We start from the raw sequence: 113183 nt of genomic DNA on the forward strand, positions 1-113183 counted from the left end.
CAGAAAAAAAAAATTGTGGACCTCCACAAGTCTGGTTCATCCTTGGGAGCAATTTCCAAGTGCCTGAAGGTACATCGTGGGACCACGCAGCCATCATGCTGCTCAGGAAGGAGACACATTCTGTCTCCTAGAGATGAACGTAGTTAGGTGCGAAAAGTGCAAATCAATCCCAGAACAACAGCAATGGACCTTGTGAAGATGCTGGAGGAAACAGGTAGACAAGTATCTATATCCACAGTAAAAACAGTCCTATATTGAAATAATCTGAAAGGCTGCTCAGCAAGGAAGGAGCCACTGCTCCAAAACTGTCATAATAAAGATAGACTACAGTTTGCAAGTGCACATGGGGACAAAGATCTTACTTTTTGGAGAAATGTCCTCTGGTCTAATGAAACAAAAATTGAACTGTTTGGCCATAATGACCATCGTTATGTTTGGAGGAAAAAGGGTGAGACTTGCAAGCCGAAGAACACCATCCCATCCGTGAAGCATGGGGGTGGCAGCATCATGTTGTGGGGGTGCTTTGCTGCAGGAGAGACTGGTGCACTTCACAAAATAGATGACATCATGAGGAAAAATAATTATGTGGATATATTGAAGCAACATCTCATGATATCAGCCATGAATTTAAAGCTCGGTCGCAACTGGGTCTTCCAAATGGATAATGACCCTAAACATACCTCCAAAGTTGTGGCAAAATGGCTTACGGACAACAAAGTCAAGGAAATGGAGTGGCCATCACAAACCCCTGACCTCAATCTGATAGAAAATTTGTGGGCAGAACTGAAAAAGCGTGTGCAAGCAAGGAGGCCTACAAACCTGACTCGTTTACACCAGTTCTGTCTGAAGGAATGGGCCAGAGTTCCAGCAACTTATTGTGAGAAGCTTGTGGAAGGCTACCCAAAATGTTTGACCCAAGTTAAATACTAACAAAGTGTATGTAAACTTCTGACCCACTGGGAATGTGATGAAAGAAATAAAAGCTGAAATAAATCATCCTCTCTACAATTATTCTGACATTACACATTCTTAAAATTAAGTAGTGATCCTAACTGACCTAAGACAGGGAATGTTTTCTATGATTAAATGTCAGGAATTGTGAAAAACAGAGTTTAAATGTATTTGGCTAATGTGTATGTAAACTTCTGACTTCAACTGTATATTATAGATATACTGAATATTAATGGAGAAACATAATTTTTAAAGAACTTTAAAAAAAATAAAAGTTTAAAATCTTGGCAAAAATTCGCCTAAGGATTTCTTAATTTTCAATCACTTTTGGCATTTTATAATATCTTAACTATATCTGCTTGTATAAAATCAACAGTGAACAGCTTAGAATTACAATTTTAGTACATGGCTACTTCACAAATGAATCTCTATCACCTTTGTCAATTGCAACGAATTCATTCCTTCCCACTAATGTCAAACAATTTGGTGCAGTGTTAAAGGGGTTTGAGAAGGTGCCATAATAGTTCTTTCTGCCATCTAAGGTTTAACAGTTACATTTTATTTAATAGGTTTTACCATTGGGGGGCTTAAGCCCCATTGTACCCTATCATATAAAATAGTGAACATATTTACTAACATATTATCTGTTCAAAACTCAAAACAAAAAAACAAAATAAAAAACTCTCTTTGTGTGTTCTTGTGTCTTTGGACGTGCATGTGTGCACAAATCCTGTTTGAGAGGAAAGTATAGAATTTGTAGGAAAATGCAGTACCCAGTAGAACAGGTGGGGAAGCTAGAGAACAGTATGGGGCTAGTGGATAAATTTGAGAAAATTGTTTGTATTTTTAGGTCAAATTTGATTCATGTACAAAAAATAAAATAACTATTTAAAGCTCTATAACATCCAGATAGTCAGAATATTAAAGGTCACAACTGACCTAGTACCAAAAACTATGCTGTATTTAAAGAGTAGGGTACAACAGGGCTAAAGGCACCCATTAATGAAATTTAACTTTTTTCATGGTCACAAAATGTATCAAGGTAAAAAAAAAAAAAAAATGAAAATGATGTATTTTTATTGAATATTGATGGAGCAACATAATTTGCGTGAAAGGAAATAATAACGGAAGGTTGTTTCCTCACACTTGGGGTAAAAGGCTCCCTCGCTTGGGGTGAAAGGCCCCAAGGGTTTAAAGTGATATCGTGTAGATATCGGGCCAATAGTTATAGTGCACAATTTGTCATCTAATGCAAATAATTGAGACACCAAGATGCTTTTTTGAGTAACAAATTAAGATGATGCTTACTCAAAATAACTACTTCAGGAAAAAAAGTCAACCATTTCCTGTTAATTTCAAACACATTTAGCATTTTATTACATCTTAAGTATTCTATAAACAAACTAATCTCTACTATGATTGGATGAGTGAATGTGAGCCCACTTTGAACATTTTTCGTAACAAATCTATTTGTCCCACTTTAAAAACACTATCAAATTTGCCTTCAAATCAACCTTTAGACACAAAGATTTCATGGACCAGAACAATTTTGCAGTGCAAAGTGACAAACAGGTGTTTAGGAAAGTCCTGTAGTAGTGTTTTGGGAGAAAATACAAGATCCCTGTGGGGCCTTTAGCCCCTTTGTACCCTATTCTATACCTGCTCAGGGTCAAAATTGACCCTTAGTCAATGGTAGGGTTAAAGAATGTGTAATGAAACAGTAATGTGAGGTTTAGTTTTGGAGACAGATCTTAAATCTACACCTGGATTTAGTTTTATCTGTTTCAAGATGTCTTTCAATGAATTCCTTAAATACTTTTTAAATTATATTGATTTGACATTAACTGATGTAACCCCCCTACCCATGGTTCTTTTACAGCAATGTTTTTCTACAATTATACTAAGAGTAATGTTAAGTCAACTTGAAAGGCTAAACATATAGTTTTTATTCCCTATGCAGTTGTGGTCAGTTCTATCTACAGCTTGACCTTCATGGTTCATTCCTTGACCTTCACTGTTCTGCCCCTTGCCTTTTCTAATGTTAGTGCTTCACCCTGCAACCAACCCCCACTCATACAGGCTCGTGATAGGGTCAGTAACGTTGATGTTTCATAACCACATAAACAGAAAATGTAAGCTTAAATTATAGAACCATAATTTCTATTCGAGTGTATGTGAAGCACAATATTCAGCCGTCATAGGAAATTAACAAAGAATATACAAATGTCACCATGCTTGCGCTCTCAACCCCGCCTCTTTTTAGGTAGTGATTGACAGGTAAACAGACCAATAGTCATTAAGCGTTTGCTCGGTCGAGCACGTGACTGAAAGTAGTAGAACTACAGGGGAAGCACGTGGTTCTGTAACCGGAAGAAGCGTCCTCTGTGAAGCTCGACGTGAGTTGTCATTCATTCAATATCATTAAGCGTTTTTTTCCTCTTAAATCTGCTGTATAATGTAGGGAATGCTCAGCGACTAACATTAATCTTTGTTAGATTTGAATGGCATTTATATTAATTGCAAAAAGCTTTACTGTCTCAAGAAAGAGGAAAACGCGTGTGGCGTTTAGCTTTCCAGCTAATTTGTTAACGAGCAACTACTTGTTGTAGTCGTATAAAACCTGACTATCTGTTTGAAATAGCGTAGTTAAACTGTCTGATCTAAATAGCTGATTCGTTAAAAATAAAAGGCCTTTCCTTCCTACTGATCTCATGTGTGCTGTCTTAGAATGGGCAGTGTGTTGGCTGCCAGTGCCCCCAGCCCACCTCCACCAGGGCCAGGCGGAGCAGGTTTGGTGTCAGTCCCACCAGGTTTCACAATGCCATCCGTCCCACCTGTCTCAGTTACTGGTGGCTCTTCCACCGGGCAGCAGGAGACTGATCCTCCCCTCCCTAACCCTGGTGCCTTTGAAGAGTGCCATCGCAAATGCAAAGGTATCAAAATCAGCTACATTTCTCATCTTCAGTGGTTTTAAGGCTTTCAGTTTAAAAGTTTTAAACAGCACTGACTCAGTCTGGCAGCAAGAAAGACTGTGACATCGTACCTAAAATGACATCATATCTTGTATGACTTCTAGAATGATTATAAATCCATGATCTGATTTCCTCTGTATCTTATAAGCTGCTTGAGTCTGTCTATTTGGCCTTTTTTCCTATGAACACTGTGAACTTTTTTTGTGTCTCCAACTCCTACCGTCTTACATGTACTTATTAAAGGGGCAGCCCTCTTGGAGCAACCTGGGGTTAAGTGTGTTGCTCAAGGGCACATTAGTGATGCTCATGGATCAACAAGGACTGCACAATTATGGCAAAAATCACAATTGACGTTTATTTCCCTTGATATTGTCATTTGGACAAATTTCAGTTAATAGAATTAGTATTAAAGTTCTTATTTTGAGTGGATCATCTGCAAGTTGTATTCTTTATGTCAGCTACACATTGCAAAACAAGCTGAGAACTGTGTTCCTGAATTACTTTTTGCTGTTTTTAACATCAGTAAATCAAGACTAGTTGCCTCAGCTGTCAACCTCACATTCTTTGAAGCATTCAAAACAAAGGTGTTAGTCAAATTTTGGATCAATTATAGACAAAGCTGACTCATCCGTGATTGGTTACAATGCTCAACTGCTGCAAAAACATGTTAAATAGAAAATTAAATAGAACATTTTGATGCAATGTGAGTTGACCTACATGGTCTGCTATAAATAGCTTTTATGATTAGTTACGGTAATTGTGGCAGCTAAAATTTTAATCTTGATTATTTATTTCATTAATTGTGCAGCCCTAGATTCAACCTACTAATCTATTGTTTGGTCACTTATATTACCTCATGATTTATGAATGATTTAATTTGTGCTGCAGTTGCACAGTACATCTTATTGGTGTTTGCTGGTTTCAGTGTTCCATCTTCATGGTTTTAAGCTCTGTTCGTTTCGTCTGTTGTGTGTTCCTCAGAGGTTTTTCCAATGCAGATGGAGGGTGTTAGACTAACAGTGAACAAGGGCTTGAGCAACAACTTCCAGGTTAGTCCAGGTTGTTCACTGCTTATCCGATTGTTTTACTGTGCTGTCGGTATTTTGTAAAGGTATTTTCATTTATTTTGGTCTTTGTCTTACTGTGTGATTTGTTGGTTGTAGCTGTCATCAACACTGTCTCTTGTTTTATTTAATAGGTAAACCACACAGTGTTGCTCAGCACTCAAGGAGATTCCAGTTACAGGTTTGGAGCTACTTATGTGGGCACCAAGCAAACAGGACCTGCAGAGGTAAACCTCTTTACCAGGAAAACTAAGCTACGTTTACTTAAGAATAAGCAGTTTTCATCCAATGAAAATGCACAGTGATGACACGACTTAATTGATAGCAGGAGGGAAATTTATGAGTTTCATTTATGAGTGAACAAAAATGGGTGGAAAAACAGTATATGCAAAAGTATGCAAATATAAATCAAGTAAAAAAAAAAAAAAAAAAATCAAATTAGGACTGGGAAATTTAACGTGTTAATTTCTGCGATTAATGGTTTTTTGTTTAACACGTAAAAAAAGTATCGCAATTAATGCTGTATCCGGGGTTTTTTTATTATTTATTTATTTGTACTTTTCCTGAAACTTCACACGATGGGAGAAAGGTATCCTGAGTAGCTCGTGGCAGGCTACTCAGCCTTAAAGGCTCTGATTAGGGTGGGGGCAGGGTTAGGACTGCCTGCCAGGAACAAACCCAGGCACTTTTGTACAATGGGTGAAACTTCACTAATGTTTTTCCCCACTTTCTGTGGCTAAAATTGGCATATATACATTTTCAGGAGGTACACGCTCAACTCAACTGCACATCCTAACACAGAAACTGATTGTATATGCACATTATTCATTACATTATTCATTATGCCTGGGACATGCAACGCATTTTACTGTACAGAGAATGAAGACTTCACCCGCAAGCGGTTAACCAGGTGTGAGAGAGATACGGGCAAGCATTTTTGCATCGCCCGAAAACTCTTTCTTACTGTCGTCTGAAGCAGTTTCAAAAACGAAACCGGCCGAGAGAGACCCAGAGTGTGCGTGATACAGACCGTTCAGCAAGCTGCAGCCAGGCATACTTGAAGAGACTTAACGGTAACCAGAGAAAATAATAGTTTTGAGATTTTAAACTTTAGCAAAATAAACTTCTGCATTCAATACCTTTTATATCTGTAGGTATAGTGTCTAATAATGCATTGGCAATGTACACTCTAGTTTCTCTTGCCAATAAAGTTTGATATGAATTGAATCTGCCCATTTGATCCTATTATTAAAAAAAGTCCACTGTATACATATACATGTATCAAAGATTAATACCTGTACAAATGTGTCTAATTAATTCTATTGGCAAAAAATAAATACATTTTTTACATATTAAAATAATTAAAATAAATGATGATTAACCAGTTCTTTGAGGCAAAGTATAAAGTAAATATATTTATGCTTTTTTTTATGTTTGTTGTAATGTATAATGTACCATAATTTAAATGTGATTAATCATGATTAATCACAGAAAACTGTGCAATTAATTAGTTAAAAAAATGTAATCGAGTCACAGCCCTAAATAAAATATTATAAATGTATGAATATTTACCGATTTAAAGACCTGCGTTCTATTCCATTACATTTAATGCACTTGAGATTGCCTTGGATTGGTGCTGAAAGTTAAAACACACGTTGAAGTTTTTCATCAAATCTCGTTCCTGTCATGCCCTAATATTTTGTCAGGCCTTTCCCGTCATGGTTGGGGACATGGACAACTCAGGGAGCCTAAATGCACAGGTTATTCATCAGATCACAGACAGTGTGCGCACCAAACTTGCCTTCCAGGTGTGTATACGTACTGTATGTTGATAGCTTGTTAAAGCAGGCTATTTTTTTTACGATTAATTGTGATGTAATATTAATGCATCGCTGGACTTGCTGCAATGCTTTTCTCAAACAGACTCAGCAGCAGAAGTTTGTGAACTGGCAAGGAGATGCAGAATTTAGAGGAAAAGATTTCACAGCTGCAGTAACCTTTGGCAACCCAGACGTTTTGGTGGGGTCTGGTAATTGGCTTCTGTTTCATTATGTATCTTTGTACGAGTTGAGCTTGACCGTGTTTATTTGTGCTGCTGTCCTCATCAGTGTAGTGTTGTTGTTGTTTTTTTAATCTGATACGAAGCACTATCATGGCCAGTATTGTATATATCAATGCCAATATGAAACCTCTATTAAAGTAATATTCCAGGTTTAATACAAGTCAAGCTCAGTCGACAGCATTTGTGGCATAATGTTGATTACCACTAACAATTATTTTTATAATAATAAAAAAGCAAAAATCGAGGTTATGTTTAGGCACTTAGAATGGAAGTAAATGGGTCCAATTTTTCTAGGGTTTAAAGGCAGAAATGTGAAGTTTATAATTTTATAAAAGCACTTTTATTTTCTGTTAAAGCATCGTCATTGAAACAAAGTTGTAAAATTAGATATAACTTTACATAAAAGGTTAGTAAGCGATTTGATCAAACTCATATTAATATGCATATTGTTTACGTCTTGAGACTTGTAAAATAGTGAATATTTTAGCGTTTACGGTTTGAACCCATTCACTTCCATTGTAAGTGCCTCACTGTAACCCAGATTTTAATTATTTTTATTTTAAGAAAAGGAGGGACAAGTCGAAATTATTTTTTGGTGTTAATTATGCCGTAAATGCTGTCGATTGAGCTTAACTTCTTTTAAACCTGGAATATAACTTAATTTAATGTTAAAAAAAAAACCATTATTAACATTTAATAGGCCTAAACTGCCAATTATCAGACTCATTTATTAACAGTAGTCATAGATCATGATCAATCATTAAACATCTGTAGTTCTATCAAACAGCAAAAGCCTTATTTACCTTGTTTTCTTTCTCTCACCCCTTGTCCCTCCTTGATCTTCGCTCCCATCTCTTTCAGGAATTGTCATAGCTCATTATCTCCAGTCTGTCACTCCATCGTTGGCACTAGGGGGAGAATTGGTGTACCACAGACGACCGGGAGAGGAGGGCACAGTCATGTCTCTGGCAGGAAGATATACAGGTTAACACAAATATGAAAAGAGGAGTAGGATTCATCATTATAGTAATTGATACAGAATGATGTTGTGTAATGATAGAATAGAATAGATCTTTTTATTGTCTGGTGGAAATTATCGTAGGCACAGCAATGAACATACATAGTTCTCAAACAAGTGTTACAATACAGTACAAAATAAAAATACAATATACAAGAACAATACGATACAAGGTAGACATACTATACAATAAAGTGCCAGATCAAAAAAATAAATAAATTACAATATATTGCAAACAGATTATGGATACAGAAGAACATGGGAAGTCAATGTTTTGAAATGGCTCCAGAATGTTTTTGTCTGTCTATAGTAATTACATTCATATATTCAATTTTGACTTCATATTACTTGTGCATCTTGTGCTTTTCCACTCTTTATTGTCCATATTAATTGTTTTGTGCCTTGCTTGTCACTCATGCCAAATAAATGGCATGATTGAGAAATAGTTTTCTTTTCTGTAGCAATGAATCATATTGTTTGTTTTTTTTCCCCCTGTAGTGAATATTTGCACTTAGTGCAAAGTCTAAGCCAAAGTGCTCCTATTTGTACTACGAAACAACAGGAAAATACAACGCTTGCATGATTTGTGTAAATAGCATCTACCTTCCTTTACATGTATTGTCAATAGCCTCTCCCTATATTTTCTTTGATTTACCGGTAGATTGATCTCTTTCTTTAAAGAATAGATAAATACATTTAGGAAAACATAAAGAGTACTGATATAGTCAGTTTATTGAAGAAAAAAAGATGAGTAGAGCAGTAGTATTGTAAGCATCCTTTTATTAATTTTTGTTCTTATATTTCTGATTCATATCTTGAACTTAATCAGGCAGCAACTTTATCGCCACATTTACGCTAGGAGGAGCTGGAGCTCATGCGTCATATTACCACAAAGCCAATGACCAGGTAAATGTTCCTCAGTGGAATTAACTATGTCTTTATTCTTTCATTCATTTATGTCTTTTAATTACAGATGCCTGCAAATTTCTCAACCAGTGTTAATACATGAGTCATTTGTTTTGTGTTTTGGTATCAGTTGCAGGTTGGCGTAGAGTTTGAAGCGAGCACTCGAATGCAGGACACTAGTGTATCATTTGGATACCAGCTTGATGTCCCCAAAGCTAACTTGGTCTTTAAAGGTTGGCACACACATAAATATGCATGCATATATACATACCCACATGCATAAAGCATTTATCAACATCTTTGTAGATTTATGATGAATTGAACACTTAACTTGTGTTACACCCGACACTTTTAATGATTGATAGACTTATACACTGTCATGGAAAACCTAAAAAAATATCAAGGACTTTGCATTCCAGGCCTGAAAAATGAATGGTGATTAATAAAATCTGAAAAGTCATAGAAATTTGTATGTTGAAAATACATTTTTCTAGTTCTGCTCTGCTTTGAAATATTTCCTAGGCTGTTTTTGAAGGCTTGTGTGGAGGAAAACTTGCAGGCAAGCCTGCGTTAATCATCAGTCCATCTGTTGATGGGAACCGCTTGTGATTTTTTTTTTTTATTATATATTTATTTTGAAACCTCAGTAATCACAAATGAATGGAAAAGTTATGGAAATACATGTCAAAAAGGGTGGATTATACTCTGATCTACAGAATCTGTTTTCTAAATCCTTCACTCTCTCTCTCTCTAGGTTCTTTAGACAGTAACTGGGTGGTAGGAGCCACGCTTGAAAAAAAACTGCAACCCCTGCCTCTGTCACTGGCCCTCTGTGCTTTTCTTAACCATAGAAAAAACAAGTTCCAGTGTGGATTTGGTGTCACCATTGGTTAAACCTAACATCTTGCTTAGTAAGAAAGCTGTTTGGTTGATGCTACAAATTATCCGCCAGTCCAGTAAAGACTGGACACACTTGCACATTTATCCATACCTGTCCAAAACCAGAAACAATGTCAGTACTTCTGTAAATTTCTACCTTTGAAGCAAAACAGAGATAAACAACATAAATATTTGTTTTTTCTTCTACCCATCCATGTTATTGTAATATTAAAGAAGTCAAAATGTTCCAAAAAGCAATGATAATTCTAGTACATATAAGCCAATGCAAAATACTTCGGTACCCTCTGATACATTGTGAGAACCACGTACAGATACTTATATGAGTACAAATTTGCATTTTCTTTTGTTTGTTATGGTCCATTTAGTTTTTTATAATTTATGTCATGTGTTTTTTTCTGTGCTTAATGAAGGGGTCAGGGGTTTTGGCACTTTTCAAATAATTTTAAAACATTGCTGGAGTATCTCTGTACTCACATGGGTACATATATAAATAAAAATATTGTGTGCATTGCCTGTAATATGAAACATGCATAGATTATTAAAAAAAACCTTCTTCTGTCTATCAAACTGAGATGTGATTTTTACTTTTACGGATGGATTTTGTGGGCCAGGACAATGAAAAATGGTGCCTGCAGTTTGAAGAGAAACAAAAAGGGAAAAAAGATTAATCAAAATGTTTAATGTGTACACAGAACTTCGTAACTTCAAATGGATGGATGATAAATTGTTGCATGGTTGAGAAATATCTGTCTAAACTACTTTATCATTATTAGAGAAAAGCTGAAATATCTAAATAGTTATCTGACAACAAATTATGATGCGTTATTAAATAATAATTTGTATCCATATTAAAAATGACATATTGTTTATAACTATTAGCTAACACATTGAAAATGTATTACATTCGCTTTGTATGCTGACACTTATGTGACTTGCTGTCCTATTTCACACTGGGTGACTTACCATTGTGCCAGCACGTGTACATGACTTGTACTACTAACATTATCCCAGAAAGCATCTGTTACCAAGTCCATTAACCTGTTCCATTTTTAGACCATTTTTAGTTTTTATTTTACTTTTGGAGTTGCACATGTTAGGTAAATACATGCCAGAAAAGGATATAGAAAATGTTAACTACCCTGGAATGCAAACGTTATAACCTGGTTTACACTGGAAAGCAATAAGATCAATATGACAAAAGCTCAGGGGTCAGTTCTCAGTATTCTCCTTAACCTGACTGAAGTGTGTGAGCAATCAACCTCGATGATTCAGTTGTATTCTGAAATGCATTTTGTGTGTAAAACAAGTATTTTACAACATTTGTTAAGTGAACTTTAGACCACTGATTTCTTATTTTAAGAACATGTAGAAATATTTAATTTCTGAAACTACACAAATAAATAAATTTACCAGTTTAAAATGTAATCAAGATTGTGAAACAAATTATTTTACTCTTCCATTGGTAAGCTTGCTGAATCCATGATGTATTTAAAAGGCCAAAATGGACATGCCAGATCAATCAAAATATCCAATACTACTTAGCTCACAAAAGTAACATTTACAAAAAGTAAATTTGACAAGTTACAGGAGATCGCCTGGTAACCCTGTTGTTTTCCCCTTAATCCCCCTTATTAGTCAATTGCTTACACGCTGTAACCCATTATATTAGCCAAACATACAATTGAGGAAAAAATACTATTACTTCTACTACTGCAACCTTTATTGTATTTATAACGTATAACCTATTTACAGGCCACGTGTGTTTTCAACATGCAGAGTGTATAATTGTTCTATAGTACTTTTGAGTGTAGGATTGTGAGTCACAGGTCTGAGATCAGTTTAGTTGATTCATGATAATGAAGGACATGGCATGTACCACTGACAGCAGGACACTACCTTCTGGACTTTACTGCTTTCATCAGAGCTCTGCAATATATTTATATACAGTACAGTGCTGATACCTTCTCAACACAAAAGGAAGAGGATAAGAGAAAGCCTGAGGTATTTTTTATTTATTTTTTTAAACATGAATGCATACTGCAGTTATTTAGGATAATTTCAAGCTAATCAAAAATGTAATCATATTTGTATATACTTTTTCCTTTCAGACCCTATGCACAATCATGAAGGTCCTTGTAGTTTTTGTTACTGCAGCTTTCTCGGGTGAATATTAGTACATTTAAAGTTTCGAATTAAAGATAACATTTTTGTGTTTTTATAACTGGAATAGAGGCCTGCTTCTACAAACAAAACAAAAAAACATCACTGGTCAGAAAAAAAAAATGAACAAGTGATTGTTTATTATGTCTGTTAATTATGTTTATTTTCTTTTATTTAATATTTTAATTGTGGTAAATCTAGTAGGTTGTCATGCCAGTACGATGTGGGAGCACCAAGCAGAGCCCAGTATGGACCTAGTGAAAAATGCATTCTGGAATTATGTTGCTCAGGCAACCCTGACAGCTGAGGAAACATTGCAGATGATCAGAAATTCTGAACTGGGACAAGAATTCAAGTAAGCATATAGTAAATGTAAACTTCTATATATAGTAGTTACTTATAGTAAAACTATAAAGAAAACAAACATCTATCTCTGTTTCTCTTTAGTGACAGGATCTCTAAAAGTTCAGATGCCATAAACAAATACACGCTGGCCATTCATAGTCAAGTTACTCCTCTGACACAGGAGCTGCTTACCAAACTTTCCTATAAGGTAAATGAATTGAAACTGCGCCTGGAATTGTCAATGACATCTGTGAAGTCCCAGCTTAATCCTTATGTTGAGGAGGTTAAAGATGATATTCAGCAGCAGGTTGAGCATCTCAAGAAGTATTTGGCCCCTTATGCAGAAACCCTGAACTCTGAAGCCCTGAAATCTACACTGCTCAAGGGAGCTGAGGAGCTGAAGGCAAGTCTGGAGAAAAGATTAGAGGAGCTGGGCCTCCAAACCGAGGAGCTTAAGCAGAAACTGGACCAACACCTACAGGCCTTTCAGGTGAACATGGCTCCATTAGCCCAAAGCTTCCAGAGTGAGCTGGCCCAGAGAAGCAAGGAGATTCAGAAGAATCTTGCTCCCCATACAGAGGAGTGGATAAGCAAACTCGATCCATATGCCCAGGACCTGAAGGACCAACCAACAGCTCTCTGGGAGTCCTTTGCTTAGAACAATCAGTAATAAGTCTTTTATGGCTTTAGAGAGTTTTTGAAAATTTAAAAGGACACTTCACAACGTTTAGTGCCATGCCATAATATTATTACTATTGGCCTTGCTTTGGCTTGTTGGCCATGCAACACCGTTTACAGTTTCACCAAACAGTTAGTTATTTTTGTTGCTCATGTATGTTTGTCAGAAAAAAACAATCTACAAAAAAACAGTGTGTTTGATATGAATCTATATTTTCACTGATGTCACACTCGCTTATCTATGATATCAAATCCTATGGTCCCAGGCAAGATTTTAATGACTACTATGTTTGAGATGAGTGATTATTAATAAAAACAAGCCACAAATCGAGTGGATAAGAAGTGGTAATTAGAACTAAACCCAAGTCTTTTATTAGGGGCCAAGCCCCTGTTGTGTTTGTTAGCTTTCTTCTTCTTTATTATTAATATGATTAATTTTTCTCTGCCATTGAAGACCATGGCAGCCCCTAGAACCATTCAGAGGAAAGTTGTGAAATTTGGCACACTGATTGTAGTGGGCTGAGTACCCTGCCAGGAACAACCTGTATAGGCTGCATATGGTTAGGACTGGAGTGGGGTGGATTTAGGGCATGTGCTGCCTTCCAGGAACAAACAGAGGCACCTTTGTACAACAGGCATAATTCTACCTGAAGACCTTGATTAGCTAGTTCAGGTGTATTTGATTAGGGTTGGAGCTGATCTCTTCAAGATGTGGCCCTCTTCAAATGGAATTGAATAGACCTGCTTAAAGTCGATTGTCTACAATGTTTAAACTCTCCTTGCAGAGTAAGAAAGTTTAGCAAGGCTAATCAGTTAGCATCATAAACAGAAGGTGGACAAAAACAGACTTTTTAGCCTCATATGGACCACTGCTATTAGAATGAGAGAGAAATTGTAATGCCAAACATACAAAGTATGCAGATAAGGAAGTCCCAACTTACTGGTAAAAGAGCAAATCACCTTTAAGATACAGACATCACCTGTCAGTCAACTCGAAAAACGCATACGCATTTGCAGAACCAACCTTGAAAAATATCAGTCTTTAGTGTGACCTGAGCTAAAGAAGCACAATTTATGATACCAGTGTTGTCAGATGTTTCTGCTGATTTTAAATGTTTTTGATTGTAATCTTGACAGGCCATTTTGGAGATTCCAGTCCTTTCCAAAAGCTGTACTTTTATTCCCCATGTTTACATAGAAAATAGCTGCCCAGCTTGTCCGGGGGCATTCCAAAGATTGCCGCCAGATTAATAGAATTACCTTGAAAGGGACTTTGACAAAAACTGCAGGGTAAGGCTACCCTTCCCCCTGACCACCTTAGAGGTTATAAATAATAATAACCATTAAAATAAATATCTTTCCATCTGGAACCATACATTTAACAAAAGATTTTCAAACTGTAGGTACTACTAGACAACATTCACACTCCATACAAAAAAACCCAAGAAGAATAAATTGTATATTATTGTTATTTACACAGACGCCGGTATTCCTATTCATAATTTTTTTAATGAAGGTAAGAGCAAGCATATTCCATATTCATAAATGCAAACTTGAATCAGCAATGTCATTAATATTTGTTAATTATTTTTATTATTTATTTCAGAAATGAAGACATTCTCCTTGCACATGCACACAGTGATTTGCCGCAGCCACTCAAGCAATGTATGATGAATTTGGCTGTAGCCACTGTACGGAAAAATATAAAATACAGCACAAAGACTAAGTGATTTGCAATATGCTCACAATTTAAATTAAACTGCTTGCATATCTTCACCAATAATATGTAGGCTTTTATATGTAAATAATTAGTTTAAGAATCTTGGCCGCATTCGGCCACCAATAAATGTAGGACCAGTGACAAATGATCAGATTAGAAATCTGATTAAACATTCTCCACCATTAAACATGTAATGCAACAGTCTCGTTGTATCTGCTCACAATTTATATGTGAGGAATTTAGCTCAAGAAGGGAATTATGATTAATTTGGGGAATATTGAAAAAATTAAGGTTTACGTCTGATCACTCTGCGACCCACGCGGAGTTGATATGACGTATCTGTTAACTCTTTAGAGTGATACTATTCTCATGGCCACTGAAAATAATATCACAAGTATGTTGAAATATTGTTTGAGCCCGGAGCGTAGATCTTAAGAATCAAGTGATGAGATTAACTCAAAATATACCACAGTCAACTTCTCTTTGAATACAAACAAAAATTTACTGACTAAACTACAACATAAACTAAACTAACACACGGACGAAACATAAACACAGATTCATGAATGAGTTTTGACAGAATTAATGAAATGATCTGTAATAGGAAAACTTTATGGAGTCCTTACACCATGCCTTTAGAACCCTTAATACTTCATTTAGCACACCGTGATTTGAGATGGGGTTACTCAAATTATATTAAAGTAACACCAGGACTTTCAGTGAAAGTTTGGAGGTAGTACTTGCATTACGTTGTTTGGCATTGAAGTCCTTGATGTCCTTTGGCTTGGCCTGTGGAAGTATGTGTTTAGTTGGTCTTGAAGTTCTGAAGTAGTTGGATGGTCAGTTTTATAAGAATTTTGCAACTTCTACATTCTAGAGATTTCGCGGACTGAAGAGGACACCCGTGCGGTGCCTCGTGGTACCAAGAGAGGTTTTTCCCTTTGAAATTAACGTGGTGACAATATTCGAACTTGTCTGCTGGAACGGGAGAGACCCCAGAGCCGGGCCTTGGCCCTTTTCCTGAGGAGAAGAAACCTAAGAACTCGAAGAACTAACTGTTGTTTGAGGCGGGGTGTTTTGTGGAGTTGAGGTTGGCTGCACCCTAAAGGTGAATTGAGCCAATCAGAAGTGTTCAACTCTTTGTCCTCCCTCAAGGTGATTTATAGTTCTTTGTGTGAGGATTCCTTAAAATTCCCGCTCAAAAAAGTAAATGTTCTAATCATGCATTTTATATCTTATATACAACAGATTATAACGATAAAATGTATTCACCCATTGCTCTCCTCATGGAAAGACAAACATTCACATATCAGACACAATACATTTGCTTTGAAAAATAGTAAACCATTTCAACATGGATAATGCAAGATCAAAATTCATAATCACCAATTTATCAGTTATAAAAGTGATTTCAAGTCATCACACATATGTTAAAGTTTACATCAGGCTATAATCATTTGTGTAAGATGATTTTTTACTATCAAAAATAGACTGTGCATTGTGCAATGTGGAATGATTATATAATGGAGTCTTTTGATAGTGTTATAGTTCATACTATATGTATATGCATTGTGAAAATGTAAAATTGTCTTTTGAAGAGATAAGAAAAACTAAAGTTTGTGTCCAACTAAAAACAGTTAAACAGTTCAGATCCAGTGTGTGTCTGTTCAATCTCTCTATCTTGAACAATGAGTTTTAAGCATGTGATGGGTATAACGGCTGACTGTCATATGATGGTCATTCAGTATTTAATTTTAAGTGTTTGTGTGTTCTGACTGAATGAACGGAACAAAGGAGCTTCTTTTGTTTTCTGGAAACCCCAGGTTTCCATGGTCACAGTTCTTTCTCTGGAATGCGCTTGCCAGTTGTGGGCGTTTAGGGTAAAGGTTGAGTTTTTCTAGACACCCTCCCTTGTTTTGTGATAGTTATAATGGCCAGATGCAGGTCAGCTCAGACTCCTTGGCACCAGTACGAATTTCTAGCTTCTTAATGCTTAGTAGAATTTCCTGGAATTATAGGCCATCTTGGTGTAATTCTGTCTCAATTCATCTTCATTTCCTTCAGCCTGGCTACTCAGATCCTACAGCACTGATCTAGAATCAACTTTTCCATTCTCACTTGTGTAGAAGTTTGGACTTGTGTTGAGGAAAGACAAGCAGTTACAAGCAGCGTCATCCCAGAGCGGAAGTCAGAATCATTTTATTACATGCCCACGCCATGGTATATGCTGCCTTCAAGTGGACCTGGGAGCTCCTACTTCTGAGATAGCATTCGTTACTCTGACATGTCATGCATTCAAGTGTGATATAAAATAAAGAAGAAGCCAAACTCAAACAAATACACAATTAATGATGGAAAAAGCACTTTTTCTGTTGTACCAGTGAATTAACATGAGTGAATAAACCAGCATCACTTATACACAACATATATGATTAATTATATATCATATATGATTTGTATCTAACAAACAGGGTTGGGAGGGTTACTTTTGAAATGTATTCCACTACAGATTACAGAATACATGCTGTAAAATGTAATTTGTAATGTATTCTGTTAGATTATTCAATGTCAGTAACGTATTCGAAATACTTTGGATTACTTCTTCAGCACTGGTAGATTTTTTTCACTTGTTTTGACTATAAAAACTCTGCCAGTACAATAAGACAAAATACACATGTTAAAAATACATTCTCTGAAAAACCTAAATATCTTATGCGGTGTTGTTTCTAAAACAAGATAAATCAAATTGATCTTGTTTTAAGGATTTTTAGATATTTTTACAGCAAAAACAATACAAAAATTCTGTCTAGAAAAGGTCTTGCTAGAAAAAAAGAAATTATGATCTAACGTGAATTTTCTTGATAAAAAAATACGATCGTGCTGGTAACGTGCATGTAAAATGGCTAGAAATAGCATTTTAGCTTAGCGTAAAGCTGACAATTTACACAAGGTTTATTTCTATTTCTTCTGCTCCAAACTTACTTCTAACTTACTTCTCTGTCTGCTCATATGAATGTGACACATCATAAGAAAATGTTTCACCGCTGTTCAAATGCACTTTGGATCACATCATTTATACAGATAAATGTTTTCCATCTGAAAGGACTAAATATTAAATGAAAAAAATAACAATAAAATGCAAAGTAATCTCTTCAGTAATCAAAATACTTTTTGAATCTAAATGATTTAAATTGTAACTGTAGTCGAATACAGTTACTTATATTTTGTATTTTAAATACGTAATCCTGTTACATGTATTTCGTTACTCCCCAAACCTGCTAACAAATGATTAATTAATTTGCTTATAACAAACTGCAGAGGTTGAATTATTAGTTCACTGACATACAGTATATAATAAATTAATATTATTGAAATAAAGTACAGACTAAAATAAAATAATGCTTTTTGCAAAATCATAGGTTTCCTTCTTTCATATTGACATGCCCCGTCTAAATTCACAACTCGGCAACTCGGATATCATCCCACTTGTAAATACGACCTTGCTTGATCATTCAGGTGAAGATTATGCTCTCTTAGCAGGCAACTGACTCCCAACCTGTTAGGTATCGTTGGCTACGTTGGTGTGGTAGAGTAGGTAAAGCATTGTTGTTGGAAAGGCTGATGGAACAGTTGTGTGTTTGAACCCTACCCATCCTTGCCTTAAAATTGTACTGCTATATTCCTTGAACTCTTTGCATTGGCTTAGTGAATATTGACTGAGTTCCCCCCCTCATTTTGTCTTTTATTTTAGAAACCCTGTGTGTATGTATACATTCCAAAGGACTCACTAACTACAATGTTTACAGCCTGAACAGCCTTTGCAAGACAAATAGATGCCTATGTTCCCAAAGAGGAAGTTTTTCTTTAAGATACCTTAGCTGCAGGTTTGGCAGGGTATGATAAATATACAGCCATCATTTGTTCAATTGAACCAGCACCCTCACATGACTCAAGCAGGTCCCACCAAGATATGAACTCAGATTGCTGGATTCAAAGTCCAGATACCATTACACCATGGAACCCCATGTATCTTTTCTCTCTGCTGCAACACTTTGCCTTATTCTACTGACACAAATTTCTGCAAACACTTGTTCATTTAATTTCTTTTTGCCTCTTGGATTCTATAATTGCTGGGCTTGTCGGGATTTTTTTAAACCTGGGACCTCTCACACCCAAAGTGAGAATCATACCACTAGACCAATGAGCCTTCTATTTTCAATTGGTTCTGTTAAAATCTGGGTCTTGGATTACTAGCAATGTAACAAATCGAATAGTCTTTACAGGCCAAAATGATGCCCTTGTTCAAGTCAAGTCAAGGCAAATTTATTTGTATAGCGCTTTTCACAACAGGCGTTGTTTCAAAGCAGCTGTACATGAAATTATGCTGTAACAGAAAATGTATGAATATAATGCCAATATTAGTTATGTTTAGAGATATTAATGGTTAAAGTGAGTAAACTAAGTAATTGTTGTGGGCCAATGATTAAACGGAATGATTTTGTATGAGCTATACATTTTTGTGTTAAAGTCCTTGAAGTCATCCCGAATTAACTGAGGAAATACACGTATATGCATTATCCTTTTGATTTTGGCCGATGAAGTCTTTTGTTAATGGTTAATTCATTTTCTATGTAGTTTAAGAGAGTGTCGTCCCTCCTCTGACCAAGTTGATATAGGTATCATTCAGTGAGGAGCATCGCAGTCTGGCTGGAAGCTTCTGGCAGGTAATTTTGGTGAACTCCATCCTGAGCCCATGCTTCAGACAGTGGCTCATGAAGAGTCCCATGTCTTTGAGTTTGCATCAGTTCATCTTCTGTGAAGCCCATCTTAGTAGACTGAAGTGAAGTCTGGCTGGCACATGCAGCAGTTGGATGAAAGCAATCTAATGTTTAGTAGCCCTACCTTTATATGATGTTTATCTTCAAATTTTCTATGTTATTTTCAAGTTTGACATCATTCAAATTCTTTCTAAATGACTTAATGAGGGTTTTGTGTTTGGTAGTTTGGGGAACAGACACAGTCTCTATATGATATATAGGTGATTCATTCTCTGTGTTGTAGTTTATTTGATTGTTACCTGTTTGATGTCTCAAGGCAGCTAGCAAACAGGGAGAGTTTTTCCTTTTAGATGATCTTGTCTGATGGTATGGTGGTTAATGTTAAACAAACACCCATCATTTGTTCAACTGAAACAGCTCCCTCACTGCTTCACAGCTGGCCCAACCAATCTTTGAACTCAGATCACTGGATTCAAATTTAGAAGTGCTAACTATTACACCATGGAACCAGATGCATCTTGATGCACTTTACGTGACACTACTGACACAATTTCATGCAAAGTCTTGTTAATTGAATTTATTTTCGCCTTTTGGGTTCTAAAAATACCAGGCTCATCCAGGATTTGAAATCAGAACCTCTTGCACACAAATCGAGAATCTGTCCCTAAACCAATGAACCTTAATTTGAGAGAGGGTTCAGCTAAAATAGGGGTCTTGAATTACTAGCACTGTATACTAATTAAGGAGCCTTTACAAGCTAAATTGATGTCTGTGTTCTCAAAGATGGAGTTTCTCCTTCAAGATAAATTTAGCTTAAGTTTTGGCAGTGTATGTTAAACATACACCCATCATTTGTTCAACTGAAAGAGCACCCACACAGCTTCAATGTTGACTCAAGCAGATCCCACCACGATTTGAACTCGGATCACTGGATTCAAAGTCTAAAATGATAATCATTACACCATGGAACAACATGCTTGTTGCTCTGTGCTGCTACACTAAGCCTCATTCTACTGACAAGAGACAAGAGAACCACTTGTGTTAAAAAATTGCATGGTTTGTCTGAGATTTGAACCCAGCACCTTTTGTATTCTAAGAGAGAAACATACCCCTAGAACAACAAGTCTTCTATGCATGATTGGTTCTGCCTAAATGGGGGTCTTGGGTCAATAGCAATGTATCCATATCAAACAGCCTCCTTGAGCCAAATTCTTGCCTGCATTCTCCAAGACATAACTTTTCTTTTTAGATGAACTTGGGTGATAGTTTTTCAGTTAATGTTAAACACACAGCCATCATTTGCACAACTGAAACAAGTCCCTCAGAACTTCACAGTTGGCTCAAGCAGGTCCCACCATGTTTTGAACAGAGATAACTGGATTCAAAGATCACAATGCTAACCCTTACACCACATGCCTTATTCTCTGTAATGCAACACCTTGCTGGATTCTACTGGTACCAATGTTCTGCAAAGACAAGTACATTTCAATTCGCTTCTTGTGTTCTAAAATTACCAGCTTGTCTGGGATTTGAACCTGGAACCTCTTACACCTAAAGCAAGAACAATACCCCTAGACCAACAAGCCTTCTATTACCAGTTGGTTCTGCTAAAATGTCTTGGATTTCTAGCAATGTATACAATTTGATAATGCTTTGTAAGCCCAATTGAGGCCTGTGTTCTCAAAGAGGGAGTTTTTTCTTCCAGATGAAACTGGCTTGAGGTTTGGCAGCACATGTTAAAAACACACAATTATTTCAACTGAAACAGCTTTAAAGTTGGCCCCACTAAGACTACACCATGGAACGACAAGCCCTTTTGATCTGTGCTGCAACACCTTGCCCTATTCTACTGACACAATTTTCTGCAAAGGATTGTTAATTTAATTTTGCCTCCTGCATTCTAAGATTGCTGGGCTCATCTGGGATTTGAACCTGGGACCACACTCACCCAAAGTGAGAATCATACCCCTAGACCAACAAGCCATCTAGTTCTTGCTGGTTCTGCTAAAATGTAGGTTTTATATTACTTGCGATACTTAACTATGCCTCCTTTTCTTTAAAAAGGGGATTGCATGCAGTTTAATATCACATTTCTTGAGAGCAGTGGCATTACCAGGATGCTATGTTTTGGTGGGCATTCTCTTTCTTTCTTTACTCATTTATTTGTCAGGGACAATACACATTACAGTAATCAAACATTTCATTGATATAAATGTGCCAGATTTAGCCAAAATGGCTTATTTTCATCTGCTGTCCTTGGGCAAGTTGATGTCAAAGTACAAAATTACTTTAAAATACAGTCTATGCACACCATACATAATTAAAAAATCATCATAACAATCAAAACCAATAACCAACAAATCCTAAGAACGTGATGTTCAAAAACACAGTATATTAGATCCATAAGACAATACCGCTTGCATTAAAGGGATAGTTCACCCAATAATGACAATTCTCTTATTATTTACTCACCTTCATGTCATACCAGATGTATATGACTTTCTATCTTCTGCTGAATACAAGCAAAGTTATTATAGAAATATCTCAGCTCTGTAGGTCCATACGAATCAACAGGGTCCAAAGCTTTGACGCTCTAAAAAGCACATAAAGGTAACAAAGTAATCCTTAAGTGGTTTAATTCATGTCTTCTGAAGAAATCTAATTGGTTTTGGGTGAGAACAGACCAAACTCTAACTCCTTTTTCACTATAAATCTTGTAATTGCAGTCTACAGGAAAGATTGCCAATGAGACTGCTGATGTCAAGATTTACAGTAAAAAAGGATGCTACCTTTATATGCTTTTTGGAGCTTCAAAGTTTTGTACTGTGATGACTTGCATTGTATAGACCTACAGAGCTGAGGTATTCTTCTAAAAATCTTTGTGTTCAGCAGAAGAAAGAAAGTCAGACACATCTGGAATGGCATGAGGGTGAGTAAATGATAAGAGAATTTTCATTTTTGGGTGAACTATCCCTTTAATTGTTTACTTCTCAAAGATTAGTTAAGAGATGATTTATAATCATCTAAGGAAATCCACATGGATACAATGGGGATCAAGTTTAAATGTCCTTTGTCACTTTACCCATATTCACCCTATGTTATAAAATGTGCAACATTTACAATCCAAATTAAACACGGTAATACAAGTAGATAGAGGTAACAACAAGACTGCCCTGAGAAATGTAATGATGTTAGACATTTTTAAATGATACCAGTAAATGCTTCTGCTATGTCAGCCGCTGCAGCCATGAAAAATGCTCAAACTAAAATAAATAAAACTAAAATAAAAACAAACTAAACAGAAACTGAGAAAATGAAAACTAAACTAAAACTAACTGACAAACTGTGAAAACTAACAAAAACAAAAATTTGGAATGACAGATTGATATAAAATAGAAATAAAAACTAAATTAAAAATCCAAAAACTATAATAACACTGGTTACAGGAACGAATATTCCACTGTGGTGTTCTGAATCTCTGGAACATGCTGAATTAAGTGTTTCAGAATCAAACGCTCACCACACCTCATGAAGTCAAGCGTCCAGATTTTAACATACTTTCAGGGAAAAGAATAATGTTCTGTATTTTAAATGATAGCCTCTCAGTTTCTGCCATTCTTTTTGTAGCGTGCAGTACACAACAGAAGATGGAACATTACCTCGACCCTGAAAGTGTGTCCATGGCCATGCACTAAAGTTTGAACACTAGAGATTTCACAATGGCAAAGTAAATATAAAGACTCATTATACATGTTCTTTTTTTGCAATGCTCTTTAAAGACATAATTTGTGGATTTTCAGAGATTAAACTAAACGAACGAAACTGCTTTTGTTTTGCCATCCATCCGATCATTTAGGGTGGGCAGATGAACCTTCAGGGTGGGCAATGCCCACCCTACTCCACCCGTAGACATGACTCTGATGGACCACATGGAATATGTATACTTTTTCAAATTAAATTGTCCACACTACAATACCTTTTAAAATGCACTAGTTAAATCAAAACTGCGATTAGAAATTGAGAAAACTTGAAATGCTGCAAATCACCTAAAGCATTTCATACATAATCACTTCCAACTGCTTCTGCATATTTCTACTTAGGTGAACAGTGATCAGTGCAGAGTGATAAAATGACAAACTAAAGAGTAAAAATGTTAAGCTTTGATCCTTGAATCTTATCTGTAGTGTCCTCTACCTTGTCCAAGGCAAGGTGCCTTTTTAGTAGTATACTATTCACTATTCATTAACATCCTTTGACTGTGATCCAAGTCATATAAATGCCAGCTGTTTCAAAACACTCATTACAGAACACATTGGAAGATCTGTCTTGTAACTAGCTTTTTGTTTTTGATGTTGTTGTTTTTACCTCTGTGAAACTTTTAAGATTTTTTACACATATGACAGTATTGTCTCACAGCTCTTTTATAATCTCAACTACTAGGTCTTCTGTTTTGTGCAGGTGTGCTGTCTACCAACAAACATGAAGTTTGTGGCTGTAATCCTTGCTCTCTGTATAATTTCAGGTAAAACTAAGATTATGAACAATGCAAATCTTCTCAAATTCAGAAATTAAGTTTATTCACCTAATGCTAGTGCAATAGAGACTGGCATTATGTGGCATATGGCATATGCCATTTAGGATTAAATAATCTTTGGCATTATAATAGTTTGATAATTGAGATTACACTCAATCATTTGAACAGATTGCATGATTGTTTTCATTGAGACCTTGATGGTACAGGTGGTTTAGGTACAAAATCTAGGAAGGAACATCTACATTTACAAAGAGTCCACATACTAAAACATATTTGTGTTCCATGCTGACTTTGCAGGCTGTCATGGGCGCTTCATGTTTCAGGATGAACCGAAAAGCCGCTGGGAGGAGGCAGTGGATCAGTTCTGGAACCATGTGTCTGAGCTGACCTCTAGGGCTGAGGAAATGAGGGACAACATCAAGGCCTCTCAGCTCGGCAGAGAATTAGAGTGCGTAAACATCAGACCATAGCAACCATTTGACCATGATCTAGTCTGTTCAAACACAACACTGTCTGTCGATTTACAAACATGTGAGAAAGCGTAACTGAAACTTTAAACAGAATGACAGACAACATATACCACAGTGGAAACTGATTTTCAGACTTTCACTGGAAATTAATATTGCAGCACACTGATCTCAGACACCATGATGGAGCTGCAAATATACAATGATGACTTTCGGTCCAAGCTGGGCCCTTATGCACAGGAGACTGCCCAAAGACTTAATGAAGATCTGCAACTGCTGGCCAGTAAGCTTCACACCCACATGGAGGAAGCTAAAGAACGTGTCACTGAATACACCCAGGAGCTCCGGAACATGATGGAGCAGAACGCTGATGATGTCAAGAACAGGGTCAACACTTATGTCTGGAAACTAAGAAAACGCTTGAACAAGGATGCACAAGAGATCAACAAGTAAGTCTGTTGAAGTGACCAGTTGCATACTCAGTTAATCTCAATTACACCAATGTGTGTCTTTTCTTATTTATATAAATGTAATTATAAATAAATGTATAAATATAGAAATGTATAAATGTGCTGAGATTTGAATTGGCATTAAATAAATAATTATTAATGATCTTAATTACTAATCTATTTTAATAAATAAAAAAAGATGCAACTTGTTATTTATAGAAAATGTTTTATAAAAAACACTTCTCTGTTTTTCACCTGATCTACAGAAACATTTTAACATATTTTGAGGAAGTTCGCTCTCGTGCTGCTCAGAGTGTGGAGGAGGTGAAGCATCGTCTTGAACCTTATTTTACTGCAGTACGTCAGCGTGCTGAAGAGAAACTAACAGCTCTGGGAGAACTGCTGAAAAGCCAGGGTGAAGGAATTAAAGACAAACTGGTTTCACAAATGCAGGACCTCAGAGAGCAGGTTGAGGAGACCACAGAGAATCTGCATACCACTCTTCAGGAAAAGGCAGAGGAGCTACAAAATTGGTTTCAGCCCTATGTCTCTAAAATCCAGGAGCAACTGCAGTCTGTGTGGGAGACATATAATACAAATGCATAAGCATGAGGTGCCATAGCAAAAGTAGTGGACTGACTTTCCAGCATAGTTTTGCTCACAGAAATAAAGGTATTGGAAATGTAAAGGTAATAAGTGGAGAGTACCATTAGTACTCATCTAAGACATAGGCTATGTAATTTAAAGCTCAATAAAAACAGCCTGTACAAATAAGTGTGTAACCTGTTTTATAGAGTCAGTATGTTTAAAACATACACGTGCTGTATATTACAACACATTGTTTGTTTGTGTGTAGTAAAACATGACATCACCTACATTGTGGGGACCAGCCAACTCTCACCAAACTCCCCACAAGGAAAATAGCCTAATACCTAAAGGTGCAACATGTAACAATTTTCATGTAATATTCGCCTTTTTTTGCCAATGTGTGAACGTCTTGTACCGCAACTTAAAAAATTAGCCCTTCCCGGACTTCCTAGGTTGCCTATTAAAGCCTGTAGACTGATTTTCATGCGAAGGGAGCGGGTCGGTTTTGCCTGGAAAATCCAAAGGATGTGACGTTTACGCGCGCTCCCGAGAGCCTTGCCACAATAATCGCTTCTCTTCCGCTACTCAACAGTGACAACAATCTGCAACACTAGGTAACATTATCTTAGAGATGGAATCCAGCAAACGTCCGGCTCCCTGCACAACACCGACTCCCACACAAACCGAGTAAGCCAAAAAAAAAAAACAAACAAAAAAACATTTGTCTACTGAATCCCATCTGGCTAAGCGGGAACGTGGTCGAGCGAAAACTAGAGTGAAAATCGGCGAAAACTAGAGTGAAAATAATTATTAAATTTCAAATAATTTCAACGATCTTCTCTTTATACTTAAAGTCAGGTATACAGGATAAATTTAAGCAAATATGCTGGTTTCTTGATCATAGTACAACATATGACATACAAAACATACAATAGTGCAACATAACAGTGCAACAGTAAACTGTCTGGTATAGTTCAGTAGTATGTAGCTGTATGAGTGTATCAGTATGCTATGTTAGCTGATAAGTAGTTTTAGTTCAGTCTCAAAGTTTTTAGTAAAACAATCATAACCGTGTAATTTTAATTATGCTACTTCATCTGTCAGCATGATGCCAGTGAATCACGTCTCTTTGTACGTTACATCATTGTTTTGGCCGATGCTCACTCACTTGCGTCCCTATGGAGTTTGTGCACAAGCGTGAGCACGAGCAACAGGTAGCTGACTGCAGTTCACTTAGCGGCCACAGATGTCATTAATAACAAGGGTTTCTGAACCTTACATACTGCACCTTTAACAATGTCTTGAAGGAATATTCAGTGGCATAATGTTAAAAGAACAGTTCACCCAAAAATGAAAATTTACTCAACCTCAGGCCATCCAAGATGTATCTGAGTTTCTCTCTTCATCAAAACAGAATTTAAGACTTTTAGGATTTCATTTCAGGCCTCCTCCTTTAAACAATGCAAGTGCATGTACTCCATTTTTTGATGGTCCAAAATGCATATTTAGGGTGCATCAAAATAATCATAAAAATAAATCAAATAAAGTTCTTCTGAATGCAAACGATTGATTATTTAGAGAAACAGTCAGGAAGCGCGTCATTGTTTACATTTCTTTTTTTTTTTATTATTATTATTTGGAAATAATTTTTCTTTTATATTGTTTTGGTCTGTTTTGGTTTGTGAACGGTGCTTGGTCTGTGCAAGTTTCTCTTGTAAACAATGACGCGCTTCCTGCCTCTTCCACGTGACGCATGTCCTTACCAACGAGTTTACGTCATCCCTCTCATGAGTGCGCGTCACAGAGATGTACGGAAGTGAACATTTGTAGTTAAAAAGTATATAAGTTTTGTTTCTAAAAATAATCAATCGTTTGCGTTCAGAAGAACTTTATTTGTCGACTGAAGTCGTGTGGATTATTTTGATGCACCCTAAATATGCATTTTGGACCGTCAAAAAATGGAGGACATTCACTTGCATTGTTTAAAGGAGGAGGCCTGAAATGAAATCCTAAAAGTCTTAAATTCTGTTTTGATGAAGAAAGAAACTCAGATACATCTTGGATGGCCTGAGGGTGAAAAATTATCAACAAATTTTCATTTTTGGGTGAACTATTCCTTTAATTACCACAAACAAAATTATAAGAAGCTTTATTGTGGGATAGAAAATGTCATTAGATCAGTATAAAAACAGAATGTAATAGTCCCCATCATAATAAAAAAAAAAAAAAAATGTGCATGTGTGCAAACAGACTGATGTATAAAGGTGTGTTCTGTAAATAACTCTACACCAGTATTGGTAAAACATCTCAGGTTTAAGTTAAGGGTTCTTTTTGTGTGTCTGCGTAATAGATGGTGTTTCCCATTTTCCAACATTCTTGAACTTTCGGCGATTATACACTCACAGCTACCACACAGCAACAGATATCCCCGAGAACTCTTCCGGTCTATTACGGATGTTGTGTTGGATATAACGCAGGACCCCACAACAGACCACCACGAGGAACACAAACAGTGTTATTACACACGAGAAAGAATCGTACGATACTTATATTCGTATAGAAATGTCGCTCTGGTATTATCGGTTTTAACGGTGAATGATAAATGACCGTGTTCAAAGGATTAATCGCGCCGACCGCATCGGTGAGTGCACGAGCTCAGTGTGTTTTCTCCCCTCGGCTGGACCACAAATGCAAGCTGCCCCCCCCCCCCCCCCCTCTTTTATTTTCTTTTTTTTTTTTTTTTACGTATTTATTTTTTATTAACAAAATGGCTTACACGAACTGCTTTAAGATTTTGTTTATCGAGTAGAGTATGGCCGATATTTCTAACAGGCCGTCCGTATAAACCGCGTTGGCGACAATGTTGATGCAATTTTAATAAGGTTTAGTTTATGAATTAGTATGCAGCTAGCGAAGCTTCAGACTTTGCCCGATTTCAACAACAAACACGCTTTCTCTAACAAAACCCTTATTAATTTCGTATGATATTTATCATGTCGCTAATAAAAAGAATACTAATAGAGTTTAGAATTAGGGGCGCACCGATACCACTTTGTCTCTACCGATCCGATTCCCGTATCTGAAATCTCAGTAGCGGCCGATCCCGATCTGACATCAGTGTTGTTATTTTTTTTTCCCTGATCAGTGTAGAATATCTTTCACCTCACTGTTTGATCTACTCTTTTATATGAAAAGAAACACCAACCTCTAACTACACATTATTTCAATATAAATGTCAAGCCTATTAATAAAAACTTTATTTTAAAATAGTCTACTGGATAATGCAGCAGCAAAATTAACAGTAAATTGTGTGAAATTTTCAGTAGAAAAGAAGCCGGTTCTCTTTGCACATTTTTTTTTTTTCTGCTTGTATCTGGACTTGTTTACTTTAGTTGTAATAGGATATTTCATTCACAGAATTTTTTTTTTTAAACCCTGTCAACTTAAGTATTGTTGTAATTTGTAAAAAAAAAAAAAATAATAATAAACAATAATAATAATTTGCTTTTACAAATTTACTATACAAAAGTAATATTTTTTCAGTCGTGTCTCTTTCACTTTAAAACCCATGAGCTTTTATTTTGACGGTCAGTTTGACATTCCAGGATGTGCTAGTGATGGGCGATACCACTTATTTTCTTTTCGATCAGATACCAAGTACTTTTAGGCCAATACTGCCGATATCGATACCAATACGATACCTCTATTAAATTGAATTTTTACGAATTCTTTGGATAAAATTGGTAACTTTATTATTACTTAAAATTTGTATATATTTATGGGCCTAAACAGAAAATTATTAGGCTGCTTTGTTCACCTTTTAAAAATTTATTTAGTATAAGCCACATATAAAACCTCAAAATTAACCATGGATATTATTATATGGTTACTATTAATATAACTAAGTTACCATGTAATGCTGTAGTAAAACCATGATTAATTGTATCAAAACCTTGGTTACTGCCAAAAAGAAAGAAAGAAAAAAAACATGGTTACTACAGTTGTGGTTACTAGTCATGGTTAATACAATATTACTACAGTAAATCCATGGTAAGTTTTCATAAGGGTATCATTTATTAACAAGGATTAAAGCTCATTATCAATGATTTAACAACTCTGAATTTAAATAAACCTGTAAAAATAGTCAAACAAGCCCATTATAATACATGTCTCATCTAGGTTTGTCATTACTTAGTGTGAATAACTCCAGATGCTGCTCAGGAAAGCACTGCTCCCTATTTGAACGATTTGTCTGTGGCTGCTAGTGTATTTTAGCATTTCTTTGTGTCAAGATGAGCGGAAGAAAAAAATAGTTCCGGTGCCATGCAACATTTCGCTCATATAATTATTTTTTACACTATGAAGCTTATGAGATGCATTAATATTCATCTAAATAATAAGATCACTTGTTAAAAAAACAACAACTTCAGAATCTATATTTTTATGTGAGGATCGATATTCTTGATACCACATCAGTATCGGAAGTATCGATACTTTAGTGTCGATCTGCCCATCCCTATAATGCGCGCCGCTCTCTGAAAACAGCAGTGCGTGCTTGGAGTGTCAACAGAGCAGCATGCATTCACTAAAACGTGCTGGTCATGCAGACTATATATACACTTTTCAAATGCAGCAGTTCACAAAGCTATCGTTTGTCTTCAGGAGACTTTGAATAGAATGCATGAGTCATATGGACTACCTAAATAGTGCTTTTATAGTTCTTTTGTCATTTTTGGAGCTTCACAGTAACAACTATTTCTAACACACAGTATCAGATTTGGATCAGGTTCATTGGACCGATACCCAATACGATTAAAAACGTCTTTATCAGAGCTGATACCGATCCAGGTATCAGATCGGTTTATCCCTTTTTAGAATGAAATGGAAAATTCATCCATTAACAAATATCTTGACTTGTATCATATATCATACTTTGCTTTACTTTTCTGAATGGAGGCAGATTTTTCTTTGCTAAAATAGTGTTTTGTAATAGTGTTTTGTTTTTAGGGAGCTGCAAATCTTAAACCTGAAGTGTGTAATTTCTGTTATTTAATTAAAACCAAACAAAATTGCAAAATAAACATTGTTATCAAACAGCTTTCCTGAGTTCTTCCACCCTCTGCTGTTGATCAAACAAACAGATATTCCCACCCCAAAGTCATGCCAGGTTGAGTCAATGTAGCTGTGTTGGGCTGGACTGGCCACTCGAACAAACAGAGCAATTTTTATAGGACCACAGAGACAGTGTTAACAGTTTTTGAGGAAATATAGGCTAGTTGTCACTGTATATTAAACTGGAATAGGAATACATATTTTAACATCGAAAAAGTTACACATTTCAGCTTTAAAGGAATAGTATGAAAATGAAAATTCTCTCATCATTTACTTACCCTCATGCCATTGCAGATGTGTGACTTTCTTCTGCAGAACACAAACAAAGATTTTTTTTTAGAAGTAGTCTCAGCTGTGCAGGTCCATACAATGCAAGTGAATGGTGACCAAGACTTTGAACCTCCAAAAGGCAAATAAAGGCAGCTTGAAAGTAATCCATATGACTCAAGTGGTTTAATCCATGCCTTCTGAAGTGATCTAATTGGTTTTGGGTGAGAACAGACCAAAATATCACTCCTTTTTCACTATAAACCTTGACATCAGCAGTCTCCTTGGCGCTCATGATTTCAAGTTCGATTACACTTTCCAAAGCGCCATGTAGCGCTCTGTGCATGCGTTAAGCACTAGGAAGTATAATTGAGCTTGAAATTATGATTGTGCCTAGAGACTGCAGTGGCAAGATGTACAGTGAAAAAAAGTGTCACATTTTGTACTGTTCTCACCCATTGGTCACCATTCACTTGCAATGTGTGGACCTACAGAGCTTCTAAAAATCGTAGTTTGTGTTCTGCCGAATAAAGAATGTCATACACATCTTGATGGCATGAGAGTGAGTAAATGATAAGAGAATTTTCATTTTTAGGTGAAATATTCCTTTAAGTGTATTGATGAAGTTCAGTGTTTTTTCTTACCATGGTTACTTAAACTTTGCGACATAGAACTGATGGGTTTTTTTTCCTCACAGGCATTGTATAGGAGTTGTGAATTTTAATTGAGTTTTCATCAACTATTCCGCCACCATGGATGGCAAGTTTCCACCATGGAAATGGCATGGAAAGCACAGGAATAAGTTTCCCTGTAATATACCAGGGGAACACCAGGAGGTACGTTACAGTAATTATTTTTCTTCAAATTGTGATAAAGTTGTGACTGTGGGGAATTATGGAGAAAGAATAGAACAGTTCCCTCACAGTACATGGCCCCAAGCACAGCCATAGGTAGGTGGTTTATCAATTGGAAGACTTGTAGCAACAATATTTGGTTGTATCCAGCCCTTCACCTTAAAACTAATACCATTTCTTTCTTTATTTGTAGGGGCTTGACTTGATAGGAGGCAACTTTGCTGCTGGAGAATCCATGCCATCACTGTCATCTTGTATGAGTGGTGCTTTTAAGGCTTTGCTGCCAGATTACCATGGACCATCCTCAGCAATGACAACAAATTCTGTTAGATATTCCTATTCTCTTGATAATCATTGTCTTCTTAAAAGTAACACTGGAGAGGATTACGGTGAAAACAAAGCAGTGGAGAGAGGGGAAAAAAGTGATTTTTTGAAAGAGCCGTTGGGAGAGAGAACAGCTAGTGTCACACACATGTTCCCTCCCAGCTGTTCCCAGTATGCGCCACAAGAAAAGGTATGTGACCTCTAAAGGTGTAAGCACTAAAGCTGAATGTAATTTGTCATTGTTACTTGGCAGTCAATAATATGTCTTTTCACAGGGCCAAGAATTGGACACAGGTAACCCGCCTATTTGGACATCTGTGATCAAAGATGCTCTAGAGATGAGTAATGGAATGGAAACAGAACAGGCGTTATCCATGGATGTCTGTGGCCCCCTAGTGGACTTAAATCCTGTTCATAAAAGACCTCAAACTGAGGACCACTGTCAGATAGCAGACTCCAAACCAAAGGAGAAACAGGATGGGCAAGAAGTTATAGGAGATCAGGATTCCTTTGTTGCAATGTTGTCTGATGGCATCAGCAAACAGCAAGATGTTCTGGAAATGGTAGGTTCTGATATAATTTTTTAAAGCTTTTGAATGTTGATTTTATAAAACTGCATGATAAATAACCATTTCTGTCTTAAGCAATCAAAGAGCAAATAAATAATTAATTGTCACCTTTTGTCAACTTTTTGTATTTGCCCAGGGGAAACACCAGGAGCCAAATATCTTTGCCTATGGATTATCTACAAGAAAAGAGGAATTTAGAATGACTGATATTAGAGTACCTGAGCCAGTTACATCAATAGGATTTAATAGGAGTTCATATGTTCCTTTTTCTTCATCAAAAGGTGATATGAAGTATGAAGGGTTTCCAGGAATTCCTTTGGTCAAGCAGTCTGTTGAACACACCCTCCAGAGAACAACACAAGGACATGGGCTGTCATGCAAAGAGGGCGGCTCTAGAAAATCTCTGGACAACTGCATAAATAATGAAACCATCCCTGAAAATTCAACTGTATATGGTCTACATCATCTCAATCTTCAAAAGGGCATTCTCCAAGAGGTTACAGATGGAAAAACTTTAGGGCATTCCCAGGCACATCCCTCAGATCATAATATGAAAGATGAGAGGGTAAACCAAATTAATCTGCGTGTCTCTGACACTACACTTACCAAACAACATTCATCATGTGTGCCCACGACTCAATACTTTATCAGTGAACTGGAAAATAAAGTGCATAATCTTGCACCCTCTTCAGACTCAGAGGGCCTTTTAAATACAGCTGTGGTTGAATGTGAAAACTCAAAACTCCAACTTCCAACAGAAGAACGGACCCTTGAGAGGAGTCTGTCAGTGCCAGAATTTGAAACTGAGGCATCTATAAAAACAGATCATTCTGAACTCAGTCTAAAAGTGGAAGCAAAATGTGCCCCTGCAATAGTTCCCATTCCAATTCAAAACTCTTCTTCAGTTGAAGAAACGGTTCAATACCTAACTGTTGTATCTGACAAAATGCACACTGATTATAAATGTAAGGATTCCCAAATGAAACAAGAGAAAAGTGACAACTTAAATAAGCTTTGTTTTCAAGAGAACATTTCCAAAAATGAGGAAACGACATTGACCTCAAACCCTGCATCTACTGATAGTTGGACATACCACCCATATGGAAAAGTACAAAGAAAAAGTGAAAGGATATTTCATAACAATACTGCAGAAATCATTGATCTTCCCAGTACTGAGAATGTACAGGCAGCTCCACCTTCCCCCACCTCAAGGGTTGATTGCTCCACTCAACATATTCTACAGAACACAGTGCAAAGGCACAGAAAACTAAGAAAACGTAAAAAGTCAGAGCCTGGGGAATTAATTGGACAGATACACAAATCCACTGCAATAGGTGACTGTTCTGTGTATGGATCAGAAATATCAGATAGTGCTGTGAAACCAGGCACAACTGGGTTTGAAGAAGCTAATCAAAAGTTTACCTTGGCTGATCCTGACAACACTGCATTGGAAAAGGAGGACTTAATTAAAAATGATGAGGTAAACCCATCTACACAGAGTAGAAGAAAACCCCTTAAGAAAAGGAAAATCATGCCAGAGAGACATGAAAATGTGATGAGTTGTCATGCAGAGTCATGTGATGGTACTAAATCCACATGTGATTTCCAACTGCAAATTTCACAATACGAGCAACTTGAGGTTAAGGCAGATACTGCAGAGACCACACAAAAACCAGGCCATAGCTTCTCTAAAGTCTCTCAAGAAAAATTCACATCAGATTCAAGGAACAATAGACAAAATGATTTGTTTGACAATAAGGATAAAACAGCAGATTCTGTCAGAAATTCTGCTTCCAGAAAGAAACTGAAAAATAGAAATTCAAGATTACGTTTAAAAGCAAAAAGTTCAGCTGCTCTGAGCAGTCAAAATCTGCCTAAAAACACTGTCTTGTCCCCAGAAGAGGATTATTCATCACATTTGCAGGTCAGTAACACCACCCTGGGTGACATAAAGGCAGTGGATAATGCGGCACAGGGTGAATCAGAACAGGCCATCTCTAGTTTGGAGACCAGTATTGGTGAGTGCAGCCCAGAAAAGTCACAGAAATTAAGAAACAAGAAAACTTTGAAAACAAAAAATGAGCCTCTGCAAACAGTACAAAGCAAATGCGATCCAACTCAAACATCCAACATCTGCCAAACTGCACCTCTACTTGAGGATGTTCCCACAACAATTTCAAAATTTGAGGAAGACTCAATGGGTTACAATGTAAAGAAGCATAAGAATACAAGAAGACCTTCAGTAAGGGCTTCTAGAGACCAAAATGACATGTATGCAACTAGTCTGCTGGACAGACCATCTTTTCTAGACTCTGTGAGTCTAACAGATTCTGTTTCTACCTCAGTGACTGACTCTTCAAACATTCTAAGCTCTCATAATAATTCAAAGAAAGCAAGACAAAAGAAAAAAGATATCAATGAGGCAGCAAACACACTCAATGTCTTTCCAGCAATGTTCCTAAAAGAGGATTTTCCCTCACCATTATCAAAATCTAAGAAAAACATGGTGGCTTCCAATACAAGAAGGAATGTGAAAGCAAAAAAACCTGTGATAAAGAGTACTAGAAAGGATCTAAATGACGACTATGAAACTACCCCCTTGGATATACCGACCTCTACAGCTTCTCTGAAGCAAGATGATTTTTCTGGAAATGTAGTTGAGTCTCCAGTTGTTCTTACCACACCAAATAAATCACTGAAAAAGAAATGGTTAAATATTAAAGGGGAGGCAGTACATATACCTGCAGTTGATCAAAAAATGCCTCGACAAGATGTTTTGACTCCGCTTTCAGAATCAGATGCCAGCATTGTGCCACCAGATAAAAGAAGATTCAGAACACGAAAAACACTTGCCAATAAAGTGTCTCATAGCACAGTAAGCGAGAGCTATGAAACTGTCCATTTGAATGAACTAATTTCTTCAGCAAGTGGGAATCCAGTTGATTCTGCATCAGCTACAGAAACTGACTCTTCAGATGTTCTCAGCCAACAGAACACAGAAAAGACATCAAGTAAAAGGAAAAAAACAGATATACATATGGCAGCACAAATGTCCACTATTAGCCAAACCTTTTCAAAATCCAAAACTTCTAGAAACAAAATAAGTGACAACCACCTGAATGATAATTTGGTTGAAGAAACATCTTTATCAGCCACTGTAAAACAGGAAAATTCTATTTCACTTTTAAGGATTGACTCAAGCAGTTTCACACTAAGCAGCACACTGAAAAAGTCAAGAAAAAAGACCAAACCTGCAAAAAAGGCAATGAGACAGCTGGTGAAGGATAACCATGCGACTGTTCCTTTGGACATGCAGACGACGACTTCCTCTCCGAAGCAAGCAGTGTGTATTTCAGCTTCATTTTCTCGCAAACCAAAAAAATATATGAAAAAGAAAATGTCTGATATTCAAGGTGAAGCAGTACATAAACCTGCAGTTCACCAAACAATGCATTGTCAAGAAACTTTGTCTCTACATTCAGGACCTGATGCCAGCATTTTGCCTCAACATGGAAGAAGATTCAAAACACTTGCTACAAAAGAGTCTAACACAGCCATTGATAACTATGAAACTGCTCATTTGAATGAACTCGTTTCTACAGCCACTGGGAATCCAGTTGATTCTGCTCCACCCACAGAAACTGGTTATTCAGATGTTCTCAGCCAGCAGAACACATTTAAGTCAAAAATATCAAAGAAAAAGGCAGCTAGACGGAAAACACATGTCAAAAACGTTCAATCAGAAGACCACACTGAACATCCTGCAGTTTTTTCAGTACTTTCCAGTTTGCCTTCACCAATATCTCTGTGTAAGGATGCAACACCAGACCCATTTTCCATCACTGCCGAAGATGTTGCAAGCCCACAGAGCTCACTGGAAAAGACAAAGAAAGCACAGGGGAAAAAATTGCTTGAGAAAAAAGTAAGTTATAGAACCACTAAAACACCAAATATCCTAGAGCTGGCTCACAAAGGAGACCGAGTGTCAGATCTGCCTTCTGTTTTGAGTGAGTTAGCCTCAGAGAATTTTGAAACTTTAAAAGCAGATAGCTGTGACCAGAATTGGAAGAATTCTAAGAAGAAATTAAAACAATCCAAGCAGATTGCAGAAACACTTGGACTGGCTAGTGTTTCTTTGTCTCAAGAAGTTCTGTCTTCTGGAGAATTTGTGAAAACTCAAAAAACAACAGAGATGAAAACTGGATTAGATGAGGAAGGTGTCATGGTCACCAATACAGCCATGCAAAATATCTGTATATTATCTGATGGTCACTCTGTAGAAGGATCACAGTGGCCTGAAGAAGATGGTTACATGGTTGATCAAAAAGATATTTTAATCAAACGGGAGATTAAAATTAAAGATATCAAAGCCACAAAAACTCAAAGAATCAAAAAGACAAAGAATCGAAAAACTGGAAAAAAGAAGAGGAAAATGGCAGGACAGTTACCTCTTAGAGTTAAAGCTGACAAACAAAGAGATATGTCTTCTGATCACATAATATCCTGTGATGTTCAGAACAACCAACAGACTCAGTATTCTGATAACTCACTGAAGACAGCAGTTATAAAAGAAGCAGTGCTGAAGCCAGATGTGTGCATCTCAAGAAAATCAACCCGCATACAAAAGATAAACTCAAGCCCAGTGTTTGAAAATGTGTCAACCCAAATCAATAGCACAGTCTCTTTAGACATAACTGATAGTCTTACAAGACGAAGAGGGACTCTCTCCAGTTCTATGCACACTGTTGATTGTGAAGGCCTACACACTGGCCATGGAATTTCAATAAGTGATGAGCAAATGTCACTAAAACGAGGAAGACATTCCCCAATTAAAAGTAAGAAACTGAAGTCATCTGTAGGACATGTAGATGATAACAACACACCACCTATTCAGATCTCAGATCTTTCTTCATGCCAAGATAACACAGAAAATACTGTCAAAGCAGCTGCAACTCCAGTGAAGCCAAAGGATGCCCGACCACTTGTGAAGAGAACAGCTGTGAAAAAGAAAAATGTAACTGTTTCCAAACAATTGGGTGCTGATCCCTCAGAATTCTCTCAGTGTGTTACAGATCAAACCAACAATACTTCAACACAAAGCAACCTTGCACCTGGATCTAAAAAAGAGAAGAATATTAAAAGACCAATAAGAAACCTTAAGTTAACATGTTTAAAAGAATCCAGCAGAACATCCAAACTGAGTAGAGGCACAGTCCAAGGTGTTCAAAAAACTGACATATCTTCCCACCCTCAGAATTCCACAAAAGTATTCAAGGTAGGGTTGAAAACATCATTGCCAGTGTCTCAGACAGTGAAAAAACGAAAGCTCTTGGACAAAACTGCCATACAAGATGTTGTGTCGGCAGCTATGAAGACTTTACAGAATAAGGAAAAAAAATTTGGATTGCAAAACATACCTGAAGGATTGAATGAAGGAAAATGTGGTCGAAAAAGACAGAAAATTACAAAAACATTCTTTGCTGATTTATTAACCAAACATAGTGAGCTTCAAAGGCTAAAAACAACATCCAAAAATAGCAACAAAACAGAGCAAATTCATCTGGATTCAAAAATCAAAGCATATCCTGAGCTGAAATGTACTGAAACCGATACAAAACCGAGTGTGGACATGTCAGGGGAAAAAGTACTTGAGAACTCATCTGAGACAGAAAGTGCTAATAAGGTTAATGCATCTCAACCCGCTAACGCACAGAAAGTGGATGGCCATGTTGCAATACCTAACAGGGTGACTATTAACAAGAAAATGGGATCTCAGCCAAAAGAAAAAGTAAAAAAACCTCTCACATGCAAATACTGTGGAATTTCCTTTCGGCACATTACAGCATATGTCATTCATCAACGCATTCATACAGGCGAAAAACCCTTCAAATGCAGGTTTTGTGGCAAAACTTTCGCTCTGCTGTCTAAACTAAATTCCCACCAAAATGTACATAAGCAGCATGTCTCTTTTCCCTGTCCTTGCTGTAGCCAAAAGTTCTTGCAAAGAGAAGATTTGATATGCCATTTTAAAGTTCACTTGCAAGAATCAAACATAAACAATCAACCTGAGGACAATGAGAGCAAAAGGGATATATCATCAGATGTGTCTTCAAAGTCCCCAGACAATTACAGGTGCCTTACTTGCAAGTTTTGTAACAAAAACTTTGTAAACCAAGTCAAATTGCAAAGTCACATGCACATTCATGAAGTAGAGAAGCACTTGACTTGTAAGGACTGTGGGAAGAAGTTTTGGAAACCTTCAAGCCTCGTTGTTCATGAAAAAATCCACTGGCCTGTTAAACCATATGCTTGCTCTGTTTGTGGAAAAGGCTATGACCAGCTGAAAGCACTAAAAAAACATTCTCAGGGCCACACAGGTGAGACGCCTTTCTCTTGCTGTCACTGTGGTCATGCATTCAGTGCCCTGTCTGCACTTAGGATACATCAAGCATCCAAAATGTGCATTGCAAGGAGAAGAGCTGGGGAAAACGCTGACATTGTGGGCTTTATTGTAAGTCAAGGAGTTGTTGGTCAGGTGAACACACCAGTTTTCTTCAAGTGCCAAATATGCAAACAGCTCTTTAAGAAATGGTGCCAATACACTCTTCACCTTCAGACTCATACCAGCTCTTCCCCATACCTTTGTTTCTCTTGTGGACAGTGTTATGAGAAGGATTCTGAGATAACTGTTCATTGTGAGGTGTGCTGCCAGTCAAGTGGGGAGGAGAAGACTTGTGGTGCATCACTCTCTGAAAATATACAAGGCGTTACCCAAACTTGCCCTGACCCGCATAGTATTTCAGGACACATTTTACAGTGTACCTCATCTCAGAGTTTATCAAGTAAAGAATTTCAGCAGAATTCCCAAACACAGAACAGCATAGAACCACTTACTAAACTCCCTCACTCTATGGAAGTTGAATCTACACAAACAAGAACCTCAGATCTTTCATACCATCCTGAAAATGATGCTAACCAATCACCCATCGAACTCCCAATCGCCAAATCACCCACTCCTTCTGAAACCAGCTGTACTTCCTTAGATAGCTCTCTAGAATGCATCGAAATCTCTCCAAGTCTTTGGAAATTTCAGTGTTCACATTGTGGTCAGCGATTTAAGCGGTACTGGTTTTTGTGTGCTCATATGCAGACACATGCTCCTGGTTTCAGATATACTTGTGCACATTGTGGACAGTTCTTTGAAAGGTGGAATAAACTGTGGTTGCATCAACGACGCCATCGTCTAAAAGGCCGTTGTTACTCCTGTACACAGTGCAATTTGCAGTTTCACTTCTTTAGCTCCTACAAAGAGCATATGTTTGACCATGCAGGGCAGAGACCATATGCTTGTCCACTCTGTCCCAAAACCTTCATCCAGGAGGAAAGCTTACATGCTCACCAATGTGAGTCTCATAAACTTTGTAAAAATCTAAAATGTGATGTCTGTTCTAAGACTTTCAGTAGTTTAAGAAACTTAATCAAGCACAGTCTTCTGCACAACGGTGCTACCTCTCATGTTTGTCTCCTTTGCAATCTCTCATTCACGAATACAAGAGCCTTACAGGAACACTTAAAAGTCCACACCAGTATTCTTGGACCACCTCTACCTGATATTCCGTCAAAGCCACTCAATTTTACCCACAAATGCAAGAGATGTAAAGCTAGCTTTTCAACTGGAGACTTGCTTTATGCTCATCAGATATGCCATTCCAGAGTCACAAAGACTGAAGTCCATCCAGCTGTTGAGTCTACCTCTCAATTGTCAGAATCTTCTCATAATGATGCAGAATCTATCACACCCTTCACTCGCACCAATCATATATCAAACCTCAAACTTGATGGCATACCTAATGATAAGAGCCTTTATGCTTATTCCCACCCTGATAGGCTCTATGTGACCCCTCATCTATCTAGAGTACGAATTCCAGTCATTAATTTGGACCCTGATGAACACGAGGAGCTCTCAGACATTCACAAAACAAGTCCTGAAATTCCAAACTCTAACCCATCAGCCAACAGTGAAGGATCAAGGCAAGATTGCCCTCTATCCAAAGTACAAATTCCAGTCATTAATTTGAACTCTGATGAACATGAGGTCTCAGATTCTCACATTACCAGTCCTGAAATTACAAACTCTAACCCATCAGCCAACAGCGAAGGATCCAGACGAGATTGCCCTTTATCCAAAGTAGAAATTCCAGTCAATAATTTGGACTCTGATGAACATGAGGAGGTCTCAGATTCTCACAAGACCAGTCCTGAAATTACAAAGTCGAACCCATCAGCCAACAGTGAAGGATCCAGGCGAGATTGCCCTCTATCCAAAATAGAAATTCTAGTCATTAATTTGGACTCTGATGAACATGAGGAGGTCTCAGATTCTCACAAGACCAGTCCTGAAATTACAAAGTCAAACCCATCAGCCAACAGTGAAGGATCTAGGCGGTATTTCCCTGTAGTCACTACTCAATATGACAGCACACATCTACCTCAGGACACATCAGGTCAAGACATTATGAACTTAAAGTTAAGTGAAAACATTAAAGAGATGGCAAACGATAATATCCAGCATGAAATTAATTACAGCCGCAAGTATCAGAGAAAGTCTACATTTGTAGGGACAATTGTTGACATGGAGGTAGAAACAACTTCTGAAGTGGAGTCAGAAGACAGATTTGAATGTGCAGATTGCACTGAAAAACTGACCAGTGTGTTGGGTCTTTATGAGCATTACATACTTCATGCATTGGGGGATACATATGTACACTGATTATTATAGCTTTTTTTGTTGTTGTTATTAATGTTGGAAGGTAGATGATGTTTTCTGTATATTTCTGCTTTAAAAAACATGTAAGAGTTCACAAACATGTTTGGCACTCTTACCTGTTTCACATTTCTACTTTTGTTTACTTTATGCATGCTTAAAGCAGATATTGGCTAAAAGGGTCACATTCTGGGTGAAAACCATTGGCGATATAGCAGCATTACCACAATTCTTCCTTTTGACAAGCTCTTTGGACTCTCAGGTTCATTCATTTCAAAGTATTTTAACAAACTGTTTCAAAGTTGATAGCCACCATCCACTCCTAGTTACTGTACTACAGGGGTTATAATGACACTTTGCCTTATCACAGTCATCTCTGCTGCCCAATATTGTCTAGATATCTCCATATGTGCCTTCAGTGAGAGGTTTGGTAGTGTTTGAGATTCAATCTTTGCTGATACATATATATCATGTTCATATACTGTACATGTATAAATCAGACCCTGTAAGAAACTGTAAATAGCTGTACATACACCTACATAAACCCACAACCTGTTAGTCCTCCCCATGTAAAATAGTGTTACATTAAATGTTATTTTAGACATATTACAACTGGATTGGTTTGTACTGTTGAAAGGTGGTTAAATATATAACCTTGGATGGCCTTGACCATTCATCTATAAAGGTCTGGATGGGACAAAAGTATACATAATGTGATAAGAAAAGGTGGTCTTGAGAATACTAGAATTTTCTGAGATGCTATTATACTATGCTTTCCACTGTAGTTTTTTAATAATTTTTTTTTTTTTTTTTTATCATCTGTAATTCATCCTTTATTTTCACTAAAAGGATCAATTTTGAGGAGCTTAGATGTTCCTGCAAAAAATGTTTAGTGAATTATATGGTATTAACAAAATAAGGAACTCTGAGGCATTTGGTTAGACCATGTTTTAATGGCAATAGAAAAAAACAAAAACATTTGCCATTTTATGCACAGGTTCATTAATTATTTGACAAATTGTGCACAGGTCTTAAGGGGAAAAATCTTTAGCAAGCCATGTGCGAATTTTTGAGGTACCACACAACATTGCAGAAATATAATTTGGAAGTAAATGTCTCAACGACTTGGTCTGCATCTTAAATTGCTCAAACATCAGATGTCGGTTTTTATAACTTGGCATTTTACTAATTTTGCTTTTCACATGTCAGTTAGCTTATACTTTAATCACAATAAGTCACAGAACATTCTTTGAATTTATTTCTTCTTTTCATCATCTTTTTTCCCCTCTTGTTTGTTACCACTCTGAGAGGCCAGAGAACCCATGGCATTGCGGATGGCCTCATTGTTGGGGTCAACGCCAGGCAGATTCTCCAGAACACTTTGGAGGAATTCTGGGTCCTGCATTACATCATAATCATCCTCTTCCTGTAGAGTCAGTTAATAAAAGTGCAAGAGAAAAGCTACGTCAGCAGGGAGAATAAGAGAACCTAATTCTTGCAAAATGAAAGACATGGGAATGACAATAATGAACAAAGTTGAATGTAGCAAATGTTTTTCAGTAAAATCAATTCCTGATCAGCACTTTGATACTATAAAATTAAAATAAATGCCTGCTACATTTTATTTTATACTTTTGCAGTTAGTTTTTTGGTTAAAATGTGGTAGGATAAACTTAATTTTTAAGCTAATATAAACAGAACTTTTAGTAGTATTTTGATTCTTTAATACTAATATTGTCTATTGGGCTTATTTACCTTAGATTTGGCAGTGTCCATTGGAGCTCCTGTGTCCATTGATTCTCCAAATTCTGATACAGGATAGGACATGTCAATATTACATCAAATTTGATTTTTTTTTTTTTTTTTTAAAGTATTATACAATTTTACATTTTCAAAGTGCATACAGCACAGAGTACGTTCTAAGATTAGCATCTTCTCGTAGGAATAAACAAGCCATGACAACTCAGATCTGTGGGTGTTATGGTACAAGAAAGGTACAAACCTCCACCTGCCAGGGACATCTGCATGGCATAAGCTATCTGCTCCTCCTCGGTCATGCTGCTGAAGTCTGGCAATGCTGCCACACCACTGTCAGCCTGAGAGGCAGACATCTTCAAAAGAGCTTCCTCAGATTCTGAAAGAGACAACAAAACTGAGTCACACGCTGAACATCAAGACTGTCTGCAAAGGGAATACATTTCAAGGGAAAGAATCAAACACTAAATATTAAGTTGAACACTGAAAATGTTTGTTTAGATAAAAGCAAACACCAATGCAACTCTTTTACCTGCAAATGAACGGTGCACATTGCATAAAAAATAATCTATATCTCACTTAGGCTATACAATGCAACCAATAGGGTCTAATATAACATTTGAAAGAGTTTTAAGGATCATGTTAATTTATTATTAAATCACAATTAAAAAAATAATGTATTTTTTTTTTTTTTTTTTTTTTTTTTTTTAAGAGATTTGCAGTACATGATGCCCCTTTTTGCATCCCTACCATCAGCAGTAGATGAGGGAAGGCCAGCCTCACCCACTGATTGGGCAGCTGCCCTGCGGGCCTCCTCTTCCTGTCTCTGCCTTTGCTCCTCCATAGATACACGCAAGGCCTGTAAGAGTGAATTAGTAAGAGAAAGAAATGAGATGGTAAAGAATAACTGAAACACATATCTCATAACAATATTAATTGTTGACAATTGTTTTGATTATAATTTGCATTCGTGTTTAAGTGGGTGAAATGAGGAATGACCTTTAAAATCAAGACAGTTTTTTGACCAGGAGGCATTTTACGGATAGGATTCTTTAGTTTTACCAGGGGTCAAATTGTATCTTACCAGGGCCAGCTCAGGGTCAGCACTGGGGTCCACTCCAAACTCAAAGTCACTCGCACCCAAGCCCAACATGGTACCACCCTCACCAGCCAGGATGGGAGAAGACAGCAGGGCATCAGCAAGGCTGGGCCCAGGTGGCACCGTTACCAGGTGAGAACCTGTGCCCTCCTTACCATTCAGTGCATTCACAAATGCAGTCAGTTTTTCTGTGTTCACCTCCTGAACAGATTGATTAAAAAATGCAAAATGAAACATCTAGAAAATCAGGAAGATTTTAAAGGTGCACTCAGTAAGATTTTAGCTGGCTCTTACTCATCCCATCAGTCCCCGTAGTACTTGTGGTTTTGGACTCTATACTGACACCCATCGTCTTGGATTCTGGAAGTTTGTTTACTAAGTGCTGCTGCTTTACATCGAATATGTTTGTTTATCTTCTGTTTTGTCACTTTTAGTCTGTGCTTTCTCCGTCTCTACACACATCCCTATTATGGACATTCTTGTATTCAATCCAATAGATTTTTGCCCATTGTTGCAAGCTGGACTGTGACTGTGCAGCTGTGACTTGCGAGCATTCTGCCAGCTAAACACCGCCATGTGCTCGCGCTTGGTATTTGATGTCGTGTGTTAATCTGTGATCTGCGCAGTGAGAGCTGCAGGTAGTAGTAGGGGAAGTGGTGGCTCAGCGGTTAAGGCTCTGGGTTACTGATCAGAAGGTCAGGAGTTCAAGCCCCAGCACTGCCAAGATGCCACTGTTGGGCCCTTGAGCAAGGCCCTTGACCCTATCTGCTCCAGGGGTGCCATATCATGGCTGACCCTGCACTCTGACCCCAGCTTAGCTGGGATATGTGGAAAAAAAGAATTTCACTGTATATGTGCAAATGTATAATGTGTGATTGATAAACATAATTATAATTATAGCGTCTTGTTTCATGGCTCCAACAGGGAACTCTTGTTTGGACATTTTATCTTTCCACTTGCACTCATTCTATTCTGTGTGGTTTACTGTCTGGTGGATTACATTCCTCCATATATAGAGTAAACATATTATCTGACCATTTCTTCATCCAATTTTCTGTTCCTCTCCCTTCTTCTTAACTCCAACCTCACCTATTGTTTCCATCCACCACGACCTTCGCTCTCACCTGCTCGCTTCTCTTCCATAGTCTCTGCATCCCTTCCCTCCACTTGATTTAAATGAAGCTACAAATGCTCTTTGCTCAACATTAACTTCTTGCCTTGACAGTGTCTGTCCTCTTACCTCCAGGCCACTTCATGATCACCGAACCGAGCTGAGGGCTGCAGAGAGAAAGTGGTGCAAGTCAAAAGACCCTGCAGACCTGTGTAAGTATCAATCACTTCTCTCTTCTTTTTCAGCTAGAGTTTCTGCTGATAAAATTGATTATCAGAACAAGATCAGTAACACTTCAGATTCCCTTAAACTATTTTCAACTTTCTCATCTCTTCTCTATCCTTCTCCACCACATCCTACTACTTCTCTGACTGCTGATGACTTTCAGTAAAAAATGTGGCAAGTTAGTGAGCATCAGCAGCCAGTTCTCTACACCTAACACCAACAGCTGCTCTCTTCCAACATCCCATCCTCTGTTTTCCTCTCTCTCTCCTCTCTCTGAGACTGAGGTCTCCAAAGTGCTTCTAACCATTCTACCACCTGTCCACTTGACCCTATCCCCTCCCATCTTATGCAAGCTGCCTCCCCATCGATCTAACCCGCACTCAGACACATTATCAATGCATCTCTCACAACTGGAAACTTTCCCAATACATTTAAGCAGGCTCAAGTAATCCCACTGCTTAAAAAACCAACACATAACCCCACAGTAGTCGACAACTACATCCTGGTCTCTCCCCTACCCTTCCTGTCTACAACTCTTGAGAGGGTTGTATTCAACTAGTTGTCTGCTTTTCTCTCACAGAACAACCTACTCGACAGACATCACTCTGGCTTAAAAAAAAAAAAAAAAAAAAAGACACTCAGAGACTGCGCTCTTGTCAGTAGCAGAAACACTGCGACTGGTGAAAGCAAACTCCAAATCATCCGTCCTCATCCTCCTTGACTTGTCTGCTGCCTTTGACACAGTGAACCACAAGATCCTCCTGTCCACCCTCTCTGACCTGGGCATCACATGAACTGCGCTTGTATTGTTTGAGTCATATCTCACTAGCAGATTGTTCAAGGTATTTTGGAGAGGAGAGGTGACCACTGGGGTTTCTCAAGTATCAGTGCTTGGACCCCTTCTCTTCTCGACGTACACAACATCACTCGGACCAGTCACTGAGGCACATAGCTTTTCCTACTACTGCTATGCAGATGATATGCAGCTCTACCTGTCGTTCCAACCTAATGACCCTTGTGTCTCAGCTCGTATCTCTGCCTGTCTCGCTGACATTTCGGCCTGAATGAAGGAACGACACCATCAGCTCAGTCCCAGCCTGGGAGTGGTGGTAGATGACCAGCTTAATTTCACTGCACACATCTCATCAACCACCCAGTCTTGCAGATTCGTGCTTTACAACATCAGGAAAATCAGACCTTTCTTTTCTGAATATGCTTCTCAGCTCCTGGTCCAAGCTCTAGTCATTTCAAGACTGGACTACTGCAATGCTCTGTTGGCTGGCCTTCCAGCTAACACAATTAAGCCACTGCAGATGGTCCAGACTGCAGCATCGCATCTGGTCTTCCATCAGCCAAAAAGGGCTCATGTCACCCCACTCTTAATTTCACTCCACTGGCTACCTGTAGCTGCCTGCATCAAACTCAAGGCTTTGACTCTGGCATTCAAGACAGTCAATGGAACCGCACCTTCTTACTTCAATTCACTTCTTCAGGTCTATGCTCCAACTCGCTCTCTGCGGTCTATGATCGAGCAATGCCTGGTGGTCCCATCACAAAGAGGTTCAAAGTCTATTTCACGATCGTTTACTTTATCTGCTCCACTGTGGTGGAATAAACTTCCAACCTCCACACAAACTGCTGTTACCTTCTCAACATTCAAGAACTAGTTGAAAACATCTGTTCCGTGAGCACTTAACCAGCCCACACTTATTGCACTTACTACTGCACTTGATGTACAGAAACAAAAAAAAAATCCTTGTCTGTCTCTTTCTTCTGTGCTTGCATCTTTACTACTCCAGCCACTGTGAGAACTTGGCAGTCCTTTACTGCAGATGTTGTTAAACTTTGTATGACAAATTGCTTGCTATGCATCTCATTTGTAAGTCGCTTTGGATAAAAGTGTCTGCTAAATGACTAAATGTAAATTATTGTCTTATAATTAGTGGTAGTAACTCAATTGCATGACACAGTGTCACTGGCTGTCAACATGGCAGCGCCCATGAGGGGGCGACCTGCTCCATGTAAAATTAAACAGCTTTTGTTGGGTTTCTGATATGAGTGTAATATTCATCTGTGTACATCATTTAACATATTCCTAAAAATGCTATTCATGTCTTTGTGTATAAAACTTTTTAATTAGCAAAAAACTACTTAGTGCACCTTTAAAAAGTGATCAAAAGGGGAAAATGTGCAACAACAAAAAAAAAATGCATGGGAAAGAAATGTTAGTTACCTCTTCTCCAAAATTTATTACATCTACATTGACTTTTTCTTTTTTCAATCGCTTTGCCAACTTCACCAGCTGTGGAAAAGATTTGGTGAAAAATATTTGCAACCAACACTGAAATCCGTAACACTAAAAGCAATTGTCCTTCATGAAAAGATTTTAAAAAACTACCTCTTTTTCACTGTCCTCCACTGGGCTGCCCACAAAAGCAACAATCCTCATCTTGTGGTTCTTGCCTTGTCTATGCTTCAATGCCAACTAGGTTCAAACATACACAAATGCAAATGTGAGCTGATTAAAACAGTATTTTTTTTTATATTTCTGTGATAAATTCACGTACATGTGCCACCCGTATGCCAGTGCAGAAGGAGATTTTGCCCAGGGGTTGAACTGCGTGGAGCTTCGAGAGTATGCGGCCAGTGTCTGGTGTTAAAGTGGTGAGGACTTCACAATTACTGCGCAAAAATAACATTTGTGTGTTAATACACACATTCAATAATGATGCCCGTTAGATCATACACATCTGAAAGAAAATATGTACACATATATACACACACTTACTTGGCCATTGTGATTAGTCCCACATTGTTCTCTGGGTTAGTACGAGTCTTTGAGTGACAGACAATGTTGACAGCATCCTGCTGTGCCTGTAATCTGGTGGGCAGAAAATCTCCATTCCTCATGTATTCACTGTTGTCCACACTGTAAACACAAGAGAGGACAATCAGCACCTACCCTATGCACAATAATCATCCATTTTTAACAGTGTGTTATAGAAAAGTATAAAGGGTGTTAATGTTTATATTGGAAAGAGAGCCTTGTGAGATCAGTCCACTGTGGTCCTGTTTTCATTTACAGTATACCCAGAATAAGTGAACTGGATTCAAGCAGCAGACAAGTGTTTTAGCTACAAGGTTGTGTATCAAAACTAAGTGAGCTGCCTTTCTAGACAGCAAATGAGGGAATCTAGGTATATTATGTAAATGCCGTCTAGGTAGGACAGTTTACTAGGCACTCACGGACACATTCAACAATATCCTTTTAATGACAGTTGTGGAATACGAAATAATTTGACATTAGACTAAAATCACTAAGCAGTGATCATTGTCTATGGTTCATGATTGTGTTTGTCTATGTAGATCTGTCAACTGAATAATGACTCAGGAAAATGTCATCTTAACCAGAGACCGGCTTTTCAATTCTCATACTCATTCTCAGCTTAACTAACAGTTAAACGTGCGACAGTATGAAAAAGAAGAAGAAAAAACTGTATTTACAATCATTAGAAGATGCAAAAGCGCACATATATCTAAAGTAACGCGTTTGTTTATTTCTTACCAGACCATAGTACTTTCGAGCACCATCTTGAAAATCCTCCAGTCCTTTTCTGAAAAGCAACGGCGTCGCTGATTGGTTTAAAGATACAGGCCTCTGACGAAATTTGTAACAGCAAAGCGGATTGGCTGACCGTGCTGTCGCTGCTTCACTGGTCGACGCGGTGTAATGTTTGTCTATGCTCAGTGTGCTGCACCCCCAGATGGCAGGAGATCACGACACTAGATGTTGTGTTGAGGGTACAATTAAAGGGATAGTTTACCCCAAAATGCAAATTCTGTCATCCTGTCATTTACTCATCCTCTTGTTGTTCCAGACCTATAAAACTTTATTCCGTGGAACAAAAAGGGAGATGTTAAAGTGATAGCTCACCCAAAAAGCTAAATTATCTAATTTACTCATAGATGTGTATGACTTCTGCTGAACACAAAATCCAAACAATGCAAGTGAATGGGTCATCAAAAGCAAATAAAGGCAGTCTAAAATAATCCACACGACTCCAGTGTTTTAATCCATATCTACAGAAGCGACATGTTAAGTGTAGGTGAGAAACAGATCAATATTTAAGTCCGTTTTTACTATCAATCTCCACTTTCACAACCTCCTCTTGTTTTTGCCGATTTGCATTCGTCGTGCATATCACCATCTGCTGGGCAGGAAGGAGAATTTATAGTAAAAAAGGACTTAAATGATGATCTGTTTCTCAGCCACCTCTATCATATTACTTCTGAACATATAGATTTAACCACTGGAGTCATATGGATTACTTTTGTGCTGCCTCTATGTGCATTTTGAAGCTTCAAAATTTTGGTAGCCTTTCAATTGCATTGTGAGGACCTACAGAGCTAAATTATTCTTAGTTTGTTATCAGCAGAATAAATAAAGTCATACACATCTGGGCTGGCATGATGGTGATTAAATGATGAAATAATTTTCATTTATGGGTGAACTATCCCTTTAAAAAAAAAAAAGTTAGGGGCAACCTCAGTCATCATTCAATTACATTATATGAAAGAAAAAAAAAAAGATACAATGGAAGTGAATGGTGACTGATGCTAACATTTAGCCTAACATCTCCCTTGTTGTTCCACAGAAAAATGTCAATTATACAGGTTGGAACAACATATGGGTGTGTAAATTATGATAGAATTTTCATTTTTGTTGTGAACTTTACATTTAAGTGCAAAGGTAAATCATACAAACACTCAAACAGATTATTTTATACCGATACCAACCTCTGTGACTACCATATGAGAGAGCATAACGGTCAGCTAACATGTTTCAACAGTAGTCCCCATTTGCGGGTAACATACAAATTAATTGGGATGGCTGAAAAAGGGACACTTACCTGTTGCAAAATTGTCTGTGACTTCTCTTATAAAACATTAATGTAACTGTAATAAACTTCATACATAATTAGTGTCAACATGTTGAAGCTTAACAGACAGGTGGACATAATTTAGTGATGAGCTGGTTCCTTACAAAACCAGTTTGAGCATACAGATGCATCTCCTCCATTAACATCCATTAAAAAAAGAACAGCCTCTGGTATCCTCGCCAGTGTACCGCCACGTTACGCTTTGTTTTGCTAACCTTGAAGGCTTTCTTGGTAAAGGGGTTCTAACTGAAATGCCATTCTGTTAACAAAGCGAACACCATCTATTGTAAGATAACCCAGACACATAGGCAGTTAATAAGTTTTCTGTTTTTCTGTTTAATTTATTTGCATACAGCAAGAAATGTTGCAGAAAATAACATTAAGAATGAGAACATAAATCCCTTAATAAAGAGTGGAGAGTAGTTTAATTTAAAGCTACTACTACCACCAACAATTCTTAGTTTGATAAGACAATAAAGATGAAGGCAGCATTTCAGAGTAAACAGCAATTGCACAAAAATCCCAGATATTGAGTGTACATTAAGAAACTGAGTCACATTCCCAACTTTCTACAACCTTAGTGGAACACCAAATTTATAAAGCCACCAGGTGTCAGAATTTACATACCTTGTGGTGTAAAAACCCACTATAGAAATTTCAGAACTAGAGGAGAAGAGAAATAAATTACATGCAAACATACAAATAAATATGACTGTACAGGAATGTTTTCTTTTCACTTAATTAGGTTTATAAAAATGGTCAAAAAACAGAAATGTACCCTTACTCAACTACCAATCCATATTTAAAAATATTTGCATCATTACCAATGTTTTGCAAAATGTTGTCTGATGTTTTCACAACTGAATGCACATATTTAAATACAAATATTGTACTTTGGTTCAGGCACTAGTTTGATTTAAATTCTCTCCACAAAACTGAGGCCTCAAGAGAAGTTCCTGTACTACACAGTGCATGTAAAATTCTTAATCTTATAAAAAGATACTTAAAGACAGTATAGATACTCGATGTTATACATATTACAGTAGATAGTCTGCCAGGTATGAAATCTCATTGTGCCCTTAAAAAACTAAATCTTAAATGCAATGCTAAACAAAAACTCTTCTAAAAACCCTTAGTCCCACAATACTGAATTTGGTCTTTTATAGGTCATATTACATTTCTACCTTTTATACAAAAGGGATAATTTCCCCATGTGCTCTCTTGTTTTGTTTTTTGTTTTTTTTTGCAAATAATGTCAACTCCCCATATATTTCTTTGGAATTAATGGTAAACAAAAAAAAAAAAAAAAGAATAAATAAATAATAATAATCAATTGTATGTGTTAATATATCAGACACACATGGCAGATGGACATTTGGGAGTTGCTATATGTTGTGTATTGAGATTTTGTACTTGAGGGATAGTTGAAAATTCTCTCATCATTTACTCACCCTCATGCCATCCCAGATGTGTATGATTTTCTTTCTTCTGCAGAACACAAAGGTGGAATATCTCAGCTCTGTAGGTCCAAACAATACAAGTGAATGGAAACCAAAATTTTGAAGTTCCAAAAGCACATTAAAGTAATCCATATGACTCCAGTGGTTAAATCTATGTCTTCAGAAGCCATATGATAAGTGTGGGTGAGAAACAGATCAATATTCAAGTTCTTTTTCAATCTCCACTTTCACATTCTTCTTTTGTTTTTGCCGATTCACATTCTTCATCCATATCGCCACCTACTGGACAGGGAGGAGAATTTAAATATTAATCTGTTTCTCACCTACACCTATCATATCCCTTCTAAAGATATTGATTTAACCCCTGGAGTCTTATGGATTATTTTATGCTGCCTTTGTGTGTTTTTTGGAGCTTCAAATATTTGGAAGCCATTCACTTGCATTTTGAGGACCTACTGAGCTGAAATATTCTTCTAAAAATCATTGTTTTCAGCAGAAGAAAGTCATACACATCTGGTATGGCATGAGTGTGAGTAAATGATGAGAGAATTGTAATTTTTGGGTGAACTGTCCCTTTAAAAGATCATGCAATTCTGCGCAATCTACTAACAGGCATCATGCTTAGTATAAGGTATTCTGTTTAATTACAGGCCAAATTTCTCTTGCAGTTAAGGAACATTCCTTCAATAATACAGTACTGCATTTGAATTTATTTCTAAAACCAACTCTAACGCTTTTTTACAGATTTTAAGTTTTAAATAGAGTCGTACATGATTGTTCAGGCAATCTGATCTGGATGAATTCATCCTACATTTTTTTCTTGCAGACATTCATGCTATATTCCCAACATATCTGTAAAAAAAAAAAAAAAACATGTTTTCTTTTCCTATCAGCAAAGTAAATAATAAGTGATTCCAACAGATCTGTCTCACATTGGTCTCCTTTGAAAAATAAGGGCGGACAAGTTGCGTGGTTGAATGGCGTCCACTACCAAATCTCTCACAGAGGTACTTAAAAGATCAGTTTGTTCTCTAGTAGCACAATGCAAAATTCTCATCAACTACTTTTGTTGTGAACATTATCAAGTTCAGGAAGTTCTTGTAAATACAGCACTGCTTTTTATGTCCCTGCTTCGGAGCTGTAAGAACAGTGATATTACACTGTTACAGTACTACAGTGGAATGTTTTGGTTCCATTTCTTAGCAGCAATAGTGGATGCTGTACTGTCGGCATCCAAAAATATATATCTATATAATGGGGGGGCCTCATGTCTTTACAGTCTTATGAATGTGTGCAGTTTTCTCTTTTGTTATGATTTGGTTTTCCAGATTGTCTGTTTTTCACTTTCCCAGGTGTGTACTCCATTTCTATCTTACTATTTTCTTTTTTTTCCTACTGTTCATATGTCCTTGGAAGAGAGCCGATCTTTGTCCTTGATTGCTTTATTTTGTCCTTTTGAACCACTCTCGATCACTGCAACAAGCAAGAGACAGGTTACATGAAACTCTTTTATAGTGACCTTAGAGTCAATCTGTAGTCTCATTAAGATGCCATCATTTGCTCTCATTTATACCTATTTTTTCTTCAATGTATGTGCCATAGGGGGCAGACATTTACATTGTGAAATGTTTACTTGGACATGTTATAGCAAACAAGAGCGATTAAATTAAATGAAACTAAATTTTGAGTGAATTAAATGTTAAATTACACACCTTTATAAATGACATATCGTATAAATTACACACACTTTAAAAATATCAAGAATGCCCTTGCTCTACAATGTACTGTAAATAGAAACTGACAGTTGAGCTCCGCAGAAACTGAAGCTTTTGGAAAAGCATTATCAGCCCAGAATAAAATGTTTCTTACTTCTGATGTGCTTGTTTGAGGAACAATATCACTGAGTGAAACGACTTCCACGTCCAAACTTTCCCCTGATGACTGGGCAGCTCTGCTGCTGAAACAACAAGAACTTGCATCACTTAAGACTGGACACACTGAAGAAACAAGAACTTGCATCACTAAAGCCTAGGGTATGCTTCGTATTTCCACCTACTTTTATGTCTTGCGCATGGTCGAGCATTCTAGCCTTGACTGTGTGCCCATACAGATGTGTAAAACGCATGCACAGTGCGACTACTTTGTGATACTTTTTAACGCAGTCAATAGCAGGCACATGCACAGACAACATACACAGTCACATGTGTACAAGGTTACAAAAATTTGGCTGCATGCGTACAGTCCGCACAGACCCAGCTGATGACAATTTGTCACACACAGTGCGGCATGACGTAGTGGCACACAAAAACGTTAAAATACTTTAGCCTTACAGGCATGAATACGCTCACTCGCTCAGAGCTAGAAACAAGGTTGAAACTGTTTAGTAACCGTGTACTGTTTACTTACATCCTGAGACCACCTACATCACTGTCATTTTAAAATGAGATGCACACTGACTACATGTAAAGCATTAACCAATGTGACATAAAATAAATGTTATAATTTACTGCATGCTTCATTCTATGAACTGAATAGATATGAGATCAGTAAAAGATGTTTTAACCATTCTATGATGATTTAAAGTAATAAATATGAAGTAGACCGTGTGTAATTTGTTATGTTTACCTTTTGCACTCCTGGCACTAATGCGAACATGCTCTATGTGGCTATAATATGTACCGGCAACTAACGGTAACTGTTACTGAATTTTAATTATGATTTTTTTTTTAGAAGAACCCAAGGTCATAAAAAGGATTCTTTACTTGTTTTTTTTAATGCTGCACTATGGAACTTTGTGCTGTGTAGTAACATCTGTGGTTGAAACTTAAAATTGCAAGCAATTTGTGATAGAACACTTTACGTGAGTTGTATTTTGGCACTGCTGTTCTGCGTGGACGAATCTCATGATTAGAGTTTACCTGAACATTGCCTGTGCATGATCATGACTGGGACATATTAAGAGTCGGAGTCACAATGTTCTATTTTCATGTTGATAATGTTATACTATTAAACATTTAAAATTGAAATATTACTTGCTTTGATAAAGATAAACAACACTTGTATTTACATATTTCGATTGAATTAATTTTACACAACGTGCTTTTCTGACACTACATTCAAAGTGCTTTTACACTGAGAACAAACCACCACCAGTTACCAGCATATTTTAATATGATCATTCAAGTGTTTTATCTACTATTAATGTTTGTATTGTACTACACTTACCACTTTAAGAGGTGAAACTTGTGATATGGCTGATACGAGTTCAATGGAAGACTCTCCTATTTTATAATATACTGTAGAGCCTCAGTTGATAATGCACGTAAAACCGTAATACTACAATTGTACGTCTTTGCACTGCACACAATAACACTGTAAACTAAAAACAAAAAATTAGGATTTAATAATGATGGGAATGAAATATACTTTAATAAACATTAAAATAATATGCAGACACATGCAAGTTTTCTGTGTTTATGGACATGACATAAGGACGTAAGGATTAACAACATAAGTCTGTGCTTACATGCCAAATCCGAACCGACTGCTCAAAATACAAATAATTTTTGTAGGCTTACCGTATTGAATTGGAGTAACATTGTTTTAAACAATTTTTTAATGTGCTCAATTAATAATGGCATTTTGTTCATTTAAAACCAAAAAATCTTCTGTAGTGCAGCTTTAAAGAAAGACACTGATAAAGAGTATGTTTGCACCAGCTCGGCAACTCTGCACTCAGTGTGTTCACATTGACTGATCTCATCTGAGTAAAACAAATGAACCGTAAAAAAATGTTGGCGCGCACACACACCAATTACGTTGACTAATGGCAGTAAGGTGTTTAACAGATAGTACTAGGCCTAAGTTTTCCTGAAAGTTCACAACAAACTCAAAAACAGCTTCTTTTTGGACAGATTTTGTTCAAAATTATGTCACACTCGTTCTTTCTTTGATTTCACTAGCTGTACATTGGTACCTAAACATTGGAGAAAGAACAAGAATTTGCATCAGTAAGACTGTACACATTTTTATGAGTGGAAAGAGTGAGAGAACATCAAGATATAATAGTGTAGACAAAAATATTGTTATGAGTTGGAAACAAGAACCTGTGTGTAAATTATGAATGACAAGTTTACTTTTTCAGAATACTGTAGCTCTCATCGCAAGGAAAGACTAAAGTTTCATTCCAAAAGGCATTTCGATACGTAAATCCAACATATTTAGCCATCACATACCTCTGAGCTGGAGTGTTTGTGGAGGGCCAAGAGCTTACAGTAGAACTTGCTGAGAGGGTTGTATCAATTGAGCTATTGGTAATCTCATCTTCAGTAACTTCTTGTGGAAGCAGGTCAGGGCGAGCTGTCTGCATACCTGACAGGACAGGAAACAAGAGAGAGAAAAAAAAAGAGTGCTCTTTAGTAAATAATGTTTAATTAGTCAGGGTTAATGGGAACAAGGAAAGAATGTGCAAAATTGTCATTTCACTATCCTGTTACCTCATAGTATTATGAAGCAAATGCAAAAACCTCAGATCTGTGATAAAAGGGAGGCTTTAATGAACCCTTAGGTTAAGAACAATATTGACTGTCCATGTATTGGTGTCTATGTATGTATAGGGGGCTGAGACTGACACTAGAAATTTTTACAACTGTGTTATCGGCACACAATGGCATCAAACTTTTAAAACTATACAAAGTGATCATCTTATTCTCCGCCTGCATTGAAAACAAATTAAGCATAGCCTGAATTATGTAAATTTTCCCATATTCTCAAGGACAGGTTAAAATACCATGAGAGCATGCATTACAAACACTACATTCATCTTTCTACCTTGTCCTAGAACTTGATTTAAATGTAGCTTTTTATTCACCAACTAAAGCAATCATGAAAATGGCACCGAATCACTAGGAGAACTGTCTACACACACACACACACACACAAAAAAAAGGTGTCTGCCAGTAAGGAAACGTGGCTGATGATTTAAGGCCTGTAGTAGACATTCTTATCCTGTAAATGATACTGACAAATATTCAAAGCCTCATTTTTCTCTTATCTTGCATCTGTGACCCTGGTTATCTTTCTTTCAATGTCTTCCTCTGTCTCATACCAGTGTCTGCTTGTGTCTCTGAGCTGAGGGACACGGCTTCACTACTGGACAGCTGTGCTGTAGTCTGCTGTGTTTGGCCTGCCACTTGGGCAGCTGGCTGTGTTTGTTCAAGGCTTGTTTGTGCTGCTGCTGCAGGAAGGGAATGTTGTTGTGGCTGTCCAGACACAGCAATGTTTGCTTTCTTCCCAATAGAAAGAGTCCCCACTCGACTTTTCTTTGAAGGACACGTTTTCACTAAGAAAGAAAAAGACAGCAGAGACTTTAATACATCAATATAATCAGGATGCTAACACTAATTTTGACAAATGATTTTCCATGACTTTTCTAGTCGTTTGTGATTACTGGATGAGAAGGGCCCTATGAAATCTTTTTTTCAAATTCCATTTGATTGTTTCCCAAATTCCCTGTTTTCTGTTACATTTTGTCTGAATTCCATATTTGGCACCTTAATTCAGTTTTATCATGAAAATGGTGTCTAATCAAATGAATTAATTCAAATGTTAATCAAATGAAAATAGAACAATTCATTTTCAATTTTTTTTTGGTGTTTTATCGAATGCATAATTTATCAAATAAAGTGCTACACTACAGTGCATCACAGATTTGAGATATTGCTTTAATAAAAAATAAAAAAATCCCACGTCCGTTTAAATCAAACTTTTATTTTGTCTGAAGTGAGCGAGTTTCTGTCTGGTTTTGACGGTAGATTCTCACCTCAAGATAAGCAGTTTAATACACGGCCCAGTGTGATTACTAAACTGCACAAGCCTGCAATTTATATATATATATATATATATACATACACAGTTGTGCTCAAAAGTTTGCATACCCTTGGAGAATTGGTAATATATGTACCATTTTTAAAGAAAACATGAGTGAGCAGGCAAAACACATTTCTTTTATTTCTTATGGGATTCATATTCAGCTGTAGGTTATAACAGAATGGCACAATCATAAAACAAAACATGGCAACAAATAATAAAATGAAATGACCCCTGTTCAAAAGTCTGCATACCCTTAGTTCTTAATAACTGTGTATTGCCCCCTCACACACCCCCAAAACATCAGTGAGCCACCACCATGCTTCACAGTGGGGATGGTATTCTTTTCACTATAGGCCTTGTTGACCCCTCTCCAAACATAGCGCTTATAGTTGTGACCATAAGGCTCTATTTTGGTCTCGTCACTCCAAATTACAGTGTGCCAGAAGCTGTGAGGCGTGCCAAGGTGTTGTCGGGCATATTGTAACCGGGCTTTTTTGTGGCATTGTCGCAGTAAAGGCTTCTTTCTGGCAACTCGACCATGCAGCTAATTTTTGTTCAAGTATCATCGTATTGTGCTCCTTGAAACAACCACACCGTCTTTTTCCAGAGCAGCCTGTATTTCTCCTGAGGTTACCTGTGGGTTTTTCTTTGAATCCTGAACAATTCTTCTGGCAGTTGTGGCTGAAATCTTTCTTGGTCTACCTGACCTTGGCTTATTATAAAGAGATCCCCAAATTTTCCACTTCTTAATAAGTGACTGAACAGTACTGACTGGCATTTTCAAGGCTTTGGATATCTTTTTATATCCTTTTCCATCTTTATAAAGTTCCATTACCTTGTTACGCAGGTCTTTTGACAGTTCTCTTCTGCTCCCCATGGCTCAGTATCTAGCCTGCTCAGTGAATCTACGTGAGAGCTAACAAACTCATTGACTATTTATACACAGGCACTAATTGCAATTTTAATAGCCACAGGTGTGAGAAATTAACCTTTAATTGTCATTTAAACCTGTCTGTGTCACCTTGTGTGTCTGTAACAAGGCCAAACATTCAATGGTATGTAAACTTTTGATCAGGGCCATTTGGGAGATTTCTGTTATCATTATGATTTAAAAAGGATCCAAACAACTATGTGATGATAAATGGCTTCATATGATCACTATCCTTAAATAAAAGACATGTTTTTTTGCATGATTAGTCATATTTTCAAAATCAATGCCAAAATGTCACAATTTCTGCCAGGGTATGCAAACTTTTGAGCACAACTGTATACACACACAGTATATAGCTCTACTCTCTGTCATGTACCACACACACAGAATGCTCATAACGCTGTGTTTTCGGTGTTTGAGCAGCAGGCTACACACGTTCACTTTAAAGCACACAGCACATGCAGACTATACATATTTATTGAATTAAATCGAAGCCTTTTGTGGTTTAATAATGCATTCGTAATACAATGAAGAGATGATCTGCACTCCGATAGTAAACTGTTAATGTTTTTATTCCATGACTTTTAGATTTTGTGAATTTGCATTCAGATGCATCTAAGTCGGTTAATTGTATTGAGAGTTAACTGTGTGTCATTTATTGTTAGCACCTGGTTGTTTAACTGATTCTACCTTGTGACAAATCATGATTGAATACGTAAAGTCATGTGATGAATCTACAGAGATGTGATATGTATATAAAAAGAGGGTGAATATGATGATGGTTTTACACATTGAGGAAGGCCTGTGCGCCGAAAAGTCTGTGTCTATTTCCCCTTTTAATGTCATGGAATAAAACCATTAACAGTTTCCTATCAGAGTGCGGATCACCTCTTCATTGTATTACAAAAGCTAAAAAGATCAACGCACTCATAAAATATAAAGACAATATAAAACGACTAAGCGCGGTGTAAAAATAACTTTAATAATTGTTAATAATGCATTCAATAATTTTTCATCCCAAATATGTACAAATCCGTGACTCCACATTGTATTGTAAATTCCCTTTTTAAGACTGGACTCTGCGATTCCGTCCGTGTTGTCTGCATCATGAAAAATATAGGGCCTTAGATAAGTGTTAAAAATCAATTTACAGAGAGGGCAAAGACAAAGAGCTATTTCCACCAGATTAAATATTTTAGAGTTGAGCACAGATGGAAATAATTCTATTACTCTTTAAGATATTCATTTTCATAACATTTTTATTCCTGGAATTCAAAACAGTCAAATTCTGTGAAATTTTCAGGTTTACCATGACACTCTCTAATGTATTCGTTTTGCAAATTTCCGAAACTTCTGGATAATGTCAAACTTACATGAGGGCTTCTTAAACACAGTGGTGCACATAAACTTTTGGAAACGATCTGCATAGAAACTCGGTCGGTGCACAGATACAGTGTCCTGCAGAGGAGAACATGTATTAGTGTAAAGAAAATTATTAACTAAATACACAAATTCAGGTTACCTCTTTGGTATGATTTTTTTATTTTTTTATTCTATGATTGCAAAGTACCCCATCATGCAGCAGAGCTTTCCATGAGTGCTCCAACTTCTTGGCAAGCCTAAAAACACACACAATTTTTAGTAAATTTGGATTTATTTTAGAGACAGAAATACATGCAACCATCTGGAAATACGTTGTTATACCTATAAGACTGCAGGATATCAATGATGCCAATGAAAACCAGCAATCTTTCTCCTTTTGAATTGAATGCTGGAATTCCTCCCATGCTGAAAAATCAAATAAGGCATGTTAACAGTTGTGCAAGTACCAAGCAATTTATTCTTAATTAATTATTTCACTGAATTACTATCCAAAGGGACTAACATAACACATTATAGAGACAACCCCTCTGAAGCAACCTGGGGTTTAGTGCCTTGTAGGGATCGAACCAGTAATCTTCCCATTCCCAGCTTTAAACAGGCATCAAATGATCACAAACCTTTCATAGGGCTGTGGTGGTGTCTTGCCCTTGGCCTCCCCTTGAATACACTCAATGGCTGTACAGTATAGGGGCTTCTGGCCTGGTGCCTTTTTTTGGGTATCAGGCACTGCAGTAGATGCCTCTTCACCTGCTCGATCCAAGTTGTGGATACCCACTAGAAGACTGTAGTCCATGATCTTAAAGCTCTGAAGAACCTTTAGCAATTATATATAGTTTGTTGACAAGGTGGCAGTTATAGTATATGCAATTTGTAGATCAAGAGTGGTTCAAACCAATCTAAATTGTTTTAACCATTTGAAAGCACAGGGTGCAGTTATAAAGCCATATATTTACAACTCAGCATAATCTCAAACAAAGCAGAAAATTGAGTTGGACCTTGAACAATGTGAAGGGTATTTCTGTATCTTTAAGGAACAAGCCTCCTTGACATAAAAAGGTCATAAAGAACACAGTGCTTCACCAATTCAAGATTAAATAAATCCTAGAAATTCAAAAGATTCAAGGGACATGTTGCTTGGATTTATTACTTGCTACTCTTTAAAAGTATTTTCACATGTTAACTTTCGTCTCCAACACACAAAGTATCTCACCCGACAGTCTCTCTGTATGGTTCTGCAGAGGGCACTGTAGTGGTCACTCTCCAGCAGTATGCCCTCGGACATATCCTGCAAGAAATCTAGGTCCTTGTACGTAGGCACTTTCTTAGCCCTCTCTTTGGACGAAGCACGACGCTTACATGTGGAGCCCTTCAGGTCGTATTTAAGATGCATGGGCACAGCACAGGGAAGCAAGTTGTTCATCACTACAATTCGGATGTTCTTCCCCTCGGCCTGAACACAGTAGAGCCCGTAGAACTTAGGTAGCAGTGTACGCATGTTCTGGTTCAGGTTCTAGAGGACAAAGGGTGAACTTTTATGTTTAATCATTTATGTCATGCTTATGTTCAAATGCACGTAAAAACTGACATATACTTTGGGCTTTAGCCTACAGTGCAGCAGACCTACTTAAATACCTACATATGCATCTACTTCCACAATGAATGTTGAATGAGGTGAGAGAAATGTTGATTCAATAGCATTGATAAAATAGATCAATCTAACTAAAAATGTATAATTTTAAACAATATTTGTGCATGCTATACATTTTATACTTGAGTATTGAGTTGTTCTGGCAACATGTTAACTCAATTACAATGAATTGTGAGTTGAGTCTCTTGTGCTCTTCATGTGAGGAGCGCTAGTTGTTTAAGTTGCTGCCTATGTAGTACATTCTTTTACACAAAACATTTACAAATGAAATCTGCAGTTACCATGAAGTATCCCGGCAGGAGTGTCTGCAAGAATTCAGCCTCCTTGTGTTGCACCGTCTTAATAATAAACTCATCGTCACTTGAGACATAGAAAAGAGAACCGCTCGCTCCAGGATTAGACAACTCGATAAGGGGATCATTACAAAGAGAGTACTGCAGAAAAAACACAAACACACATCTAGCTGGTAACACATGACTGGAGAGTTGTTGATGCTCATTTTCCTAAATGTAATGTTACTGACAGCTACTATCAAATAGCAGTACTTTTGTTCATCATGTCATAATCCTAAAAAACAACAAGAACAGTACAATACTATGGAAAAAATAACCTATGCTAAAAGAGACTAAACAAGGCACAGTTCAGACGTAGCATGATAAACAAGAATATTACCAGGTAGTCATCGGGTCGGATCCCAAACATCTCTCTGAAGTAGCGGAAGGCAATGGGGGCATACGTTTTAAACTTGAAGTCACCATGGTGATGACCTGGAGTGGAATTACTGCCTTGGCTGCAAGGAAGAGAGAGTTAACGGATAAGATAGTTTGTAAATATTATACAATGTATGACTAAGCTGCACCTCTTTAACCAGACCCAGATCTTTAACACTCTTTCATATGGTTACTCAGCAGACAGACACCTGGGAAAGAAGATGCTTTCCACCACTTCAAAGTCCTGCATGAGCACATCTCTCTCTGGCTTCTGGCTCAAGCTTCCCACGCTGTGTGTAATGCCCAGCTGTATGATGCTTTTCAGGGCAGATGATGTGGTCTGAAGGATTCAGATGGAGAACAAACAGTGTGCAAAATAAGAAAGTGTTAATATGTAATTAGAAAAATTATTTTGTGACTACTCTAGGGGTGCGTCTCAATCAGCTCCCAAGCTCCCTATGTTGTGAATCAGTATATCTTGAACACGAATTCGGACACTAGCATAGGACACTTTTGACTGAATCAACTGCAACACGATTACAAACTCGCGCAGTAAAATGCAGCTGTTATTAATCAACAACACTGCTCTATAAATGACACTGTCATGCATTTTCATTGTAGATGTTCAGACGTACAGTGTTATTATAAAAGAAAAATTACAAAGAAATAAAAAGGAGTGTATTTTTAACCTCCTAACAACTCTAATATTTAAAAGATTTTTTTCCCTTTCATGGTCATTATGGATGAAAGACATTACAATCACCTCAACAAAACAACAATCTCCTTTAAGGAGAAAATAAGGCTTTGACTTCATAGTTTTACACATGTGCTCGTCTTCTAATGACTTCGGAGACGTCAGAAGACCTGATGATGTTTCCAGTAAGGGAACATTATGAGCAACAATGCTCCCTGGTTTTCATGGTGCATTCTGGGAATTTAAGGGAATGTTTGAAAAAATCTTGCAATTGAGACAGACCTAGAAATGGCCAACTCTCTGATCAATGCCCTGACTTCTGAACTAGGGAACTGACGCAGACATACCCTAGGTTAACTCTAGGTTAGCTTTGGGTAAAAGTGTCTGCTAATGACTAAATGTAAATGTAAAGCTAAAAATCTATTGTTGATGCACGTTTTGTCTTTGCTTGTCGCCTTCTAATGCCATGAATTGAAAAACAAAACAAAAAAACACGAATGGGAGAAGCAACAATTCAAGGCATGCTAATCTTACATGTTCATGTGCAGCCATTTACAGGGCTTTGTTATCTTCCTGGTGCCACACAAGGAAATGATAAGAAAAGTAATCTACACAAGTTGCAAGTAGGGTTGAGTTTCAGAATCAGGAATGTGTGTCATTCTAGATCTGTTCTAATAATGGCTTTGATTCAGCATGAATGGGTTAGAAACATGAAAAACAAGACAGTGAACTTTGAAGTTGAACTGCTGATTCTTTTGATTTGATCATCTTACAAACTTCTATCATGTACATGCAGCACTGAGGATATCAAATCTGTATATCTAAAACTTGTACCTTTTTATATGTGGTCTCCCCAGTAGGGTCAATTCCTCGGTGGCCTATGGTCCTTTTGTTCGTCTGGGATGAACCTGAGATGCTCAGACCCTATAAGACAAACGATTACTCAGTAAACATGACAAAGAAGTTAAAAAGTCAGAGTATTCAATTTCAGATTTTATTTTTAAATTTAATGTCACCAGTAATAAAATATGTATTACAAAGCAACATTTCAAACTAGTGCTACTGTTTACATCAATATGAACGAACAATTATGCAATTCTATAACGCATTCTTTTTTTGCACATGGATGGCAGAAATTTTAGCATGAATAAAGGATAAACCTTTGTTTTCTAAACATTTTTAGATGCAACCTATTACAGAAGTGTATGTGAGAGAGCAACATTTACAGTATTTCAGCAATTTTGCCAAGAAATGTTTTAACAATAAGGTAGTAATCTTCGGTTGAGAAACCATGCATGGGTGAAAGAGGACTGATGTGCTGATTCAGAACAAATAAAAAAAGGAACAGAAAAAGAAGGGGGCAGAGAGGCTCTAGAGTAGAGGAATAAAATAATTCTACACTTCACACTACAGCAAAAAGGGAGAAGCCAGCACTGATTAGGAAAACAGTTACAAAATGTGGCTACAGTATGGACTAGGGATGTGCGCTATGACTAATTTGACTGTCGTTTAAACGGAAGTTTTGCAACCGACTAGGCTAAAGAGAAACCAACCTTCAGAAAACAGTAAAAAATAAAATAAAACGTTTTTATGCGACCCATTTAAAATACTTAATCTATTCCAAATCCGATGCTAAATTCCACTGAAAAGGGGCATTTATCTGCGACGTGCTCGCCTTGAATTATGATCATTGTACATTAAATATAGAACATGACATGCATTCACCTTTAGCAAATACATGTTTATTTATTGAAAACAATTGAATGAATTGTGCAGGATCAATGGAACAACCCTAAAAGCCTGTTCTAAATGGAAATCACAAAGTAAATCCGTTTGAAAGATCGTGCATCTTATCACGTGGCTTGTTGAGCACGTTGCCACAGAGACATAGCGCGTGTGGAGGCTTCACGCCATCCACCGAGAACGAACCACATTATAGCGACCACGAGGAGTTTACCCCATGTGACTCTACCCTCCCAATTTGGTTGCTTAGGAGACCTGGCTGGAGTCACTCAGCACGCCCTGGGATTCGAACTAGCGAACTCCAGGGGTGGTAGCCAGCGTATTTTAACACTGAGCTACCCAAGCCCCCTAAAATATGTAATATTAATATGACAGTAATTTAAGTGCAGCCTCTGTAAAAATATAAAGCCAAACATTACTGTGTAAAAATGATGATCAGTTTAATGGGGGGAAATATTAACCGACTAGTAATTCCAGCGTCGACTAGCAGCATCAGTACCGTTTAGTCGACTAGTCTCGCACATCCCTAGTATGGACCCATAAATACAATGGCCAATTCCTAATATTGACCACAAAATTTGCACACAGCCAACTGAATACGAAACTACTACTGAAGCAAAAGAAAGGGGTATAATTACCTCAGAGGAAGGCATATTTCGTGTTCCAGGAGTACCTACACAGATGAATAAACAGTGAATTTTCCATTTAAAAAAAAATAAAAAAACATCCACACAACTTCTCAGTTCGAGTTCACTTTGAGTTAATAAAAATGGTTAGACTTCTGGAATAAAATCCCAATTAAATATTCTTGCAAACCTTGTACTTCAAGTATGTAAACCTACTTCTTGGACGTGGCTTGATGATAACCCTTATTTCATAATTTTGTGTGTACTAACCACTGACTTTCAACATGCAGGCTATTCTAAGATACAAAATGTTTTGTTCTGTTTTTTAATTAAGGAAAAGAATGAAGACTTCAAGGGGTCCCTAACATCCAGCAGGTCACGTATCAACAGTGTTACTGTAATAGATCTATTCCTTCACATTTCTATTATAGTAAATGTATTAATAAATAAATCTTTTTATCTTTTAATCTGTTACGTGGCACTTTAACTCTATAAGACCCATAGTAGCAGAAATGAAATGCTTGTTTAAAGCAAATATTGAATGATATAGATTTCCAGATTCTGATTCACAAGCTCTCAATTCAGTTTAGATTTTCTGATTCACTTTGGTATATTTCAATTATAATGTCTATTTTGCGAGAGGACATGCAAGGTTTCTTTAGCACAGGGGTTCCCAAACTTTTTTGTCAGCCGAACCCCTTTGACCTAAATGAATTAAATACCCCCTGATATTTTAAGCAATGTTTACCTTTCGAAATATAATTCATTTTACATCTTTGCATTTTATTTTTCTTGTTATATTTTAATGAACCTTTATTACATCTATTGTATTCCTTTTCCTATAACATTTATACATTTTATTTCATTTAATTCACCATTTGTATTTCTATAATTCAATGGCCATTTCTATCCAGATCAGAGATTGCACTAGAAGTAAAATTCAGACACACTCAGACACACACACACGTCAAATGGTCTATTTTTAGCTTTCATTTCTGTTTTAATTTCCCTGAAAATTCTGTAATCGTATGTTGTTCCATTTGTGTATGTACATTTGATATCTTGATATGATATAGCTAATATTTACATTTTCAAAATTTAAACATGTCTTTTCATAGCAAAGCAATGGCTGTAGCAACTATTATAACCCGGGGTGGAAGACATCATTCAATGATATGGATTGTGTGGATCTCATCTTTGGACACAGATCAAGTCAAACCAAACTTTTACTCTCAACACAGTGAAAGAATCTCTGTGCTAACAACTTCTTTGCCACTATAGGTCTACTACAAAATCACTGGTGAGTGAAATCTAAAAATGTACCAGCCAGTGGATCAAATGCGAGAGACTTACTTACATTACAGAGGGTTGCCATATAGAGTAAAAGATCAATCATGGGATTTAAAAATCAATATTGTGATCTTTCAAACGAAGACTGCGATACATCAGAATCAATATTTTTCCCTAGTCCTATTAAATACCTATTTTTTATGAGCAGAATATGTGCAGAAACTAAACATAGCAGTAGCTAACACTCCGAACTGTAAACAACAACAGATTTGACACCGAATAGCATATAAAATGTAAAAGCAAAAGTCACAAAATTCACACTGGAAAAATTTTGCTCATAAATCAAGAAACTACTAATATTTTCTAAGAGGACAAAAGAAAATATATAATGAATATCAACTGCTTGGATCTTTTAGTAGTACTTACACATTTGCCCTATTAGTATCTTTCCTATGCATGTCTCAACAATACCTGACATTGCTGCACTTGTCACATGTCAAATACTGTCCATGCTTAACTGGCATGGTAACTTATGATAAAAAATAAAAAAAAAAACACAACACTAAAAATAAAGTGCAAAATAAATGCTAATGAAAAAAGCTGTTTACATATAGTTGACACTGGCTGTTAACCAGAACTGTGTGTGTCAACATACAGCATGCACAAACACCTGGGTTTCAATTCCTTTGTTCTTCCAAGAAAACCCTGTAACTCAATCACACTTGCAAAACACAAGATGCAAGTCTGTAATAGCACCACACTCAAATTAAGCCAAATTAACAATCCAGGCAATCATAGGGCAACTAAATACAATCCACAACACCAATATTCAAAACAGATTCAAAAAAGGTCATATTGCAAACACAGAGATAGGCCTACATGTGCCTGCACACACTTGCATGTACCTCTCTACAGTAATAACTTCCAGAATAAAAACACCTGAAGAGTGATGATAACACACTGACTGAGGAAACAAAACATAAAAGAACTTTCAAACAGACACAAATGAAAAAAGACTGAAAGTAAGTGTCTTTAACATCTGCTTAGGCTATAATATATATCATATATCCATCATATTTCATGAGGAACCAAACAGATGCTCTTTGATGGCACATGCCAGAGCCAATAATATGAACGAGCTGAGTTCTAGCTACTATGTGCAAAGATAGACAGAGGTATCATAGTAGTCCACAACTGTTTTGGTTTACTGTACTAACTTACTGTACTACTACTAACTGAACTGAGTAGATATTAGGGCTGCACAAATAATCTTAAAAATAATTACAATCATTATTACGGCTATCACAATTATATAATCGCGAAAAGTGTAAATGATAGCATTCCATTTGTGTACACCCATTGTTACAAAGTTTTCTATTTACAACATATTTTTTGGAACGTTGTGTGCATGAATGCAGAGGCAAGTCTTACGTGTTTAAATGAGTCTGAAGCAGAGACTATTTAGCAGAGACATGCCACTTCTATTAAAATGAATGGGAGAAATTGGAACGCCCAACCAAGAAGCTCTAAGTGCCCAACGGTCAATGGATGTAGAAAGTTCTGCCTAACAGGTAAAAGAGCCAATCACCATTTAGATACAAACATCGCCTGCCAATCATCTCGATAACACACATGCGCATTAGCTATAGAACCGTAAATATTTAGTTTTTTTTTTTTTTTTTTTTTTTTTAAGTAATCTGAAGTTAAGAAGCACATTTTATGATACCAGCGTTGTCAGATTTTACTGCTGATTTGAAATATCGTAATCTTGACCAGCCGATTTTGAGATTTTGGTGTTTCTCAATTCAAGTAGATTGGAGCTGCACTGTCATGACTGGAACTAGCCTCCCGAGAGCGTGTCAAAGATGGCCGACAGTGGACTGACTTGCTAGAAAGACTTTGGACTAAAGGCATATCAGTAATGCTCACTATCTGAATTATACTGTGTACAGTTTATTCAAAATATGAATAACACTTTTTGTTTTACATGCAGTTAAAATTTTAAAGCAATTCAGGAACATAGTTCTCTGGTTGTTTTGATCAGCATAACCAACATAAAGAACATGGCATGCAACTGCCCCACACAAAATAAGTATTTACAAAATCAAAGGAATTAATCTGCAATTATGCTTTTCATCATAATTGCGCAGCCCTAGTACATATGCTATGCAATTTAAAATGCATCTATGCAATAACAACCTTTGTTTACATTGTGTAAACTTGTGTATGTATAGTTTAACTTAAGTTGTGCATAGGCCTATATATCTACACTGGCGGCCAAAAGTTTGGAATAATGTACAGATTTTGCTGTTTCGGAAGGAAATTGGTACTTTAATCCACTAAAGTGTCATTCAGCTGATCACAAAGTATAGTCAGGACATTACTGATGTAAAAAAACAGCACCATCACTATTTGAAAAAAAAGTCATTTTTGATCAAATCTAGACAGGCACCATTTCCAGCAGCCATCCCTCCAACACCTTATCTTTGAGTAATCATGCTAAATTTCTCATTTGGTACTAGAAAATCACTTGCCCTTTTATCAAACACAGGTGAAAGTTATTTGGTTTATTAAATGAAGCTTAACATTGTCTTTGTGTTTGTTTTTGAGTTGTCACAGTATGCAATAGACTGGCATGTCTTAAGGTCAATATTAGGTCAAAAATGGGAGCAAAAAAAAAGAAAAGAAAAGAGAAACAGCTTTCTCTAGAAACTCATCAGTCAATCATTGTTTTGAGGAATGAAGGCTATACAATGCTTGAAATTGCCAAACAAACTGAAGATTTCATACAAAGGTGTGCACTACAGTCTTCAAAGACAAAGGACAACTGACTCTAACAAGGACAGAAAGAGATGTGGAAGGACAGATGTACAACTCAACAAGGGGATAAGTACATTAGAGTCTCTAGTTTGAGAAATAGACGCCTCACATGTCCTCAGCTGACAGCTTCATTGAATTCTACCTGCTCAACATCAGTTTCATGTACAACAGTAAAGAGAAGACTCAGGGGTGCAGGCCTTATGGGAAGATTTGCAAAGATAAAGCCACTTTTGAAACAGAAAAACAAAAAGAAAAGGTTAAAGTGGGCAAAGAAACACAGACATTGGACAACAGATAATTGGAAAAGAGTGTTATGGATCTTAACCCCATTGAGCTTTTGTGGGATCAGCTAGACTGTAAGGTGCGTGAGAAGTGCCCGACAAGACAGCCACATCTATGGCAAGTGCTACAGGAAGTGTGGGGTGAAATGTCACCTGAGTATCTGGACAAACTGACAGCTAGAATGCCAAGGATCTGCAAAGCTGTCATTGCTGCACATGGAGGATTTTTTTACGAGAACTCTTTGAAGTAGTTTAAGAAGTTTGATTTTTTTCTTTTTTTTTCAAATTGTAATAGTAATTTTTCAAGTTATTAATGTCCTGACTATTCATTGTGATCAGCTGAATGCCACTTTGGTGAATAAAAGTACCAATTTCTTTCCATAAGAGCAAAATCTGTACATTATTCCAAATTTTTGGCCGCCAGTGTACTTTGTATTTTTTTTTTATATATATGTTGTACTGTTATGTGTACTGCACAAAGTAGATAGTGTCTCTGAATTTCACATGGGATCAATAAAGCATCTATCTATCTGTCTATCACCTCTGAGGGAAAACACGTGAGATTTCTGTGTGGGATTCTTTGAAACAATAGCAAACCAAAAAAAAACTTTCTCTTCAGATGTCTCATAATAAATAAATAAAAAGTCTAAATCAAAAGGAAATGCAATTCTCTCTTACTGGTAGAGCTCGCCCCATCCGTGGAAACTACACCAGGCGTAGCCATTTGATGGCGGATGTTTCATATGGTCCTGCTTGTTTTCACTTCTGGTTTGAGTCCCACTGCCTTCTAAGATGAACCTGTGCAGAAAAAGAGAAGTGTGGTAGTAATCTCAGTTCGTCAACACACAACCAGGTGGGAAATTAGTTACTGTTTTTGCTGATTTCTCAATTTATAATAGCATTTGTACTGGCATTTATTACTGGAGTTTAGTAGCTCCTCGATACTACCACCTTTAAACGGTTGTTCACTTAATTTCTTAGCTAAAACAATCTTTATTGGTTAAAACATGCTCGTTAGCGCGCATACTGATAGATGGAGCGAACTTTTCGAGTTTACCTGCAAAAGCAACCGGTAAGCGCACATACCTCAACTTTATCACTTTGTTTTTGACTCACGAATGAAAAACTGTGTCAAGTGTCCTATTTACGTTCCCGGAACAGCTGGAAGCCTCGCGCAACACTTTTAAGTGCTCGAAATGGTTGTTTTTAGGACTTAACTGAGCCTGTCCGGGACTAAATAATACTTTCAATCGCACGGAAGCGTCCACGCTCTGCAACCCTCACAAAACAAGCGGAAGTGACGTCGTGGTTTAAAGAGTCGGCGCTGCCCTCGACTTCCTAAAGGGGGCGCTCGACTGAATACTCCAATAGACAGGAAGCCCAATTCCTCAATGGATGGCTTTTATGAAGACAGTTTAAATTTTTTATGAAGTCATTTGGAATTTGTTTGGCTTCTTCCCCATACATTTGTACTAATTAACTAATAAAGTTAGAGAGGCGTTATTCCTGTAATATTAGGTTTCTAAATATATTAACAAAAATAAGAAAAACTTTTAGTGACAAAGATGAGACTGCTGAACACCTTTTTTGTGAATGTGTTATTATAAAATCTTTTTGAAGGATTTGAGGAAATATCACTCAGAAAAAATAAATGTAATGTATTAACCTTTTTGACATGATTTTTTTTATTTTTTTTATTTTTTTTATATAATAACAAAAACTCACAAATTCAATTTATTGTCAGTTTGTTTAGGGTACAACAGGGCACCTTAAAGGTGCACTCAGTAACCTTTTGTTCATTTCATCTAGTTACATTTCATTATATTGATTCAATAGATTATTCAATAGTTTACATTCACAGATACAATTGTAGAAATTCACTATTCACAATTAGCCATGATTAATTTAATCCATGAGTGAAAGTGTCCAATAACAAGACGGTTACTGAGATTAAGAGAGTAGTATTCAGCTGATCATGTGATTCTAAAATGGCAGCCCCCATAAGGGAGCCCCTGCCTCATGTAGAATAAAACAGCTTTTATAAGGTTACTGATATTACTAGATTCCTCATCTCAAGTGAGTGCTCATGATTTTATGCATATGTTAAAACAATAAATACAATTCATTTATTTTGGAGTGAATCTTTTTTTTTAATGGGGAAAAAATTACTGAGTGCACCTTTAAGAAAAAATTGATTTATTTTTCTGGTCACAAGGTGTATTAAGATTCAAGAAATACATTTATTTTTATTGCATATTGATGGAGCAACATAATCTTTGTAAAAAGAAACAACAACAGAAAGTTGTTTTGAATAAAATTCATAAAAAAAATAAATTAAAAAAATTAAAAAAAAGTGGCAAGGGGGCCTTTTTCCCCTCATTTGGGGTAAAATAACCCCAGGGGGGTTATATTGATATATATTGTATATAGAGGGGCAATAGTTATAGGGCACAATTTTTCAGACTGCAAGAATCCTTTTTGAATAACAAATTATTAAAGATAGTACTTATTCAAAATATGTTTAGCATTTTATTACATCTCAAATATTCTATAAACAAATTAATCTCTCCAGTGGAGATTTAGAGGAAAAAAGGACTGAAATAACGTTGCTTCTCACCCACACATATTATAGTGCTTCTGAAGATATAGATTTAAACACTGGAGTCTTATTGATTACTTTTATGTTTCCTTTATGTGATTTTTGGAGCTACAAAGGTCTGATCACCATTCACTTGCATATATGGACCTACAGAGCTGAGATAATAAAAAAAAAAAAAACAATTGTTTGTGTTCTGCTGAAGAAAGAAAGTCATACACATCTGGGATGGCATGAGGGTGAGTAAATGATAAGAGAATTTTCATTTTTGGGTGAACTATCCCTTTAATGCATCAGTGATTAAATCCAAAGACGGGTTAGATGCAAATGGTGGCATGTCATAAAAGACTGTTCCTTTATACAAGCCAGTATAATTACTCTTTGCTGTAATTTAATATATAGTAATTCTAAACCTATGTAATGCTTTATTATGTGAAATAGAGCTTATCTACATATAGTTCTATTCATAAGAGGAACAGGGTTTGAATGAGTTGATGTTTATGAAAGAGTATGCACAACATTGTTGTGTTTCCAGGTTAGATTATGTAAATATTTACACTTCCGTTTAAGTGCAATGGGGTTTTGGTTTCATCACTATTCTACAGTACTGAGATCCACCCATGCTTATAATCCTTTCACCTGTGCATGCTATGCTTCATGCAAATATACTACAGAAACACAGTCAGCCTCTTTTCCTCTCTCTCAGTTTCAGTTATTCCCCTTGTCTTAAGCATTTTCTAGGCAGATTTCATCAGTGTGGTTTAAACAGGGATTTTTATTTTTTCTCTTGGATATTTGTTCATTTGGTCATTCATAAACTTTATGAGTTAAATTAAAGCATTATATACAGTTGTGCTCAAAAGTTTGCATACCCTTGGAGAATTGGTAATATATGTACCATTTTTAAAGAAAACATGAGTGAGCAGGCAAAACACATTTCTTTTATTTCTTATGGGATTCATATTCAGCTGTAGGTTATAACAGAATGGCACAATCATAAAACAAAACATGGCAACAAATAATAAAATGAAATGATCCCTGTTCAAAAGTCTGCATACCCTTAGTTCTTAATACTGTGTATTGCCCCCTTTAGCATCAATGACAGCGTGCAGTCTTTTGTAATAGTTGTCTACGAGGCCCCAGATTCTTGCAGGTGGTATAGCTGCCCATTCGTCTTGGCAAAATGCCTCCAGGTCATTCAAAATCTTTGGTCGTCTTGCATGTACCGCATGTTTGAGATCTCCCCAGAGTGGCTTGATGATATTAAGGTCAGGAGACTGTGATGGCCACTCAAGAACCTTCACCTTTTTCTGCTGTAACAACTGGAGGGTCATCTTGCCTTGTGCTTAGGGTCACTGTCGTGCTGGAAAGTCCAAGAGTGTCCCCTGCGCAGCTTTCGTCCAAAAGAATGCAAATTGTCTGCCAGTATTTTCTGATAACATGCTGCATTCATCTAGCCATCAATTTTCACAAGATTCCCCGTGCCTTTAGAGCTCACACACCCCCAAAACATCAGTGAGCCACCACCATGCTTCACAGTGGGGATGGTATTCTTTTCACTATAGGCCTTGTTGACCCCTCTCCAAACATAGCGCTTATAGTTGTGACCATAAGGATCTATTTTGGTCTCGTCACTCTAAATTACAATGTGCCAGAAGCTGTGAGGCGTGCCAAGGTGTTGTCAGGCATATTGTAACCGGGCTTTTTTGTGGCATTGTCGCAGTAAAGGCTTCTTTCTGGCAACTCAACCATGCAGATAATTTTTGTTCAAGTATCGTCGTATTGTGCTCCTTGAAACAACCACACCGTCTTTTTCCAGAGCAGCCTGTATTTCTCCTGAGGTTACCTGTGGGTTTTTCTTTGTATCCCGAACAATTCTTCTGGCAGTTGTGGCTGAAATCTTTCTTGGTCTACCTGACCTTGGCTTGTTATAAGAGATCCCCGAATTTTCCACTTCTTAATAAGTGACTGAACAGTACTGACTGGCATTTTCAAGGCTTTGGATATCTTTTTATATCCTTTTCCATCTTTATAAAGTTCCACCATCTTGTTATGCAGGTCTTTTGACAGTTCTCTTCTGCTCCCCATGGCTCAGTATCTAGCCTGCTCAGTGTATCCTTGTGAGAGCTAACAAACTCATTGACTATTTATACACGGGCACTAATTGCAATTTTAATAGCCACAGGTGTGGGAAATGAACCTTTATTTGCCATTTAAACCTGTGTGCGTCACCTTGTGTGTCTGTAACAAGGCCAACATTCAAGGGTATGTATACTTTTGATCAGGGCCATTTGGGTGATTTCTGTTATCATTATGATTTAAAAAGGATCCAAACAACTATGTGATGATAAATGGCTTCATATGATCACTATCCTTAAATAAAAGACAGTTTTTTTGCATGATCAGTCATATTTTCAAAATCAATGCCAAAATGTCACAATTTCTGCCAGGGTATGCAAACTTTTGAGCACAACTATATATATATATATGAAGAGAACAGAGAGAAGAAACATATCATTCTCGTGAAAGAGTATTTCTCTTATAACTTTTGAGGATTTTTCTCTTGACATCAACAGGCCTAAACTATAAAGTAATACCTACAGAGTACCACTGAGTCCATACACATAATTGTCTCCCTGAATCCCCAACATCTGTACGCATGACATCCAACAGCACCAAGTCAGTTCAAATCAGGCTCTTTATTGTAACTGTACAAGTACAAGATATTTTTAGTACTCCATGATGTTGTTGCGTTCAATTTAAACAGTAGTTGCAGAATTTTTTTTACAGAAATATATATAAAAAGTTTCTGATCTATGTTTATTTATTAATCACTAATTTTCCAAGAAATCTATATAAAAATAGTAAAGTGAAAGATCAAACCTCAGTAGAAATAGTTCTTGTCTCAAAGGATAAACCAAATATCAAACAGTGAAGAAGGCTGCACATTTCTTTTCAGTATTTTTGCCCACTTGGCTCAGTTACTCAAAGACTATTAGGAATGCAAGGGGTTAATCAATTGACATAGGATGTTTCCAAGTCATGATTCGGAATTTTTGTGCTGCTAAATCAATAAAAACTATATGGTCTCATGTGGCAAGAACTAATAATCATTCAGCATCTTGATTTTTAACACGTATTGGGGTCCCAGCTGAAAATCCGGTCAGGTGGCATTATGGGGGCAATGTAACCCAGTAGAGGTTGATAGGAGGGGTTAGGAGCCTGTATTTCAAAGCAGTTCCACCTGTCTTCCCCCTTCTTCTCACAGCACTCATGAGGCAGGGTCATGGTTGAGTACTCCTCGATACAGAAATGGGATAGGGCAGTCTCCCACTGCAAAGACGAGGGAAAATAAATCAGTTCAGAATTTCTTTATATGGTTCTGCTTGCCTTTCATCGTTTTGTGTACTCACCGCCTTGTTGGCACAGCAAAGGATCTGTCCACTTCCTTGGGCCTCACCACCAAAGCAGCATTGACTAAACCATGCCTCTACTCTGTTTATTGAAGTTCCAGCACGACGAGCATAAGCATAACCTGAGGGTGGTAAACAGCTGGTGGGATATCTGTGTCGGCCATTGCCATGAAGACAGATCGCGTTGAGGTTATTCAATGAAGGTCTGGCTGGAGGAAAGTCTGATTCCAACAGTACGTCAGGGTTAACGTTTTGTCCCCCTGTATGAAGCAAGCACAAATTATATTACATTTACTTGCTTTGCAGATGCTTTTATCCAAAGTAACTTACAGTGAGTGCAAGGTTTACATTTGATCAATTTGTGTGTTCTTTAGGAATCGAACTCAGGACCTTTGCATTGCTAGGGCAATGCCCTACCAGTTGAACCAAGGGCCCAAGAAAAATATTATGCAAAAATATGACATTGATAAGTAACAAGCTATTGACAGCATTCAAGTTATTTATAATGTGTTTTTAATCGATCGTTTGAGCACTGATACATTTTAAAAAAGGAATCTCTAAATGTATCAGTTGGAAATATCCATATTACATGTGTTGTATATCTGAACGCAATCTGGGAGTGCACATGTGGACCTTCCATGTTAAATTGCTTAATGCAGTGAAATATATCCAATTTAGGCTATGGGGTTAAGCTGAGGGAATTTACCTCTTCCTACACATTAAGAAAACAATAAATAGAATTAAATATATTAAATGAAGCACATACCTCCCAAAGAAGTTAGCTGAAGAATAAAAAAAGTGACAAGTGTGCTTTTCCAAACCATGATTGCTTATTTTCCCAAGTAAAAAGAAAAATCTTCTTTCCTGTTTTGCGAATTTGCACTGTTGCCTTCCGTTTTGATGTGAACCGCAAGGCCCTGTCTAGATTTAAAGGGGTGGAATGGCAATGGGAGGGGAGGATTGTGATGGTTGGTCAAGCGAGTTTGAAGAATGGAGACAAGGTCATCAGTTTTTAATTGACATAAATTCCCGCATGATGTCAGCTTCAACGTCAAAACAGTATAGTTAAACAGGAAAGGCTGAAGTTCACCAAACTTCACTCAAGTTCAAATTATGGGTAAAACTCACTGATACCAAAGCCATGCACAGGTATTCTCTCAAATTTGGATTGTCATAAGTTTCAGTGTTAAGCCTTAAGTGTTAAGAAAGGAGGGAAAAAAGTTCTATTATAGTTTTTACAAGTAGACTAGTACATAGAAAAACAAAAAGGAAAAGCTTTATGAATTCACTAAAGTTACAAACAATTAAAGCCGTTATGACAGATTAAATCTTGCTGAATTGTTGACAAAGCAAAGGGAAAAAATAAAGCGTTTTCAGGTTTTTCCATTTGTTATTTTTTTATTTATTGTTTGTCTTACAAAAAGATCTTGGGGAAAAATGTACTACTATTAACTTTTACATAAGAGTTTAAATAATAGCCAACATTAGTTTTGCTCAATGCTTAATATTAGTTTTAAAAGTGTCCATACTTGACAAATAAATAAATGAACTTATAAATCATAATATCAACAAGATGTCAATTCTTCACCACAGCCACAATTCTCGAAAGGCCATCAGTTTATAATATTTTCATATTTTTTTAAAACATGCAAGAAATACCTGAGGCCTCATGACATTTGCTATGCTTTACCAGAAGTTTATAAATGTATAAAATGCTAATAAATGTCAAAAGATACTAGAGCTTTCCTTAGAACTTCTCAGCCATTTTTCCCATGTTTGACAACCAGAAAGTGTTCAAATTGTCTTCATTGCGAACACTATATTGTTGCATAATTTGAAACCTAACAAACTTTTAAAAGTGTGCTTGTGTGATCTTTATTTAAACTGATTGTCACTTGATTTGATATTTCGTGATATAATGCAAAGAGAATCATATATTTTTAAGTGTGCTTTGAGTGTTCAAACACTTTTAGGGCCCACTGTTTACATCAGCATCTAAACTGTTTCCCAGAATTGTTTCCCAGAGCCTTTACTCTCACGTGAGGTTTACTAATAGTGATAATGTGGTGAAAGTAATCAGCATTTTCATTTGTCACTTTATCCAGACAAGCTTATACGTTTTGAACCCTTATCTGAAATGTTGCCAGGGTTCTCTAGCATGTTTCCAGTATCGTGAGTGTGAGAAACAGGTGTTGTGATTGTTTAGGGAGGATGTAAGGCTGACTAAACGGGCCTTATCTAAAAGATAGCTTGGTTAAGCTGCACACAGCAGAAAAATTTACAAAATCAGCTTAGAGGAACTCTGGTTTTCTTACGTGATCCTAATAGGAATTCATGGGTGGAAAACACATAAACATGGCTCACTGATCACGAATCATCCTTATCTTCACTGGTTGAAACCTATTCCAAAACATCAAGCCTGTTCACACATTTTTATCGTACAATTAAAATTGTATCTCTCAATGCATTGCCCAAGTAGTGCATGAGAGAAATACTCCCATGTCTTTTTGCAAACTAATCAGTTTTGCTGGGAATAATGTTTTGCGTCATGCTTAATTGAGGGATTACTTTGGAAAACATCAAATAAACCCTGATAAAGCACACAGCATGGCAGCTGAACAAAGCAAGACAAATGCCAGTTTCAGCATTGAGTTCTGAGAAATTCTCTGATCAGTACAATTTCGAAACTCCCTTCATTTCATATTAACCAACTTGAAGAGGTATTTCTACATCAAATCTAGTTTGTGCAATCTCATTTAAATTAATTAAACTGTAAACAAATGAATCACTGCTATTTGAAAAAAAAAAAACAACAACAACAACAAAAAACACACCCAAATGGCTGTTTAGCAGCAGTTTTATTTAATTTGCTTGTTTGAAAAGGGTTTTTGTTAAGTTTTAGGTATTTTGCTATATTTGTAAAGTCCAGTTTTATCTAGGAAATCTGCTAAATAGAAAGATCAAAATCATCACAATTTAAAAAAATCATAAAGTTGATTACATTTAATTCTTGCTTATTTCTTCACAAGACAAAGCTACTATTACTCCATGTTTTATCAGCTCTCAGCTGCTTGCTTTTTAAGCTTTTTATTAATATGCATTTGTAGCTTGAGACACATTTTGAGTTTGGTAGAGCGACAAATTTTTGGTGAAGCCTTATATTATTTTACATTTTGCTGTTGGCTTTGTGTCATAGAAATATGTTAAATTATTAAAATTATTAAATGATAAAAATTGTTTTACAGAACTTTTGATTGATTGGACTGTAATCAGTGATCAGTGGTGCAAAATTATTATTTTTTCATTCAGCCTAATTAGGGTTACAGTATTTTTTAATTAAAAATGAATAAACCCCCCTCACACTTGTTGTCATTTTGGATTCGATTCATATAACATTATTAATAACATCAGTAGATCATTATGAATATTGGGGGGAGAGAAAAAAATTGGCAAGATATATTTTTCCATGTATTGTTTTATTGACACTTTGTTGTTGACAAACATCCAACTTTCCACTCAAACTGCACTAACATGTTTTGGGGTCCCAGGTAAATATCATGTCAGCTGGTATAAGGGGGGCAATGTAACCAGGTAGGGGTTGGTAGGAGGGGTTAGGAGCCTCTTTTTCAAAGCAGTTCCACCTGTCTTCCCTCTTCTTCTCACAACACTCGTGGGCCAAAGTCATGGTGGCGTACTCCTCGATACAGAAATGGAAAAGGCCAATCTCCCACTGCAAAGATGAGAGTGTAAACTCCAAAATCAGTTTAATCAATGCTTTACTGATGGCATTACAATACAGTGTATCTCGTTCTATCAATATTCAATGTTAAACAAAACAAAACTATCTTATATTTGAGCTTCTTCAAAGTAGCCACAAATGTGATGCCTCCCATATATATTTTGGGCATTTGTTGGCTGCTTTTCCTTACAATCAGACCCAAATCATACATTAAAATTTCTTTTCAAGTAAAATGTTAGTTTTTATAAAGAAATTCATACTTTATATTTGTCTCCAAAGATAATTTCAAGCATGTAAGCATAAGTCTTCTGATCAAAAGCTATTTAAGATAGTTATAACATAAATTCAGCCAAATGTGTCCAAACTTTTAACTGGTAGCATGTCTGTCATTGTTCTGTACTCACTGCCTGTTTGGCACAGCAAAGGATCTGTTTGTCTCCTTGGGCCACTCCTCTGTGGCAACACTGAGTAAACCACGCTTCTATTCTGTTCACTGCGTTTCCAGCATGACGAACATAACCGTAACCTGAAGCAGGGATACAGCTGGCGGGTTATCAGGGGCGGCCATTGCTTTGAAAACAGAGGGTATTGAGGTTTTTCAGTGTTGGTTTGGCTAGAGGGAAGTATGGCTTGAGCTGCTCCTCAGGGTCAATATTCCTTCCTCCTGCTTGGGGAAGGGCATGATATAAATTAGTATAACAAGTTCAAATTATTGAGAAAACAAGTGTCTGGTAAATATGCAAATGCAGAACAGAAAAGTCATACCTCCTAAAGTGAGCTGAAGAGTTAGAATGGTGATGAGTGTGGTTTTCATTCCCATAATATTTTATTTCCTGAAATGAAATGAAGATTTGGGTGAGGTTGGACTGCCAGTGCCTGGACTGGGAGGGACTATGAGGCCTTGTCCATATTTAAAGAGATGGACTGATAACTTGAGGGTTGAGATTTACGTTGTGATGCTTATCAATAGTACATACAAATCTGACAAGGAAAAGGTTGGTTGCTAAAGTTCCATGAAATAAAAAACGTACTGACATCATTGCAATGATACTGATTAGATTTTTTTGCAGCATTGATTAGGGAATTAGTGCTACGTGTTGGAACAGGGTGCTTGGATTAAAAGGCTGACTTCTTCTTTATCTATGAGTTTTGTTTGTTTTAATTAAAGGCCTTGGGCAAAATGTAAACCATGTCTAATGCTGATATAAGTAGGACAGGAGTCATAACATTGCGTTGCAAATTGTAGTGTAATATACAAGTAAATAATGCAATATTACTTGTGCTTTAAAACATTCACATCTGCTGAATTGAAAGGTCATTATCAAAATATATATATTTTATTTATTATTTTCTCCCCTATTCTCCCCAATTTGGAATGCCCAATTCCCAATGTGCTCTAAGTCCTCGTGGTGGCGTAGTGGCTCACCTCAATCCGGGTGGCGGAGGACGAATCTCAGTTGCCTCTGCGTCTGAGACCGTCAATCCGCGCATCTTATCACGTGGCTTGTTGAGCGCGTTACTGCAGAGACCTAGTGTGTGTGGAGGCTTCACACTATTCTCCGGCGGCATCCACACACAACTCACCACGCACCCCACCGAGAGATAGAACCACATTATAGCGACCACGAGGAGGTTAACCCAACGTGACTCTACCCTCCCTAGCAGCCGAGCCAATTGGTTGCTTAGGAAGCCTGACTGGAGTCACTCAGCACGCCCTGGATTCGAACATTAAATAATTCTTATTTTTTTGAAAGTATGGCAAACACAGGTGAGATCTTGAAATTGAACTGACCTTCATGTAATACTCTCAACGTCTGAGTTGAGAAAACTCAGAACATTATGGGAATGTGAGGCACAAAAGTTTTTTGACCAAAGTACCTCACACAACTGAAATGTTTAGGTTTGTGCCAGGGACTAAAAACGAAATGTTTTTAATTTTGGTTCTGAGCAAAAACTGTACTTTTTTTGTTCCGGTTCAGAAGTTTCACAGCCTCCTTTCCAAATGGTTACCAGTTAGAACAAAATAAAAGAATGGTTAACAACATTATTTTTAAGTGACAGTACTTTGCGCTAGGTGGTGGGTGAAATACAGCAGTGTTGACAGATCTCGCAAAAGAATCAAGCAACCTGGTCTGGGAAAACAAGCCCAAAATAAGCCACTTGCCTCACTAAAATAAGTGAAAATAAGCAATGAAATGTTTTCCTGTGTGGTGGATTTATCAGCATAGAAATCATAACAAGCATACAGTTAATTAACAGTTAAGTGTCATTTTAATTACAGATCTGCTTCTCAATCAAAACCCGACTGCATCAAATCTGTATTAATGCATCATATCTAACAATAATTCAGAGAGGACTTGGAAACAACTAAGAAATATACTTCACTACATCCACAACAGGCAATTAGGCAAAGAAACGTGAGATGCAGCTGTTTCCTTCAGGATCAAAGTACGTTTCATTTGTTTGTGCAACATGAAGTGGTTTGGGCAAAAACGTACAGTGATAAACCCTTTGCCCTTTCATTAAAAATATTATCGGAACAAAATTAACCAGTTATAACTGGTTACTAGCATTTAAAAATAACGTTTTTAAATGACTTTGTTCCCGTTTTCGGTTACTCTCTGCAAAAAATGTCGTTCGTTTTCAGGTTTGTTTGTACTGTAAAAAAAAGCTCTTTCAGCAAGTAAAAGTTTCCTCAGTAATTAAGCCAAGTTGAATTTTTAGGAGTGTTGGATGTTGGATTGGAAACGTTTCTTAAAAGTAAAAGTTGGATCAGAAATGTTAATATCTTTTTATCTTTATCAAGAACAGTTTTACTTGATAAAGTCAATTTTTATGACTGCCTCTAAATGAAAAGACACACATAGACCCTTAACACTTAACACACAAACCTTAATAACAGTGATAATACTGACTACACCCATGCTAGATTGTGATGCTGTTCACATATTTGTTAACTGAGTTGTTCTGTTGTTCCGAAAACTTCACTTTTACTTCTGTCAGTGGTGCCTTTTTTTTCTCATGATATCAAATCATTCAATATATACTTCTTAGTGAGAAAACATTCTTACTACTAAACACAGATAAGCACATTATGGTACACAAATAAAACAAATAACCAACAATTCTTATGTATATACTGTAGTTATATAAGATAGTTAACATAAACATTACTACACTTATATTAGCCATACAATGCTTAACAGATTATTATGTATTAGTTTATAAATGCATTAGTTTAGTTTATTCACATTTAAATATAGCCTAAAGTTATAAACCTCATCATAAAATCAGCACTTGAAATATTTAAACTTTCTGGGTGAATGAACAGTTGCAAGTAAAACATCTAAATGCATGATATTCCTTGGAACTAACTAAAAATGCACATGAGCACAACTGTAACCCTAACCCAACCCAAACCATACGCTAACTGTACTGGATGTTTTTATAGTGGCATTTGGTAACATCTACATCATTGCACATCAAATACACTGTTTAGTGAACCATCGCATTTTGAGTTAGATACAATTTTTAGATTGTGTTATCTATCTTTACTGTATGTAGTTATGGCAGGGTCAGGGTAACCTAAACAAATCAGGTTAAGCTAAACACATTGACATGCCCCAACTCAACCCCCCGCCCCTCCTTTTTTTGTTGTTGTTGTTGTTTTTTTACTTTTACATTTGGTTCCCCAAATCTTGAATTTTACGCCATTCTATACGGTTTTACATATTTACATGTGTAATGTGTGACTGAAATAGTATACATTTAATATTTTGTTTCTAACAGTTTCTTTGGTGTAATGTCTTGTGTATAATAATAATGAGCTTACAGTCAAAGGTGTAATATTCAGTATCAGAATTAATTAATTTCACAGCATAATTATTTATATGTTTTTTCAACAATTTTCTAAAATTTCTCCAGTGTTCACAACTAACTATATGTTCAAATGTGAGAACAAAGTGTTGAGTTTGTTTTGACAAGGGTATAGTGAGTGACTTAGTGAGTCATAGAGAGATATCTAAAAAAAAATTTATAGGAACATAAATAGCAATGCATGGGCAAACAAAATTAATTGACACATAAAGGTAATCTTCACTGTTACGAACATATTCCAAAACACAGGGAGTGCTCACACATTTTTGTATGAATATAAACACTGTTTGGTTACATAATGCTTTCCTGCTAATGTGTCAAAGCGATACTCACATCAAGGCCGCGTACAGACACACTGAGGGGCATTGGCCATTTTGGGGGGTGTCACGGGTATTGAGGTCACAAATATAATGGTCCTCTTTGGTCCTTTAATATAGTACAGGCGCTGACTGCAATAATTTACTGAATAAAGGCACATTTTATAATTTTTGGTTTTAAATGATATGCTTTTTTAAGTTCACACAGCACAAGACAAACACTGTGTCTGCATTGCTAGCAATTTGCCTGTTTCAGTCATCTTTTTTTACTTTTTTGTTTCTGTCTCAAAGAAAAGATGAATATAATTTGAATATCTTTTCATCATTGATGTATCTGTAAAATGACATGACTTTGTCAGCTGGCTTGCAAAAAGAAAATGCACAAAATTATTTGTTGCCCTTTAGTTGTCCCTCATTGTTTTTAACTCCCAGTAGAATCTTAACACAATATTTTCTTCAAGAATCCTAACGATGCTCTTTTCCATACAAAAGGAATATCATAAAAGTAGTCCATACAACACTAAGCTTTTCTATGTCCCCAAAAAGCTTGGAATAAAGTGCACAAGTCAAATGGACTACTGTTATGATGCCTTTATATTGAACCTTTAATAACGATTTATAGTATTTGTCCTTTATGAAGTTTGACAACTCCTGCTCACAAACTGTTATTCTATGGACTAGAGCTGCTTAAAATATCTATTTTTATGTTCCAAGAAAAAGTAACAGCATATGGGTTTTGAACAGCATAAGGGTGAGTAACATTAAATTTTTCCTCAAGCCATCCCTTGGACCAGATTGGACTCAATCTTTACGAACCGTGTGACTGACAACTTGATCACTTGCCATCTGAACTAAAACAAAGTAATAAAAATAAATGGACCTGATTTGCTAAGTCCGGAGGCCATAAAAAAAAAAAACAGCAACACCTTTACAGTTCACGGTCATAACTGACCGGCCATAGGAAATGAACTGAAAAGACCAAACACACACAGCTATGTAGAGGTGAGACTTTAAACAATGGAGAGTGCAAAACATAACGCAGAACAACACACACACACACACACACACACATGCGTGCACGCACACACACTTTTTTATACACTAAATGAATTTTGAGTCCATTGCTGTTTGTTTCTGTTTATTACTGTTAATTTTCTTGACATTACTATTAATTTACTTTATTTATTTTTAATGGTTGAAATAAATGATTGGTAACAAAATGATTGTTCTATGTCTTCTATTTGTAACACCAGGTCAGGTTTGACTCTAATCATAATGTGACATTATTGAAAAAAATGACACTTTAAAATAGTAATAAAATAAATAAATAAGTAAAAACCCAAAACAGATTCTAAACTTTGACAACTAATAGTTTGATAATGCCTAAATAAACTGTAACCAAATTAGCTGTGATACAATTTAGAATGACAACACAGTAGATTGCTGCATGGAACACTGTGTCTATCTGCTGGCTATTACTGGCATAACATGATATTCAAGTCATGTTATTTTTATTTTTTTACCAGATGGCAGCAATCTGCCCCCAGTACATGACACATTCTCATATTTTCTTCATGTTTCAACTTATAGAAGCATAGGTTTTTACTGTAGAGAAGCTACATAAATGTGCTTATTTGCATATGTAAATTAATAATGAAATCGAGAATTTTATATGTAAATAAGATCTCAAAAACATAAAATCCCAAAAGAAGTGCATCATTTGATTGTTTTTTTACTTCAAGCAAGATGTTATAATTTCTTAAAACAAAAAAAAAAAAAACAAAAAAAAAAGTTACACATACTGTTTCCGGTCAGAAATGACCACAAACAATAAAGTAAGCAGCACCTTTTCTGTCATTCTAACAGAATAGGAGGGTTAAAGGAAATAAAGGTAATTTTAACAAAAATGGAAATGTGTTGTGGCATTGTTTGAACATGTTCAATGACATATGTGCAAATAGAGGAATACGTGACTGTTTGTAATGATACGAATGATAATTCGGGTCTGGAGACCCGATTAAAAAAACATAGCCTACCCGACCTGATTAACGTAAAAAAAAAAAAAAAAAAAAAATTTAAATACATGTAATACATTTATTATGTGCAAGTCACTCTTAAAGTGTAGGATAAATGAAAAGTGAAAAAATTATTTCACCAAGAGGTGCACCTCTGCTCTTGTGGGGAAAGGGGCAGTGTGGCCACCCCCCTGTGCACATCCCTGATTCGCATATCTTCCTATAAACCAGACAGAAAAAGTCAATGTAAATAAGTCTTTTGTTGCCACTGGAAGAAAGCATGAACGATTACACGATCTTTGATCGTCTAATATCAACATAGAGTTCTGAAAAACTTACTGAACCGAACATCATTCTAACTATTTCCAGTGCTGACTTGCTAAGATCTAACGTCACATTTGTGCAAACCCATTAAGAACTTGAAATTACAATTTTGATCTAAAAAGGTTCACTCAACATTCAAGTAATATTTTACTGATTTTTTTTTTTTTGTGTATTACTTTAATTTTAAAGTTTCTTTTATGAAAATTGTTGTTATTATGAATTATTATTAGGTTGGCCAGCTGTAACGTGGGCTGGAAACAAGGTAAACGAAGAGACAATGATGAAGTGTGATGATCCCAAGTGCAGTTTATTTATAGTGCTTTCAAACATGAAACAAAACATAAACTTGACTAAATGAAACTAGTCTTGACTACCAAACAACATTACATTAACAATACTCGACAATGGCAAACATGAGGGTTAAATACTTGGACAAGGGAGAACACATGATAATGAAAACCAATGAACACTTAGAACTCTAAACAAGATAACAAGACTGCTAACAACCTAATGAAACAATGAACCAATGAGGGCAAGACACAAGGGCAATAGTGGGTCACGTCTGGCTTGGCGGCCATGACGTGGGACTCTGGCTTGGCATCCACCTCCCCAACAGTGAACGATGAACCACATATTAGTAGGGCAAGGTCGATATACTGAGCCAGGTTGTGGGTACTCAGACCACTTGGCATCAGGGAAGAGATTGGATCATTCAGTCCAAAGCAAAAAAAGTCCTTGAGGGCAATCTCATTAAAATCAACCCTGCTGGCCAGAGCACAAAAGTTCTCCACATACTCCTCAATGGAACCGTTTTCTTGGCGTAGACGAAGAAGTTGAACTGCTGGATTCATCTTGGTGGGTCGAGTATTCTGTAACGTGGGCTGGCAACAAGGTAAACGAAGAGACAATGATGAAGTGTGATGATCCCAAGTGCTGTTTATTTACAGTGCTGTGAAACAAAACATAAATTTTGACTACCATTCATTAACAATAATGAGTTACATTAACAATACTCAACAATGGCAAACATGAGGGTTAAATTCTTGGACAAGGGAGAACACATGACAATGAAAACCAATGAACACTTAGAACTCTAAACAAGATAACAAGACTGCTAACAACCTAATGAAACAATGAACCAATGAGGGCAAGACACAAGAACATGGGAAACAAGAACAACACCTAAAATGTTTTTTGCAAATTCCAGTTGCATTTGAAGTTTTATCCCAATGGTGAAAATTTGTCATGGGTCCCCGTATTTCACATCAATATAGTAGTATTGGTTTTATTATAGAATTAAATAATTTTGTCCAAATTGTAATTGGTAATTTTATTTGGCAGAATCGCGATTTGATGGCATAAAATGCCCTCCGAGCCTTTTCACCCAATGTTTTTACAGCCAAGTTAAATCATCCAGATGCACTTATTTCAATGCCCAGATAACTGTAGGTGGAGCTGTGTTGTTGGACCTCTCCTCTGTAAGTGAACTGGAATTGATTTCCCTGAGATCTGGCCTTCTTCTGGAACAACATGACTGGTTTTATCCAGGTTGACTGTGAGTGCCCAGTCGTGACAATATTGTTCCAGCAGGGTGAGGCTCTGCTGTAGGTGACAGCAGAAGAAGATCATCTGCATCCAGCATACATTTCACTTCAGTGTCATGTAGAGTGAGGCCAGGGATGCTGGACTGCTCCAGAGCTTCTGCAAGATAATTTCTATAGATGTTGAATAGAGTTGGACTCAGACTGCATCCCTGTCTCATTCCACGGCCCTGCTGGAAGAATGCACTTTTCTGATTTCCCATTTTTACTGCACATTTACTCTTTGTGTACATGGATTGTATAATATCAAAAGTTTTCCCACCAACGCCGATTTGTAGGAGTTTGTAAAGTAAACCATCATGCATTCGATTGAGTCGAATGCTTTTTTAAAATCTACAAAGCATGCAAATATTTTCCTTTGTTTGCCCTTGATGTTTTTGTCTATAAGGGTATGGAGAGAGTAGATATGAGTTAAAGTAAGTAAGATTTCCAAATTTTGTCATTTTGGAGTGGCGTTTCAGATTTGGGTCTTTCACATTTTTTATACAGACTGCAAAATTTGTTTTGGTCTATTGATTGATCAATTTTTTTAATTTTAACTTTAAAATAGTTCTCTCTTTTGTTGTATATGAGTCTTTTGTACTATTTCAGGCAGCTTGAGTAAATGATCCTTGTCATCTGATTGGCTGGTTCTTTATGTTTTTTGTTGGCCAGTTGTCTTACATTTACATTACATTCATTATCAGACAAGACAGCATTTATTTTTTTTATTTTTTTTTGGTTGTCTAGTGTTAGATAAAATGGCCAATGTTTCAAATATGTAATTAATTTTATCTGTTGCTGAATTTATTCAATTTTCCTCTGGGGGGAAATTAGTAGACATGAAATCATCTAACATATGAAATATTAAAGAGTTGTTCATGTTATCTTTGAGTTTTCCTGTGTCTCTATCAATCTGTATTTCTATCTCACCCTCCCTTCTCTCTCTCTCTCTCTCTCTCTCTCTCTCTATCTATCTATCTATCTATTGTCTGTCTGTCTATTCTATATGTCTATCTGTCTATCTAACTATCTATTTGTCTTATCTATTTATCTTTTCTGTCTCTCTGTCCGTCTTTTCTATCTATCTATCTATCTATCTATCTATTGTCTGTCTGTCTTTTCTATCTATCTATCTATTTGTCTTTTCTATCTATTTATCTTTTCTGTCTGTCTGTCCATCTTTTCTATCTGTCTATCTATCTATCTATTGTCTGTCTGTCTTTTCTATCTATCTATCTATCTATTGTCTGTCTGTCTGTGTCTTTTCTATCTACCTATCTATTGTCTGTCTGTCTTATCTATCTATCTATCTCTTTTCAATCTATCACTCCACCACTTGTTCTTTTCTAGCTATTTATCACTCCATCACTTTCTTTTATAATTATCACTCTATCATTTTTCAGTCTTCCCATCAGTCCATCATTCTTTCTTTCTTATCTATCACTCCATTACTTTCTTATCTTCCACTCTATCACTTTCTTTCCTATCTTTGTATCATTCATAAATTTTCTATTCTATCACTCCATCACTTTATTTTTAATCTATCACTCTTTCTTTTCCATCTTTCTATCAGTCCATTACTCTTTCTTTTCTGTCTCTCTCTCTCTGTGGTGTGTACCAGAAAGGCATCGAGACAACGCTCTGAGTCCATAAACAATATATTGGCCCTTTTTTCTCTCTCTCTCTTTGCTCACACACACACGCACACACACATGTACAGGTGCATCTCAATAAATTAGAATGTCGTGGAAAAGTTCATTTATTTCAGTAATTCAACTCAAATTGTGAAACTCGTGTATTAAATAAATTCAATGCACACAGACTGAAGTAGTTTAAGTCTTTGGTTCTTTTAATTGTGATGATTTTGGCTCACATTTAACAAAAACCCACCAATTCACTATCTCAACAAATTAGAATATTTTGACATGCCAATCAGCCAATCAACTCAAAACACCTGCAAAGGTTTCCTGAGCCTTCAAAATGGTCTCTCAGTTTGGTTCACTAGGCTACACAATCATGGGGAAGACTGCTGATCTGACAGTTGTCCAGAAGACAATCATTGACACCCTTCACAAGGAGGGTAAGCCACAAACATTCATTGCCAAAGAAGCTGGCTGTTCACAGAGTGCTGTATCCAAGCATGTTAACAGAAAGTTGAGTGGAAGGAAAAAGTGTTGAAGAAAAAGATGCACAACCAACCGAGAGAACCGCAGCCTTATGATTGTCCAGCAAAATCGATTCAAGAATTTGGGTGAACTTCACAAGGAATGGACTGAGGCTGGGGTCAAGGCATCAACAGCCACCACACACAGACATGTCAAGGAATTTGGCTACAGTTGTCGTATTCCTCTTGTTAAGCCACTCCTGAACCACAGACAACGTCAGAGGCGTCTTACCTCGGCTAAGGAGAAGAACTGGACTGTTGCCCAGTGTTCAAAAGTCCTCTTTTCAGATGAGAGCAAGTTTTGTATTTCATTTGGAAACCAAGGTCCTAGAGTCTGGAGGAAGGGTGGAGAAGCTCATAGCCCAAGTTGCATGAAGTCCAGTGTTAAGTTTCTACAGTCTGTGAGGATTTGGGGTGCAATGTCATCTGCTGGTGTTGGTCCATTGTGTTTTTTGAAAACCAAAGTCACTGCACCCGTTTACCAAGAAATTTTGGAGCACTTCATGCTTCCTTCTGCTGACCAGCTTTTTAAAGATGCTGATTTCATTTTCCAGCAGGATTTGGCACCTGCCCACACTGCCAAAAGCACCAAAAGTTGGTTAAATGACCATGGTGTTGTTGTGCTTGACTGGCCAGCAAACTCACCAGACCTGAACCCCATAGAGAATCTATGGGGTATTGTCAAGAGGAAAATGAGAAACAAGAGACCAAAAAATGCAGATGAGCTGAAGGCCACTGTCAAAGAAACCTGGGCTTCCATACCACCTCAGCAGTGCCACAAACTGATCACCTCCATGCCACACCGAATTGAGGCAGTAATTAAAGCAAAAGGAGCCCCTACCAAGTATTGAGTACATATACAGTAAATGAACATACTTTCCAGAAGGCCAACAATTCACTAAAAATGTTTTTTCTTTTATTGGTCTTATGATGTATTCTAATTTTTTGAGATAGTGAATTGGTGGGTTTTTGTTAAATGTGAGCCAAAATCATCACAATTAAAAGAACCAAAGACTTAAACTACTTCAGTCTGTGTGCACTGAATTTATTTAATACACAAGTTTCACAATTTGAGTTGAATTACTGAAATAAATGAACTTTTCCACGACATTCTAATTTATTGAGATGCACCTGTATATGTATACACATATATACATACATGTGTTTGTGTGTGTGTAATATATATATGGCAAACTTGCATACAAAGGAGAAAAAACAAACTGCAGTAGGGTTGCTAAAACCTTTGACCCTCGTCATGGAGGGACCACTGGACTGCCTGGCAAAACAAAGACACCACATTTTTAACCCAAGGATCAAACCATTTGACCCTCCCAGGGGAAAGATCATCAACACAACACAAGATAAATACATAAATAAACAAACTCTTAACAATTAACATTAAAACATAAAATAATCATCAACATAAATACAGAAAATAACACATACACTATAGACTACCACATCTAACATTAACAATACATATACTACAAACAGTGATCGCTCCTCAACAGAAGGCCTAGTTGACCTAGTCCTACATTACCCACAATTCCATGATTACTGTATAAAACAGGAAACAGAAAGGCTGCACATTCTCTTAAAACCCACCCCTGGAACCATGCTGCAGTCATGAACCCAGAGAGAGGTAAGAAGAAAACAAACAAACTTCAAATTAATAAAGCAAAAGAAAAACTCTTGTTGTATTTCTTTCTTGCCTAATGTGCACCCTTAGACAACAAAAAGACAACAAGTGCATATAATACAACTTATAACTAAACAAACATATAATGTGGACATGTAGGACACACAGGCAACCAATCACATCGTCACACTCTCTTTTCTATCTATCACTTCAGTCTTTCTATTCTATCTAGCAATTCCTAAGCAACCACCCAGAACACCCTAGTAACCTCCTAGCAATGCCATAGTGACCACCCAGAACACCACTAAATGTTCAGACCAGGCTATTTCAAGCCAACCTAAAGTTTGTCCAGAAATATTTTTATCTAGTTATTATTATTATTATTATTATTATTTTCTGATTGCTTAGGCTCTATCTATGAAACTATAGGCTATTTTTGCAAAACTCTACACACTAACCACAAAACCTTACACCAAACCAGCAAAACATTCTACATCTTTTGCAAAAGCAAACAATTCTTGCAAAACTCTTCAAACATCTTTTAAAAATGTGTGTTTTTGCATCAATACAGTACACATAAACCATCATTTGAATAAACACACGAAGCACCAACTACGCACTGATAGTATAAATAAAAAACACTTGTGGCATTTTCCTGTGACCTATCTGTAGTCTTCAAGCTCTGATTTGTAAGTGAACTCATTATCTAAAAGTGTTTTCACATGTGTCGATTTGGAAAGGCAATTGGCAAAATAGTGTAGCAATGTAGAGACCAATGTTTACAGTTTTGCAAAAAGTGTGTTATAAAACTACAAACTGAGTGTAAAGCAGAGAACGTGCATTCAGTATGACACACTTGGTAAATGCATTGGCTACAAGTGTTAATAGTTTCAGAGGTAGTGTTTAAGCAATCAGAAAAAACTGTCAATATAACTCACAATAGGCATGACAGTGACCCACAAATAAGGAAATGGGGTTTTGTGCCCTCAAGTGGTACAGACTGATATAATGCAAGACTTAATGCAAGTTAATTGTTGGCTGTGAGACAGTTAGTTTTAACATTTTATTCAAATAAATTGCTTAATTGTCTCTGCATCAAAAGTGAGACCAAAATAATTGTGTAATGTCTTTTTACTTGAGCAGAAAGAGCGAGCGACAGCAACTTATGTGAGAGATAGAAAAAGCAAGTGAAGAATGATTACTTGCTTAACCAGTCTGACTTGTCTCCAAGGATTGACAGAGAAGGCAAATATTTTAAAGGTAGTATAAGAGAAAGGCAGAAGTACAGAAGGATAATACATGTGTCCTTCTCTTGATCTTTTCTTTTGTTTTTCCGTATGCTCTTTTTTTTTTTTTTTTTTTGCATTGCATTGCTATCGGTTATATTCGGTTTAATCCTCTCTGTTGTGTTTGTAGTAAGAAAAACACTTTCCAGTGTGTGCACGGGCTGCTTGACAAGGGTGAGTCCAATTAATGCATTCATCTGTGAATGACATGATCATTCCCTTGGGTGTTTGGCTTTGAAATAAGTAAAAAGTATCTGCTGTGTTTGTTTATATTTTTATATGTGTTCATTTATATATTTATAAATGTTTATCAAAAAGTTATATCCATTTTAGGTTTATGTTATGAGACAAAATGCCCTGTTTTGAAGCATGACTTTGTATGGTATGTTGGATAGAATGTATATGAATACTTTTTCATTCAATGCATGCAATATTAAGTTTATCTACATTTCAGTGAAGTCAGTATTCCATTATCAGAGGAACAGATTAAAATAGATTAGAATAGATCATTATGACTGTAAAATATTCTATATTTTTCCCTTTTCTCTGTATTTTCTTTCAGAGACCAAACTACATATGCTGTTTATTGCATGTGTATCACTTTGGGCCAGTGTCAGATAAAGGCTTATATTAAAAACTGGACTGCATCTGCTGTCCTTTTGCTTCTGTGAAACACATTTACCAACCTGTTTAAGCTGATTTAATCTGTAGACTTTGGACATACCCAATCATAGCCATGGACAAGAGATCTTGCTGGTTTGCATTCTTGTGTTTATTGCTAGCTGTGAATATAAGCTTGGTGGGATATATGCATTTTCGAAAGGAATTGACAAGAAAACTAGAAAATAAAATGGAGCTCACAAATATGGAAATCAAAGAAAAAGAATCAAGTATAATACATTTTGAATCAGCTCTTGAAAATTCGAAGAAGCTGATGAGCACCACAGAAACAGAGGTCACAGATCTTCAGGATGAGATAAAGAAATCTGCTATCGATCAGGAAAACAAAGCCAAACAGGTTAAAGATTGCCAGAATTCTGTGGTAAGTAACAGATCCATCCATGTGGTAAGATCCATCAGGTTTACTCTGACATGTAGCCAATGTTAGAAAATGCACAATGCGTCCTTATATTTACTTTAAGAGTCCCAAACATGTGTTCAGATAGTTAGTTTGGTCAGCAAGACTGGACCAAACATGTATTTTATATTTAAATCCTGTAAATATAGGCTACCTCTATGCATTTAGTAAGTATGCATGCATTTTTTAATTCAATTTGGCTAAAGCAAAAATAATACAGTGGCAGAAGAATTATGGCCTATGTTAGTCCATGGCGGACACATTAAAATATTTCCCTGCTCATATTTGCTTATTTTTTGTTATCATGGGCACTGACATTACAACTCACCTGTATAGCAGGTTCAAAAACTAACAACTCACATTATGAGCATGTTGGTGATAAAATAGTAGAGTCCAGTCATAAATTGAGCAGTCAAATTTTTTTTATGTATGAAGACCCATTTATAAAGTGAAAGAACCATGATAAGTGTGTTATTATAAAGACTTATAGATATTTTGTTTCTGAAACAAAATGACTTACTTTTATTTGTAATACAGCAAAACCAAATTCAATTCAATTAAAAAATTTATTTGTATAGTGCTTTTCATGATAAACATTGCATATTTCAGCACTCTTAGAACACTGCTTGTCCAATCAGATTAGAGGGCTAGAGTTGTTGTATATAATCTGAAACTGTCACAGTTTAGCAGAGAATAAGCAGAGGCTCAGGACACAAATGCAGAGTTAAAAAACAAGGTTTTATTAATACAAAAATAAAGGCAAAAACTCAAACTACCCCAAAGTGGAAAAAAAACAGTAACTGTGCAGTAAAAACAACAATGGGCTGGGCAGGAAATAGGTGCAAATAACAGGATAGACTGGACTGGAAACAAGACTGAAGAACAGGACCAACGAACAAGACGAACTGCCATTGGACAGCAAACATGAGGAAACTAAAATAGGGAGAGAAATCAAACAGCTAAACAAGGGTACAGGTGAGGCAAATTAACTAATAATAGGCAAACAAGGAGGTGGTGTATGACACAACACTGAGAGATACGCGGCAATACAGAACCAAAACAAAGCCATATGCTCTAACAAGACACACAAACGAATGGCACGAGTGCATATCGCCAAGACAATAAGGCAACATGTGCTCATGCCAACCGACAGATAAGATGAGAGAATGCATGGCAATGCTAACAAATCAATGCCATGCATTCTCACACTAGACAAAGCCTGAGTGTAAACCGTGAGGCAAACACCACGTGATGCATGCAACAGGCGACAAAACGAGACAGGACACCTGTACGAGAGTTTGGCCACACACAAACCTGACTCCTCAGACCAAAGTGACCGAACCCTCGCAACGCGAGGCACACCTGCGTTCGTGAGAGACAGACATAAATTACTGACACGAGTGCATGCCGCCAAGATGACATAAGTGCAATGCACCCACGTCAATAACAGACAGAACTTGCAGCATGAGTGTCCGGATCCCCTCCCCAACCGAAACCGAATCAGACAGGGAAGTCAGGATCCAGACACCATGCTCCAAACCTGAGACCAACAGAGGAGCGCACAGCAGGGAAATAACAACCGTACCCGTGCTCTCACACATAGACCGAAAACTAAACACAAGACAGACAACGGACGATGATGTCACGATCCTGTCACACAAAAACCCAGACTGACAGAGTGACAGAACCATGACAGAAACATATGCACATTACATCAAATGACACATTAACACTTAATAAAATATTACTAAAAATATTTTTTTACAAAACTATATGCATGCTTTTTTTATTCTTATATTTTATATATTTAATTTAGCTAAAATATTGAGGCTGCAAGGGGGCTGTGTTCCCATTTTTTGTCAACACACTTTTTATCATCTGCCTTTGTGTGTTCCATAGGAGAACCTCAGAACTGAAAATGGAATCAAGGAGAAGGAGGAGACTGACAATCATGGTACGACTTAGTGTTAGCGACTTGTGGTGGGTGGAGGTGTGTAGCTGTGGTGGCCCTTAAAGAGATAATTCACCCAAAAATGATAATTCTCATATCATTTACTCACCTTCTTGCTATCTCAAACTTGTATGACAATCTTTCGACTGCAGAGCACAAGCAAAGATATTTTGAAGGATTCATGATGTGTTTTTTGTCCAATGAAAGTCAATGGATCCAAAGTTTAAAGCAGAATAAAAATAATCCTTTTGACTCAAGTGGTTTAGTCCATGTCTTCTAAAGTGATACAATTGCTTTGGGTGAGAAACAGACTAAAATGTAACTGCTTATTCACTATAAATCTATAAAGCTCTGCACATAGCTCAAGCACAAGGAAGTGTGAACGAGCTTCTCTCATGAACGTGCCAAGGAGACTGTCAAGATAGTGAATTAGGACTTAAATTTTGGTCTGTTTCTCACCCAAAGTGACTGTATTTCTTCAGAAGACATGGATTAAACCACTCTAGTCATTTGGATTACTTTAATGCTGCCTTTATTTCCTTTGAAAGTGTTTGATCCCATTGACTTCATAATATGTCTTTCAAAATATCTTAGTTTGTGTTCCGCAGAAGAGAGAAAGTCATACGAGTTTGAGACGGCATGAGGTAAATAAATGATGATAGAATTATCATTTTTGAGTGAACTACAGCAATGTTTCTCAACCGGGGGTCTGCAGATCCCTAGTGGTCCATGGCGTACTTGCAGGGGGTCCATAGAAACATTTTAAAATCACATTGTTGAGAGAAGAAAAACCCAAGATAAGTCGCAACTGTGCATAAGTTGCACTGACAGAAGTTGTATCCGACCCGGGAGCAGCCATCTCACTTTCCTTCAGCCACTCAGAAGGGCTGCTTCAGCTCTACCAGATGCTTTCATCCAAAGCGACTTACAAAAGAGAAATAATACAACATAAGCGATTCATCTAAAGGAGACAGTAGTATGAAAAGTGCTGCATTACAAAGTTTCAATTGCATCAGAAAAATATATTTTCCATACAGAGTAGAGTGCAACAAGGTTTATTGATTTTTATTATGAGTGTATGGTCAAATGCTGGAAAAGATGTGTGTTCAGCTGATTTTTTGAAGACTGAAAGGGTATCTGCTTCATGGATGGAGTTGGCAAGGTCATTCCACTACCGGGGTACTGTACAGTGAAGCTGAAAGTCTGGGAAAAGGAGTGGTTTAACATGGGCTCTCTTTGGTTCATTGAAGACCATATGTGCTGCTGCATTCTGGATCATTTGCAGAGGCCTAATTGCGCATGCAGGAAGACCAGCAATGATAGCGTTACAGTAATCCAGTCTAGATATGACAAGTGGCTGGAAAAGGAGTTGTGTAGCATATTCAGAAAGGAAGGGTCTTATTTTCCTGATGTTGTAGAGTGTAAATCTACATGATCATGCTGTTTTTGAGATGTGGTCGTTGAAATTGAGTTGGCTGTTTTCTAGATTTCTGACCATTATGGAAGGTGTTTTTGTGGATGAACCCAGCTGAACGGTGATATTGTGCTCAACAGCAGGGTTGGCTGGAACAATGAGGAGCTCAGTTTTCACTAGGTTGAGTTGCAGCTGGTGATCCTTCATCTAGGCTGAGATGTCTGCCAAACAGGCCAAGATTCGAGCTAAAGCTGAGGGGACACTGGGCTGGAAAGACAAGTAAAGCTGTGTGTCAATGGCATAGCAGTGGTTAGAGAACCATGTGCCTGAATGATGGGTCCCAGTGATATTGTGTATATAGAGAAGAGAAGTGGTCCCTCATTGAGCCCTGAGGTACCCCAGTAAGTAGCTGATGTGACTTGGACACCTCAACTCTCCAGCCTACCTTGAAAGCCCTATGTGAGAGATAGGACTTGAACCAGAAAAACACAGTTCCTGTGATGCCCAGAGCAGATAGTGTGGACAGGAGGATCTGATGATTGACAGTGTTAAAGGCTGCAAAGAGGTCCAGTAGAATAAGGACATAGGATCTGGATCCCACTCTCAATGCAAATGCAATACTGCAAATGAAATACTGATAATTCATCATTGTCACACAAAAAAATCAAAGTGATAAAGTTGTCATTTGCATGAATTTAAGAATAATTTACGGTTTAAAAGACAGACTGTCATCAAATACAATGCCCAGAAATGTAAAGATAGACACAATATCAATGCCTGTAAATATATTTCAGATAACTATGCTGCTCTTCAGGCAAAGTGGAGTGAAACAATTAATGGCCTTAAACAGCAGCTGAATGAGCGGAGTCAGCTTTGTGAACATGTGAAGAACGCTACAGAAGTGAGGTGAGTTATTCAAGAATTACTACCTCTTATTACAAATAAGCAAGAGCTGCTTCAAGAGTTGACCAAAACAAATCGCATGAGTAAAATGTATCTTGTGTAACTACAATGTAATTAACAATGTTTGAATCAATTTTAATATCTATCTTTGATTTTCTTTTTATTGTAGAGAGCATTGCCCTCCCATCAAGACTTCATAATTATACTTTGGGTGATATGGTATAATATTGAGAAGAACACCTTCTGTGCATGTCAGTGCTTTGTGCTGTTGACTCATTATGATAAATTGCTTCTTATATTATTCCTCAGTTGTAAACTGCTTTGAAAAAACCATATGCTACATAAATAAAAGTAACAGTGCATGTATGGTGAGTCTCAGAAAACAACTAAAAATGAGAACTACATTTGTGTTTAGTCAGTTTTATTACAGGTCCTAAAAACATCAGAGTATTAATACATTTTGATATTAATACATCAAGTGTAACTGTTGCTTTGGTATGAATACAGTATCTTCATTAGTTTGGATTATTGATCTAAGGAAAAAATATTTTAATCAGTGAATACAATAATTGTTTTGATAAGTTTATTTGATATATGATTTGTGATAAGTGATATCTTCATTTTGTGCTATATTTGTGATATATTCAAATGAAATAAAAAATGAAATTCAAGGAACATTCTGGGTTCAATACAAGTAAAGCTCAATCGATAGTATTTGTGGCATAATGTTGATTACCATAAAAAAAAAATATCTTGATTCGTCCATTCTTTTCTAAATAATAATAATAATGATAATAATAATAATCAAGGTTACAGTGAGGCACTTGCAATGGAAGTGAATGGAGCTAATTTCTGGACGGTTTAAAGGCAGAAATGTGAAGCTTATAATTTTATAAAAGCACTTACATAAATTATTCAATTAAAACTTTATTAGAGCTGTAAAGTTGGTTTACAGTAAAGGTTAGTTTGTTTAACTTTTTTAACATGAATCTCTAACATATGATCCCTAACAATTAAAACTTAACAATTATTTCTTGTTTTTTAAAGAGCCTATACATTTGTTTATATCTCCCTCACTTCATCTTAAAAAACCCTACCACAAAAAAATAAAATAAATAAATAAATAAAAAAAGCTGCCCTCTGTTGGTTAACAGCCACATTGATTTAACCACATCCCTGAATTGAGGTAGTTATGCAACAAATGTGCAATTTAGGAAGAGAAAATAAAAGAGGAGGGATTAATACATTAAAAATGAAGTTGATTACAGAACAAACGAGGAAGCTTATCCATGTGAACTATTTTTTCCCCCTTTGCAAATATACATCAACAAAGAGGACAAATGGCTAGAAAAGTAATGTGATACCACAGAGTAGAGGTCTGCATGGGCCTTAAAATGAAACTCGACCGATACCCGAGACTGTGTGGCCCGACCCTACCCGGCCTGAACGATACCGTCAAATTTTAAGTCCGAACCCAAAATAGGCTGTATTTTATGTAAGCATATACAGTTGAAGTCAGAAGTTTACATACACTTAGGCTGAAGTCATTAAAACTGATTTTTTTAACCACTCCACAGAATTCATATTAGCAAAAGAAATCAGCCAAGACCTCAGAAATAAATTGTGGACCTCCACAAGTCTGGTTCATCCTTGGGAGCAATTTCCAAACACCTGAAGGTACCATGTTCATCTTTACAAACAATAGTACGCAAGTATAAACACCATGGGGCCACGCAGCCATCAAACTGCTCAGGAAGGAGATGCATTCTGTCTCCTAGAGATGAATGTAGTTTGGTGCGAAAAGTGCAAATCAATCCCAGAACAACAGCAAAGGACCTTGTGAAGATGCTGGAGGAAACAGGTAGACAAGTATCTATATCCACAGTAAAACGGGTCCTATATCAATATAACCTGAAAGGCTGTTCAGCAAGGAAGAAGCCACTGCTCCAAAACCACCATAAAAAAAGCCAGAGTACAGTTTGCAAGTGCACATAGGTACAAAGATATTACTTTTTGGAGAAATGTCCAAAAACTGTTTGGCCATAATGACCATTGTTATGTTTAGAGGAAAAAGGGTGAGGCTTGCAAGCTGAAGAACACCATCCCAACCATGAAGCATTGGGGTGGCAGCATCATGTTGTGGGGGTGCTTTGCTGCAGGAGGGACTGGTGCACTTCACAAAATAGATGGCATCATGAGTAAGGAAAATTATGTGGATATATTCAAGCAACATCTCATGATATCAGCCAGGAAGTTAAAGCTTGGTCACAAATGGGTCTTTCAAATGAACAATGACCCCAGGCATACCTCCAAAGTTGTGGCAAAATGGCTTAAGGACAGCAAAGTCAAGGTATTGGAGTGGCCATCACAAAGCCCTGACCTCAGTCCGATAGAAAATTTGTGGGCAGAACTGAAAAAGCATGTGTGAGCAAGGAGGTCTACAAACTTGACAACAGTGCTAAAAACAATCTAGATGCAGTGCAAAGAATGTAACAGAGCGCAGGTGTTTCAACATGCATTTTTGAAAATTTGAAGTCCTTTTTAACTTGACATGGTGTTTAAAATGTGTCGGTCCTGCGTGAAACGCTGAAGAAACAGCGAGACACAGTGTAAATGTCAAAGACGTTCGTCCAGCATGTGTTTACATAGGAAAACAATAGGAAAACAAAACAGACGCGTGCAAAAACACGTTCGGTGTGACGGCCCCTAACTCGTCCTTTTGCGCTTGTCTGTGAGTGAGCGCGTGAAACAAGTTTGGTAAGCCTGTTTATTTTTTCATTCATACAAACCCAAACCCGACCCGAACCCGGCCCGAAACCCGTCGAGTTCTCGGGTCCCATTGGGCCCGGGTCAGGTTGCAGACCTCTACCACAGAGGTAATAATGCCAATAACTCAAAGCAAAAGGAAAGTCCAGCAATTGGCAGGATAGGAATTGGTCATTTAATCATTTTGAGAGTGAGGGAGGGCAAGGATTGGGTGTGTGAAGAATTATTTATAAAGAGTATAATGTTGCAAGGCTCTAACAGATGTACAGTTGGTGATGGATATACACAATAACAGTTGGCTACAGACCACCTATACAGTGTGGGAAAAGAATACAAAGAAGACCTCTTTGCGTGGATTGATTGATCGAATGGTTGATTCAGTTTGCACATGAAAGAATATGCATACAACTATACAGATTACTCGAGTTTTTGGTTGGTTGACTCTGTTTGATGACTTTCTTAATCTCTCTCAGAAGGTCTACCTTGTTGTTTTTGATGTTCATCTCAGCTTTCTCCAGCAGATCAGTGATCATTTGACCGCTGTAGGGTCTCTGGAAGGTTGTATCTTTGTATGTTTCCTTCCACTTTTTAATATCTTCTATTAAAACAGATAATTCAAACCCTTTCCTATTTGGCTTTTCATCATACAGACTATTAATCTATTTATTTCAGAAATGAACTGCCACTGACTGTGATGGTGAAACATACAAACAATCATTGAAACGACAGCCAAGAAGTTGTTTCAAGCAAGTTAATGTTACCTCCACCATTAATTTTGATGAAAAGAGGAATATGAATTACACTTGGTGCATTGCTGTGCCCTCCAAACACATAAAAGATTTTTGGAGCACATTTGTCCTCCTCAGATATGTGAACTTTTGGAAAAGGAATGTATAGTTCTTCACACATTCCAGCAATCTTAACCACTGTCTGTGAAAAATAATAATAATTTAAAAAAAAATAAAAATAAAATAAAAAATACAGTCTTATATATAAGAATGTGTGTCTATGTCCAAATCCACCCAAAACCAAACTTTAGTAAAAATAACAACCAATTTCACTGGCACAAAATTCACTGTAATATTTTTCTTCCTGTGTGGGCAACTGTTTTACAGTGCATTAAGTAATTAATAGTAGCCTATACATACATCAATTGGAAAAGACAGAATACATTTAGTTTACCTCAAATGGGTCATCTTCACTAAAATCAAGGGAGATAATGAGATAGAGGTGCCTCTCTTTCCTCAGCACTGAGAAATAGGGCGAGTTAATTAAGATTCCAGTGTCTTCATAATGACTTTTTTCCTATTTCAGAATATAGGGCAAAACCAACTTTGCTGACGATGATGAAATATTTACATATATACAGTGCAAAATCAATTTGCATTGTTTGAATAATTCAACTCACTTAGGTCAGTATCTCCAGGAGATGTGACTTTGCCTGTACCATCCCTTTTAATTTCTGCGCTAGCTATACCAAACAGAATTGCAAAAATAATCATTGTTTTCAAACAGTTCTCCCCATCTGCCATTGGTTGGCCAAACAGAGACCCGCTCCAAACTCATGACATTGGTTAAGTTGATGTTGCCTAGTAGAGTTGGATGGGATGCTCAAAGAAACAGAGCAATATTTTGAACCACAAAAAGCCACAGTGTTTGCAGTGATTTGGGGTAATCAACCTACAAGTGGCTTTCTTGTAGTTTTCTCTGCATATTAAGGAGAATGTATTTAACATTAACCATTAAATACTACGTAATGCATATTTTACATTTTTATGTATAATTTATTTTTAAATGTATTTTAAAAGTGTATTTTTACATTTTAAAACACATCTATTTTGTTTTACATTTAAAATCATATATCAATGTTTTTTGCTTACCTGTCATTGTATGTCGTGCCCCAGATCCAGCAAGTAACTAACTCAATGCATTTTACAATGACAGTCCATGAACAATTGTCTAAATTAACAGAATGAGTTCCGTAAACTTAAAGGGATATTCCGGGTTCAGTACGAGTTAAGCTCAATCAACGGCATTTTGAGCATAATGTTGATTGCCACAAAAATTTATTTAGAATCGTCCCTCCTTTTCTTAAAAAATAAATAAATAAAAAGGCAAAAATCGAGGTTACAGTGAGGCACTTACAAAGGAAGTGAATATGGCCAGTTTTTGGAGGGTTTAAAGTGTTTAAACTCTTGTATTATTTGAGCTGTAAAGTTGTTTAAATTGTAATTTTTACAGTCGTTTTAGGGTTTAACATTACATCGTCATGGCAACAAAGTTGTACAGTTGGCTATAACTTTACACAGAAAAGGTTGGTAAGTGATTTTATCACACTAAAATCATGTTTACATGCATATTGTTTATGTCTTGTGGCTATACTTTTAAAAAAGAGAGTATTTTAACATTTAAAAATTGCCCCCATCCACTTTCATTGGAAGTGCCTCACTGTCACCTTGATTTATAATTTTTTTTAAAGAAAAGGAGGGAGAAGTCAATATTATTTTTGTGATAATCAATATTATACCTCAAATGCTGTCGACTGAGCTTAACTTGTACTGAACCCAGAATATTCCTTTATAATAAATTCAATAATCAATTGGTCTTAATGTCTCATATGTACACACACACCAGATCAGACACACAACAGATCACAATGTCAAAGCAGCAGCCTAATTACAGAATAGATTACAGTACAGTACAGTAGGTTTTTAGTCACAAACTATGCATGTAAAACAGCAGGACAACTCACAATTTTGATGTTGAAACCAGTCTGAATACAGCTTGCATACATACAGAGTGTGTCATGTCTAACATAATTAATGTCTCATATTCTTCTTCATTATTTTCTTTATTTCGGGAATGTTTAATTACATAATGGCTTTCTAGCGCATATGTGCTGAAATCGGTCTTTGCTTACTGAAATTTAAACCACTGCCCCCAGTGGCCGAAGCTAGAAGTGTTGTTGAATGAATGAACACATATCAACTCCAATTTTCAGGTGAAATTTGCAAAGGTTGCCGCAAAAAAAAACAATCTTATACAGTCAACAGGAATGCATGTTTTATTAACCCTACACCCCAAAACCCTAACTCTAAACTTAACAGTCAGTGGAGTAAAAATGTAATCTTTGAGGGAAAAAGCAACCTCTTAATCATGCTCATCACTGTTTATGTGAACACGATTACTTCCTGGTTTCCATGGGACCATGACCCGTGTCAGAACTGCGTGGCTATTCATACAATGTAATCAGTAGCACCACAGAAAAAAAAGGTAAACACTTTGTTATATGGAAAAATGTCTGATTAGAGATGGCATTTGTCAGCATTTCATCAGAATGGGTTAGATTACAGGGTACCAGAACATTCAGAAGCAACATGTTGATTTCCACCATGGATGTGCATACCTCTGAAGCATACCTCTTACTAAGTCATTCAGGATTTTAGTGTGAGATGAAGGGTCCTCCTCTCATAAGACCAGAAGATTCAGTTCCACAAGTGTCAAAAGCCCTTGGCAAACCTTGTCAACGAGTGGACGACGGAGTAAGTGGTGGTCTGTTTGTTCTTTTCCTGAAAATGCGTGGTTACACATCACATCTGACTTATGCCAAAATAGTTGTAAAAAGAACAGATTGTACTATTCTGCAACGTAAATTTTTCATACATTTAAAGTGGCACAGACATACCAAGGTTACCAAGGTGTTGCTATGTGGTTCCAAAGGTGTTCTGTTTTTTTTTTTTTAGTGCATTACTATGCGGTTGCTAAGGTGGTCTGGGTGGTTGCATACTGGACCAGGCCAAAAGAGTCCACCCCCATGTCATATTATATTTTGTTTCCTAGATATTCAATAGCTCTACCCCATCTTCAATGTAAGTTTACTGGATTTCATTGACTGTTTAAGTGTCCACCAGGCAAATATATTAAGTCCAATCACTTATCAGTCAATCAATCAGTCATTTATTTCTAAAGCACATTTAAAAACAGCAAATGCCAACCAAAGTGCTGTACAATAAGATTAATAAAACAATTACAGATTACAACAAAATTATCACAACAATAAAACAATCAAGTACACATAAATAAGAAACACTAACACATATCCACCTACACAGATCCGTAAGCTACTGTTTTAAGAGAGGATTTAAAAACATGAATGGAAGGAGGTAAATTATTGTGACTCTGAGTGATTGACTCCAGCCGGGTCTCCTAAGCAACCAAATTGGCCCGGTTGCTAGGGAGGGTAGAGTCACATGGGCTAACCTCCTTGTGGTCGTGATTAGTGGTTCTTGCTCTCAATGTGGCGCATGGTAAGTTGTGTGTGGATCGCGGAGAATAGCATGAGCCTCCACATGCGGAGTCTCCGCGGTGTCATGCACAACAAGCCATGTGATAAGATGCATGGATTGGCGGTCTCAGAAGTGGAGGCAACTGAGACTTGTCCTCCGCCACCCGGATTGAGGTGAGTAACCGCGCCACCACGAGGACCTACTAAGTAGTGGGAATTGGGCATTCCAAATTGGGAAAAAAGGGATATATATATATATATATATATATATATATATATATATATATAAAAAGACCTAGGGGTCTGATGATGGGAGAGGAGATCAGATAAATACTGCAGTGCCAAGCCATTCAAAGACTTAAAAACAAACAATAAAACCTTAAACTGAATTCTTTATTCAACAGGAAGCCAATGCAGGCTGGCCAGAACAGGAGAAATACTGTCTCTCTTCCTAGTCCCTGTAAGGAGTCTAGCAGCAGCATTTTGAACCAACTGAAGACGTGATAGACAAGATTGAGACACTCCTAGGTATAGTGAATTACAGTAGTCCAGCCTCGATGAAATGAAGGCATGAACTACAGTTTCCAAGTCCTTAAATGACAAAGACAATTTTATCTTGGCAATAGACTTAAGCTGGATGAAACCAGCTTTGTCAACTGAATTTATTTATCAAATTTGAATACTGAATCAAAGATGACACCTAAGTTTCTTGCTTGTGGACGTACAGTGTTTGCTAGAAAACCCAGGCTCCTGGTGATGTTATCAGTGAACTCTGGAGGACCAAAAACTAAGACTTCTGTCTTTGAATCATTCAAGTGAAGAAAATTGTCCATCATCCAACTTTTGACGTCTCTAAGACAGTAGAACAGTGATTGCAGGGCAGTGCTATCACATGATTTTAATGGAAGATAAAGCTGGGTGTCATCTGCATAACAATGGTATGAAATCTGATATTTCTGAAAAATGGTGGCTAAAGGGAGCATATATAAAGAAAACAAAACAAGGCCCAAAATAGAACCTATTATAACCCAAAATAGCACCCCACAACTGATGGCTTTTGATGAAGAGGAGAAATTGCCAATGTCTACTGAGAAAGTTCTCCCCTTGAGATAGGATGAGAATCAATTTAAAGCAGATCCCCTAATACCAATCCACTGCTCAAGGCGTTTCAACAGAATTAAATGATCAATAGTGTCAAACGCCACATTGAGATCCAGAAGAATTAAAATAACACAATTCCCAGAGTCAGCAAATAGCAACAGATCATTCAGTACTTTCAGAAGAGAAGATTCTGTGTTATGTTGCACTCTAAATCCAGACTGGTACCTATCCAAAATGTCATTCTCCTTCAAAAAAGAAGAAAGTTGATAGAAAACAACTTTCTCCAATACCTTGGAGAGAAAAGGAAGTTTAGAAATAGGACGATAATTGGCTAAAACTAACGGATTGGCCTTTTTAAGCAAGGGCTGGACCACTGCATGTTTAAAACAGGACAGAACAGTGCCATTAGTAAGACAGCTGTTTATTATCGACTGAATACAGTGTCCAACAATGTCCAATACTTCCACTAGAAGGCGTGGAGAAACAGTATCCAAGGAACATGTGGCTAGCTTCATATGCCGGATTATGTCCACTAGGTAAGGGAGGGACACAGGCTCAAAATTAATTAAACTAGCCGGGTTACAATAATTATCAGAAGGGTCATTTCCAGAGTGCAATATGCTAGATCTAATATTATAGATCTTACTGAAAAAAACTCTAAAAAATCATCACAAACTGTAGGAGATGCATCAGGGAATGTGGTGATAATAGGGTTTAGTACTTTATTAATAGTGCTAATTAAGATTTTTGGTCTACTGGCATTATTAGAAATAAGGTCAGAGAAATATTTTTTTCTAGCAGTCTTAACAGAATGCTGATAGGTAGCCATACAATCTCTCAGGATTTCATAAGAGACTTGAAGCTTATCGTTTTTCCATTTTCTTTCATCCTTCCTGCATTTTTGTCTTAAAACACGAGTGTCACTATTGAGCCAGGGCTGAACTCTATGTTCAGGATATTTCATTTTAAAAGGAGCAATAGAATCCAGAATATGATTAAAATGGGAAACCAACTCTTCTGAGTCCAAACTAGAGGAGAGAGACTCAAAATTACTAGTAAGTTGAGAAAAGATAAAAGTATCAGTAAACTGCATAGGTGTAGCTGAATTAAAAGAGTGTGAATCTGGATGGGTAAAGGCAAAACCTACAGGACTGTCAGCATCAATTTCTAAAGATGAGATTATATTGTTCTTTAAGAGATGTTATAAAATGGGTCATTCTGGTCCCGAATACTGGATAGTCTAAACAGCATTCCAGATATGCTAAAATACACAATAAAGTAACAGATATGATGTTTTAGGGATATTTGTGTATTTTTATTAAGTAACCGTTTTTAAAAAGCAGTAAGGTAAGAGAGGTTATGTTACACTGTAAATATAGTCATGGCTAAAGTGGTAACAGGCCATTCACTGTACGCCCTTTGCTGAAATAAAGCAAACCAAAGGATTACTTGTTATTTATAAGAGTGTTTCTCTTAACTCTTTCACAATCTCACTTATAAGTAGCACTGCCCAGAGATCCATCAGACTGAAATTGTCTTTTTGGTAATATTTTTTGAGTGTAGACAGTTTCTCCCTGAAACCGATTTCAGCACCATCAAGTATCTGTATAATGTCATCCTTTACTTCCTCCAGATTTCTGGACCAATCAGGTTGTTTGTATAAAGATGCCATGCACCTGAAAAAGAAAAATAATGACTGTGTGATGTTGTTTGTACACTGAAAAAAGTTAATGCATCTCATTATATTTAGTGCCTTTTTTGCATTGGCTTTTTTGAGTTTTACTGACTTCAATGGAAAAGTTTCTCTCACATATTAAAAAGTAGTCTGAACGGACTGAATTGATTTGTGAAAACCTCTGAGTTTAGTTAGCTGAACTTAATCAGTTTAGTTAGCTGAACATAAGTTGGATGTAGTTATGAGAACTTCACTTTAGTTCACTGAACTTCAAAGCCTGCCACTATAATGATATTTAATGATACTAACTTTCATATCATGTTAGGCCTGCATTCTTTGCATTGTAGTGTTGTATTTTTTTAATAGACAGTTTTGCATGAAGCTTTGTTGGGAGGCAAATAGATATCAACAATTGACTCACAAACCTCGGTAATGGTGATACTCAAACATCATTAAGTAAAAGATAAGCTCTTAACATCACCACAAAACTATTAACTAACAGTGATGAGAAGAAATAAACAACATAAACAACAACAACACAAATAATGTTGCAAATAGCAAAAAAATAAGCCTACAACACTACCCTCGTAATTATTCGCGGCAATGCGTGCTAGGAGCTGGCAAATCTTAGTTTGTTCAGACAACTTTGTTAAGAGAGTTTAGCTGACAAATACGCCTGTTCCTTTAACTTAAATACAAGTTAATAGAATCACAACTTAACATGTTAATTTGGCAGAAGAATTGCCATCATAAAAACCTTGATACAACTAAACATTAAAATATATATATTTTTTTTTTCAGTGTATGTGTGCTGGGATTTGTGTGTATTCAGTTGAATTGTGTAATGAGTATATGTGTGTGATTTTTACCAGGTAGAACCTGAAACCCCACCCAGATACAGCATGCAGTCCAACAGACCCTCTTTGTCCAGTTGGACCAGTGATCCCAGTAAACCCAGCATGGCTCTCTCATCTCCCCTCCTCCAGAACCCAGCAATGTGATGTTGGGGACCTCATCCTGTAAAGACTGCCAAACAACCACTTGTATTATAAATTTCATTTATTTAAAATGCACTATAATAATATAATAAATCACTGCTCTCATCTGTTTTACTACAGTTCAACCCAGTGAGAGGAAATTGTCAATTTTTCTAAAACAGAACTGCTCTATTTATCACGTACTTCAATGCATGTCAGGGTTTTTTAACATTATATAAACATGATTTCTGTAAGTCATTTTTATTTTATTTTGCAGGATCAAAATGAAGGAAACCAGACAAGACACTTTATAATTAGCAAGTAAAGTTGCAAGACTTTATATAATATTTTTTGTGTATATATATATATATATATATATATATATATATATATATATATATATATATATATATATAATGTTATTATACAGTATATAATTATATTTAGTTGTGGATAGGTGTGATAATTAAATGTGATATTTGACATATAAGTAAAAGATTTACCCAGTGGAACAGTTGATGTGTGGTTACCTTGCTACATTTTATGTTGTGCTGTAGACCAGTGGTTCTCAACCAGGGGGCCGGGACCTACTAGGGGCCTCAGCACACTTCCAAGGGGGCCTCAAGTTGACTTAAAATGAATTTAAAATAAGAAATATTAAAATAATTCAACTTAATTAAAATGCTAAAAAAATACTTTAAGATGTATGCCTACAAATTATAAACAGACTCTTTCTGAAACTTCTAGAATAATGCATGCATCAAGCAACTTGCTTGTTTTGATTTGTCTTGATTTTGATTGAGAACGTTTTGTCCATGGTTTTCACTTTTTTTTTTTTTTTTCTGTCTTCTTTTCTCGTGATCATGACTTAAGTGTAAATCACTGCAGAATCATTCCAGAGACGTCATTCAGTATTGCAATAGGTGATGAGCTAAATCTGCCCAGCACCGATCACCGGTGTTCACCGCAAGGTGCATGCACGGTTAGAAATAGATGTTTTCGACGGCCCTGTTCCAAATGGCACCCTCCACCCATGTGGTCTTCCTCTGAATGCAGACTTTGATGATGTAAGAGAGTGCAGACCGATGGGGCACTAGTAATCAAGTCCATGAGGGGGCATGATTGGTAAAAGTGTGCATTTGGGACAGACTTCAAGACTGCAATCAGATGACACATTTTTTACACTATGTTTTTATTTACATGCAGTTTTACAAATTATTATTTAAAAAAAGTCATGGCATTGATAGATAGGGTAAAAGAACAAACTTTAAACTAACTAATGAGTATTTGTTTTTATTAAATAATTTCAAGCAACACACTGACTATAAAGCATTAGATAATAAAGAACCTCTGAAAAACAAAGTGCACATATGACCACAGCAACAAAACCCTATTGTTTTATATCTTTAGAGAACAAATAAACATTATTCAGACACATGGATGGTTACAGCTTAGAACACAGTAAAATGTAAAGAAAGAACATACCACCATATATTCGCAAAAATAGTTATAAAATACACACAGCCACACTTCTGCAGGTATAAATAGCACTTTTAGACAGAATATTGCTATATCAATAAATATAAGCAATCTTACAAGCTACAGCCATGTGCATTAAATTATTCTTTCCTGTCTTGATATTTTAGAGACTCACAATAATTCTAAAATCCTCTTTGAAACAACAACAACAATAAATTGAATAGGAGTAATTCCATATCTCTGGAAAATTAAATAAAGTTTTGAACAAGTTCTACACATCAGACTTAAAAGTGATTCTATATACACATAAGCAAGTGATCCGCTGTTGATAATCAGGAAAAATTGATTATAAAAAAAAAAAATATTTTTAATTTTTTTTTTATTCTTTTTATTTTTTTTATTAACAAATAAGAGTATGTTACAATTATTAGAGTATATAAGAAAATACAACATAAATGTAACAAATAGATGCACACTAGGGGGGCTTAATGTAGATTTACATAAAAAATATTCAAACATTTACACATTTTCAAAGTTTTAACTGCTTTTTGCTTAATAAAAAATCGGATTGAGTCAATATAAAGTTCCATTTCTTTCTTGGATGATGTAAAACAGGGTTTTTTATAGGAAAACTTACATTTGTGAACATGGAATTTTGCCATTAAAGAATAAAATGTATTATATAAATCTGACTGTGCTTGTCTCTACAATTCTCCAGAAGACCAAATAATAAATGTTTCCAAAACAGCACAAATTGGCCATCAGTGTTTTTTTGTGATAAAATCACAAACATTTTGCCAAAACGGTCTTACAAATGGGCAGTGCCAGAATAAATTAACCACAGTTTCAGGGCAACTGTCACAAAAAGTGCAATTAAAATCAATATCACCTTTAAATTTTACAAAGTATTGTTTCACTGGGTAAATTCTATGTATAATTTTGAATGATACCTCCTTAACTTTGTTCGTAATTAAATACTGATTAGGTATAAGCCAAACCTTTTTCCACACTATATTGTCTGTCAAACGATTCCAATATGAGTAAATATAAGGCAGAGATATATTGTTTCTTTGAAATAACGCTCTTATGGATCTGTTTTGTGAGTTAAGGGAAAAACAAATACTTCCTACATAAGAACTTACTATAATTGGTGGGGACCACTGAGTGTTACTTCTTTTCTGATGTCTAAAGAGCATACAGATTTCAGAAGATATTACACCAAAAACTTTTGCATAGTCCCCTGGTGTTACAGGAATTTTATACTGTGCCAAAAACTTTTCAATTGTAAGTGAAAAGAAAACCATTTAAATTAAATAATTGATCCACCAATATGATGCCATTATCAAACCAATGTTTCAGAAACAACGACTTGCGTTTATATAATATATCCTTATTGTTCCATATATAATACTTATGTGGTGAAAAGTTATGCTTGAAAATTAAGGTCCATGATAAAAAGGCCTGGTGATGAAATTCAGATAGTTTTACTGTTTTTTTTTTTTTTTTTATCAATATTATAATTACAACTAAGAAATTAATGCATGTCCGCCATGTTTTTTTCTCTAGCTCAGAAACTGGGGTCCTTCTGATTGGTCTGTCGCAAGGACTGTTGGGTAGCGGGCTGCCGTGAGCCCGGAGCAGTGCGGCCTTCGACGAATACCGCATCGAGAGCGCAAAGGGGGCGCTCGCAAGAACCATCTTAAGCGCTAAAATCACAAATGGGACACACTACGGACTCGTAGACTTCACAAGCACGCGCAACTGAAGACCACGAGACCGCAAGTCCGCAAGTCCGCATGAAGTGCGCCATTTGGCACAGGGCATTGAACTGCATGTCGATTTGCAGATCGGCGAGATTTTCCGGTTGCAGTCGGGGGAGGAGTTAAAAAGAAAGCTGTCAAGCCGGACACTTTGCATATTTTGTACATTCTGTGGTCTGCAGGCGGAAAATTGTTTTCATTTATTTTGGAGTTGTCCCTACTCGACTTGTTTTTGGTCTGATTTATGCACGATTGTTAGAGATCATATCATTCCCAGCTTTCAACTTTGTTTTGAAAATATTTTAAATAATTATAATTATTATAATATTTTTTTGTTGTTGTTGTTATGACATGTGTCTTCATAAGGAATATTATTTGATTAATTTGCTGCTTTTGTTGGCAAAGTTTAGTATTCATAAATGTAAGTATGATGGTTATAAACCATTATTTTTAATTTTTAATTCAGAGGTTCAGCAATACCTAAGAACAATTTCCAATCTGAGAAACAAGAAAGCTGTAAAGTGTATTGAAATATGTAAACAATTTGATATTTTTTATTTAAACTGTTTATTTATTTCTCTTATTATATATATATATATATATATATATATATATATATATATATATATATATATATATATATATATTTTATTTTTATTTTTTTACTTTTTTTTTAAATGTATTATTATTATTATTATTATTATTATTAAAAATACCTCCTGGCTATTGTTGTAAAAGTTTTGTAAGCATTAATAAAATACAATAAAAAAGCC

General features: G+C 36.6%; 7 protein-coding genes and 2 long non-coding RNA genes across 14 annotated transcripts; 5 read left to right on the plus strand and 4 right to left on the minus strand.

The window, feature by feature from the left end:
- The first annotated feature begins 3291 nt into the window (after positions 1-3291).
- LOC127421470 (mitochondrial import receptor subunit TOM40 homolog) lies at positions 3292-11298 on the plus strand. The gene is made up of 10 exons (XM_051664533.1): positions 3292-3347; positions 3679-3884; positions 4905-4972; positions 5122-5214; positions 6694-6795; positions 6911-7016; positions 7911-8033; positions 8897-8973; positions 9104-9206; positions 9728-11298. The coding sequence occupies exons 2-10, from the start codon at positions 3680-3682 to the stop codon at positions 9865-9867; spliced, it is 1017 nt and encodes a 338-aa protein (XP_051520493.1). The 5' UTR covers positions 3292-3347; position 3679; the 3' UTR covers positions 9868-11298.
- A 698-nt stretch (positions 11299-11996) lies between these two features.
- LOC127421456 (apolipoprotein A-IV-like) lies at positions 11997-13036 on the plus strand. Its single transcript, XM_051664515.1, has 3 exons — positions 11997-12036; positions 12238-12388; positions 12481-13036. Exons 1-3 carry the CDS (start codon positions 11997-11999, stop codon positions 13034-13036), a joined length of 747 nt encoding a protein of 248 aa, XP_051520475.1.
- A 10814-nt stretch (positions 13037-23850) lies between these two features.
- LOC127421579 (apolipoprotein Eb-like) lies at positions 23851-25778 on the plus strand. The gene is made up of 5 exons (XM_051664712.1): positions 23851-23882; positions 24013-24076; positions 24386-24536; positions 24717-25004; positions 25271-25778. Exons 2-5 carry the CDS (start codon positions 24034-24036, stop codon positions 25608-25610), a joined length of 822 nt encoding a protein of 273 aa, XP_051520672.1. The 5' UTR covers positions 23851-23882; positions 24013-24033; the 3' UTR covers positions 25611-25778.
- Positions 25779-42464: 16686 nt separating this feature from the next.
- Positions 42465-49376, minus strand: LOC127421454 (26S proteasome non-ATPase regulatory subunit 4-like). The gene is made up of 10 exons (XM_051664513.1): positions 49238-49376; positions 48461-48601; positions 48240-48354; positions 48071-48157; positions 47906-47974; positions 44322-44537; positions 43988-44096; positions 43485-43616; positions 43238-43290; positions 42465-42908 (listed from the first exon to the last, which is right to left on the minus strand). The coding sequence occupies exons 1-10, from the start codon at positions 49261-49263 to the stop codon at positions 42738-42740; spliced, it is 1119 nt and encodes a 372-aa protein (XP_051520473.1). The 5' UTR covers positions 49264-49376; the 3' UTR covers positions 42465-42737.
- Positions 49377-50928: 1552 nt separating this feature from the next.
- On the minus strand, positions 50929-71621 carry pip5k1aa (phosphatidylinositol-4-phosphate 5-kinase, type I, alpha, a). Of its 4 annotated transcripts, none has more exons than XM_051663582.1 (16): positions 71156-71621; positions 70748-70867; positions 65691-65725; positions 64144-64233; positions 62825-62955; positions 62578-62695; positions 62187-62339; positions 61468-61767; positions 60875-61071; positions 60579-60662; positions 60445-60493; positions 60248-60332; positions 57180-57413; positions 56308-56443; positions 53942-54029; positions 50929-53545 (listed from the first exon to the last, which is right to left on the minus strand). In XM_051663582.1, exons 2-16 carry the CDS (start codon positions 70791-70793, stop codon positions 53543-53545), a joined length of 1749 nt encoding a protein of 582 aa, XP_051519542.1. In that variant the 5' UTR covers positions 70794-70867; positions 71156-71621; the 3' UTR covers positions 50929-53542. The 4 variants fall into 4 exon arrangements, with proteins under 4 accessions (XP_051519542.1, XP_051519544.1, XP_051519545.1 ...); XM_051663584.1 differs by having other exon boundaries at positions 71127-71621; XM_051663585.1 differs by having other exon boundaries at positions 53942-54026; positions 71156-71620.
- A 1174-nt stretch (positions 71622-72795) lies between these two features.
- Positions 72796-76861, plus strand: LOC127420943 (uncharacterized). Its single transcript, XR_007893904.1, has 3 exons — positions 72796-72904; positions 76174-76311; positions 76453-76861. It is a non-coding gene; the product is annotated as an uncharacterized LOC127420943 (long non-coding RNA).
- LOC127420940 (extracellular matrix protein 1-like) lies at positions 75276-76961 on the minus strand. The gene is made up of 3 exons (XM_051663592.1): positions 76845-76961; positions 76079-76338; positions 75276-75998 (listed from the first exon to the last, which is right to left on the minus strand). Exons 1-3 carry the CDS (start codon positions 76900-76902, stop codon positions 75795-75797), a joined length of 522 nt encoding a protein of 173 aa, XP_051519552.1. The 5' UTR covers positions 76903-76961; the 3' UTR covers positions 75276-75794.
- A 1680-nt stretch (positions 76962-78641) lies between these two features.
- On the minus strand, positions 78642-80846 carry LOC127420942 (uncharacterized). 2 transcript variants are annotated; one of them, XR_007893903.1, is made up of 3 exons: positions 80583-80846; positions 80222-80481; positions 78642-79808 (listed from the first exon to the last, which is right to left on the minus strand). It is a non-coding gene; the product is annotated as an uncharacterized LOC127420942 (long non-coding RNA). The 2 variants fall into 2 exon arrangements; XR_007893902.1 differs by having other exon boundaries at positions 80222-80484.
- A 10872-nt stretch (positions 80847-91718) lies between these two features.
- si:ch73-347e22.8 (uncharacterized) lies at positions 91719-99034 on the plus strand. Of its 2 annotated transcripts, XM_051663594.1 has the most exons (6): positions 91719-91738; positions 93152-93195; positions 93584-94063; positions 95999-96053; positions 98259-98370; positions 98537-99034. In XM_051663594.1, exons 3-6 carry the CDS (start codon positions 93758-93760, stop codon positions 98565-98567), a joined length of 504 nt encoding a protein of 167 aa, XP_051519554.1. In that variant the 5' UTR covers positions 91719-91738; positions 93152-93195; positions 93584-93757; the 3' UTR covers positions 98568-99034. The 2 variants fall into 2 exon arrangements, with proteins under 2 accessions (XP_051519554.1, XP_051519553.1); XM_051663593.1 differs by lacking the exon at positions 91719-91738 and having other exon boundaries at positions 93010-93195.
- Positions 99035-113183: the final 14149 nt, after the last annotated feature.

This window comes from Myxocyprinus asiaticus, chromosome 30 (genome assembly GCF_019703515.2).
Source record: "Myxocyprinus asiaticus isolate MX2 ecotype Aquarium Trade chromosome 30, UBuf_Myxa_2, whole genome shotgun sequence".
NCBI classification, from domain to species: domain Eukaryota; kingdom Metazoa; phylum Chordata; class Actinopteri; order Cypriniformes; family Catostomidae; genus Myxocyprinus; species Myxocyprinus asiaticus.

Excerpts from the sequence above, each read along its gene's own strand:
- LOC127421470 (XM_051664533.1), top strand. The coding sequence starts at position 3,680 with ATGGGCAGTGTGTTGGCTGCCAGTGCCCCCAGCCCACCTCCACCAGGG. Across the intron at positions 7,017-7,910 it reads AGACGTTTTGGTGGGGTCTG|GAATTGTCATAGCTCATTAT; the intron begins GTAATTGGCTTC and ends CATCTCTTTCAG. Across the intron at positions 8,034-8,896 it reads TCTGGCAGGAAGATATACAG|GCAGCAACTTTATCGCCACA; the intron begins GTTAACACAAAT and ends GAACTTAATCAG.
- LOC127421456 (XM_051664515.1), top strand. The coding sequence starts at position 11,997 with ATGAAGGTCCTTGTAGTTTTTGTTACTGCAGCTTTCTCGG. Across the intron at positions 12,037-12,237 it reads TGTTACTGCAGCTTTCTCGG|GTTGTCATGCCAGTACGATG; the intron begins GTGAATATTAGT and ends TAAATCTAGTAG. Across the intron at positions 12,389-12,480 it reads GAACTGGGACAAGAATTCAA|TGACAGGATCTCTAAAAGTT; the intron begins GTAAGCATATAG and ends GTTTCTCTTTAG.
- LOC127421579 (XM_051664712.1), top strand. The coding sequence starts at position 24,034 with ATGAAGTTTGTGGCTGTAATCCTTGCTCTCTGTATAATTTCAG. Across the intron at positions 24,077-24,385 it reads TGCTCTCTGTATAATTTCAG|GCTGTCATGGGCGCTTCATG; the intron begins GTAAAACTAAGA and ends CTGACTTTGCAG. Across the intron at positions 24,537-24,716 it reads CAGCTCGGCAGAGAATTAGA|CACACTGATCTCAGACACCA; the intron begins GTGCGTAAACAT and ends TTAATATTGCAG.
- LOC127421454 (XM_051664513.1), bottom strand. The coding sequence starts at position 49,263 with ATGGTGCTCGAAAGTACTATGGTCTG. Across the intron at positions 48,158-48,239 it reads CTGGCATACGGGTGGCACAT|TTGGCATTGAAGCATAGACA; the intron begins GTACGTGAATTT and ends GTTTGAACCTAG. Across the intron at positions 42,909-43,237 it reads TGGACACTGCCAAATCTAAG|GAAGAGGATGATTATGATGT; the intron begins GTAAATAAGCCC and ends CTGACTCTACAG.
- pip5k1aa (XM_051663582.1), bottom strand. The coding sequence starts at position 70,793 with ATGGCTACGCCTGGTGTAGTTTCCACGGATGGGGCGAGCTCTACCA. Across the intron at positions 57,414-60,247 it reads TGTGTTTAAGAAGCCCTCAT|TGAAAACGTGTCCTTCAAAG; the intron begins GTAAGTTTGACA and ends TTTCTTTCTTAG. Across the intron at positions 54,030-56,307 it reads ACAAACACTCCAGCTCAGAG|CAGCAGAGCTGCCCAGTCAT; the intron begins GTATGTGATGGC and ends TTGTTGTTTCAG.
- LOC127420940 (XM_051663592.1), bottom strand. The coding sequence starts at position 76,902 with ATGGTTTGGAAAAGCACACTTGTCACTTTTTTTATTCTTCAGCTAACT. Across the intron at positions 76,339-76,844 it reads TCAGCTAACTTCTTTGGGAG|GGGGACAAAACGTTAACCCT; the intron begins GTATGTGCTTCA and ends TGCTTCATACAG. Across the intron at positions 75,999-76,078 it reads TTTGCTGTGCCAACAAGGCG|TGGGAGACTGCCCTATCCCA; the intron begins GTGAGTACACAA and ends TCGTCTTTGCAG.
- si:ch73-347e22.8 (XM_051663594.1), top strand. The coding sequence starts at position 93,758 with ATGGACAAGAGATCTTGCTGGTTTGCATTCTTGTGTTTATTGCTAGCT. Across the intron at positions 94,064-95,998 it reads AAGATTGCCAGAATTCTGTG|GAGAACCTCAGAACTGAAAA; the intron begins GTAAGTAACAGA and ends TGTGTTCCATAG. Across the intron at positions 98,371-98,536 it reads AAGAACGCTACAGAAGTGAG|AGAGCATTGCCCTCCCATCA; the intron begins GTGAGTTATTCA and ends TTTTTATTGTAG.